The sequence below is a fragment of the Ailuropoda melanoleuca genome, chromosome 10 (genome assembly GCF_002007445.2).
Source record: "Ailuropoda melanoleuca isolate Jingjing chromosome 10, ASM200744v2, whole genome shotgun sequence".
NCBI classification, from domain to species: Eukaryota; Metazoa; Chordata; class Mammalia; order Carnivora; family Ursidae; genus Ailuropoda; species Ailuropoda melanoleuca.
In genome coordinates, this window is record NC_048227.1 from 4,632,045 (window position 1) to 4,754,107 (window position 122,063).

Sequence of the window (122,063 nt, forward strand, 5' to 3'; positions counted from 1 at the left end):
ATTGCATACCAACATTTTTATTGGTTGCAAAGTGTGCCATTGTATGGATGTTTATAATTTACTCAATTATATTGTCTTCTTGTTTTTGGTATTATAACCAGTGTTGCAATTAATACTGTTGCTAAATCTTTTTGCACATTAACCTGTTCCTTAGAATAAATTACTGAAAGTGGAATCGATGAGTCCAAAGTATTTACATGTTTAAAGTTGTGGATACATATAGATAAATCACCCTCCATAAAGGCTGTGTTCTTCCCATGAACATAGTGGGGAAAGAGACATCCCTAATCTTTGGATAAACCATGTCCAAATTGCTTCTATCAGGCTGAATGCATCCCGTATGATTTTATAAGAAAACTGTGCTCAAATAAAATTCTTAAGCAATTCTGCTTTTGCAACATCTTAAGCAACATCGCACTGGGGTTGAGACTCAAAATCTGAAAGGCTTTTCATCCCAGCTGCATTATCTGATCTGGGATCTAAGAATTATTTCCAACAGCATTGTGTTGGCAACCAAGTCATTAGAGACATTTCCGGAGGGCAGAGGATTTTTGAAGCTGAGGGCTTCAAATCACAGTTGAGACAGTGTGGCCATGGAGTCACTTGGGAAAGGTGGTCTCAGGTTTGAAATCAGTTCAATGGAAAGTTCAGTCTTAAAAGCAGCGAATATTTGTTAGGTTGGATTCGCTTTGGAATCGAAGTATTTCACGTTTTGTTGTTTTAACGGTTGACCAAAATAGGTTCAGTTGTTGTTGAGACAGGTCTTGTAGATCCTTTTTTCTTCTTTTGAAAAACAAATGACTAATAGTCACTGTTGTATCAGCAGCAAGGATGTATTTGGATTTAGAAGCTCTGCAGACACGGGACTCTTCCATTAGCATCCGAGTCTTGACGTGAGATGTGAGCGCTCTGACTCTTGTGCGGGTACTAAGATCTCAAGGGTGCCGGGGAGCGCAGGTTGAGGTCCCCGCCGGCGTGGCGGGCGTCCTGAACCCATAACCCAGCGGCCGCCAGCCACCGCCCGGGGAGCTGTCCACCAGCGCGCCTGCGCCAGGGTGCGCCCTCACGGGACCCGCCCACTCTCCCCCCTGGAGGAGTGGAAGGGCGGAGCTTGAGGCAAGGCATGTCCCTGCTCGCGGCGCGCGGGGGCAGAGGCACGTCTTCCGCCTCGTGAGAAGAAAACTTCCGCCTCCGGTGGCAGGTGCCACTAGTGCAGAGTGAGGCAGTGCTGGGTTGGCTGGCTGGCGGGCTGCTGGGCTGCGACCCGCGCGCGGCGGGTCATGCTGGGAGGCAGCTCCGGGGCCCGGGGGCGCGAGGCGGAGTGCAGCGGGGCAGAGGCTGTGCCTGCGCCGCCCGCCATCGAGTTCCCGGCGGACGGCTCGGACCCCACGTATGATGGTGAGGGACCCGGAGTGCCTTGGCGGCCCTCCCCTTGCACCCGTCTACCTTCATTCCCGGGCGGCCAGGGAGGCAGCGAGCATCGCCGCGGCCCGAGGGCGAATTCGGCTGGATCCGGGCTCGAACCGGCGGCCCAGCGGTGCAGTACGGGGGGCGGCGGGAGGGCGGTCTGGGTAAGGTAAACATTGGTTGACATGAGTGTCTGCGACCCCCTCGTTTGTTTTTGTTTCTGTCTGCTGGTTTCCTCTTCGCGGATTCGGCTCCGGACAAGCTAAGATTTCCCTCGGGCTACTTTCCAGCTCCGAGCCCTGTGGTTTTGTCAGACGATGAGAATGAGCTTTGTAAACCTCTAGAACGGGACTTTGCAGACCTTATACGCTTAACAGTTCGGGTTAAGTGTTTTAATTTGTAGCTTCACTTGCCATTTGCTTCCCTGATAGGGGAGCTAAAGACTCCTCATGGTGGGTCGGTTTAAAGAAAAGAAATGCCCAGGTTTTTTTTGAGGCTTTGGGTTACTAGGAGGTACGGCGTTAAGTCAGGCAAGTTATTCTGCGTAAAGTGAGGGGTACTTAAAATATTGACTCCAACCAGTTCAAAGTATCCAGTATTTTATTGAAATTTCATAGGGTCTTTAATTACTACCAGTTGTTTTGGCAGTTTTTAAAGCTAAATTGTGCCATCAAGGATGAATAATATTGATTCAGGGAGGTTTTTACTTTATAGTGCTTCGAATAGGATGATTACAAGGAATACGCGTTCAGATGAAGCATGAAACAAATATTAAAATGTTGCAATGGATTTGAAGTTGCAAGCGGAGTTGAAAATGTTAATTTATTCCTTAAGTCCTTCGATCTTCACCCTTAATACTGTCTATAATTCTTGACCCTAAAGGGAGACAGAAACAGACTGTGGCGGTCATTTATTTATTTATTTTTAAAGATTTTATTCATTTATTCGACAGAGATAGAGACAGCCCGCGAGAGAGGGAACACAAGCAGGGGGAGTGGGAGAGGAAGAAGCAGGCTCATAGCAGAGGAGCCTGATGTGGGGCTTGATCCCACAACGCCGGGATCACGCCCTGAGCCGAAGGCAGACGCTTAACCGCTGTGCCACTCAGGCGCCCCTGTGGTGGTCATTTAAATAGGTCGTTGACAGAGGACAGTTTTAAGAGAACTGCTTTTTAATGAACTGATTTTTTCACATGTAACCCGGTGTACTACAGGAAGTGTTATGTCAAAGGAAAAGCCTCAGCTGTAAACACGCAAGTCTGTCTTTGCTGTCACATTGTGATAAGGTTTTCTGCAAAGGAAAGATTATTCTTGAAGGGAGTGATCTTAGATAAGCTTTGAAAAATTCCCTTCTGCTAGGTTACTAATAATACTGTTGTGTTTACATATTGGCTTTTCTTCCAAAAAGGCCCAGAATACCCAACATAATTTATCTTTTTTATGGGAAAAATAAGGTCTACGAAAAAATGTAGTTTGATTTTTAGTAGATGTAGAAACAGCAGTTACATGATTTCTCGGCAGTAGTCTGTATGATGGAAGGAGGTCACTTTGCCAGTTTATGGTAGAGTCAGAAAATTCAAAACCTAGATGTAACTCTCAAACCTGTGTTCTGCAGTCTGTTATGTAGGGACCAACTTTGATCAAAGTTACTGTATTTCCCCCCCACCCCCCCCGCCCCGTGGAACAGCATGCAGCAGGAGGGCAACAGTAAGCCCATTGCCAGACTCATTGGGTTTTTTTTTTCTTTTATCTGACACAAGTTTTTCAGAATTTTTACCTCAGATTAATCCTTCAGGTTCCTCCCTTATTTAATAATGGACCATTTATTCAGATTCCCTGAATACTTTCCTGAGGAGCCTGAAGTAGGTGATCCCTTTCCTGTTTGTCTCCTCCCCTCGGAGTTGGCAGAAGTCTAGAACTCTAATTCACCTAGGGTGTCATCTCATTTCTTCTTCTTTTATAAGAGGGCCTGACCTCGGCTTTCCTATTAGCCACTTTCCTCTTTTACTTGATCAGGACCGAGATGGGAAGCGCTCAGCTTTAGCTTTCATTTCCTTACGGTTTTACTCCTTGCGTTTGAGTATTTGTCCACTGCTCTTTTTTAAAGTGGCCATTTGACTCTGATCATTGTTTTTTTGTTTTTTTTTCTATTAAAAAGTAGAATGTCCTCATTATAGAACACAGAAAAGTATGAGCATAGAGAAGCAGAAAACCCTCCAAACCCTAATCTCATCACTGTTGACAATTCAGTGTATTGAAAAGATTTTTTTTTCATGTTACAAAGTATGTTGAAATTATAGAAAAGCCTGAAGAAGTGAATTTAAAAACCACAATCTCATCACCCAGAGATTACTGTTTACATTTTGGCGTAGCCAGTGAAAATTTATTTGCTGAGTTTTGCATTTAAAACTCTTTGTCAAAGATACCATAAACGATTAAAGATTTCTGATTTTGTCCAAATAAGATAAAAATTTAGAGAAATCATTGGAAAAATTTAAGGAACTAAAAAATGGGAAAGTCACCTGTATTTACATCCCAGAGAACTCACTGCTAACAATTTGGTCTATTCATTTGCAAATATTAATGAGAGCTGCTGTAAGCCAGGTAGATGCCTAGATACTAAGGATCAAACAGGCAGATTGAAAAACAGCTTGTTCACTAGTGGCATTTCTTGTTACAAATTGTTGATATATAATGGGAAACGGAGCAGAGATTTTGTCTGTTTTGTTCTTTGTATTGTCTGTACATTTAGATAGCTATGAAATAAATATGTTTTTAAATTGTGAGCATAGTAGTATGATAAATCTTTTATGTTCTGCTTTTTAAATGTGATGTTATATTAGCATTTTCTTATGATAAATTAGCCTTCATAAGAGCATTACATTTTGTATTGTCATTTTAGTCTTCGCCCTGTTGTTGGAAAATAGGTTTCTTTTTTATCATTAGAAATAATAATGGGTTTGATACCTATATACAAAAGTCTTTGTTGATATCTGATTTTTCCTCAGACTACATCTATAGGAGTAGGATTTGTCAGGTTAAAGAAATACATTAAAAAAAAGTTTTGATCCATTTTGGTAGAATGATGACTAGAGAGGTGGTGTTGGTTTGTATGAAACTATCTAGCCTCACCTTCATTAGTATTACTGTTTTATAGCTCATTTCTTTGACTTGATAATGGACTATCCATGATTATCTTTTTAATTAATTTTTAAAAATATTTTATTTTATTTGACAGAGAGAGAGAGAGCACAAGAAGGGGGATTGGCAGGCAGAGGGAGAGGGAGAAGCAGGCTCCCCATTGAGCAGGGAGCCAGACATGGGGCTCAATCCCAGGACCCCAGGATCATGACCTGAGCTGAAGGCAGACGCTTAACTGACTGACCCACCCAGGCATCCCCATGATTATCTTCTTATACACCATAATTTCCAATAGCTGCATAATCTGTTATATGTATATAACTTAGCAACTTTTTAGTATTCTAAACAGTGTTATGCTGAACATCTTACAGATATATATTTGTTGTGCTTTGTAAATATTTTCAAAAACTAGAAGTGCTGAGTCAAAGGTTTGCACATTTTGAGTTCTATGATATATTTGTTGCTAAATGTTGCAAACACTTTTACCTCCCTGTGATTGAAAATGTCTCCTTTTCTGTGCCTATAACAATACCATGTATTCCAGGCTTGAAGTGGTAGTTATCAGTCTAATGGCAAATTCTGGTACCATAGTTATTTTACTATGTATATCATCAGTTACTTGTTGTGTTAAAGCTATTTGAGTTTTAATTGTGCTTCATTTTATTGCAAGAACTCTATATAAATTTTACTGCCTTTTCTTTTTCTTGTCATGTGTAGTGCAGATCTGTGTACTGTATCTGAATTTGTGATTCATGTTTTAACTTTAAGATGTCTTTACATAGAGAAGTTATTACATGGGCACATTTTTCATTCTTTCCCTGCCCCCATACGTGCAGGTGTTTTTTTGGTCACCTTATAAGTCAGAAAGGAAATTGGTGATGAGGTCTGAATTTGGAAACTTTGACTTTTCCAGGACCTCTGTAGATTATAGAGGAGGGTGGAATAATTTGAAATGGGGAGGATTTTTAGCAGGTGTAGGATGTATGGTCCCTCTTTTTGCAGGGCATTTCCAATACATCAGGTCCACAGCCCTTGAGAGTTTGTAGTGTCTCATCTTTTCCCTAACAGCCCTCTTAGAGTTTTCACTCTCACTCACACCTCCATCCTCCCATTCCTGGTGTTGTATGATTGGCTAGTCCATTTCTTTTCTTTCCTCCATGTTTCTGTCCTTTACCTCCTTTACTACGCTCTTGTTGCCTGCCTCTTCCTGTCTTCCTGTTACATGCTCCCAGAACAGTTTTCTCAGACATATTTCCTTCTTACTATTTGTGGTCCGTTCAAACAGTAAGCGAGAACTTACAGCTTGAAGTGCCAGCTCACCCACCTGCTTGGTCTTGTGTGGTGGGAAGAGGATGGACCTGGGTGTCGTTCCGATCTGTTTACAAGCTCCTTAACCGCTTTGTGAGGTCAGTGTCCTCATTTGTAACGCGAGAGTGGAGACACTTCCTTCCACTGTTTTGTGAGGATTTGAGGCTGTGCACGTGGAGCAGTTGGAACACAGGCAGCACGTGCCCCAGGTGGTTCCTCTGATTCCTCCCTTGTCCTCTTCCCGCTGCCAGACTCCCCTCTTTACGCCGGCGCCTGGGCTGTCCTCTTGAAGGACGCCGTCCTGTTCCCTCTTGTTCACTCGGATGTTTATTTACGCATTCATTTTTTTCTGCCTTTGCACACACTATTACTTCCACAACTCTCACCCTCCCCCCATGGCATCCTACCAGTAGTCTTCCAACTTCCAGAATTCAACTCAACACTCAATTCCAGAAAGTCTGTCTTGATTAACCCCACTCAACCTAACTACCGTTTTATATTTCATTTCCTTAAAGGTCAATAGTTTGTGTTTCATTAATTAGAAGATGCTGTTTTCTCATTACGAGATATGTTTCCTGTTTATTGACATTTTTTTCATCTTTTAATTTTTAGAATCCGATGTCCCAGCAGAACTCCAGGTATTAAAAGGACCCCTACAGCAGCCGACTTTCCCTTTTGCAGTTGCAAACCAACTCTTGCTTGTCTCTTTGCTGGAGCACTTGAGCCATGTGCACGAACCAAACCCTCTCCGTTCAAGACAGGTGTTTAAATGTTAGTAAGAATAAATCTTGCTAAGTAAACCTTGTAAAAATACTATGTTGTTTGATGTTGTGGGTCTGAGAAGCAGCTGGTAGATAAACATTTGAAACAGGTATTAATAATTTTTATTTTTTGAATGTATTTTATATTTTCCTTTGGGTAATTCCTTATGAATATAATCACCAGGGACCCCGAAAGATTAATAACCATAAAATTGGGTGTATTTACGTAAGTAAAAGATAGTTCTTTTGTCTCTATAACATGATGATTCATGTCATTTTTGAAGATCTGTCATGGTTTGGTCCGTGAGCAGGTGAACGAACATCATAGGTACTCATTCTGAGCTAGCTCTTGACCAGAGCCCCAGACCAGCTGCATTCCTTGTTGAATAGCAAACTCTTTTTCTGTACACACTGAATACTAATGACACCAAATGTGTGGTTTTTTTCCCCCTCTGGTGACCGGTTCTCTGACACCAGCTGGGTGTCCTACAATTCAGTTCAATCCTGACACTGTCTACCTGGAGTTAGTGTCTGATCCCACAGGCTAAGGGCTCAGAGTACCACAGACTGCCTTCATTTCAGATGTCAGTTGCAAGTAATGGGTCCCCAGTGTCCTCAGGTTACCCATACTTGTGTCCGACCTGGCTGTAAATTGTTCACTATCAAGTGTCCAGCCTTGCCCACTCAGGTTTGATAATTTGCTATAATGGCTCACTGTACCCAGGGAGAGACTTAGGCCTCCCAGTTTATTATATGGGAGAAGGTATGATAACCAATACAGGTGAACAGCCAGATGAAGAGACAGAGATGAGGACCAGAGTACAGGAGCTTCTGTTCCCATGCGGTTGGGATGCACCACTCTCCTGGTGTGTGGATGTGCTCACCCAGAAGCTCTCTGAACTCTGTACTTGAGGGATGTTTATGGAGGCTTCGTCATGGTGGCACGATCAGTGATTAACTCCATCTCCAGTCCTTCTCTCCCTGGGGAATAGAGGGGTGGAGCCGAAAGTTCCAAGCTTCTAATCATGGCTTGGTCTTTTGGTGACCGATCTCCATTTGAAGCTACTTAGGGGACCCCCCCCCCAGTCATCTCATTAGCTTACCAAAGACTCTCTTATCGCTGGAGATTCCAAGGGTCTTAGAAGCTCTTGTGTCAGGAATTCAGGTCAAAGACCAAATATTAGAACAGAAGATACTCCTGGCACCCCCAGCCCTTGGGAAATCACAAGAATTTTAGGAGCTGTGTGAGCTTTAGGAGACAAGACCAAATAACGTTTCTTATTATACCACAGTGGTTGAAGTGTTTATTTTTATTCCTGCCATAGTTTATGTGTGTGAGACACTTAAGCATAGACGTGAGCAGAGTTACAGATGGTGATGTTTCTGGTCCAGTTCATTGAGAGCATTGTGGCCTCTTCAATAGCTCCAACCACAGATTCTAAGGATCTTTTCTACCAAAAAAGTCTTTCCAGGTCTTGTTTAATGTCAGGAATCCTCAAACTTAGAGATGCCTACATGTGAGCTTAAAATGTCATATTTTTAGTTAAAGGTGGATTGTCATTTTGATGAACTTGATGGGACATGGAAAATATACGAGTGTGTATTGAGTAAGTGGTGGGAAGGTGTGTTGGACAGAAGCGGGTGTTCTGTAGGTGCCAGAGCACTGGCAGCTGGGCATTAGTGTCTTCAGCTCGTTGTCTAGACAAGCAGATTGTAATGATTTTGAAGTAGTAGTCTTGCTCCTAATTAAAGCAAATCTGAATCTTGTTGATTTTAAGCTATTTTTGAATTCCTTTTTAGGCGACTAAACTTTTAAACAAAGTATATTTAAAATGTTTTTGATGTTATTCAATTAGTTGATAGTCTAATGAAGTTACCCATATAGAAAGAATATTCTCGGATTCCCTCTGACTCTTGTGCACGGCCTGAGCTTCCAACACAGTAAGGCTTCCAAGACTTTGTGCGTTTATAATGGATTGCTGTAGTATCAGGTGCCGTGTAACGTCTCTGTTCCTCCTCAGGAGCCTACAGAGCTGTGTGGAGGGGGAGGGCCAAAGTCTAAACCCACAAATAGCTAGTTGTGTGGTGCTAACAAGTCAGAGCTGACCAGCTACTGCGGACACTCCCCTGACACATCTTGGCTCCCGACAAGACCACAATGCACCAGACTTTGAATGGCAGGTCCCCTCAGCCCTCTGGCTTTTAATGGTTTAAAAAAAAATATATATATATATATATATATATATTCTCTATGGTATCTCTATTCCTTGAATAAGTAAAAGCCAAACACTTCTGTAGAAACTGCTTCTTCTTTACTGAGGGGCCTGGTGTTGTGATTTCAGACTTACCTTTCCCCTGGTATTTTGTCTATGCACGTCTCGTATGTGCTGTTTGTTGGTTAGAGATAATCAGTCCCCCATCAAAAACAGTACTTCACTTTTGTTGTCAGTTCTAATCATGTTTTCACTGTTGCCTTTGTTCTTACTTCGTTGTCTGTCAGCAAAGGTGATGTATCTGAATGTCAGGAGACCAGTAAGTTTACCTTTTTCCCTGCCTTTTTAAAAACAGAGCGTTGTGCCTTACCAGCTGACCAGGCATGGTAAACAATGACTGCTCAATGTCATATAGGTAATTTTAGACGTGCTCCTGATCAAGGAGAGTACCGATTGTTCCTTCTCTACTAGAGGGTTACTCTCCAAATTGTAATGTGTATAAATGTAACTTTTTTCTTATAGAGGTTTTTTTTTTTAAGATTTTATTTTTGGGAGGGGCGCCTGGGTGGCACAGCGGTTAAGCGTCTGCCTTCAGCTCAGGGCGTGATCCCGGCGTTATGGGATCGAGCCCCACANAGCATGAGTGGGGGGGAGGGGCAGAGGGAAATGGAGAACCAGACTCCCCATTGAGCAGGGAGCCCAACATGGGGCCCGATCCCAGGACCTGGGGATCATGACCTGAGCTGAAGGCAAATGCTTAACTGAGCCACCCAGGTGCCCCGAGTTTTGTTTTTTAAAACAGAGGCTATTATTACTCTGTAGTCTCTTTAAAATTGCCATTTTATTGATGGCCTTTCTGATAATAGTTTTCCATATTCCTTTTCTAGTGCTCTGCCAGACCTTTATCAAAATGGGGCTGCTGTCTTCTTTCACCTGTAGTGATGAGTTTAGCTCGTTGAGACTACACCACAACAGAGCTATTACTCATTTAATGAGCTCTGCTAAAGAGAGAGTTCGTCAGGTAAGCACTAAAATACAAACTGTGTGTATGACAAAAACATTTTAATTTCAGGAGAGCTGTATTTTAAAGCATTATGAAATCCTGGTTCTTTTTTTTTTTTTTTTTTAAAGATTTTATTTATTTATTTGACAGAGCTAGAGACAGCCAGCGAGAGAGGGAACACAAGCAGGGGGAGTGGGAGAGGAAGAAGCAGGCTCATAGCAGAGGAGCCTGATATGGGGCTCGATCCCATAACGTCAGCATCACGCCCTGAGCCAAAGGCAGACACTTAACTGCTGTGCCACCCAGGCGCCCCATGAAATCCTGGTTCTAATACAGGTTTATAAAAACGTTAACCTTAATTTGTTTATTCCGTAAATATTTATCCAATGAGTACTGTGTGTTAGGCTTGTAGGACCTGGGATTCAAGCAGCAAACAAAACAGACAAAAGACAAAAACACCTGCCCTCATTGGGGCTTATGTTTGTTTTGTTTTGTTTTGATTTTTTCTGAGCTTATGTTCTGATGAGGGGGCAGGCAGCAATAGAAATATAATAAAAATTATATAAAAATAAAGGCAGAGTTACATGGTGGTGAGTGTTAAGGAGAAATACAAAGCAGTGAAGGGGTTTAGAAAATGTGTGGGTTCTATCCAGGGTGGCCAGTTACTGAGTCAGGAGCTGCAGTGGAGAGTACGAGCCACACACCAACCTGGAGGAAGAACGTTCCAGGCGGAGGATTAGTCATTCCCGAGGTGGCAGTGTGCTTGGTGGTTTTGGGAAGCTGACTGGCAGCCATATGGCTGGAGTAGAGGAAGCAAGGGAAGAGTGTGGGAAGGACAGGGCAAAGAGGGCAGCAGAGGGCAGTCAGACGGACAGATGGAAGAGGATCTTGAGACCATTTTAACATCTTTGGTTTTTTACTCCTAGTAAAGTAGGAAGCTTTCTAGGATTTTGAGGCAAGGAGTGACATGATCTGACTTATATTTTAATGGACCACCGCAGCTGCAGTGTTGAGAATAGATGGAGGGAGGCAAAGGCAGAAGCAGGGGGACAGGTGGTCAAACAGGCAAGAGGTGACAGCAGCTTGGAGAGGTGGTAGCAGTGGAGATGTGAGAAGTGGTCCGTTTCTGCATTTGTTTTGAAGGTGAAGTCAGAATTATTTGCTGATAGAGCTCCTTCGTAAGTTCTCAGCCTTATCAGTAGATGGCAAGAATACAGCTTTTTTAGTAGTGATCCTTTGGTTAAGACAGAAATGTTTTCAATTGTAAACCCCTAGGTGATACTGAAAAAGCCAGAATGTGTTTCTTTTTTTAAATATGGTTTGAACATTTGGGACTATTAATGTGATATTGAATCTTGTTAGAGTCCTCATTCCATGAAATTTGCCTAAAATGCTTTTAAAGTAATTTTCTGATTTTAGGATCCTTGTGAGGATAATTCTCATATCCAGAAGATCAGGTATGTGTCAGATACTTCTGTGATTGTGCAAAGGGTAAAATGTCCAAAAGAAATTAAGGTTAAGAACTGATCCTGAATTAATCAGATATTAGTTTTGGAGTTAAAAATAATGTAGTTAGGGTAGTTTATAAAAATTAAAACTTTATTCTCAGAAATTAATGACTGATCCAAGAATTGTTTTACTTCTCATCCCCCCACCCCATTCTGTGTAGATTCCATAAGCCCAGCCCTTAATTCAGAGCACTGATTCTCAGTTAGTCATCCTTAGGATTCCTGCTTTAAACCATTGATAATTTCTAACTGGAATACTAATTACTGTAACGTACTTGATTAATGATCCCTTTGCCATCTCTGTTTTTTCCCCTTGCTATCTTTATTACATGTTGATTTGCTGAGCAAATAATTTCCTTCCTAGAGAATGAAAAATTTTGTTTCGGCTCATCTTTTCAAATCCTCATAATTTAGTGATCAGTAAAGTTTGGCAGGTTAGTGACGCAGTGAATGTGAAATATCCCGGGAACTTGGTTCTCTGGTGTTTTAATATTGATTGGTTGTTTGTATTTCACGTTTAGATCAAGGGAAGTAGCCTTTGAAGCACAGACTTCACGGTACCTAAATGAATTTGAAGAGCTTGCCATCTTAGGAAAAGGCGGATACGGAAGAGTGTACAAGGTTGTTTTCTACAAATCCGTTTTAACCTCCTGCTCTGAGTAAATGTATTTTGAGAAGTTGTTCCCATGATTATTGTTTAAAGTACTCCAAGGGAAGTTCCTAGAAATCATGTGTGTTTACTTTTCACTAAGATTTGTCATTTACAGGGAAGTGGGCAGGTTTTAACTTTTTCCTAACCACATTGGTGGCTTAGGCGGACTCTGGAAACCGCATTAATTTACTTAAAAATGTATCACGGAAGAAAGCTGTACTTTTGTATTTTGGGCCTCATGTGGGTTTTTTCTGCTGACATTTCCATTTTTCAGACATAGAGTCTCCAGGAGCTGGAGTCTCAGTGCAGTTTGGAAGCTTCTAGTCTAGCTGACTATGGCTGACTTTCCTGAACACAGTAAAGACACTTGTCTTTCGCTTAATTTTATCTCTTTAGCTAAATCCTAAGCTCAAGTTAGAATAACTTGGTCTATTCAATTGAATTTAATGGCACAATATACTTTTTCTTTTCCTCTACTTTTCAGGTCAGGAATAAATTAGATGGTCAGTATTATGCAATTAAAAAAATCCTGATTAATGGTGCAACTAAAACAGATTGTATGAAGGTATGCTTTTTTTAAGTGTATTTATTTTGAATAATTGGGTATTTTGATCCTTTCGAAAGAGTTGTGTGTGTGTGTGTGTGTATTTGACAAATATTAGGTGTTGTGGATTGCTAAGTTTACTAAAAGTGGGTTACAGTAAAATAAACAACAAAGCCAAATTTTTATTTGACTTAATTTTTTATTTTTTATTTATTTTAAAAGTTTTTTGAGAGAGCGAGAGCGTGAATGGCAGGGAGGGGCAGAGGGAGAGGAAGAGAGAGAGTCCCGGGGTGCCTGGGTAGCGCAGTCGTTAAGCGTCTGCCTTCAGCTAAGGGCGTGATCCCAGAGTTCCAGGATCGAGTCCCACATCGGGCTCCTCCACTGGGAGCCTGCTTCTTCCTCTCCCACTCCCGTGCTGTGTACCCTCTCTCGCTGGCTGTCTCTCTGTCACATAAATAAAATAAAATCTTTAAAAAAAAAAAAGGAGAGAGTCCCAAGCAGGCTCCACACTCAGCACGGAGCCCAATGTGGGGCTCGATCTCACGACCCTGAGATCATGATCCTTGCTGAAATCAAGAGTCAGATGCTTAACCCACTGAGCCACCCAAGCGACTGTTGACTTAATTTTTAATAGACACTTCTGATTGACCACATGTCAAGATCATTGCTGGGGAAATTAATTTTTAAAGTAAAATTTTCATATACAGTATAGCTTGTTATGAAAACATGTGAGCTCATTTCAGGTTCTGGTTTTCCCCCGACATGGTGTGTGGTCCTGGGCAAATGCCATAGTCCTCTAAGCCACTTTTTTTTTTTTTTTTTTTAAGATTTTATTTATTTGAGAGAGAGAGAGACCAGAGATAGCAAGCACGTGTGTGCACAAGTCAGGGGAGGGGCCGAGGGAGAGGGAAAAGCAGACTCCCCACAGAGCCTGGAGCCCAATGTGGGGCACGATCCCAGGACCCCGAGATCATGACCTGAGCCAAAGGCAGATGCTTAACCAACTGAGCCACCCAGGTGCCCCTCTCTAAGCCACTGTGTCTCCTGTCCTTGACATAGTGGTGACAGCAGGATCGGAATTACTAGTAGTATGTGTGCTGCTGAAGCAAGCCCTGGACTCACTAGGAGGGATGAAATGAGAGAATGAATATAAATGGCCTAAGGAAAGTATAAAGCACTAGATATGTGTAAGTTATTTTGTTGCTATAACAATTCCATCTGTCTCCCAGAAATATTCCGATTATTTTAACATAGTTTAGACTCCTTGTTCGGATGGATTTTTATTGCTTTGCTCTGGGGGAAGTTGGTGCCATGCCCAGTGACCAAGCTGTCAGTAAACCGTGTGTGTTTCCTCTTTAGGTCCTGCGGGAGGTGAAGGTGCTGGCAGGCCTTCAGCACCCTAATATCGTAGGCTATCACACTGCTTGGATCGAACACGTTCACGTGGCGCAAACACAAGGTGAGCCGTTAGAGATGGGATAGCGGCGGGGTTGGCAAACTGCGGCCCGTGAGCCGAACCCGGCCTGCCCCTGCTTCGGTGCCTCCTGCGAGCTGAGAGTGTTTTCTTACATGTTTAAATAGTTTAAAAGGAATCAAAAGAAGAGTACTTCGTGAAAGTCATATCAAATTCGGATTTCACGTCAATGAACAAAGTGTGTTAGGATGCAGGCTCATTCATTCGTGTGTTGTCTGTGGCTGCTTTTGCTCTAGAACAGCTGAAGCGAGTTGCACAGAGTTGCACCGAGTCCTGGAAGGCCTGTAAATCCTACAACAGTTACTCCCGGCCCCCTACAGAAAGTTTGCCCCGCCTCCGGCGTAGCTGAACAGCTCTGTTTTTATAGCTTCCAGAATGTGCCAGGCCTTTGAATAAGCGTGTCGTATCATATTTTGCCGGAAAGTATTGACGTTTCTAGACTTGTGGTCTCATTTGGTGTTACTTTGGCTCTGTCTTCGACCATAAATTAGAAAGCTACACTGTTTGAAGATGTGTTTTTGTGTGTGTGTGTTTTGTTTTGCAGATAGTTTTTCTGTTCAGCTGCCATCTCTGGAAGTGCTCTCCGACGAGGAGGAGGAGGAGGAGAACGACCGGTATGTGGACTGGTTGGTGTGTAGTTTGACACGTTAGATGTAACCTGTCACTTGCACTGGGTTGTCTTCGTCTTTTTACTCATTTTTATTACAAAGTGTTAAGTGGCTTCTTCCTTTCAGCTAGTTCCTGCCAGTGTTTTCAGTAAACGTTGCTGCTCAGAGATCTGATGCCATGTGCTTCCAGAGTTTACCAGTGATATTTATGTGGCCGTGAAGGGACAGCTGAGTTACTCTTGGCCTTTTTTAACCTGATTTTTATCTTTACTGGTTTTTTTTTTTTATTCTCTCCAGAAATCAGTATGCTCAAAATGATGAAAGTAACAGCTCATCCATTATCTTCGCCGAGTTCTCCTCAGAAAAAGAAAAGTCCTCAGGAGAAGCTGGCACTGACAGTCAGAATAACAGATTGGTGAACTATGGCACCAGTTTAATCACAGGAGATTCCAGGGAATTTGAATCATCCAGTTTGCTCCAAGGAAATGATTTGGCTGATTTGCCTTCCGGATCGATTGTTGAACATCAGCTGCCGCTTAGGCATCATTCTGACTCGGAAGAGAATTTCACATCCACTGGGGAGTCTTCTGAAAACTTAAGTTTGTTGGGGCAGACAGAGGTAGATCACTTTCCCATAACCTACTGATGATTTGATGCTCGCACATAGTCATGGTGTGGAGGACCCGTGACTAGATGTGGCCTCCCTCCCGCCCCAGCTGATTGCATGCCTTGCCCTCTCCCCAGGTCCCCTCCCATACACTCTTCATCTGTCTTTGTCAGCCTCTCCCCTCCACGTCCCCCTGGCCTGTGGCCCTTGTGTTGGGTCTTCCCTCCTTCGCTTAGTTAACGCCTGCTAATCCTTTTCTGGCCACTTCTGTTTCTTCTCATTTGTGCCTCCTGGAGTTGGAAGCATCGTTCACACTGTTTCTGTTGTGTGTTCGTACCATGCTGTGCAAATATGTTTATGCATAAAGACCTTCTCTGTTTGGGAACGTGACTTCAGGAGAGGAGAGGAGCGATCAGGTCTGTTTTCAGGACACTGTCATTGAGGGTCACACCCCTATGCTGGTGAGACTGCTACATACTCTCACGAGTTTGGGGTCTTAGTGTTAAAAAGGACCCGAATGCTCACAGGGTCTCTGTCTAATCCAGCATGCTGGGATGCAGAATTCATTCTCGTTGCCCAGGAATATGTGGCTCTGAGCATGTGCCTTTTATGAGATACAAAACTTTGAACAGGGTCACACAGGAGTGGAGTTTGAGGGACTTTTCATCAGAACCATTCCATTTCTCTGCACTACATTGGGAAGCTTCCTTGGTGCCTAAACGCATGCACTATGGTGAGCTTAAGTCTTGCTTGCCTTTTCCTTGAGCAAGTTATTTATGGACACAGTGAGGCCTCCAAAATGCGCATCTGCTTTGAGGTGCTTGGAGAGCAGTAGAGTGGCACCCGGCCATTCTCTGACGCTGTGTCTGAGCTTCAGCAACCACATGTGGGGAGCAGACCCAAGCTCTTCCATGCCTGGGCCTCAGCGTCACAATTCGGGAGCTCGTCTCTCTCTGCAGCAGCCTCCCCCTGCCTGCTCGCGTTCTGGCGCACTGTTCAAGGCAAGGCGTTCCTTTCTTCCTCTGTCTCCTTCATGAGACTTTGGGCTTCTTGGGCGGTCGTGTGTCTGTCGTCTCTTCCCTGAGCACGGCCTAGCGGAGGCGAGTGAGTATCTGTTGACTGAATGAATAATGCAAGCAGGTCGTGCCCAGGTGGGAGCCAGCCGTGTCGTCCCCCAGGTGCAGTTCCGCCTGATGTTGCACATCCAGATGCAGCTGTGCGAGCTCTCGCTGTGGGACTGGATAGTCGAGAGAAACCGGCGGGGCCGGGAGTACGTGGACGAAGCGGCATGTGAGTACCGGGCGGAGCTCAGAACCCTGGGCCGGGAAACGGAGACACTGGCCGATCTTCCGATGCAGGGACTACCTGCGGGTGCTTTAGACTCGGAAAAGAAATCACCTTTCAAAACAAACCCGTGTGCTTAGTTCAACATTTCCAAGAACATATAGGTATTCGGAAGTTAATTTTCTCTGAGATAAAGACACGGTTTGTGGATATCTAAGGAGTATGTGCTAGAATTTAGGTTCATGATTTTGGGCAGAAAAGGTCTTTTAGAATTTTTTTTAAGGAAGAAATTTAATTATTTCATTATTTTTTAAACCTGACGACGTGATACTCTTGCGAAGACGTCTTTGAAGAAACCCTTATAGGAGGGTAGGTGGTGAAAAGTTTGTCTCTCTTAAGATCCAGAGCCCCTTCCTTCCCCAGCAATTAGACATGCCCTAGAAAGACTGTTAGGTTAGTAATTTTTAAAATTATTGTAACACTGTTCTCAACTGTGCCACACATTAGAATCACCTGGGGAGATTTAAAAAAGATGTTGATGAGACAGAGTAAGAGAAAGTAGGTGGAGAAAGCCGACCACCTTGACTTTGGGTGAGGTGACTGTGGCTGGTGTTCAAGGTCAGCATCAGCAGTGAAAACTGTTTGTAGTGTGTGACCTTGAGAAGGTATGATGAGAAGGGCATTGTATGTCTGGGGTCTCTCTCCCCAGAACCCATAATGCCAGTCTAACTATAAGAAAATGTCAGGCAAATCCCAGCCTAGGTACATTTTGTAAAATATCTGACGAGTACTTCTCAAAGCTGTCAAAGTCCTCATAAGCTGGAAAAGTGAGGCACTGCCACAGACTGGAGGACCCTCACGGGAGCTGACCACTGAATGTGATGCAGTGTTCTGGCTGGAGCCTGAGAACAGAGAAAGGGCGTTCGGTAAAAACTGGGAAGTCTGAGTAAATTGTGGACTTGTATCAGTCTTGGTGCGTTAACTGTGATGGATGTCCCGTGCCAGTGCTGGTGTTAATAATGGGAAACTGGGTCGGGGTAAATGGGAACCATACTGTGGTCTCCATTTCTCTTTAGATCTGAGGTTGTTCCAACAAGTAAAGTCTGTTTTTTTTTTCTTTTTTTTTTTTGAAGGGTGTTGTCAGGGACCGTACCAGCAATTTTTATGTAATTGATATGGGATAGGGCTTGGCCTCTGGTATTTTTCTTGGAAATTCTCTTGATACTAATGTGTAGCCAAAGTTGAAAATCACTGTATTCAGTGATCAAGACTGGGGATGCAAGTGACCCAATTTTAAGTAAAGACTCAGCTAAATATTGATTGTTAGTTATTTGCTGTTCACGCCACGTGACACTATAATCCTTTATTTGGTCTAAGCTGTAGATCATTTAACACACCCAGAAGCTTAGATTAGCTTCCAGGGAGGCAGAAACAGAATGCTTCCGTCAAGCGTCTCCTCGTCGCTCCCCACTTCTCTGTTTTACTGTGTAATCGGGGCACGCCAGGCTTCGCTCAGCTCAGTCGTGGCAAGTAAGGAGTGGGGGTATTTTCAGTTTCCTGTGCAGTTGTATTCTCTGCTGCGTGAGCTTTGTAGTACTAGGTGCAGATGTCTCTATAAAAAGAAGAATGGTTTATTAAAGTCGTCTATGCAGTTGTTGATCTTTAAACTTCCATTTAGAAAGTAAGTAATGAGTCCCACACGATGTATGGGATACCAGTGATTTTCACCATCCAGGACAATAAGCCTATGAAAACAGGGAGGGCAAGATATGGAGGTTACTGCTAGCATGATGCGTATTTTTCTTTTAAAAGTATTTTAAAATAGAAAGGTTTAACTTGGCAGTATTCCCCATGGGGTACATACCTTCCTGTTGAGTATAACTTTACATTAGTCATCCCCAACAATCCACACGTGATAGACCCAGGTTTGAATCCCGGCTCCAGCACTCACTGGTGGTGAGGTTTGGGGCAAGTTGGGTAACTGCTGTCAGCCTATTTCCTCCGCTGTGAAACGTGGATCATCCCATTTGACAGGGTGTGAGGATGGAAGTGCTCTGTCCAAAGGATGTATTGCTGAGGGAACGTAAGCTGTTCTCACCCGATCAGGCCTGTGTACAGGGGCTCACTGTTTGCATGTGTTGGTGGGTTAAAATGAGAACCTGTTACAGACAGACCAAAGGAAGGTCGTTGTTCTGAGTGGCTGTGAGAGTCCCAAAGCTCTCCTTCATCACAGACAGGAGGTTGTCTCTCCAATGAGAGGAGCATGTTAGTGGCGGTACCTGTAAGTGGGACCATTGTGTTTATGCGCACAGACACCCAGAGTTTCCTGTCTTCTCCAGTCCGTGGGGACTTGAGATTCCCTGAGTTATCTGCTCGCTGTGCAAAAGGAGAGTGGCATAGGTGAGCTGCACGGCATGGTCGGCTCCTCCAAGAGGAAAGGGAGCACGTCGTATTTCCATGTTACGTGGTTATGGTGTAAAATGGCTGAGGAGACAAGAGCTGTTAAGTGCTTATTATGATATCACCAAATTTACTTAGCTGGAAAACGAGGAATTTTTGCTTTAGCAGTTTGTTTTCCTTCTACAAACTTTCCCACCCCTAAAGTCAGTCATTATATCGTCATGTTAATAGATGAATTAAACCATTTACTTTTCTTCCCATATACTTCGCTTTTCATTTTTCAGTCGTTTTTGGAAAATACAGCATTCCAAATCTTCCATATAATGGGAGCTCATTCCTTGAGTTAGCATAGCTTATCTTTTTTCTGATTGCATTATTTGTAGCAATGTCTTTAATCCGCAGTAGGCTTGGGACACCAGATTTATTAGTGTTAAACCCCAGAGTGTCAGGGCTTGAAGGACATTTGGACCTAGTTTAATCCAGCCATCTTATGCCTGAGACTGGTTTATGAAGTAATTAATACAAGGGCTCTGGCTAAAATCAGTGACACCAAGTCCATTCACTAGAACACTAGTTTGTGATGGTTTCTTTGCAAGCTGAGGAGCCCTTCTTGCTTATTTTTAACCATTTTGGAGTGTTGACTTTGTTGAATATCTGAATTATGTTAATGTTTTTAGAACTATGTAACATTTAGATGTTAATGTAATGAGTAAAAAGACAGAAATAAAACTTCCTTTTTTCCTTCAAGGTCCTTATGTCATGGCCAGTGTCGCAACAAAAATTTTTCAAGAATTGGTGGAAGGTGTATTTTACATCCATAACATGGGAATTGTACATAGAGACCTGAAGGTAAGTGCTTTGGGGGCGCCTGGGTGGCGCAGTCGTTAAGCGTCTGCCTTCGGCTCAGGGTGTGATCCCAGCGTTCTGGGATCGAGCCCCACATCAGGCTCCTCTGCTGGGAGCCTGCTTCTTCCTATCCCACTCCCCCTGCTTGTGTTCCTTCTCTCGCTCGCTGTCTCTGTCAAATAAATAAATAAAAAATCTTAAAAAAAAAAAAACTGAAGGTAAGTGCTTTGTATCAGGGAGGACGTGGTATTGGTTCACTGAGTTAAATGAAATTATGTATCCTCTTTCATTTACTTAGGGGGTTATCATTATTTTTATATAAATCATCCCAGGAGTCTGGAACTTTAGATTGAATTTATTTTATTTTATTTTTTTAAAGATTTTATTTACTTGTCAGAGAGAGAGGGAGCACAAGCAGGGGGAGCAGCAGGCAGAGGGAGAGGAAGAAGCAGGCTTCCCGCTGAGCAGGGAGCCCAATGCGGGACTCGATCCCAGGACCCTGGGATCATGACCTGAGCCGAAGGCAGATGCTTAATGGACTGAGCCACCCAGGCGTCCCTAGATTGAATTTAAAGGCAGTGATCTTTGGGCATTTGAAAATTCTCTATGGACTAATAGTGTGTTTTTCAGGTAGTGAGTGTGATCTGAGTGCCCATATAATAGATGATGTTAAATGTATTTAATGCTGACAAAAATCCTTATGTGTAGCCTTAGAGGTGAAATCTGTTTCTGAAGTTATGTAACTTAGAGGAAATTTAACATGGGAAATTTTTTTCTACTGTTTAAAAAATCTATGATTATTCCAGTTTTTATTCACAAAAGACTATCAGAGAGAAAACAGATTTACGTCTTTGGCAGAAGAGTTTTAATTTGCTTGTTTTTTGAACAAAGAAATAAAGTTGTGAAAAATGTCCTTAAAGGAATAGTTGGGAACAAAAAGTTAATGTGCAAATCATTTTATTTTTTGAAAAAAGTTTAAGAACCAGTTTGTACATCTGCAATGTACAAGGTGAGAAGTTAAGTGTTTTCTGGGTACAAGTCTAGCCAGAAAATGTGGTGTGAGTTACTGAAATTGTGTGGCTGGTAAAACTTTGAGGTCCTGTTTCAAGAGGTAAGCTAAGTCAAAATAATCGTATAGAGAGTTCCAGATCTTCACTGGGAGAAGCTGCTTTAAGTATTGTTTGTATTTCTCACCATAAATGTTTCTGATGTTTCTCTTACAGATGTCCTCTAGGGATAAGGGTTCTTGAGATAACTTTATTAGGGTTTCCCGTAAGAGGTGGAATTCTGGTAGCATGATTTCTGCAGGTAGAATTCCTTGGTTATTGGTCAGTCTCAAAGGGTAAGAGTGATACACGAGCCTGGCGAGAAGCCCCGTGTCCCTTATGTTGGAACTGCGCTGGAGGTACTTGTGTATTGGAGACTCCCCGTTTCTTGTTAGTATGTTCACGTTTGCTTCAAATTCGAGCAGTAGGTTGATGATTGCCTCCCTGCCTCCAAAACATGCCTCGTGGATAGCTGTTTGACCTTCATGGTCCTGGGCGTTTACTTTGGCTCCGTGAATTAGCAGCAAACGGACAGCTCACCCCTGCTGCCAATAGTCGGCCTGCTTTGCTTGATGCGGTGTAGACCGCCAGCTTAAGGGCCGTGTTCCCCGTGGAGGAGACGGCGCAGTTCACGTTTGCGCCGCAGGCGATCAGTGTTTCCATCATCTCCTTATTCAGCATGTTGGCAGCCATGTGAAGGGGTGTCATGCTGGATTTGTCAATGGCATTGACGTGGGCACCATTCTGGGCTAAAATAGAGAGAACTGGATAGGTCCCGTAGGTTATGGCCAGGTGGAGGGGTGAAAGTTGGTTGCTGTTGTCCATTCGAGCATTGACCTGAGCTCCGTGTTTGCACAGAATGCGGAGACACATCACAGCGTTAGTGTGACTGTCTGTCAGGATCCTTTGGATTCTGTCCCCCGATCGTGTCAACATGGTAGAAGTGATTGGCCAGTGCAGTATCATCAGGTGAAGTGTGGTGAGGCCTCTTGTGTCCCTAGAATAGTTATAGATAGCACATTACACTATATTCACAATGAAAACGGTTCTACACAAAGAATTAGTACTTAAGAGTCAATGTTTATTTAAAGTGATTCCCCTTGCCTACTTGAAAGAAGTGCTTGAAAATCCACATTAGTTTCTTGGGATAGCACAGCATTTTGGGGGGGATGGGGTGGTATGCATCACAGCATCTCGGGGGGCACTCAGGTGCTCCTCTACTGAAATCTCTCAGGGTTGCCTCCAAAATTCCTTTAGTTTGGCAGAGAAAAGGGCAGGTTTATTACAAACATGTAACTGCTCCACTGAATTTGAAAATGATTTTTAGTTCCCGTATATTTATTTAGCATAAGGCCCCATGCTAGGGAGTCCTTGCCTTTGCAGGGCTTGACAGTCTAGCATGAAAGACATTAAACATATTTAAATAACTAGGTCAGTAGTGCAAATGGGCAAAGTTTGAAGAGGTATGAGGGTCCCATAGGGTGTACTGAAGAGCCCCTGTGGGGGATGGGGTGCATCGGTGACGTCCAGTCGTGGAGGACTGGGAGAGGGTGTGCAGGGCTGGGCAGGGCTGGGCAGGGGTGAGGGTTCGAGCCAGACAGGCCGGGGGGGCTCTTCTGGAGCATGCTCAGGATTTGGGGCTTTACTTTCTGTCAATGTTATGGGGCAAGAAGTCATTTTGTTTTTACACCTTGTGGTTCTTCCATTCCTTAGATCCTATTTATTGGCACTTAGTGTCAGGCATTGGTTTAGGTGGTAAAGACGTATTGGTGAACGAGATAAACTCCTCTTTCATGAAGTGTAGTTTCTAGTGATGGGCACTAAAAAGAAAATCCATTGTCTGTTTCTGTTTACTTATTTTCCATACCTAACTGAGGGTTTTAAGCTCCCTGAGGGCTGTGACCAGCACTTCATGCATTTTCCGCAGCATCATGGCTGAGCACTTAATTCTCAGGATGCTTGAAGTGGGCTGACTGGTTTGTGTTCCTGCATTACTACCAGTTTTTCTGAGTATCTCATCTAGTCGGTAAAGAAATTGGTTCATTTAAGACACAGTCATGGTATTTTGTAGTCCATAACCCCTGAAGAATGGGTGAGTCCAGACATGACCGGGGAGAGTACCATCTAAATCACGCATGTCCTCGTTTAGAACTGATCGCTGTTGAGTCAACTTACCTGACTTCTGGGTCGGCGCCATGTTCTAATAAACAAAGCAAACTTTGTGCCTTGCGGTTTTTGGCAGCCAGATGAATGGGGATGATGGACTGCGTCTGCTTTGGGGAGAAAGCAGACACATTGCAAGTAGGCCTGTGCAGTGAGAAGCAATCATTGTGTCAGCCTGCTGTTTCAGGGGAAATCAGTGTACTTAGTATCTCAGTTCAGTATTTTTCTGGTATGTGCCTTGAAATTTTCTTTTTGACTATTTTAAAAGACTCCAAACCAGTGAGATTCATATAAAATCTTGTAAAACCAGTGAGATTCATATAAAATCTGTTTTCATAAATGCAAATTTACCAATGCAGCAGAAATAACTTCGGTAAAGCTTTGGAAGTTGATGCTAGCGTAAAATTAATGGTAATTGCTACTAAGGCACTTAGTCCTTAAAATAACCCACAGGTGATTGACAAGTAGGTTTTGTTTTTTAAGACTTTGCCAAAGTCATAGTGTCAGTAGTAAAACCTGCATTTTCAGGGTTTCAAAGATAATGCGGTGTGCTTCCGTGGTTAGCAGAGCTGTGTATTCCGGTTCTTAAGATACATCTATAATAAGTAGTGACTTTTATGGCATGACTGCAAGATAAGGGAAGAAGGCGGGGTAAAGGAGACAGTGACTTTTGGAAAAAAAAATGAAATCTAAAGGTAGTAATCATTGTATAAAAATTTAGAAAATGAATTTTTCTAAATTTTCTAATTTTAGAAAAGCATATGTAAAAAAGGGGAAGAATTCCTTCACACAGATGTAATCACCATTGGTATATTTGAGAGGACAGCATTAATGTTCCACCAGCCAGATGGGTTCTAGGCTTTTCGCACGTCAGCATATGTGCGGCAGTTGGAAGGGAGGCGCACAGGGTGCTGGAGGTGAAGCGTCCCGCCGCGGGTGTGGTGGGCGCGGTGGGGAGGTTTGATGAGCTCAGAGCAGCTAGGGGGTGGGCCTTCCGAAGCATGGCATCTTTTCCCTACAAGTGACAGAGCGGAGAGGAGGGTACCTGGTTCAGAAATAGTCGGTATCTGGTGGAGCTGGCCCGAATGGTCATGGGCTGGTTGACCGGGTGTCTTCTCAGGAGCACGTAGATCTCCATGCAGTCCTCCCTCAGGATGGCCTCGTAGAGTCTGGTGTGGAGGGTGGCAGCTGGGCCTTCTTCCAGGGGCTCGGCGCCGTCGGCGACCAGCTCCCTGCTGCTTCTCTTGGTTATGTTTCCCATGAGCAAAACTTAAGAGTGGGGACTTGGAGGTTCAGGGGACACTTGTGACAGAATTGGTCCAATTCAGTCTCATTATGATCCCATTAGTTCTGTTCTGTTCTAGAACTGTTGAGAATCATGTCTGTGAACACGATTCATTTTTATCTCAGAGCCGGTTTCTTCAAGCTTTGTTCCCAGGCCATACAGTACCAAACAGAAGCACTTTTTTTTTTTTTTTAAGATTTTATTTATTAGAGAGTGCGCAAGAGCGTGAGCGGGGTGAGGGGCGGGCAGAGAGAGAGGCAGACTCTCGGCTCAGCAGGAAGCCCGATGGCTCAGCAGGAAGCCCGATGGCTCAGCAGGAAGCCCGATGCGGCGCTCGCTTGATCCTAGGACCCTGGGATCATGACCTGAGCCGAAGGCAGATGCTGCAGATGCTTCACACGCTTCACGCACTGAGCCACCCAGGCGTCCCTCGAAGCACAGTTTTTGGGTCTTAATCACAAAAACGTACCCAATTTATCATCTTACACATAAGATTATTTCTGTGTTCTCTTCCATTCAGCTATTTAAAAAAAAAAAAAAAACCAAAGCTGAAACGGTGGAATTTCTACATGAAAATAAAAAATTGAAATTACTACATTTAAAGTAAGAAAACCCAACTTTTAACCTAAATATATTTTAGTTTTGAGTGGAACCCCCCCCCCATATGGCTTAAATGGTGCTAAATGCATACCTTTCATAGTGTGACCTCGTTGCCTCCAACCCTGGCGAACATCAAAGAACCATCTAGGAGCTTTTTAAAAAATATCAAAGTTTTCTCATGAAAAAATCAAAGAAAATCAGTGTTTGACTTGTTGGGGAGGACGGTAGTTTTTGAAAGCTTCTTGGGGGATTCTGACGCCCATTGGGGGCTGAGGAGCACTTGTGTACAAGGTGTGCTCCGCGTCAGTGGTTCTCAAACTTGGAGTAACGTGGGGACTTGCACGTAACACTGCTGCCTGTGTCCACCCCCAAGCATCCTGATTGTATTGGTCTGTGGAATGGCTTGGCTGAAGCCCCCTGGTGATTCTAATGTACAGCCAAGGTTTAGAACCACTGCTTTGCTTTTTAAGTTTTGAGGGGTTACTTGCTCCTGAGTTGAAAACTCTTAACATCTACACATTTTTACTGTGTTAAGAACACCAAGGAGTTGTTCTGTTTGATTACAGCCCAGAAATATTTTTCTTCATGGCTCTGATCAGCAAGTAAAAATAGGAGACTTTGGTCTGGCCTGCACAGACATCATACAGAAGAGCACAGACTGGATCGATAACGATGGGAAGAGTAAGTTTATCCTGGTTTGTTTTGTTTCGTTCTTTTTTTTTTTTTTTTTTTGGCGTTAGGACAAAAGAAACACGATTGAATGTGTCAGTATTTAAAGAGACTCATAAGGACTTAATGTAATAGCAAAAGTAAGCTAAAGACAGAAAGCAACCCTCGTTCCCTACAGTGCCCCGCTCAGAGTCTGTGTTCTTTAGTGTAGACAGTGGGACCTCTGCAGTGTTTAATATTTGGCTTTTCAAATTATAGGGATGCCCACACACACTTCCAGAGTGGGTACTTGCCTGTACGCATCACCGGAGCAGTTGGAAGGATCCGAGTACGATGCCAAGGTAGTATTTGCTGCTTTTCCCTCTTTTGCCGCACTTGCTGTGCTGTCCTTGGTGCCAAGAGCACAGTAAATGCAGTGGAAGTTCTTGTGTTGATGTGTTTTTGGAGGTGACAGAGTAGGGTAGGTTGTCTGTTACATCAAACTGCCGTTAACGGGAAACCTCACTTTTTACCCAAATCTGACTGCACTGATTTTCAGGCTACTTGACCACTTCTCAACCCGTGGGTGTTCTAAATTATTTTTGAAATGAGCTTTCCTTTTAAAATGTCACAGTTCACGCCAGGAAGCTAGAATTCACAGAAGCCTGTTTCAGCCTGCCTTTCTTCTGTTTTCATAAACACACGCTAACTAATGCTCAGGGAAGCGTGGCACTTGACTCCCTTTGAAGTAGAATGAAGATACTGAAAAGTTTTAATTCATTTGTTCCTTGAAGGAATGTTAAAGTAAATCCTTTCCCCCAAATAACAGCCTAGTAAATTTTCTTCCTTTTGATGAATCATTCAGCTTTTTAGTGAGTGGGTGTGAACTGCCAGAAAGAAATCCATGGCTCTTCCTCAGATCCTACCTGGTTAAAGACCTGCCTTGAAAAACGATTTCAGGAAAAGTGACACAGATTTTTTTGCAGTTTCTTAAACTTTACCAGAGTGCTTCACTGTGTGTGGAGGCAGAGGGGAGAGGGGAGCAGGCCGCAGGGACGCCGACCCCTCAGCTAGCCCAGCACATGTGAGCTCCCGTCTCTCATTCAGGCTGCTGCACGCTTGGATTTTCGGGGAGTGCTGGGGTCACTGCTATGGTAGTGACCGTGAACGGTGGGCATTCTCCCTGCCCCTCACCCCCTGGCCTTTGTGCCCGTGGATGCCCCTTTTTGGAATTGAAGAGATGGGGATTGTGATGGTACCAGTCAGCTCTCCCTCAGGGCCATAATTCTGGGTGGCAGACACTTGCCTCTGCGAGGGGTAAGCTCGCCCACTGTGTTCCTTGCATTGTAGGGTCTGAAAATCGTCCTGTCTTAGAAAGCTTGTGTTTGAGAGGATGGTACACTGAAGTGGAAGTGTTAGTCTCCCTTTGTGTTTCACTACTAAATGACCTCTCCTCCACTTTTTCCAGTCAGACATGTACAGCTTGGGTGTGATCCTGCTAGAGCTCTTTCAGCCATTTGGAACAGAAATGGAGCGAGTACACATTTTAACAAGTTTAAGAAGCGGTCAGATACCTGAATCCCTCAGTAAGAGGTGTCCCGTGCAAGCCAAGTATATCCAGCACTTAACTGCAAGGAACGCATCTCAGAGACCGTCTGCTGTTCAGCTGCTGCAAAGCGAACTTTTCCAAAATTCTGGAAATGTATGTACCTATATTTTTTTCTTTTTTTAAAAGTAATCTCTATACCCAAACTCACAATCCCGAGATCAAGAGTCACATACTCCACGGACTGAGCCAGTCGAGAGCCCCTGTATATATATATACATATATATGTATTTTTAATACTGAGGAAAATATGAAGCTCAAAATAGAATTTAAACTGTGAAACCAATTTCATGAAGAACAGTTGAGCTTAGAATAAGGTTTATGGACCCGATTAAACTCATTCTCAGACTTCCCAATAGCACACTCTCCATAGTCCAAGTAATAAGCAGGGTGACCACGGCCACCCGTCTAAAAGTTGTAATTATAGGCTCTACTTTCTAGCCTTCCTCTTGCTAAGTCAAAAGGCTTTAGTTTTCCTTTCCAACTGGGATATATATAACCTTCTATAAATTACTACAACATATCTTTTTTTTTTTTTTTAAGATTTTATTTATTTATTCGACAGAGATAGAGACAGCCAGCGAGAGAGGGAACACAAGTAGGGGGAGTGGGAGAGGAAGAAGCAGGCTCACAAAGGAGGAGCCTGATGTGGGTTGATCCCACAACGCCGGGATCACGCCCTGAGCCGAAGGCAGACGCTCAACCGCTGTGCCACCCAGGCGCCCCTACTACAACATATCTACTGGTAAAAAGAGGCACATGCCAGAGGGTAAAAGCAGGAAATCTTGTGGGGAGCTGGAGCGACAGTGGCAGAGACCGCCTCAGCCCGTCCGCGATCCTTCATTCAAGTGTGTGATACTGGTTTTCAGTCCGTGAAGTGGGGTCGCCCCAGGGCAGCCCCTTCCTTTCCTCCTTCCAGACCCATTGTTACTGTGCCAAGTACTACGTCCAGTGTACAAGGACTGGAAACACAATTCATCCATTCTGTTCCTCCAGAAACTTTCTAAGATTTAACAAAAGCTTGATTCAGAGATCCATTCACAGATCCTCTAGGGGTCTTACCCCAAGTGTGGTCCTCAGACCAGCAGCGTCAGCATTACCTGGGGGCTTGTGAGAAGTGCAGGGTCTTGGGCTCCACCGCAGACATACCAGGTCAGAATCTGGGTTTAACAAGACCCCTGAGTGATTTGCCTCCACAGTGCGTGAACAGCATTGCATTAGATGCACTGGTCCGCAGAGTGTAGTCTCCAGGCCAGCAGCATCAAGTCCTCGGGAGCCTGATGGAATTCCCAGGCCCTCTCGGCTGCCCTGACCTTAGGGAGAAGTCTGGGGGGAATGGGGGCCCCAGCCTGTGTGTAGCAGACACCTGACGTCATTCTGACGCACACTGGTTGGGAGCTCTCTGTGGTAACTGTTCTGTTGATTTATTTCTGTTTGAGGCTTACTAAGGTTCAGGTAAAACAGTGAAATTTACGAGCTTGAATGGTAACCAGGTAGGTGTAGTACTTTCTGAGTCTTTGAAAACAGCAGATATGGGGATTAAATTTATCTCCTCCTATGGAATGGATTTTCTAACTCCCAAGTTAGCTTTTAGAGACCATAGTTATTTGGCATTTGTGGTATTTCTCTTATCTTGTAGAATTTTTTATAAAATAGCCTCCACATGTGTAGAGAGAGAAAACTTACAGGTACAGGCAGTCTTCGGTTTGCATGGTCGTTCATACGGGACTGTGAAAATGACCGTGCTGAGCTCGAACCACGCAAGGGGAGCTTAGTAATCCACGGGAAGTTACGATGGCCCGTGATCTTTAAAAATGTTTCTCAAAACATTAAAAACTCTGTCAGTTGCAGAGGTATGTGGAAATGAAGCATGTTTTAAAACCATATTTATTTAGTGCACAGTAATTAAGAACTGACGTGTTCAGGGGCACCTGGGTGGCTCAGCCTTTAAGCGTCTGCCTTCGGCTCAGGTCATGATCCCAGGGTCCTGGGATCGAGCCCTGCATCGGGCTCCCTGCTTGGCGGGAAGCCTGCTTCTCCCTCACACTCCCCTTGCTTGTGTTTCCTCTCTCACTGTCTCTCTCTCTCTGTCAAATAAATAAATAAATAAATCTTAAAAAAAAAAAAAAAAGACACGTTCAAGAGTGGTTTGAACAGTGCCTGCCTGCGTCTCACCGCAGAATTTAGGATGGCCCCTGGTGGTGACGTGCATTGTAGGCTGAGGTGCCAACAGGTAGTTCCGGAGCCCTGGTGACCCGACACTGGCATGGCTTTGCTAGCTGCGGGGACTGGAATTCAGGTGCACCTGAGGGAGGCCTGTACATTTTAAAATGGAAGAGGCCATCTTAATGGAATTTAAAATTTTCTCTTGACAGGTTAATCTCATCCTACAGATGAAAATACTGGAGCAAGAAAAAGAAATCGAAGAACTAAGGAAGCAGCTGAGTCTCCTTTCTAAGGACAAAGGGGCCAAGGGTGACATGAGAGATGGGGGTGTGCCTGTCCTGCCTTAATTAGGCTCCATAAATGTGGATGTGGACTTCTAATTCTTTAGTCAACCGGAATGTAAATTTTGTCTTTGTTAGGGTATAGATGGTGTAGTTCTACTTAGTGAGCCTGGACAAGACTTATTAAAGTTGTACAAGTTCCCCCAAACTGTTTCCTTAAGGAATTCTTTTATGATCCAGTACTTTGAACTGAAACCTGCTCTAAACTAAACTGATTCTGCTCTTTTCCTTCTGTCCCACAAGCTCCCAATTTTTGGTATCACTGTCCACAGTCTCTGCGAGGTTTAGAAACCTTTGAACTCTGCCTGTTGACCACCAAGTCCTCCTCTAGAACGTTCTACCGCAGATCTTGGTGTGTGCCCCTACCCTGTCACTGCCCAAGCCCAGGCCTGCACGCTCGCCACGCTGTTCCAGTTGTGACAGCCGCCAGTTCGTTATCAGAAAGACACCTGATGCGCTCGGTCCCTGCCTCAGAGGCTCCTGCGGCTCTCTGCTGCCCGAGACACAACTTCAGCTTCTCAGCAGCGCACTGCACATCATCCAGCCTCTGTGTTCTCTTTGCCTTCCGCTTGGCATCATTCCAGAACCATGTCCTTTCTAAGCGTTGTGTCTCTTGCCCCCAAATCATCGCAATGTAGCTCCGGTAGGAGTGTTCCTGTTTTCGCCCCTGTACTGTGCCCACGGTGTCCCCTTTATTCAGCACCCGACTCCCTACTGACCTACATTCCTCAAAAGCCCCGATGGGATATGTTCATTTTTTATCTCGAAAAATGTCTGCCATGTTGCCGGCAGTTGTCCTGGTGTAACTGACCACGACATGGCTGAACTTTAAATAAAGCGAAACCCACAAATTATAGGATGCCTTTATTGATTCTAAGCAACTGGCCGAAACAGACGGATTTTAGTACAAGTTCCTTTACCACAACAGGCGTGAAACAGCACCATTCTTGAAGTCAGCCTTTTGCAGTCACTGAAATTCACTTCAGGAGCTTGAGGGCGGTGTTGAAGTGGGCCAGGTTTTCACACGCCTGCATCCACTTCTGCACGTTGGCTGGCACAGGCCCGCCGCCGCCTCCCGTCTGCTGCAGCACCGACCACAGCACCACGTCGGCCACGGTGAGTTCATTCCCGACAAGCCAGGGGCTCTTCCCAAGAGCGGAGTTCATGGAGCGGAACACAGCGGCTTTCTCTTTACTGCTTCCCTCTTTCAGCTGAAAGATGGCTATATCCACCCAGCTATCTATGAGGGTTAGATTTACAGCACTCTGCTTCTGGCCAAACAGAGAGAACAGAAACCGTGCGATGTTCCCTTCTCCTTCAATGGGACACATTGTTTGTATGCTGAACTTCATCTGAGTCTTCGGCACTGAAAGGCAAGAAGCACACGGTTTATGGTGACGCGTGCACCCCCCCACCGTGTGTTGGGGGGAAGGGCTTCAACAACCAATAGGGAGAAGGGGAATCGCTGATAATCGGGAACTGGTGGCAAGGGAAAGAATTTTCACGAACATCATTTTGTCTATCCAAAACGTGTAAGACAGTTTAAACTGGATATTTACAGAATGCAAACTATATTAAAGAAGGTAACCATTTCTGGTATTTGATTATGATCATTTTCAAGCAAGAAGGGACCTCAGACCATCTTTTCCAACCCCTGTGCCTCAGAATTTGCAGGATGAGGACTGGAAACTGCGAGTCCCTGTTTACCCTCACAAGGTTCACCTGTGCTCCTTTTCCAGAACTACCCCACATGCTTACTAGACTTTTAGGGAATTTGACCCGACAGTAAGTAGCCGAAGAACGTCACAGTCCTGGCCCCTTGCTGCCTCTTACTAAAGTCGGGGGGGGGGCATGTCTCGTTCCAGAGCATATGAGCGCAGCCCAGCGCCCTCTGCTTACCATTCTTCCAAATCAGAGTAAAACCCAGCTGATACTCGTGACGGGGCTGTTTTTTAGTCTGCTCGCCAAAGCACTTGAGGAGGTTTTCTGGCACGCTCTTGACTGCGGAATGCGTGTGAACAGTGGACAGGACCCTGTAGTGGTCACACAGTAGCCTGTGCAGCACGAGCAGGGACAGGGGAGGGGAGGCGGGGTTCGCGTTGATCACGATGTCTTTCAGTGCCCCGTAATCCTGCAGGGAAAGCCCCAACAGAGCGAGTAACGTTAGCGGCCACTTGAGTGCACGGAATTGTACCCGGTGCTGTTCTTAGGGCCTAACCAGCGTTACTGAATGGAATCCTCAGTGCCCACTATCACCCCACCTCCCAGCCGAGGAAGCTCATCCTGGGAGGCAAATAACCTGCCCACGCTCACTGAGCTCGGTAAGAAGTGGAGCAGGGATGTGAGTCACCTCCAACCCCCCAGCTTTTTAAAAGATTTATTTATTTATTTGACGGAGAGAGACAGCCAGCTAGAGAGGGAACACAAGCAGGGGGAGTGGGAGAGGAAGAAGCAGGCTCATAGTGGAGGAGCCCGATGTGGGGCTCGATCCCAGAACGCCCGGGATCACGCCCTGAGCCGAAGGCAGACTGCACCACCCAGGCATCCCACGACTCCAACCCCTTAACCTCTGCATTGCTGGCCCCCAACAAGTGAAAGGTTGACTTCGCTGTGAAGTTAGCAAAACACATCTGAATGACACTATTTGTTCCTAAGTTATTAAAAAAGAAAGCCACACATGCAGTCACTCCATTTACCAAATCTTTCCAACACCTGACCACCTGACAGGATCGCTTCTACATCCATTTGTGTGAGTCAATGAAGAGTCCCCTGAATAAGGACCTTGGCTCAAAATGTCATTGGTGATGGCAAGCGAGCAAAGTCTAAAAAACAAGTGTTAACTAAAGGACTAAAACACTGTCCTTTTAGATGCAGACTTTATCTTACACATTCACTCTTTTTTTTTTTTTTAAAGATTTTATTTATTTATTTGACAGAGATAGAGACAGTCAGCGAGAGAGGGAACACAAGCAGGGGGAGTGGGAGAGGAAGAAGCAGGCTCCCAGCAGAGGAGCCTGATGTGGGGCTCGATCCCACAACGCCGGGATCACGCCCTGAGCCGAAGGCAGAAGCTCAACCGCTGTGCCACCCAGGCGCCCCTTACACATTCACTCTTAATGACGAACTCCTATAATACAATGGAGGCCAAATTCAAATTCCTTGGCTTTCTGTACACAGCCCGCCACAATCTGGCTGAGACCTGCTGACCGAGCCCTGTCACATCAACCTATGATGAATGTTTTGCAATTCTCTGAACATAGCATCACTCAATGCTGTGCCTTCTGAGGTATCAAAATTCATCCTCTGTTAGCACCATGCGCCCTGGGAAGCCCTCCCAGCACCCTGAGACACTGGCACAGCTGGGCGTGATCAACTTAACAATGAGACTGGCTCCCTGGGGCCCTGGCAGGGTCTCTGGGACCTCGGTGTGGGCAAACGTACTGGATGATTAAAGAACCTGAGTGCAAGGGCGCTGAGGTCACCTGGGAAGACCCTGCAACCCGGCCTCCACCTGTTAGGTCTTCAGGCAGCAGTACCTCTACCACCAACTCCAGATGATCCTTGAGACCAGCACTTTCACTCTCAATAATACCACTTAGAAACAAGACATTCTTTTTTGCATATCAGACTGTCACCTAAATTGGCCAAAGCCTGTAGACTGATCTTTAAAGGCGTCAGATGCAACTTAATTCTAAGACCACAAACTGAATGTAGCAAAGGACGCTTGATCCGTGAGACTCAGAGCAATGCTCTGAGATTCAGGCCACTCTCAGAGTCACGACAGACTCGCGGAACCTGAGAAGCACTGAGCCGAAACAGGTCTGTTAGTCCAGGCTCGGAGGCTGTTGGAGTGACGCCCACCTCTGGCCTACGACATGTGCTGCGTGGAATGGTGGGGAGCTGTAACTCGACTCCTACCCCTGCCTAGGGATCCTCCCAACTCTTCTCCACCGGTCTGAGAAGTCAAGCGGCTTTAGAACTTGCTTTGGCTTCACTCATAGCTCATGAATCTGTTCTGTGCAAAGCACAATCATTAAGGGGAGGAGAAAAGAACATGCTCTTTGTATCACCTCCGAGAACTAGAAAACCAAAGCCTGAATCACACAAGCACAATTTTCCGGCACTAACAACAGCCTAGCATGCTGATGTTCTTTTGAGCTCTCCAGATAAACTCACCTTTCCAAGCACTGAATTTAAGTCCAATGCGCTCGTCGAGAAAGCACTGGGCTCCTCAGCCTGGATTATGTTGGTTACATCCATGTCTGCATCTGGTGTCTGAATCATCTTGGAGAGGCCATCAACTGCAGCTTTCAATTCGTACAGACGTTTTAAAATATCATCTTGGTGGGACTCAAGAGCTTGAAGAGATGGGTCAGACTCTTCCTAAACAAACCAATATCAAAACATTCATTTCCTCTAATTATCACGGCAGCGTTTAAATTTGATCACTTGTCTTCTACTGAATTCCATGATTTCATCGAACCCCCCACCTCCGAAAAAATACTAAAATGAAGCAGCAGAATCACCATGTTTTCCCCACAGTCCAAAAGATACTGCAAAGTGATCTACAGATGCTTTAAAACAAAAAAAAATACGGGGCGCCTGGGTGGCGCAGTCATTAAGCGTCTGCCTTCGGCTCAGGGCGTGATCCCGGCGTTCTGGGATCGAGCCCCACATCAGGTTCCTCCGCTAGGAGCCTGCTTCTTCCTCTCCCACTTCCCCTGCTTGTGTTCCCTCTCTTGCTGGCTGTCTCTCTCTGTCAAATAAATAAAATCTTAAAAAAAAAAAATAAAACAAAAAAAATGTGACTAAAGGCCATTTTGAAATTGTAGGACTCCTATTTCAGGTAATTTAAGAACAGAGCATGGAAAATGAACACAAATCATTGTTCGTTATTCTTAATATCAAATTAGTTCAAAATACTTTGCTTAGTTAACAAATAGAAAAAGATGGGGGGGCAATGAGACTATAACTCAGCAATTTATACTAATAAAAGGGAAAATGGACCACAAGGAGGCTGAACAAAAATGTGTCATTTGACTTGGAAAAGTACGTCCGTGCAGTCAGATCAATGCCCTACACATCATTCTCAATGCAGTACTGGCACTCTCCTATCTTAGAATCATCCAGAACTTTCTCACTGCTGAAATGCAGAACTTCCTAAGTAAGGAGTGCTTATGTCCTTCGTTCACTGAATCTTTGCATCTTTCTTGCCTGGTATAGTGACTGCTACACAGTAACCAGTAACATCTGCTGAGGAAAAATCTCAACTCTCTACAGCCTTACTTATAAAGCACTAACAAGAACCCTCTTGATAAAGTCACAACGTACAACCTATTTTCAGATTCGTGAGCTCTCAAAACAGATAATCCATTTTGAGCCCAGGGGAGACTATGTTAAGTCATAACTAGACAGGACAATCAATATGGCAGGGACCTTGAGCTGTCTGTAAAACACACTCACGATACAGTGTCTTTGTGCGCTGGCAAGCCAAAAGTTCGTGCGAACTTGTTTCCTCCCACAGTGACTCACAACACTGCTCTCTCACAGACCCAATTCATTGCTGGGTGCTGTCCATTTTCTGGAATCCACTGGCTTCTAAGCTTGCCTCAGCTGTCACTGCCCAAGTTCAAGACACCACTTTCCACCTGGCCTGCTTCCACTGGTCACCCCTCCAATCCATCCCTAAGATGGCAGAGAGGTTAAAACCAATGTCAATCCCATCACCCCACCTGCGTGTTAACCCTGTGGGCTCTTTGCCTAAAAAGCAAAGCCCTTAACCTGGCTTGAGAAATAGCCTGTGTGACCTGTCCTCTGGCCATCTCCTCTCCCACAGTGCTCCCCCGTGCTCTCCAGTAGCTGTGCTGTCCTTTGGGTCCCTAAAACACACCATGCCCCCACCTGCCACGGGGCTTTTATTCTGTTCCCTCTGTGATACTCCTCCCTCTTCTCCTGGAGCTTAATCCCGCACTTTCTCACCTCCCTTAGCCTGCACTCTTAAGATCAAACAACAAAGAAATGTAAAATGACTGACCTGTGGGTGGAGCAAAGAAGCATAAGGACTTCAGTGGGCCAAGGAAATAGGTGCTGATGGGAAGTAAGTCTGAATGCAAGGTGTGAAAGGCAGGGCTGCTAGTGCTGAGTACCCTTCTGTTCCTTCGTGATAGTCCTGGAGAAGCATTCCAGTCACTTCTAGCCAGCCTGATTTCTGCACTGTCTTTGCACAAGCTTGCTCAATTCTACAAATGGCAGTAGGGTCCCTGATGAACCCGGGCAAGGAAGTGCCTACTGGATTCCATGCCCCAGTCAACACAGTACAATGCCTGAAACAAATCCTGCATTCCTCTTTTTTTTTTTTTAAGATTTTATTTATTTATTTGACAGAGAGAGAGACAGTCAGCGAGAGAGGGAACACAAGCAGAGGGAGTGGGAGAGGAAGAAGCAGGCTCCCAGCGGAGGAGCCTGATGCGGGGCTCGATCCCAGAACGCTGGGATCACGCCCTGAGCCGAAGGCAGACGCTTAACGACTGAGCCACCCAGGTGCCCCAAATCCTGCATTCCTAATGTGGCCCGTGACTGGGAGCCCAGCACAGCTTGATTTCACCTGTCTCGATGTGAGGAATGAGGAAATGCTCAAGTTCTGCTTTACCTGTCCCCTTTCCCTTGTCTTCCTGCTCATATTAGATCGTGACTGGCATAGTGTGTTTATCTACTTGTTTATTTTTATATGTATTTTAGAAGCAGTTTATTCTTTGTGTTGCTCCTCTTTGCCTTTGATATGCTTGACTTCTAATTATCTGTCTATATTGTAATCATCTGCTAACCAAGTGGGCCTGGGTGTTTTCTAAGTGAGAAGTTCACAGTTGAAAGGCCAAGGAAGCCAAGCAGCGCACAAAAAAAAAAAAAAAAAAGAGAGAGAGAGAGAGAGACTCGGTCTCAGTTGAGATGTGACACTTCCAACGCTGGGCCTGGGTTTTGCTTTCAGTTCTGTGAGACTGTCCAGTTGAATGGCACTGGATCATGGTGCTATTTCTGTCTTAGCTCCCTAGTGAGACAACTGTGTCATTGTTTTCCAACTAGCCCAACCACTTGCCATCCAATCTAGGCAGAAGACTTAAGACAAAGCGAAGGAGGGGCGCCTGGATGGTTCAGTCAGTTAAGCCTTGGACTCTCGATCTCAGCTCAGGTGCTGCTCTAGAGTTGAGTTGAAGCCCTTCATCGGGCTCCACACTGGGCCTGGAGCCTCCTTAAAACAAAGTGAAGGAAAACGGACTACAAAAGTTACCCGTTCACTGCTCTTCAGCCAGAACAGACCTAAGGTGGGTATTGGGAACCAATAAAAAACAGAAAGGCCGAGCAGGCACTTTACAAAACAGACCACCAGAAGGGTCAGCCAACGCGACAAGGCGCTCCACTGATTCAGAAGTCTGGGAAACCTGAACTAGAACTACATCGGGCTCCCACGGTCCACCCACCGGCTTTGGGGAGGGTGCAAGCACCAGGAATTCCATGCCCACGGCGCAGGAGCACACAAACCGGCACACACGCCGCTCTGGGAAGCGGTTTACCTAGACCAGGTGAAGACAACCCACCCCCCGGGAGCCGGCAACCCCACCCCACCCCGGGGCACGCCCCAGGCCTGCTAGTGCCCGGGAGCGCCCACGGCAGCACCGCGCGCCACAGCACCGAGGCAGACCCGCCCGCAGAGGCCCTGGGAGCCAGGTCAGCGGAAGGCAGCCCGACATACCGGGCGCAGGACGCAGACTCAGGACACACGGACCGCGGAAGCCGGGCACTCGGGGCGCTGACAACGTCCTGTTAACTTGGGTGGCAGCGGTGACACTGGGGTTCGCTTTAGAATTCCTCAAAATTAGCATTTACGTGCTTCTCACTTTTCTGTGGCTACAATTTGGTAGCAAGAAAGCTTTGGTAGCCATAAGGGAGAAAATAAACAGATACAAGGGAAATAGCTCTTTTTAACAGACACAACGCGCACACGGAACTGGCGGCAGCGTAGGGCCGGGGTGCGGCAGCCAAGTCGGATCCCAGGGCTCGAGCCCGGGGCGACCCCAGGCCCGCAACCCCGCAGGCCCAGCCACGGCGCCTGCGCACTGAGCGGAAGCCCGGCCGGTGACACTAAGCGCCTGCGCACTGGACCGGGTGGGAAAACACGTTCAGGGCGGGTGGGGGCGGGGCGGGGCGGGGCAGCGCGCTCCTACCTGCACGTGGCCTGCGTCCGGCGCGGGGCTGCCGGTCCTGCCGTGCACGTTGGGGAGCCGGTACATGCAGGTGGGAAGCTCTACACGGAGAGACGCGCTGCCCCCGTGATAGGGCTTTACCTGGTACATCGGCATCGTTGGAGCCGAAGGCCGGAAGGTGGCAGATGAGGGACACGAACGCTCAGAAACCGTCCGAGACCACGAGAGACAGCTGCCACCTCCTTTCCGATCCGGCTGCGGCCTTTCGGGAAAGCGCAGTCTGTGTGGCCTAATTGGCCCGCGCCCTCTGGACGTCACGGCCTCGACTTTTTAAACAACCAATCGGCAAGAAGGAGGTGTGGGAAGCGTCTGCTGCCCCATCCGGAAGGGGCGGGGCACAGTGTCGGAAGCAGCCAATGGGCGGCAGGGAGGCGGAGCCTCCGTGGGAGCGGAGGCGGGAACTGTCCCGAGTCCCGGACGCAGGTCAGGTTCTGGATCCATGGAGCGATCTGAAGGGCCGAGGTGAGCGGTGCTTGCAGTGTCTCCTCGCGGTCGCCCTCCTTGAGGCCCACGGCGTTCCAGACTCCTGGAAGGGAGGGGAAAGAGATCGCGGCGCTGGGCGAAGCCTCGCCGAGGCCCCGGAGCGGGCTCCTTGGCGCTCCCCGGACCCGCTGCCCTTTGGGGGCGCTTTGCGGTCGGGCTAGGCGGGGGGATCGGGCCCTTTCCCAGGCAGGCTCTGCCCAGACGCCTGGACGCGTCCGTGGACTGGCAGCCGGAGCACGGCATCCCAGGAAACTGAATTCATTTCCTTTCTACCTGGTTTCTCTCTCTCTTTCCTTTTTTTGAAAATTGAGGTTATTTTGGGGAGGCTTCAAGGCACATGCTAATTTGCATAGCCGCACAGTTTTCAAACATGCAGAACGTTTGCATCTCCTTGAGTATGTCATTGCTGGCCAGTAACCCAGTTCGGAGGGGCGAATTTCCAGCTAGCCCTGCTGCGTTCAGTGTCAGATTCCTGAACCCAAATTCGCTGTCCGTGTTTACATGTTTCATCCCCCGTCCTCAAAATAAATATCGGAAGTGGTCTTGTGGCCTATGGTGTGTTGTCAGACAAGTAAGTGTCAGAGAAACTTCTTTCCATTTTGTGTTGTCATCTACAGTTTTGGCATTTAAGAGAAACCCGAGTGAAGTTTTTTGCAAGGCAGAACGAAGAGTAAAGATGTTTGTTGTTTATTTTACATGGGTTTATTGAGGGTCTGCTCTGTGTTAGCAGTTGTGGGAAACTACCCAAAGATTTCTCTCCCAGGGAGGCTCCTGGGTTCTATTAAACCCACATTATCAATTAAGCCGCTTACAAGAAATTGCTAAATTAGTGAACATAAGGAATACATTCTTGGGATGAGCAGGAGTTTGCCATGCAGAGGAGGAAGAGGGGAACAGTGTAGATAGACCTGTATAGACAAGGTGTAGTGTCTAAAAGAGCTTGTGATATGCAGGAAACAGTTTGCTGTGACTAGAATATAGGGGAATTGGAGAGAATGAGAGGAAAGTAGATTTGAGATCCACTTTTTCATATGACTCGATTTTCATACAGCAGACAGTGAGACACTAGTAGATTTATTTTCCTAAAGTTTATTTTATTTTATTTTATTTTATTTTATTTTATTTTATTTTATTTTATTTTATTTTATTTTTTGGTAATCTCTGTACCCAATATGGGGTTCAAACCCAGGACCCCGTAGATCAAGAGTCCCATGTTCCTCCAAATGATCCAGCCGGGCACCCCTACACTAGTCGATTTTTTATTATTTTTTTATTATATTTTTTAAAGATTTTATTTATTTATTTATTTGACAGAGATAGAGACAGCCAGCGAGAGAGGGAACACAAGCAGGGGGAGTGGGAGAGGAAGAAGCAGGCTCATAGCAAAGGAGCCTGATGTGGGGCTCTCCCATAACGCCGGGATCACGCCCTGAGCTGAAGGCAGACGCTTAACCTCTGTGCCACCCAGGCGCCCCGCTAGTCGACTTTTTAAGCAGAGAAGTTATTTGTCCAGTTTTGTGATTTTTAAAGTAACTGGTGGTAGCATGGGGGTGGATTGGAACAGGGAGAAAGTAGAAACAAATTGGTTGTGAAACTCTGAAAGTAGGTACAGCAAGACATTTGGGGGTTTTTGCTAAAGCAGCAGTTGTTTCTCTAAAGCAGCCTGGTTTTGGAGGGGAGATTGAAAGGCTCCCGTGGAAATAGTTATGTAACAGGTACCCAGTTTCTAAGATGGTTTAGATTTTCACATAAACACTGTGTATTTCCCACCATACTCTTGGGTTTTCAAATCGTGTGAGAAGTGTTGCTTTCACTTTTCAGAAGAAGATCCCATTGTTGCCAAAGATTATTGACCCATAGGTCGAGCGGTACGTGTGTCTCCTCACTGTAGATCGCAGCATAATTAAATTTCTAAATATCCATTGCATTGGAAGTATCTATTCAGATTTTTCTGACAGATGTGTAAGAATTGAAAGACAACATTTATATTTGTGAATATAATTGATGGATATGTTAATATAATAAATGAATGCGTTAGACACATTAACTATTAACAGAGATGAATCATTTCTTGCACTTAAAACCAGGATGCAAATGCATAAATGCATACTCACTTTGTTTCTTGTAACTGGTGTCTTTAGCACGGAACTTGCTAAGGCCATCAAACCTATCGATCGGAAGTCAGTCCATCAGATTTGTTCTGGACAAGTGGTACTGAGTCTGAGTACTGCTGTGAAGGAGTTGGTTGAAAATAGTGTGGATGCCGGAGCCACTGCGATTGGTAAGTTTGGGAGAGTTTTAAGCCACAGGGAGCCATCAGTTTATACTCTTTTATTCAGGAAACATTTGTGATTGTAATGAGACAATCAAATGTTGGTACAGTGAGAAATTTTATTTTTTAAACTTAAATTTAGCGTCTCTTAGGTGCCTAATACTTAGGTAGATAGTAATAATAAAAGCCGTTAACTTTTATTGTGCTCTTATATGTGTCACACGGCTATTTTTAAGTCGCAGAACAGCCTCACGAGATAGAAATTGTTGTTATTTTGTCTGTTTCACAAATAAGAAAACGAAGGCCCGGGAATTTACTTTTTTTGAGGTTCTACAGCTAGGATAGTATGATTCTGGGGAGTCTGATTCCAGAGCCTATTCTCTTTAATGACTATGTAAACATCATCCTTTTGAAAGAAAGGTAGGAAGGAAGGAAAGAAAAGAAAACTATTTTATCTGGGTTAATAAATTGCCAAGAAGGCCTTTAAAAAAAAAGGAATACACCAAATGACAATAGTACATTTAAGTGAGTATAGTAATGACTCACCTTTGCATTAGGTAAGTTATAAATACAGTCAGTATAAAGGCATTTCATGGATCAGTTCTTTGAGAAATTAATATGTTAAACTTTTCAGATCTAAGGCTTAAAGACTATGGGGTGGATCTCATTGAAGTTTCAGACAATGGATGCGGGGTAGAAGAAGAAAACTTTGAAGGCTTAAGTAAGTTGAATTTTCTAATACTGTTTTAAAATAATTGGGCAAAATGTTTCAAAAACTTTGAGTAACACTGTCTTAGGAAACAAAAGTGACTTTTTAGAAAACCGGTTACTTTGGTAAGTATTGTGACTGTTCGGTGGTGTTTCACTTGCGACATCTTGGGTCTTACTGTGCACCTCTCTTTTCAGCTCTGAAACATCACACTTCTAAGATTCAAGACTTTGCTGACCTAACCCAGGTTGAAACTTTTGGCTTTCGGGGGGAAGCTCTGAGCTCACTTTGTGCACTGAGGTGATACGATATTTTTGTCTACTAACTTGATCCCTTATAAAAATCCTTCTGAAAATGAAAACGTATGGATTAGAATCATTGCTTATAGTTTTCCATCCCGAATGCCTCAACTTCTAACTCCCACATTCCGTTTTATCTTACTGCCAATCTAAGTGGTAATACTTCTGAAATGTAAGCCATGAAATGAAGTAAATAGTCTTGTAAAAAAAAATTGTTGCCCTTGTTAAAGCAGTAACTTCTCAATGTCAAAATAGCACGTAGACTGTACGTTATAGACATGTTGGTTTTAATTTATTTCAGCGTTTAGGAAAAAATTTAACCAAAATTCTAGTTACATATAACAGATTCTAAATTTATATGAATAATCATTTATCCATTGGAACTATAATATTTTTTGGATCCTTGTTAAAAATTGTGTCATAACAGTAGGATTAAAACTGAGAAGTACGTCTTTATTCGTTAACATATAAGCTCTGAGATCTTTTATTTTGCAGTTTAACTCTAAAAACAAATAGCGAAGCTTTTATCACAACAGAGCATTTACAGAACTCTCTCACTGTCTGTTAGGTGCAAAGCCTTAGATTCTGTGATGACTCCTCACTCGTAGAGCCTTTCTCGGATGATCTCAGAGGGATCAGCGTTTTTCCAAGAGGGGTTTTAGAGAATGGAAGTAAGAAAATGAGAATGTGATGAGCACCTGTGAGTTTCTGACCCCATGGCGCCTGCTTTCTCTCCCAGTGACGTGACTATTTCCACCTGCCACACGTCCGCGAAGGTCGGGACTCGGCTGGTGTTTGATCACAATGGGAGAATTGTCCAGAGAAGCCCCCACCCACGACCCAGAGGGACGACAGTCAGTGTGCAGCAGCTGTTTTACACACTCCCCGTGCGCCATAAGGAGTTTCAAAGGAATATTAAGAAGGTACAGTGAATCCAGAGGCCCAGCTCCCCAGAGCCTTCATCGCGGAATGTTCACGTATAGTAGAAGATCTCCCACACGAAAGTAAGCTGAAGTTAACTCTTCAGTGAATTCTCTTCCCTGGATTTTTTTTGGAAAGTGCTTAGTTTGCCTTTTCCCACCAAAGACTGAACTTGAGGTTGATTTAACCCCCCTTTTTTTCCTTGAAAAAAAAAATCATCAAAGCATATTTATTACATGTTCTAACATGGGAATGGGCTCTTTAAGAAGTAACTTCTTTATTCTATCGGTAGTTTTTTTGTTTGTTTTTAGTAAAAATTTTATTTATTTATTTAGAGAGAAAGAGAGTGAGCATGTGCACAAGCAGGGGGAGGGACAGAGGAGAGGGAGAGAGAGACTCTCAAGCAGATTGCTGAGCATGGAGCTCAATGTGGGGCTCAGTCTCACGACCCTGAGGTCATGACCTGAGCCGAAATCAAGAGTTGGACACTCGGGGTGCCTGGGTGGCTCAGTCGTTAAGCATCTGCCTTTGGCTCAGGGCGTGATCCTGGGGTCCTGGGATCGAGCCCCGCATTGGGCTCCCTGCTCTGCTGGGAGCCTGCTTCTCCCTCTCCCACTCCCCCTGCTTGTGTTCCCTCTCTGGCTGGTTGTCTCTCTCTCTGTCAAATAAATAAATAAAATCTTTAAAAAAAAAGTTGGCTGCTCAACCGACTGAGCCACCCAGGTGCCCTCTATATGTAGTTTTTTGTAAGATTATTTTTCTTGGTTTCCTGAAAAATGAATTATTACAACTTTTATGAATTTGAATGAAAATCCAGTAGCTAAATGTTATCTAATTCTGCTTAAAAAGTAGTTATAAACTGTGCATAAATGTATATATATGTAATTATACTACGTATGATTACAGTTTTATAAAAACAAAGCAACTGGCCTAAATATGCATAGAAAGAAGTCTAGAAGAGAAGACGCGTGATCGTTACCAGTGGTTATCCTGGGACGTGCGATCATATGTGCTGTTTGCTATCTTCCTTGTGCTTTTCTGTTTCGTATGTATATATTTTCATAATCAAAAAGTTATTTAAACATATGCAGCTAAAAACTTTCTTGTAAAGCAGTTTGTACTGCTTGTAACTGTGAAATTTCACAAAAATATATTTACTATAGACAAAAGTTAAACATTTTTTCTTATTTATTTATTTATTTATTTATTTATCTTTTAAAGATTTTATTTATTTATTTGTCAGAGAGACACAGAGAGAGCAGGCAGAGGGAGAAGCAGGCTCCCGCTGAGCAAGGAGCCCGATGTGGAGCTCGATCCCAGGACCCTGGGATCATGACCTGAGCCAAAGGCAGATGCTTAATCGACAGCCACCCAGGCATTCTTTTCTTTTTTATTTAAAAATAAAAAAATTTGTATAGAAAAAAGCTTTTTTTGTCTCCCATGGTAAAAAATCAGTGCTTCAGAAATGGTAGGAATAAAGAACTCGTACTTGACAGAGATGTCCACTGTTGACGGATTGGTGTATGTCTCTTCAGAGTCCTTTTAGTTTCATGTCGTTATAAATCTTTTTTTTTTTTTAAAGATTTTATTTATTTATGTGACAGAGAGACAGCCAGCGAGAGAGGGAACACAGCAGGGGAGTGGGAGAGGAAGAAGCAGGCTCCCAGCGGAGGAGCCCGATGTGGGACTCGATCCCGAACACCGGGATCACGCCCTGAGCCAAAGGCAGACGCTTAACGAGTGTGCTACCCAGGCGCCCCCATGTCGTTATAAATCTTGAAAAAAAATTTCGAGATAAATTAATTAGTTAGTATAATGAAATCAGGCAATACAGAACATGAAACATTTACGTAATGTAGAGTTGTATGTGGTAGAAAATTGATATTGTCTCTGCCGACCTCCCTGAGTTTGGTATGTATCCAAACACATATACAAATGTATAGAACCTTTATGCGTATGTTTCGATTTTTTTCTTAACAATTAGGATCCTATTATATATCATAGGTGTCTTTTTTGGCTCACCCATTACTTTATTCTTTATCATTCTGCCATGATAAGGATATCCCATAATTAGCTCCTTGTTGATGGTTGCTTATGTTCTTTTTAATTTTTCATAATTACCAATTGTTCCAGCGAACATTTCTGTAATCTATCTTCGATTGTGCCAGTCTTTCTATAAGAATAAATTTCTAGAGGAGAGATCACAAGGCCTAAGGGAATGCACTTTTTGATTTTTATAGCAGCAGGCACAGGGGTGCAGAGTGGTTCAGGCGGCTGAGTGTCTGACTCTTGATTTCATTTTTTTTTTAATTTTTTTAATTTTTTAATTTTTTTTAAAGATTTTATTTATTTGACAGAGATAGAGACAGCGAGAGAGGGAACACAAGCAGGGGCAGTGGGAGAGGAAGAAGCAGGTTCCCAGCAGAGGAGCCTGATGTGGGGCTCGATCCCATAACGCCAGGATCACGCCCTGAGCCGAAGGCAGACGCTTAACCGCTGTGCCACCCAGGCGCCCCTGACTCTTGATTTCAGCTCAGGTCATGGTCTCAGGGTTGTGGGATCGAGCCCCGTGTCGGGCTCTGTGCTCTGTGGGGAGTCTTTTTGAGATTCTCTCTCTCCCTCTGCTCCTCCCTCCCCCCACTTCCCCACTCATGCTTTCTTTCTCTCTAAAAATTAAAAACAAACAATCAAATACAAATAAAATCATAGCAGTGGACATGGACACAGTGGTCCTGAGAGAAGTGTGGCTAGGAACCGAAGCCTGCGAGTTCCCTTTTACACCACGGACAGAGTTATACATGGGAGACGATTTATGGCTCATTCTGGCAGGAATAATCTGCCTTATTTGTGCACCGATAGGAGAACCTTGAGTTGGATGTTTAACTTGAATCGTGTAATTCTTGCAGGATGAAAGTAACACGGAGTCTCGCATTTGTGTTTTTTACACAGGAGTATGCCAAAATGGTCCAGGTCTTACATGCATACTGTATCATTTCGGCGGGCATCCGGGTCAGTTGCAGCAATCAGGTCGGGCAAGGCAAACGGCAGCCAGTGGTATGCACCAGTGGGAGCTCCAGCATAAAGGAAAATATTGCATCGGTGTTTGGGCAGAAACAGGTAGTGGCGACCAGTTATTTAAGAAACACTTTATTGCTGTCGTAGTTAGGGCGGGTTTCCATTGTCCTTTCCAAAGCATAGAGAATAAAAGCCGGTAATTGATTTTCTTTCTTTCGTTTTTTTTTAACGATTTTTATTTTTTATTTTTTTTAAGATTTTATTTATTTATTCGACAGAGATAGAGACAGCCAGTGAGAGAGGGAACACAAGCAGGGGGAGTGGGAGAGGAAGAAGCAGGCTCATAGCCGAGGAGCCTGACGTGGGGCTCGATTCCATAATGCCGGGATCACGCCCTGAGCCGAAGGCAGATGCTTAATAACCGCTGTGCCACCCAGGCGCCCCAACGATTTTTATTTTTAAGTAAGCTTTACACCCAACGTGGTGCTCACATTTACAACCCCGAGATCAAGAGTCGCGTGTTCCATGGACTGAACCTGCCAGGCACCCCCAATAATTGATTTTTGAATTAGGCACTTCCACAAAAATTAACGTCGAGAGCTGAAAGATTGTTTTATTTTATTCTTCCAGAGAAGAAAACACTCCTTTTACTGTCTATCTGAAAAAATATGTTGTGGGCAGTGTATTGGTTGTGGATAAGTACAAGCCCAAGTGGTCCATCTTTCTAATAAAAACATCACAGTTATTCTTACTGCCAAAAGCAGCTGTAGCCTGACCAGGGAAAGAAAACACAAAACTCTCATTCTGTATCTTCCTTTCCGAAGTTAGGATCATCCTATTTTTGTTAGGAATTAACTGCAAATCTTGTTTTCTTTTAGCTGCAGAGCCTCATTCCCTTTGCTCAGCTGCCCCCTAGTGACTCCGTTTGTGAAGAATACGGGCTGAGCCCCGCCGACGCCGTGCAAACCCTGTTTCAGTGAGTAGATTGCTGCGGGGGAAATGGCAGCCAAATGTTTTCCCTGGAGTTTTTTGTTCTTAAAGGTAGTGATTTTAAGGCTTCTGGTTTCTTTTTTTTTAATTTTTAAACTTATTTTATCTATTTATCTTTTTAAAGATTTTTATTTATTTGAGAGAGAGAGGTAGCAAGAGAGAGCACAAGCAGCAGGGAGAGGGAGAAGCAGGCTCCCCAGGAACAGGGAACCCAATGCAGGGCTCTGTCCCAGGGTCCTGGGATTATGACCTGAGCCGAAGGCAGATGCTTCACCGACTGAGCCACCCAGGCACCATTTTAAATTTTTTAAAATTTTAATTTAGTTTTTTTTAATTTTTATTTTTTTATTTTTTTCAAAGATTTTATTTATTTATTCGACAGAGATAGAGACAGCCAGCGAGAGAGGGAACACAAGCAGGGGGAGTGGGAGAGGAAGAAGCAGGCTCATAGCGGAGGAGCCTGATGTGGCGCTCGATCCCAGAACGCCGGGATCACGCCCTGAGCCGAAGGCAGACGCTTAACCGCTGTGCCACCCAGGCGCCCCAATTTTTATTTTTTTAAGTAAACTCTGTGCTACACGTGGGACCCAAACTCGCGACCCCGAGATCGAGAGTCACACGCTCTACTGACTGAGCCAGCCAGGTGCCCCAAGGCTTATATGTTTTTATGTTCATTATAAAATTGCAGGCATTATTACTGCTGAGAAAGAGGATTGCCTTTCTTTCTTTCTTTCTTTCTTTCTTTCTTTCTTTCTTTCTTTCTTTCTTTCTAAGATTTTATTTATTTATTTAAGAGAAGAGAGGGAGAGTGAGAGAGAACACGAGCAGGGAGGAGAGGGAGAAGCAGGCTCCCCATGAGCAAGGAGACCGATTCGGGGCTTGATCCCAGGACCCTGAGATCATGACCTGAGCCAAAGGCAGACACTTAATTGACTGAGCCATCCAGGCGCCCCAGAAAGAAGGTTTCTGTGAAGGGCTCTGTTACTTAATTCATTCAATATTCTGGGTTTCTGGTCCATCTTAGGGAGTTTCCTATTGAATTTGCCTCTGTTTAATGACCAATTAGAATAATTTTTTTTTAAAGATTTTATTTATTTATTAGAGAGAGAGAGAGCACAAGCAGGGGGAGCAGCAGCAGGAGAGGGAGAAGCAGGCCCCCTGCTGGGCAGAGAGCCTGACATGGGGCTCGATCCCAGGACCCTGAAATCATGACTGAAGGCAGACACTTAACTGCCTGAGCCCCCCAGGGGCCCCTAGAATAACTTTTAATTTACATATATGTTTTGCTTTACTGGTATTTGGCAGAGCGTAATAAGAAGCTGTTCCCGTTAGTCCATACCTTACCCAGCGTCTTGTCCAGGATCATTATTTTTACTGTAAGAAAAATTGGCCTTTTCCCTACTTGGGTTTGGCCCTGGGACAGCCCATGTCGCTTACTTTTCCTGCACTTGCCTGTGGCTTATAAGCTTGAAATGAAAGGTGGGGACTTAGTTCTTCATGTGGACATATTGTTATTATGGAAGTACGCGTAACCCTGAGATAGTTCACAGGTAAAGTGAGCACTTTCACAACATTTTAGTAAACAGGAGTTTGCTGATGGAGAGCAGATTTTAAAAGGGCAGGGAATGTGGGCAGAAATCGTGAATACAAGTAGTTCGATTACCTGGACAGTCACTGGGATCAGCTGGAAGGTTCCAGAATGTGAGTCTGAGGTGAAACTCACTCCTTGAGTTTAGGCCAAGAATTTAATAGGTCAAGTGTGAGAGGAGAGCTGAAGCAAATCCGTTTTGAACCCACTGCATTGCCCGTGGTGGATTTGTTGACCGCAGGAGCTATAGAACATTCCAGAAGTACTGTGTTCTTTTTATGATTTATCAGAATGAAACACAGATACACATTAACTGAAATGTTAATACTTAGCATGTCACCAGATATTCTATTTTTATTTTGTTTTTACTCTAAGAACATACCCTCTGATGTGTTACTAACCCTTTTCATTCTGGAATCCTGCCCTTACCGTATGAACATTGAACAGCATCTCAGGCTTCATCTCTCACTGCGCTCACGGTGTTGGAAGAAGTTCAGCAGACAGACAGTTTTTCTTCATCAATGGGCGGCCTTGTGACCCAGCAAAGGTATTTAAAGATCTTTTTTGTATTAGTTTTTTCTTTTTGTCTTTAACTTTTAATTTCATTCATTATCTAGTAAGGTCTCCTGACACAGGAAATTTGCATGGAACGTAGAACTTTGTCTCAGAAACACGGCTTTAAATTATCTTATTTCAGCCATTTAAAGAAGTCTGCCATACGGCTGTTTCAATTATGCATGTGTATACGTGTATACACATGTTGATAACCCACATATTTATTACCAAAGAAATTACCACTATTTGTAGAAAGTAAATCATCTCAGAACATTGACTGCCGTGTGGACTTTTCGTGTAGACTAACACACTTGCCATAGACTTCGTATTTTCTCCTCTGCTGTCCATTTTCCAGGAAAATGAGGGCCTAGATACCTTCTGCTTCAGACTGAAGCTGGTCATCCTCATAGGGTTACCTGGGTTTTAGTGGTTCTGTTTTTTTCGTGTTTTTTTTTTTTTTTAAAGATTTTACTTATTTATTTGTCAGAGAGGGGGAGAGAGAGAGAGAGAGAGCACAAGCAGGGAGAGCGGCAGAGGCAGAGGGTAAAGCAGGGAGCCTGATTCGGGGCTCGATCCGAGGACCCTGAGATCATGACTTGAGCCAAAGGCAGATGCTTTGCTAACTGAGCCTCCCAGGTGTCCCTGGGGTTCAGTTTTGATTTTGGATCTTTAGCAACATTGTACCCTAGTCACAGGTTCTGATTTCCAGTGATGCTTTAAAATGACTTCTCTCAGATATGGTTCAGCCTCTGCATTTTCCATCAGATTGTATGTAGATGGTGTGATTTTCTAGTTTGTCTCTGATCGTGTTTAATAATCACATTATAAAGTCATGTAAATACATTTCTGTGTACATAAGCATGTGTTTAATGAGCATTTAAATTGCACCTGCAGCATGTTAATGACACCGGAGCTAAAATAACACAACTGATAAATAGGCCGCACCTGTGTCTTTTGATATTTCTTCAAAAGCATCTTTGGATTGGAAAAAGATTCAGGGTTAGGGGTTGATGATTAAAAATATCCCTTGGAAGGGCACAAGAAAATTTTTTTGGCAATGGATATATTAATGATCTTGATGGTAATCTTACTGACCTTGACTGGAAACTTATCAAGCTGTATACTTTGAATATGAATAGTTTATTGCAGGCCCACTCTGCCTCGATAAAGCTGTTAAAATGAATCCCTCTAGTTAGAACAGCATGTTTGGGAACAGACATTCTTTTTTAATCTTTGTTTTGTATGTAGGTTTCCAGACTCGTGAACGAGGTCTATCACATGTATAATCGACATCAGTATCCATTTGTTGTTCTTAACATTTCTGTTGACTCAGGTAAGTTCCCCTGAGCTCTCTGTCACATTGGTGACTTACCCCGAAATGAACAAAATGAAATTATAAAGCCGTGATATGACCGGAAAGAGACTTTTTTTTTTTTTAAAGATTTTATTTATTTATTCGACAGAGATAGAGACAGCCAGCGAGAGAGGGAACACAAAGCAGGGGGAGTGGGAGAGGAAGAAGCAGGCTCATAGCGGAGGAGCCTGATGTGGCTCGATCCCATAATGCCAGGATCACGCCCTGAGCCGAAGGCAGACGCTTAACCGCTGTGCCACCCAGGCGCCCCCGGAAAGAGACTTTTATAGCAATACTTACTGGCAATGTATTTTTCTTTTTTTTTCCATTACAGACTTTTAATTTTATAGACTTATTTTTTATAGAGGCTTTCCTGCTTTCTGCCTGAGACCAGGTTAATTGTATTATCAGAAAAATGTGACTTTTTCCTAGCACCCAAGAGAGAAGGCAAACTAAATGTTCTCCCTGATTTTAAAAATAATGCATATTTTTCTTCCAATTGGGAAAATTCTGGTTTATTGTTACCTAGTATTTTTTCTAGGCACTTAGAATATGTGCATGCCTTAAAAAAATAGGTAATTAATATATATATACCTCATATCCTTTGCAGGGAGAAAATTATTTTGAGTAAGTTTCTATCAAGTTCTTTATCCTTAGACATGAATGTTTTCTTTCTTCCATGTCATTAAAAATTATTCAGAAACATGATTTTAGTAGCTGCATTCATTATATTCAAATGTATTGATGTATCTTAAAACTTTTTTTTTTAAAGATTTATTTATTTGAGAGAGAGAGAGCACACGTGCGCAAGCAAGGGACATAAGGGGCAGAAGGAGCGACTATCCAAGCAGACTCCCGGCTAAACGCAGAGCTTGACATGGGACTTGATCCCATGACCCTGAGATCGTGACCTGAGCAGAATCCAGGAGTGGGATGCTTAACCGACTGAGCCACCAAGGCGCGCCCAGTATCTTAAACTTATTAATTTTTAGCCTTATTTAAGCTGTCTTCAGTTTTTAGAAATTTAAATACTACCCTTATAATTAAATTGTTGTTTGTGACTTTGGTCATTTCCTTAAGATACGTTTCTAGAGCTAGAATTACCGTCGTGACTGTGATCGTGCTGTACTAATTCACACATCTACCAGCAGTGCACTGGGTGGTATCATTTTAACCAAACTCAGTGGGTGATAGAAGGACCTCATTCTAGCTTGTAGTTTTCTACCGTATGTTTTCATGTGTTTATTTGCTTTTTTTTTTTTTTTTTTGCAAATCACCCATTCAAATACTTGCATGTTCCATCCGTTTAATAAATGATTCATCTTTTTCTTGTTTATTTGAAAGTTAATTTTATAGTTTATGAATATTAATCTGGACATTGCAATGTTTTTAATAGTACTTTCAGGGGGCGCCTGGGTAGCTCAGGTCATGATCCTGGGGTCCTGGGATTGAGCCCCGCGTTGGGGCGGGGTGGTCCTTGCTCAGCAGGGAGCCTGCTTCTCCCTCTCCCTCTGCTCATTCTCTCTCTCTCAAATAAATAAATAAATAAAATCTCTTAAAAAATAGTACTTTCAGTAACTGCAAGTGAAAAAAATAGTAGATGGGGAAATTTCTCTTGTTAAAGGTGATTTTAAACACAAGAAGTATCTTCTTTTTTTTTCCCCTTAGAATGTGTTGATATCAATGTCACTCCAGATAAAAGGCAAATTTTACTACAAGAGGAGAAGCTTCTGTTGGCAGTTTTAAAGACGTCTTTGGTGGGAATGTTTGACAGCGACGTCAACAAACTCAACGTCTCTCAGCAGCCGTTGTTGGGTATGGAAGGTGAGAGAAACACGGGTGTGCGGACAGCTTCTGAAGCTCACAGCTTTACGATACTTTTCCTTACTCTTTTCTGGGGGATAGTTTTTTCTGACATGGAGCAAAATCTCTTCCAGAGTCCGAAAAAGCCAATTGTGACCACTTTTGCCCATTTTCTCATTTTTTTGCTGGAGTGGGGCATTTCTGGAGCCCTCGCTCTGCCTTTTTCCCACACATCACCCCCGTGCCTTCTTCACTGAGTGCCGTGTGAGAATGAGCGTTGCCACCCAGCCGATCCAGCTTCTGTGATAATAATGACAGTTGTTATTTTACTGCCTGGTCATACATGAGTAGCCGTCTGTTTAAGCGGTTCGATTCTTTTTTACCCAAGCCACGTGCAGCCAGCACATCCGGGAGGGGGATGGAGCCCCAGCCGCCCTCCTTGGCAGAGGGAAGAGTTGGCCATCACCTCCCCTGATGGCCAGCTCTGCTCCTGGGGGTGCATCCTGTCTTCTGTAGGCCAGCCTGGCCTGGTCTTCAGGTCTGTGTATGTGGGGATGGAGGTGGTGGGTGCCCCTTGTTGTGTCCTCTGAACGGGGGAAGAGCAGAGCTCTGAGGGAGCTGAAACTAGGGTTTGGTGGACAGCTAAGGTGACAGACGGGTATTGTTCCCAGTGAGAGGAAATGGTTTCGGATGAGGCTTTGTAAATGGAAGGTAGGGGAGTTGCTGTAAGTCAGGGCCTTGGGGGGGGGGGCAGGGATACAGAGCAGCTCTGTCCTCACATTCCCTAGCACCCCAGGGGTGGGGAAAGGCTGATTTGGAAGATAGCAGGCCAGCTCTTCTGTTGATAATCCAGGAATAAGGTGGAAGTGAAGCTCCCGAGGGCGGGGGTGGGGCCAGAGCACAGAAACGTGGACAGTAGAATGGCGGAGCTTTGATTTGGTTGCTGGGAGCCCCCCAGTGGCCCTGCTTGCTCTCAGTGTGGGGTGCCACAGATGTGGGTGTACGTGGGGAAGGGGCGGAGGATGGTCAGTTGCAGAACGGGCCAGGGTGGCATCTCTGAGCCCGCCCACAGACACTTGGCCACGGGCTAGCCTGTAAGGAGACCCGGCTCAGAATATCAGGGCATTCCGAAGCACAGTTGAACCAGTGTCCTCTTTCAGCCATTTGACTGAATACAGAAACACAGCCCCGAGGTCAAGAAATAACCCCCCCCCCAAACCACCCTGGGACTCCTTTTCTTACACCGCCCCCCGGTGGTAACCATTTTCCCGACTTCTGACGCCACAGGTTCGTTTTACCTGCTTTTAATTTGAAGGCACCTAGTGCAGGGGCTTTTCTGGGATTTGTTTCTTTCTCTTGATATCTCGTGGGACTCATGCATGTCACATGGGGCAGCTGATGCGTTCCCTGTCTTCGCTGTGTAGCAGTCCCTTGTATTTAAATGCCACGGTTCGCTTGTGGACAGTTGTGTCGTTTCTGAGATTGGGGTGTCGATTGCACCTCCCCCAACAGTATGTAAACATTCCTTTTGATCCTCGCCCTCGTGAACTTTTGTCGGGTCTTAAATCTGTACCCGCGCCCGTGAGGATACGCTGGCATCCCGCCGTGGCTGTAATCCGTGCGCCCTTTACGATGAACGTGGGGCCGTTTTCGGATGTTTGAGCAGCCGTTGGAGCCCTGCTTTTGCGAAGGGCCTGTGCAAGTGGAGATAGCCTCTGGTTCCATTTCCATGCAGCCCCTGATGCTCTTGTCTGTTCCTGTCTGCTCAGGTCACTTAATAAAAACGCATTCGGCGGAATCGGACAAGCCTCAGCCGGAAAGGCGGGATAGTCCTGCTTCGTTAAGGACCGGAGGAGAAGAGAAAAGGGCAGTGACCATTTCCAGACTGAGAGAGACCTTTTCTCTTCGACACACCATGGAGAACAGGCCTCAGGGCCCGAAGACCCCTGCCCCGAGGCGGGTTTCCCCAAGACAGACGAGACACCAGCAGCTTCCCAGCATTTCAGACTCCCTCTGCGCCCGGAGGCCCATCCCTGGCACAGACTTGCGCGGCCCCCAGGAGGAGGTGATGCGTTCAGAGAAGGGCCCCTGTGACCTCAGGGACAGAGGGGACACGGAGCAGGACTTGGGGCACAGCCGCCTGTCAGCCGGCCCGGAGGAAGGGTTCAGCACCCCTGGAGCAGACGGTCACGCCAGCACGGACTGTGCCACACACTGCCCTGAAGACGGGTTTTCACAAGGAAGTGTGGCGTCTCGGGAGAAGTCACCTGAGACTGACCGTCGCTCTGCGGACCCTGAAGGCCATTTCGACCAAGAGGTTGGCAGTCAGACAGGTAGAGTCTTGCCGCAGCCCACTGACGTGTCCTCCTCAAACACAAAGCGTTTTAAAAAAGATGGAATCCCTTTCAGTTCTGACGCCCGCCAAGGGTTGGTGAAGACTCGGACCTCGTCAGCCTCTCAGGTTGACGTGGCTGTTAAAATCAGTAAGAAAATAGTGCCCCTCGCCTTTTCTATGCGCTCTTTAGCTAAACGAATAAAGCAGTTGCAGCAGCAAGAACAGCAAAGAGAAGGCAAACAGCACTGCAGGAAGTTCAGGGCCAAGATTTGCCCCGGAGAAAACCAGGCCGCAGAGGATGAACTAAGAAAGGAGATAAGGTAAAGTTCTTCCTTAGGAGTATTTGTGCTTGTGTCCATGAGGCTTCCGGGCTCTGCTTTTGCTCCCCTGGGTGTCTTCTGCTCTGCCTGCCTCTCCTCTCCTGGCTTAGGGTGCAGGTGTGGCCCTGCCTCGGCTCCAGGGTCTGGTCCTCCAGCTGCCGGACAGACAGACCTACCTGGGGGCCTTCCCCACACCACAGACCTGGCGCATCCCGACGTCAGACCTGCCCGAGCTCCTCTCTCTTCCCTTCCTGGCCCCCTTCCTCTCTGCTTTCTCAGTGCTCTTTCTCGAAGTTTCCAATTCTGGGGTCTCCACTCCACAGATTGGTCATTAATTAGCCTCACTAGTGTGTCCTTGGTGATGCTTTTTCCATTCACCACTTTCTTTTCGTTGCCTCTCATGTGCAGCAAATTAATTTTCTTCAAAGAGCTCTTTCTTTGTGAAACCTTTCAAGAATTGTTTCCTTAGATTTTCTTAGCATATCCTTTCCATCAGTCCAAATTAATCAGTGCCTCCTTGACCCTGACCCCCTTCCTCTTTGTGAAGGTTTCCAGCTCACAGTGACTCCTCCCTGCACCAAATTCTTTTTTTTTTTTTTAATATTTGACAGGAGCCTTTTTTTTTTTTTTTTTTTTAAAGATTTTATTTATTTACTTGACAGAGAGAGACAGCCAGCGAGAGAGGGAACACAAGCAGGGGGAGTGGGAGAGGAAGAAGCAGGCTCCTAGTGGAGAAGCCTGATGTGGGGCTCGATCCCAGAACACTGGGATCACGCCCTGAGCCGAAGGCAGACGCTTAACGACTGTACCACCCAGGCGCCCCCCTGCACTGAATTCTTGGTGGTTTTTGGAGACATTGCTATTTCCCATTCGTTTATTTATTTTGATTTTGATTTGATTTTTTAAATTTATCTTTTATTATTTTTTAAAGATTTTATTTATTTGTCAGAGGGAGAGCGAGTGAGAAAGCACAAGCAGGGGAAGTGGCAGACAAAGGGAGAGGGAGAAGCAGGCTCCCCACTGAGCAGAGAGCCTGACGTGGGGCTCGATCCCAGGACTCCAGGATCACGAACTGAGCTGAAGGCAGACGCTTAACCGACTGAGCCACCCAGGCGTCCCCCATTATTGATTTGTTAGTGGAAAGTATAATGCATTATCAAACTTGTGATTTCCAGAAGATTGCAGAGGGTAAGGCTAAGTAATAAAGGGAGTTAATTTGAAGGAAACTATTAATAGGAAACACTGGTCACCACCACTTTGTTGAGAATAATCAGGTACAGCGTTGTGACTCCTAAAAATGATGAATCCTTGTGAAATATTTAACTTTTATCTTTGTAAATGCCGTGTATGTTTTGTCTGAGCAGGTCCTGACATGTGCTGTGTCTTGTACACAGTGCATTGAGATTTTGTGGCACTTTTATCTGGATCACTAAGCTTGGCCTAATTCTGACGATCAATTCTTCAACAGCAAGCATTCTATTATATAATCCCCTTGATATCCACAGTGCCTAGCTTACATTGAAAATGTTTTCAGAAAATAGTCCTTTCAGGGGCGCCTGGGTGGCACAGCGGTTAAGCCTCTGCCTTTGGCTCAGGGCGTGATCCCGGCGTTATGGGATCGAGCCCCCACATCGGGCTCCTCTGCTGTGAGCCTGCTTCTTCCTCTCCCACTCCCCTGTTTGTGTTCCCTCTCTGGCTGGCTGTCTCTATCTCTGTCAAATAAATAAATAAAATCTTTAAAAAAAAAAAAAGTCCTTTCAAGTGTGTGTGATTAATGGAGGTGAACCTCTTTGGGTGGCATCTGAGGCCTGTGAACCCTGAGGGATGTAGTGATGAGCCAGGATCTTCACTCACGCATGATCGTGGAACACACACTTGATGGGGAAAGACCTGTAAGGTGCCCAAAATGAAAACTAATTATATTTTCCCTTTGAATTCTTTTAGTCCACTCAGTGAGTGACATCAACTGTAATTTTTAAAAATAGTAATTTTTTAGAAGATTTTATTAGAGCATGAGCAGGGGGAGAGGGGAAGGGACAAGCAGACTGCCTGCCGACTGGGGTCCCCAATGCAGAGCTTGATCCCAGGACCCTGAGATCATGACCTGAGCCAAAGACGGATGCTTAACCAACTGAGCCACCCAGGTGTCCCTAAAAGTAGTGATTTTAAATCAACAAATACTCATCGATCACCTGTCATCATGGTTCTGGAATTTGGGTACATGTGACGATCGCTGAGGAAGCCAGCTTCAGGAGATCCTGCTTAGTAGAGCCGGTAGATTGTTGATGTGGGGCCCAGGCATCTGCATTTTTGACAAGTACCCCAGTTGGTCACTTTGAGAACCTGATCCACAGTGGGCCCAGCATTGGCTTCTGGCCTTCAGTGCACGGCTGCTGGATCGGCTCTTGGTTCCGAGCTGTGGTTCTGCTGATGACTTTTTCCTGAGACACATTCGGAGTGAAAGATTAGGCTGTAATTGAAGGTACTTTGGTTGTGTTTATATTTTGAGTTAAAACTAATTATATCAAGTTATAAGGTTTTGCTATGTTTTAGTTCATGGTGGGAGAGACACCCGCAAAGACAGAATGCCTGAGTCTTCGGGCTGGTACAGCTTCTTCCTGTGGGGAATCTACCTGGGGAGCCAGAGCACAGAATCAGAGCCAGGGAGTTGGCCTTCGTGCCTCATACGTGTGTCTTGCCTCTCGGCTCGAATCCACTGTACTTTGCCCCACTTTGCAACACTGGAGGCTGGACCGTGGAAGCGTTTCTCCTGGGGCCCTGCCAGACTTTGTCAGTAGGGGGCGCTGGAGGGACACCGCAAGACAGCGCTCGAGCCTGGCTTCTCTCCTTGCTGCTTTTTTTTTTTTTTTTTTAAATTTTATTTATTTATTCGACAGAGATAGAGACAGCAGCGAGAGAGGGAACACAGGCAGGGGGAGTGGGAGAGGAAGAAGCAGGCCCATAGGAGGAGCCTGATGTGGGGCTCGATCCCATAATGCCGGGATCACGCCCTGAGCCGAAGGCAGACGCCCAACCGCTGTGCCACCCAGGCACCCCTTCTCTCCTTGCTTCTTGGCGGCCCTTGTCTTTTCCTCCTGCAAGGCAGCTGCCAGCAGCAGGCCCAGCAGTGCTCACTCTGTTGTTTCAGACGACTTCACAGACTTGTTTTTATCCAGTGGGCTGCAGGTCTGAAGCTCAGCCGGGGAGGGGCGGTGCTCTTCCAGGAGTTCCTTCTTCGGACGCACTCCCGAATCCGTGGAGGTTGCAGCTGCATCCTACATTTGCTTCTCCTGTGGTTCTTAGCTAGGTATTAATCACCTTATACTAGTTTCCAGTACTATTATGTTATGAATTTTTCCTGTTCAAATCACGGGTGTGGTTTTTTGTCTTGATTGGACTCTGACATGGAATTACTACCAGGAATGGTCCCAGGAGACACACCCTCAAAGACAGGATTTGGGGATTGGTTTGGTCCTGACCTTGGACCTGAGCTCCATGCTCAGCTCCTTGCCAACAGGAAATGGGAGGTTAGTAATCCATGGTGCACAGAGGCATCACTGTTAGACTCTCACCTGTGGTTGACCTGTGAAGCACCCACCTGATCAGGAGCCCAGGTGGCTGCTGTGCTGTGGGAGGGACCTTCCTCGCTGCGCCGGAGCGCTTACAGAAAGAAGGGACCATCTCCGGTCTCCGCTCCAGGCGCTGTCTGAGAACCACAGTACTTCCGTGGCAGGTCTGACAGTGTCTCATGTCCTGCGGCCACAGGGCCGATCCTCCTGAGTTGTGTGGGGTGGAGAATGGCAATGTCAGGGTCTCGCGGGAAGATCAGTCTGTCTACGTCTCCCGTCTGCACTGACGCACGTAGTCACTCACAGAGTTAAACTTCGAAGCCACCCACCAAAGGACCCATTGGTGAGCTTGGCAGGTATCAAAAGGATGGATACCCAGGATGGGTAAAAAGTAGCCTTACACACTGTTGTGGGAGTGCAAACTTCTGTAGCTTTATCGAAGTAAAAAAAAAAAAAAAGTACGTCCACAGCTAGGGATTTATTGCACAGAAATACCCCCAGAACGGTGCGGATTTATGTCCATGAAGGTTTGCTGCAGTGCGTTTTGTATTACTCGAAATGGAAACAGCCGAAATGTCCTTTAGTAGAGAATTTGTCAGACAAGTTATGGTACATCTGCACAGTGAGTTCCCATACTCGACTGAAAAGAGTGAAGGAGAGCTGTACATTTGGTTCTGAGACGGCGCCTGAGATGCATTGTGAAGTGATGGGCATAGAACAGCGTGAAGAATTAGGATTCCGTTCTCGTGTGTTTAAAGCAATGTGTAGACAAAGGTCTGGGAGGATATACAGTAGTAACGGTAACAGAGCTCCAATCTCTGGGGAGCTGGATGAATGAACAACTAATGTTATCTTTAGAGAGTGGAATTATTAGGGGCGCATGGGTGGCTCAGTCTGTTAAGGGTCTCCCTTTCCCTGAGGTCATGATCCTGGGATCAAGGCCCGCATCAGGGTCCCTGGTCAACAGGGGAGTCTGCTTCTCCCTCTCCGTCCGCCCCTCCCCCTGCTCATGCACACGCTCGCTCGCTCTCAAGTAAATAAATCTTAAAGACAGTGGAATTATTAGGGATGTCCTCTATTTTATGTTTTTGTATTGTTTTGTATTACAGTCTATGAAAAGTAATCTTTTAAAATTATAATGTCTCATAATGAACACTTTCTCCACGCAGTAAAACGATGTTCGCGGAAATGGAGATCATTGGTCAGTTTAACTTGGGATTTATAATCACCAAACTGAACGCAGACATCTTCATAGTGGACCAGCACGCTACGGACGAGAAGTACAACTTCGAGATGCTGCAGCAGCACACTGCCCTCCAGGGCCAGAGGCTCATAGCGTAAGCTCGTTGTGCTGTTCAGAACTCCCAGTGTTGTCTTCACCCCAAAGTGGAAGACCTGAGAGCCTATATGTGTGTGTTGCCCTGTTTTTCAGCCACAAGCATCACTATGGCAGATTTGTAATAATAGTCATAGCTGCCGTGTGCTGAGTGCTTGTTAGGTGCCAGGCACAGCTGAAACACATTTACACGCACTAACTCATTGACTCCTCCCAGACCTACGAGGTGGCTACTGTTCCCGTCAACACTTCACAGGGGTTCACATGGAGGCTCACAGACACAGCGGTTAGGGAGCTTTCCCAAGTTCATACAGCTAATGTGTTCTCTTTTTTTTTTTTTTTTTTAAGATTTTATTTATTTGAGAAAGAGAGTGCATGTGAGTGGGGGAGGGGCAGAGGGAGAAGCAGGCTCCCCGCTGAGCAGGCAGCCCCACGCAGGACTCAGAATCCCAGGACCCTGGGCTCATGACCTGAGCCGAAGGCAGACGCTTAACCAACTGAGCCACCCACGCACCCCGTTATGTGTTAAGTATCAAGCCTTTTACCTTTCCTGGTTGGCCAGAAAATCATCTTGATGAAAGGCAGTTTATGGTATATCGTGTGTCCGTTTCTAGCACACAGGGTGCCTGTGCTCAGAGAGGCGGCATCGCCTGTGTGTCCGTCCTCAGCAGACGAGCTTACGTCCAGTGATTCGTCACTGCAGACTGTGGTGTTTCTCTTCCCTTTCCAAACTGCCCGCTTTAAGGTGGTGGGAGGGTGTATCAAGTAAACCAGAAGTCCTTTCTTAAGCCAAATTAGAAGAAGAGGTCCTGGATTTTCATTTGGGAAATTCAACGACGTAGAGAAATACACTCAGATCCCAATGGGGGTAGATCCCAGCAAGAAGAAATGTTCAACTACAACAGTCAGGCAGTGGGGAAAATACACTGAGTTTACCGAGTTCTCTGTTTCCTGTGCAATGGATGAATTCTGTTTATTTTCAGCAGGTGTAAATGGTAACACTAAAGACATTCAGTAAGCTACTTTATCAGGGCGCTGTGTGGCACAGTCCGATGAGCGTCTCTCTCTTTTTTTAAAGATTTTATTTATTTGACAGAGATAGAGACAGCCAGTGAGAGGGGGAACACAAGCAGGGGGAGCGGGAGAGGAAGAAGCAGGCTCATAGTGGAGGAGCCTGATATGGGGCTCCATCCCATAACGCCGGGATCACGCCCTGAGCCAAAGGCAGACGCTTAACCGCTGTGCCACCCAGGCACCCCGAGCGTCTGACTCTTGGTTTGGGGTTGGGTCGTGATCTTAGGGTTGTAAGATCCAGCCCAGTGTCGGGCGGCATGCTCAGCAGGGAATCTGCTTGAAGATTCTCTCCCTCTGTCCCTCCCCCTACTCATGCTCTCTAAATAAATAAATGAATGAATGAATAAATAAACAAAATCTTAAAAAAAAACTTACTTTATCATACTGGATTATTCCTTTTTCACAGAGGTCTTATTTTTCAGCCATTTTACATAAATCTTGTTCGTGACATTTCAGGTTGGCTCAGGTAGTCACAGGCTGGGCCATATTTCAAGGATAAAGACCATAGGTCCGTCCTTTCCTACGGGGCCCTGTGTGGTCTGGCCCTCCCGATGCTCTCACCTCCTCGTTCTCCATGCTCGAGCCACACTGGCCATCTTTCTTTTTTAAAACCTTGGCAGGCCTGATGAATTCCCACATGGCCATTGAGAAGAACAAAGTAGGTCTTTGTGTGTGGCTCTGGGAACATCAGTGGTCCATCCTCGGGCCTTTGCACAGACTTGTCCCTGCCTAGAATGATTGTCCCTGCACTCACCCCTCCATCCATTACTTGATAATTGCCGTTCAGCCCTGCCCCTCCCCCCATCTCAGCTCAGAGGCCCCTTCCTCAGAGACACCTTCCCTTGACCCCTGTCTCTGAGTTGGTGTTACTTACTCTGTGCTCTTGTGGACTGGGTGTCTCTTCCTCTTGACTGGCAGCGTGTTTTGTAATTATAGTTTGTTTGACCTCTTGATCAATGCGTTCTTCCCCACTGGTCTCTTACTCCTTGGGGGCGGAGACCGGGCCATCCTATCTCCTGCCCTTACCAGTCTGTCTCATTAAGCACGCAGTGAATCCAGGAGGACAGGTGGATGGATTGTCCTGAGGACAGATGGAGACAGGAGTATTGCAGGCTCGGAAGGGGCAGGATACCAAACAAATGCTTTTTATTCTGCTTTCAGAGGCCTGTAATGTAGCTCGGGGAGGAAAAATGGCATCTTCGTGTTCTCCCATTATCTTTAAGAGTGGATTCAGAGAAGCCCGGGGTCGTGGGCGTGCGCTGGCAGACTGAGGAAAGCCAGCTGCTTTTGTGGTCATTTTAACTTTAATAAAGAAGATTAAAGGGGAATTCTTAGGCAGTTACGTGATAGGAAAGGCACATAGCTCAGAAAGTGTCACGTTGCTTTTTTTTTTTTTTTAAGATTTTATTTATTTATTCGACAGAGATAGAGACAGCCAGCGAGAGAGGGAACACAAGCAGGGGGAGTGGGAGAGGAAGAAGCAGGCTCATAGCGGAGGAGCCTGATGTGGGGCTCGATCCCATAACGCCGGGATCACGCCCTGAGCCGAAGGCAGACGCTTAACTGCTATGCCACCCAGGCACCCCCATGTTGCTTTTTGAAAGGAATTCAGAGAAGCACGGACTGGTTTAGTTTCCCTTCTGCTTTATAGCTAAAGGTTTGACTTCGAGATTGGGTTTGAATCTCCTCTCTCTCTCTCTGTTCTTTCAGACCCCAGACTCTCAACTTAACGGCTGTCAACGAAGCTGTTCTAATAGAAAACCTGGAAATATTCAGAAAGAACGGCTTTGATTTTATTATCGACGAAGGGGGTGAGTTATTAGGACTACGAGGTGCGTCCTGTCAGCGCCGAGAACAGTCTTTGAGGTTCTGTGGATCCGTGTATTTCATCAGAGATGGACACGGTTCCCCCAAAAGCATTTTGCTGCTTTCCTCTCTTCCGCCGTTCGTCATCACAGGTAGCCCTGGAGTGAAATGTGCTCTCCAAATAACAGTCTTCTCTGAATTTTCTTCCTTTAGCTCCAGTCACCGAAAGAGCTAAATTGATTTCCTTGCCAACTAGTAAAAACTGGACCTTCGGACCCCAGGACATCGACGAACTGATCTTTATGCTGAGCGACAGTCCTGGGGTTATGTGCCGGCCTTCCCGAGTCAGGCAGATGTTTGCCTCCAGAGCCTGTCGGAAGTCTGTGAGTCAGGAGCGCTCGTCCGCCGGCACCTGCAGGCCCTGCTCGGGCTTGTGGGGGCGGCCACGTTGTTGACGGTAGCTGGGACTGCCCTGGGTCTTCACATATAACAGCCACGTGCGTCTGTAAGCACGTGTACCCCGTGAGCCGAACGCGGCTGCGCTGTCTCTGACCTCTGACCCATCATTACAAGCAGCACGCTCTGTTAGCGCTTTCGCCGATCCCGGCTCGGGGAACTGCCTGGGCCATGGTTTGTCTGTGGGCGGGGAGTAGCTCGGGCAGGTGAGCCTTCCTGCTGCTGGCCCTAAAGGCGAGGCCTCTCTCGAGCGGGCACCTCACTGGGCACCCGGTTCCACGGCCGCCGCTCACGCTGCCCCGGGGGGTGGGGTTATGGGTGGGGTTATCAGGCCTGATGTCAAAGTAAAGCAGGTGCCTCTGGATCACCTGGCCCCTGGGAGCGGCCGGGATGCCCTCCCTTCATCCGATCCTCCCTGAGCCCCGGCTGTGTGCCCCGTCCAATAGGTTCAGGAAAGAAGTTAGAACAGCGTGGGGCTGGGGAGTGGCCACGGCAACCTGGGTGAGCAGTCGAGGTGATGGCAGGAAAGGGCTGTCTTAGGAGGGGTTATCTGAGCTGACACCTGGAAGGGACACAGTCCCGTGGGGAAGAGCTCTCCGAACAGAAGAAACAGCAAGTGCGGGGGGTGGGGGGGCAAGGGTGTGTGAACCAAGCCTGAGGCTGCCCGTGTGACCAGAGCGGGGCCGGGGTGCGAGTGCAGCAGCTTCGTCACGTTTGGGGGGCGGGTGGCCTAAGAGCTGTTGCAGACTTGGGCTCTGAGGCCCCGTCAGGCTGTAAGTGGAGGTGTCTGAACCAGTCAGATGAGTGACGCAGAGCTCGGGGAAATGTCGGTGCCGGAGAGAAAACAGCCTTGCGACTGGATGACGTTACTCCAGGGAGGGGTGCTTAGAGCAGAGAGCGGCCTGGGGCTGACTTCCAGCCACGCGGCTTTGCTTGATGAAGACCTAATACCGTGCCCCGATCCCGGGGTGAGTGGGAGGCAGCGCGGACCGGCCTGTGCTCATACCAGGCGTTCATTTTGGAATCTTGTCTCAACGTAACTCAGAGCTCTCTGGGGCCACAGGCTGCACCCCGACCTTCTGCCCCCCGGCAGGCCCCTGGTGCCTCGGCTCTTCGTGTGCTCAGCATTGTGGGCTCCCCTCTCCCGCACCCTGAGGGGCCGTGCTCCTCCCTGCTGGCCCTGCAGCCCTGTCTGCTCGCTCAGCTCCGGCCACACGGGCCACCTTCCAGGTCCGCGGCTGCTCCAGCCCTCCTCCCGCCTCACATCCCTCCTTCACGGACCTGGCTCCCTCCTGTCCTCGGGCTCCCCCTGGCACCCCTCTGAAGTAGCCTCTCCCAGGCTCTGGGGCACGGCCCCCTGGGTGATACTTGCTTTGTTTCTCTGCGAACTTGTCTGCCGCATATCCTGCCTCTGGCGCTGTGCGTGGCCCATGGAAGAAGGAAGGGGATGCATAGACTCAGGCTTGTCGCCTCCCACCATCTCTCCTTGTTTCTCAGGGGCTCAGTTTCTCCGTGTTTGCTGTGGACTCCGTGTTTGCTCATTGCCATGTATGTGTCACATAGAGATACGTGCTCTGGAGAAAAGCAGGGTGAGGGCCACAGAGGGACAGACAGGTAGTGCTCCTGAGAGGAGGCAGGGACAGAAGCCTGAAGGAAGGGGCAGTGAGACATGCAAGTATCTGGGGACGGAGTCTCCTGGGCAGAGGGCACAGCCAGTGCCAAGGTCCTGGGGCAGGTGCTTGCATAGTCCATCTGTAAGAGCTGGACTGCTGGAGTGGGGGCAGGGAGGAATGAGCACTTGCAGGTGCTGCCACTAAGGCCAGTGAGGGCCAAATCAGGTGATGCGTATGAGCTTTTATCCAGGTAAGAGGCAAGAGCTGAGAAGGTGAGCCGTGTAGGTGATCTGACATGCCTTTTTTTTTTTTTTTTTTTTTTAAAGATAGGGGCACCTGAGTGGCTCAGTCAGTTAAGTGTCTGCCTTTAGCTCCGGTCATGATCCCGGGGTCCTAGAGTCGAGCCCCATGTGTGGCTCCCTGCTGCTCTCCCTGCTTGTGTGCACGTGCGCTTTCTCTCTCTCTCTCTGTCTCGCTGTCTCTCAAATAAATAAAATCTTAAAAAAATAAAAAATAAAAGGAATTGCTGGCTGCTGAGTGCAGAGCAGCCGGAAGGGGGCCGCAAGGAGGCCTGCCCAGGTGACGACAGGTCAGGGCAGTGGGATGGAGGCGGTGGTGGAGTCGCTGAGACTGGTCTGATCCTGGACAGGTTTGGTCAGCGTCCCTGGCAGCGATGTGCTTCTGTGCGGGAGCCACGAGGGGCTGGATTTCCCGTAAAGGTGGGGGCCTCAGACAGGAGAGAGTAGGTAGGGCTCCTCAGAAAAGGTTTTTCGGGGAACATTGTTTTTGACTTGTAATCTTGTCCGTCTCTGTTTCAGAGAAAAATGCTACTAAAGAGTTGCTGTTCTAACCAAAACCAGTAAAACTTTCAACCGCTGTGTCTCCTCTTCAGGTGATGATTGGAACTGCTCTTAACACGAGCGAGATGAAGAAGCTCGTCACCCACATGGGCGAGATGGACCATCCCTGGAACTGTCCCCACGGAAGGCCAACCATGAGACACATGGCCAACCTGGATGTCATTTCTCAAAGCTGACAGTGCTTCTCATTTTATAGAACTATACATTTTATTGCAGATTTTTCTGTTTCCAAAAGCAGGGTTTTAACTAGCCACTTCTTGTTTGTAAACGAACCTGCAGTTTTAAAAAAAAATGACCAGATCCTTTGACGTGATCTCGAGAACCTTTTCAAACCACATGGAGCATTGCTTGCAACGTTTTTTTGTTGTGCACTTGAACGTGTGCACGTGTATAAGGAAGAGCCCGTCACAGAAGTAGGAAGAACGCCTGGAAGGTCACTCAGGCCTCTGCTGCTGTGGCCTGAGCTGTTTTAGCCGCAGCCTTCAGCCCATAATATGATTAAATTCATAATGGTTTGATTTCATAAAATTATGGTCCTTTTGGGTTAGTGGTTCTCAATCCTAACACATATTAAATTAAAAAAAGAAAAAAGGAATAAAAACAAAACCCAAGGGGGATTCCCTGCCCAGCTGAAAGAAAATGGCCCAGGTGGGGCCTGGGGTCACTATTTTTAAATGTTCCCCGGTGCAGCCCGGGTGGCAAAGCACTGTCGCAGGCAAGGGGAAATAAAAGGTTGATTTTTCTGTAAACTTACTGCTGCGGTTTTGTTTCCTTGGGGTGTGAATTGCAGGATGTTCTCATTACTTGCCCTGAGCGGTACTGGAGAGAGCAGAAACTCTGTTGTCAAATAGTTTTTCATGGACTCTCGTCCCGTTTGAACCTGGCCAGAGACGGAGGTCAGAGTGCCCTCTGGACCCAGATGGCTGTTGGTGTAGAGTGACCAGTGTGAAGCACCCGCCCCATGCTCACCCACCCTCCCAGCTTCTGTTTGCAAACTTAGAATTCTTCAGAAGTCATGAGACAATCACGTAATCGTTGTCATGTGTCAAACAGTATGCAGCTGTGCCCTGCTGCGGCCCATTTGATCATTGCAGGAACTGCATGTTGGGGTTTGGTAGGCACCCCCCACATCCCCACTGTGAAGACGGCTGTGTCCTAATCTGAGAACCCTCAAATATGTGACCTAAATGGCCAGAGGGGGCTCTGAAGATGCGGTTGCGGGAGGGGTCATGAAATGGGGCAAGGCTCCTGGACTGGCTGGGTAGATTACCCCGCCCAATCTAGCTGATGACTTAAAAGTTGGAGAACCTTTCTCAGCTGATACTGAAGATGTAGGAAGGCCGCCTGTAGAAGCTGGAAAAGGCAAGGCAAGAGGTTCTCTGGAGCTGCCAGAAAGAACCAGCCCTGTTGGATTCCTAACTTAGAATCCTAAAATGATAAATTTGCATTGCTTTCAGCCACTTAAGTTTGGGGTAATTCGTTTAGGTCATTGGAATTCCCGTGTTATGGTGAAGGTAAAGGCTGCAAGGCCACCCGGCAATTAGCAGAGCTGGGAGAACCCAGGTCCAGGTGCATCCAACTCCAGGCCGCCACCTGGCTTTCTGGACCAGAAGCATGGAGTGAGCGCTGATGCTCAGCGGCCTCTCAGCCGGCGGTCCCTTTAAGGGCGGGGCGGGGCCCGCGGTTCCCTGGAGACCGGCCCGCGTCAGGACGCTCCGCGTTCCGCGCAGCACCTCCGCCAAGGCCTGGCTGAGCCCCCGGGAGTCCGGAGCCCGGTGAGCGCCCTGCCGGTGGTCCTGCGTGCGCCACCGCAGACGTGACGGCCAAGTCCCGCTCTTCCTCCGCCGGGCAGACGCGGGCCCCAGGACCTGAGCGGGTGCGGGGGGGCCCCAGGACCTGAGCGGGTGCGGGGGAACCCCAGGCTCAGAGAAGGCGCGCTCCTTTTCTGCTGCCTAATGAACAAATAACGATAATACGACCTCACAGACCGTCAAAGTTAGGGGGGAAAACGGCATGAGAAACGAGATTTGCCTTATTCGCAGGTCAGATTTTACTCACAGAGGACCAGAAATCCTATCTATAGCAAAGACTCACCTGGGCTGCACAGGACAGTCAATGATGGGGTGGGGGCTGAAAGAGTAGTGGGGGTTTGAAGGAAGAGAAAAGCAGGATCATGTTGGTGAGAGCAAAGCTTAGGGGTGGGTTGAGCTGGCAGGCGGGGTGTCCAAAGGATGCTATCCAAGCCTTGGGGGTATGGGGTGCCCACTGCACCCCTCAGGGTGTGAGGAGGGACTAGACCTTGCCCTGCACCCCAGGACTCATCTGTGTGTCCTGCTTGTTGGACTGAGATGCTTTCAATGGGGCCAGTTTGGGAGGCCATGGAAACTATGGCTTCGGGGACCTGCCCCCCAGTTCTGTGACCTCGGGCACACATCACGCCGTTCCTTTTCTGGCGTGGGAGCACTCAGTCTGGCATAGGGAGTAGGCAGCCAGTGATTTCAAGTTCAAAAACAGGAAAGTGACCTAATCACTCCATCATGGATAGTGTGCTGTATCCCATACTTTAGGGGGTGTCAGGGCATCGTTTCATGTAATTCTTCAAATGAGACGCGGCACTGTTATTTCCATTTGTCAGTGAAGCAGAAGGAGATCACCTGCTCCAGAGCTCACAGCTGGTGAGGCGCCATGAGGAGCCCGAATCCAGCTCTTGGGAACTCTGCCGGGCAGATGTGTTGAGAGATGGGCTTTTAAAACCTTAGGGATTAAGTAGACATTTTTCTTGTATCAGGTTACCTTCTTGCTGGGACACTATTTGAAAAAAAAAAATGGTAGGGGGTAGTTCCAGTTTAAAAAATTTTTTTAGGTACAACCAAGAAGATATTTCTATAAACTGGTGATACTTGATGGTTGTAGTTTTTCAAGCTTCAGGAGGAGAACGACCACGACGCTGGGTTGCAAAGCTAAAATTTTAACTCCAAGTGAAACCTGCAAGTATTTAAAGAATTTTTATTTTTCAGGTGAAACTGATCAGCGCTTTGAAACAAACAGTGAAGGAAACTTGAGGACTTCTAAAGACAATGGTGAAAGAAAAGAAAAGAGCCGACAAAAAGGGGGATAAGTCTGGCCACTCTCCCTCCTCTCTCTCGGATTATCCAGAGTTTGCCAAACAAGACGGCAATGCCGCTAGACAAGAGATGTCCCCAGTTGCTGTCCCACCGTTGGAAATGCAGCCCATCGATTTGGAGCCCCGAAGAGAGTCCAAACATGATCACCAGCAGAATGAAGGTGCCACTCAGTATGAAGAACCCATTCTCACCAAACTCATAGTCGAAAGGTGATTTTATTGGCTTGCATCTTCCATGTTCCCCTTTCTATGCTCTCTGTTCTCTCTCTCTCTCTCTGTGTCTCTCTCACAGTTTCTTCTTGTGGCTTTCCCTGCCCCTCCCCTAGATGACTATAAAAATCTAGGTCTCTCTCCTGGAGCTTGAGGTTCAAATTTTTAACTCCCTACTGGACATTGTCCACTGGATTTCAAGCCCCCTGTGTCCCAAAGCAAAGACTGCAGGACTTGAAATGAGATCTGACGTCAGCACCATCATTGAACTTTTCTGAGCCTCAGGTTCTTTTTTTTTCCTTTCTTTCTTTAAGGTTTTATTTATTAGAGGAGGAGATCAGGAGAGAGAGCATGACCAGGAGGAGGGGCAAAAAGAGGGAGAAGCAGACTCCCTGCTGAGCAGGGAGCCCAATGTGGGACTCAATCCCAGGACCCTGAGATCATGACCTGAACCGAAGGCAAACGCTTTACCAACTGAGCCACCCAGGTGCCCTGAGCCTCAGGTTCTTAACTCGGGAAAACACACCCCATTGAAGGTTCCTCCACATGTTGCTACTTCTCCTCAAGCCATTGGCTTTTCTGTCTATCTCTACTGATTTCTGTAAGGGTGCTACCATTTCCTCCCTCTCCAGGCTGTCCTCCTCCTTCCCTGTGCTTTCGGTATTTCTTTTCCCTCTCGGCTTCTCTCAGTAGTCCTTTTCTCTATGCTTACGTCCCCTCTTCATTCTCTCCTGACTGGACTGCTGGCCTCATTTCCTAAAGATTTGAGATTTGCCTTCCTAATTGTTTCCATCACTCCCTGGATTAGTTGTCTGTTCTTGTAACAAGTCACCCAGAACGTGATAATTCAGACAAATATTATCTCACACAGTTTATGGGGGTCAAGAACTGGGGAGCAGCTTAGCTGGCTGGTATTGGGTTCGGATTTCTGGAGGTTCAGCCAAGATGCCAGTCTAGACTGCCATCATCTGAAGGCCTGGCCGGCTGCTCGGTCCGCTTTCCAAGCGGCTCCCTGACATGGCTGTTGGCGGGAGGCCTCAGTTCCTCATCCCACAGACTCCCTCCACAGAGCTCCCACACTCTTAGAAACGTTGGATTTCTTTCCATTGCCTATAGGATAGAGGCCTGACACTCTGACCCCAGCCTGCCTCTCTCCTCTTAAACTCAAGAGCCCAGCTAGACTTCTCGCCACTATCCCTTGGCTTTACCTTTGCTCGCAAAGATAGCTTTGCTGGAGTGTTTGTCCCGTGTTTCTTTTCTTTTTCTTTTCTTTTTTTTAAAGATTTTATTTATTTATTCGACAGAGATAGAGACAGCCAGCGAGAGAGGAAACACAAACAGGGGGAGTGGGAGAAGAAGAAGCAGGCTCACAGCAGAGGAGCCTGATGTGGGGCTCGATCCCATAACGCCAGGATCACGCCCTGAGCCGAAGGCAGACGCTTAACTGCTGTGCCACCTAGGCGCCCCTTGTCCCGTGTTTCTGAATGACCAAATCCCACCTACTCTTAGGGTCCAAACTTTTCCATTGCTTCTTCCCAATAGGAAGTCATTCTGCTCAAAACATCTTCTCACTTTTTTATGTGTTACTGTGCACGTGGCTTGTATTCCTTCCTATTACATACGTATCTAATGTGTATGAATCACTGTAATTTGTTTCCAGGTCTCAACCTCTCTCTCGGGGGGAATATTCCATCCCAGCAGAGACACACCCCAAAATATCAAACACTAGACCTTCTGCCTTGTGGGTGCTCAGTCAAGATTTATTGTTTGAATGCTAACAGTGGCCACTTTTATTTTTATTCTTAGTTGACATATAGTGACACACTGTTACATGAGTTTCAAGCGTACAACATAGCGATTTAACCACGCTAGACGTTATGCTCTGCTCCCCGCAAGCATAGCTACGATCGGTCACCAGATAGCACTATCGCAACCCCATTGACTATGTTCCCTGTGCTGTCCCTTTTATCCCCAGGACTCACTGCGTAACTGGAAACCTGTATCTCCCTCTCCCCTTCACCCGTTTTGCGCATCCCCCTAACCATCAGTTCTCTGCATTTGTGGGTCTGTTTTTACTTTCTGTATTTTAGATTCCACCTAGAAGTGAAATCGGGTATTTGTCTTTCTCTGACTTATTTCACTTATAATACTTTCTAGGTCCATCTGTATTGTTGCAAAAGGCGAGATCTCATTCTCTTTTATGGCTGAGTAATATTCCATCGTATGTACATACCACATCTTCTTTTTCCATTCATCTATGGATGGACGCTTGGGTTGCTTCCAAATCTTGGTTCTTGTAAGTAATGCTGCAATAAACATGGTGTGCATTTATGTTTTCGAATTTGTATTTTCATTTTCTTTGGGCAAATATCCAGTGCTGGAATGGTTTTCTGTTTTTAATTTTTTTGAGGAACCTCCATACTATTTTCCACAGTGGCTGCACCAGTTTACTTTCCCACCATTGGTGCACAAGGGTTCCCTTTTTTCCACATCCTTGTCAACACTTGTTGTTTCTTGTCTTTTTGAGTCTAGCCATTCTGACGGGTGCAAGGTGATATCTCATTGTGGTTTTATTTGCATTTCCCTGTTGGCAAGTGATTTTGAGTATCTTTCCATGTGTCTGTTGGCCATCTGTATGTCTTCTTTGGAAAAATGTATATTCGGGTCCTCTGCCCATTCTTTAATGGGATCATTTGTATCTTTGCTGTTGAGTTGTGTAAGTTCTTTATATGACTTATACCTTAACCCCTTATTGGATATGTTATTTGCAAATATCTTTTCCTATTCAACAGGTTGCCTTGTTTTGTCAATGGTTTCCTTTCCTATGCAAAAGCTTTTTATTTTGATGTAGTCCTATAAGGACTACACTTTGGTTTCCCTTGCCTGAGGAGTCATATCTAGAAAAATGTGGCTGTGGCTGATGTCAGAGAAATTACTGCCTGTGCTCTCTTCTAGGAGTTTTATGGGTTCAGGTCTCACACTTAGATCTTTAATTCATTTTCAGTCTATTTTTATGCATGGTGTGAGAAAGTGGTCCAGTTTCATGCTTTTGCATGTAGCTGTCCAGTTTTCCCAGCACCATTTATGACAGACTGTCTCATCCCCATTGTACATTCTTGCCACCTTTGTTGTAGGTTAATGGACCATATAAGTGTGGGTTTACTGGGCTGTCTATTCTATTCCAGTGATCTATGTGTCTGTTTTTGTCCCAGTACCATAGTGTGTTGATTACTACAACTTTGTAGTGTATCTTGAAATCTGGGATTGTGATACCTCCGGTTTTGTTCATCTTTCTCAAGATCACTTTGGCTATTCAGCATCTTTTGTGGTTCCATACAGATCTCAGTATTATTTGTTCTAGTTCTATGAAAAATGCTGTTGGCGTTTTGATAGGGATTACATTGAATCCGTAGATTGCTTTGGGTAGTACGGACATTTTAACAATATTAATCCTTACAATCCATGAACATGGAATATCTTTCCATTTGTTTGTATCGCCTTCAATTTCTTTCATCCACGTTTCATAGTTTTCAGAGGACAGGTCTTTCGCCACCTGGGCTGAGTTCATTCCTAGGTATTTTATTGGGTTTGGTGCAGTTATAAATGGAATTGTTTTCTTAATTGCTCTTTCTGCTATTACTAGTATATGGAAGTGCCACCAATTTCTGTTAATGAGCTACCACGTGCCAGCTCTGGGTTGAGCACTGTAGGAGGATATTAAAAAGTAGGAAATACGGTCTCCGTAGGCACTACATAATTATGTTCTGCACTGGGCTCTTTGTAGAGAAACTCAGCAGAGTTTCTCAGCAATGTGCACTGACTTGGTTCAGGGATGGTGGAGCTTGGGGTACCCTGATGTGGGAGCCAGAGGACTTGAATATCCTGACATAGAGCTTGTCCGGATCCAGGCCAAGAGCACTGGGAAACATGTATGTGTCTTGGGAGTGAGGGGAGGTATCGATACCATTGAATGGAGGTATTATGACCTTAAAAGATCCTTGACAGTTTCTTTATTCATTGTTTTTTATTACCAAAGTGCTATATACTCATGACAGATGACGTGATGGCAAGTTATCTTAAAGAAGAGTTCATACTTGGGGGCACCAGGGTGGCTCAGTCGGTTAAGTGTCTGCCTTCAGCTCAGGTCATGATCCCAGGGTCCCAAGATCAAGCCCCGCGTGGGGCTCCCTGCTCAGCAGGGAGTCTGCTTGTCTCTTTTCCCCTGCTCATGCTTGCTCTCTCTCTCTCTCTCTCTCTCTCTCAAGCAAATAAAATCTTAAAAAAAAAAAAAAAGAAGAGTACATTCTTTTCCTCCACCATATTCCAATTTCACCCCCCCGCCCCTCCCCTCCCATGGGTTGCCACAATCTCTCATGAATTAGAAGAAAGTCTTTGGGTTTTACAAGAAAATAACCACATAATCTTCGAGTTAAAATAATTTCCTAACTCTTGCCAATATTTATGCAGATTACTTAAGTTTCCCGACTCTCTGCATGACCTAGAAACTCTAAAACAATATTGAATAATTGGTGGGAAGAGCAGGCAGATTTTAAGGGAGTTGCTTTTGGTATTTCACTTGCAAAAATCATATATACTACCTCTTTTTAATAGTCTCTTATGTTTAGGTAGTTTCCTTGCGTTATTATAGAAATGATTGCTGAATTTCATCAGATACCTTTCTAGCATCTTGATAATGACCGATGGTCTTTCTCCTGTGATTTGCTGGTGTCATGAATTGTGTTTATAGACTTTCTAATGTTGAATCTTCCTTGGATTCTTGGACTAAGCCCGGTTTGGTCATGGCTGTCACCTGTTCGTTTGCTTTTCATCTCCCTTACCCCAGAGCTTAGAGCTGAGTGAGGTCCCAAATCACATGTTACCCGTCTGGTTCTGAACTCGAAATCTGCACACTGTTCTTGATCCGCTATTCCCCAAAGCCAGCATATCAGCAAGCCCTTTTGGCCTCATATCTATAATATATTAAAAAAAAACTTTTTAAATTATCAGAGTAAAGTACACATAACATAGCACCCAGGTGACTCAGTGGGTTAAGTGTCCAACTCTTGATCTCAGCTTGGGTCTTGATCTCAGGGTCGTGAGTTCAAGCCCTGCACTGGGCTCCGTGCTGGGCTCCATCCTGGGTGCGGAATCTGCTTAAAAAATGTACACAGAAAATTTCCTCTTTTAACCACTGTAAGTGCACAATCCAGTGGCATTAAGTACACGCACCCTGTTGTGCCACCATCACTGCTATCAATTTCTAGAACTTTTTCATTGTTCCAGACAGAAACTGTGCAGAATAAACTGTCACCTTCCATGTCCACCGCCTTTCGCTGTTTCCTCCTGGTTGTTAGCTCCCCGCACAACCTCTTCACGCAGCATCCAGCCAGAGTGCTCTCTGCACAATGTAAATCTGACCTTGGCCAACTCCCCTCTTGGAGGTCTGGATTTTACTGTAGCCCCTGAGCCTCTGTCTCCTTTTCTCTTCCTCCCTCCGTCCTGTGCCCCAGCTGGGCCACCCTCCTTTCTGTTGGCTGAACTTGAGCTGTCGAGCTCTTTCCTGCCTCAGGGCCTTTGTACTTGCTGTTCTCTCTTCCCAGGATTCTTCACAGGGCTGTTTGTTTCACGACCTGCGGGTCTCAGTACAGCTCCCATGTCCTCCAAGAGGGCTCTGCTCTGACCGCCTGTACGTAGCAGCCTACTTATTGTCAGCCGCGTTCCCTGATCACGTCTTTCCCAAAAATTGAACATGATTGGGATTTACCTTGTTTGTGTGTTTCCTGTGTGCTGTCTGTGTCTCCTCCGTGACCTATGAGCTCCCCCGAGGGCAGGAACTTTCCAGTCTTGTTCACGGCGCCAGGCCAGTGCTTAGAAAGGGGCACAGTGGCGCTTCAGGGAACGTTTGTTGAGTGAATAAACATGAGATATCTTCACTGTACTTCTTCCCTGATGTTATTATGATTTCGCCCACTGTCACTTCAGTTTGCTCACGCCACTCATTGCCTTGAGCTTTATTTCTTTGTAGCTACGAAGGGGAAAAAGTCCGTGGACTCTATGAGGGAGAAGGCTTTGCGGTCTTTCAAGGAGGCTGCACCTACCACGTGAGTGACACATTTCGGGAGCGGGCAGGGAGGAAGGTTAGAATGTTCTGTGAGAATTTCAGATTTGTGTCTTCAGAAAAGTCCATGGATTCTCCAAAAGAAATTGGAAGTACTTAATGCTGATTTATTTCGATTACCTGTTCTAAGGTAAAGCATGGCTCCTTACAACTGAAGTTGTCGTTTTTTAAAAGATTTTATTTATTTGTTTTTAAAGATTTTATTTATTTGTTTTTAGAGATTTTATTTATTTGTCAGAGAGAGAAAGGGAGAGAGCACAAGTAGGGGGGCGGCAGGCAATGGGAGAAGCAGACTCCCCGCTGAGCAGGGAGCCTGATGCGGGGCTCGATCCCAGGACCCTGGGGTCATGAACTGAGCCGAAGGCAGACGCTTCACCAACTGAGCCACACAGGCGCCCCTAAAGTTGTCATTTTAGGTTGTTTTCTTTTCCTGATTTTTATTTATTGTACAAACAACATCAAGGTGAGTCAAGTAAATGAGAGTAAAATCCCAGTATGGATCCTTTCCTGGTAAGTATTTTGGGTGTGCTGTGTGTCCCTCTTATTCCGTGAATGGAAAGAAGGAAGTATCCGCGTTCACGTGGGCCTATTGACTTTGCAGATCACGTCGTGAATCTTTTTTCACTTATGAATACGTTGCTGTATTGCTGCATATTAAATATTTCATGGTGAAACACACATTAAATTTACCATTGTAACCATTTTAAGTGTGTAATTCAGTAGCATTACCTGCATTCCCATCATGGTAGAGCCTTCCCCACCCTCCATCTCTGGAACTTTTCATGTTCCCAGGCTGAAATTCTGTCCCCATTTAAACACTGACCCCCATTTCTTCCTCTATAAATATAAAATAGACTTTATTTATATTATGATATTTTATTTATATATTTAATTATATAATATATAATATATATTATATAACATAAATATAATATGTTATATATATATTGCATAGCGTTCTGATTTACTACTCAGTACTGTACCATAATTATTAGATAGTTTGAGGCGGTTTCATGTTTTTGCCGTCGTTAATAATGACGTGATCATTCAGATTACCAAAGAAACATGTACTTGTCCTAAGAACAAGTTGTTGCGGTCAGGGTCCTAGAGCATGGGTTTCCATACCCTGATTCCCCCCCCCGCCAAACATACGACACCTTCTTATTCCTGTGTCATAAAACCTCCTAGAAAGGCCATTATGGCTGAATGATACTCACTAAGGCGACTGTCCTGTCGGCCTTCGCCAGTTTTGGATTAAGCAGCTGCGTTCATCTTGATCAGAATCTTCTTTCAGAATCAGAATCTTCTGGCAGCCCTGGTGTGTGAACACTTCGACACGATCCCCGGTTCTTGATCACCCGGGCTCAGCCCCTCCCAGGCTGCTGAGGACGCGGCGTCAGCTCCGACTACCCGAGAGGTGCTTGGCTTAGTCCCCCCCAGCTCAAGCCTGGCCCACTGGCCTCCCGTGGGGGCAAACACCCTCCATTTCTAGAGGCTCTCCTCCCCACCCACTGCCTGCTACTTGCTGTGTAAGCTTTCCGTAGTTTCCTCAGACTCTTTTGATTAAAAATAATCATCACTCAGATCTTCTTTAAGCTGTGAGAGAGGCGGACCCAGCAGAATGACTCGGTAGCCCCGGGCCCCAAGTCATGAGGCCCCGGGTTTGCCACGTATTTACATCACAATCCCCTCAAGATAGACATGAAACCAAACACTTCATGAAACCTTTGCCTTTACCACGTAGAGGCAGTGAGATCCTTTCTAGTCCAGTTTGTTAAAACACTGGTTGTTGTGACCCTGATGGATCCCATAGTCACTCACAAGAGCCAGCCCACAGTTGGAGAACCATAGGCTGCCCCATGTTTTCCTCCGTCCCAGCCTGACTGTCGCGAACCCGGGCTCATAACCTAACGTGTCTTCTTGCTGGTGAGCTGGGGCTGAGGTTCCCCAGAGAAGCGTGGTCCAGGGGACCAGCAGCATTACCTGGGAATTTTTTCAAAATGCACACTCTCGGGCCCCAGCCCAGACCTGCTGATGAATCAGTCTCGGGGGTGGGCCCAGCAGCCTGTGTTTTCACAATCCCCAGGCGACTCCCAGGCATGGTAGAGTCTGAGAACTGCCAGGGTGGGGTGCTGTTGACGCAGGGTGTGTCCTCCCCTGCACACAGCCCGCCTCTAACCAGGTGATTGATTCCGAGGAAGAACTGGACGTCTTCTTACCCTTCTTTTCTCTGGCAGCATTTAGACATCCAGGTGTGCTAAGCTGTTGGTGACTACTTCCTATATGTTAACAGACACTAAATAGAAGCGGACGATACTGACGACCATAGATCGAGTACATGTAAGAATATGTCCGTACACGCGGACACACCCACCTGGACAAATCCCAGCAGGGAAAACAGACAAGCATGAAACTTACAAATGGAGTAGTTGCTAATATCCACATCATGGTTTTCACCAGGTCTACCTAGTTTAAATAATTTTTAAAAATCCTTGCACTGTGACATGCAAAACCAAAAGCATGTGAATATTTTTGAACTGTGGCCTTTTTTGCCACTTAATCAGGACAGGAAGGCACAGACCGAATTTATAACTCACGTTTAACCGTTGCATAGGGCCGCTTGCTGTACGTTTTGGGGAATTTGGACGAGCATATTCGTACAGGTGAAAGGGGGGAGAAGGCTCCATCCTAAGACCTAAAATCATGGTGGCAGGTGGCATGTAGAATGAAGGACTGGTCCTAAGGGTTTGTTGTTCTGTTTTGAAGGGTATGTTTTCAGAAGGACTCATGCATGGACAAGGGACTTACGTTTGGGCCGATGGACTGAAATACGAGGTAAAGCACGTAATGTGTTACGGTTTTAAGGTGTAATTAATGAAACTTAATGGTCCGCTTCCCGCAATGAAACATACTCCTTCATAAAAGTGATCCAGTACATGGGTTAAAAAAAGTCCGGAGAACCAGAGACTGTAGGTGAAAAGTGACTCATTACCGCACAGGCTCCTCTGGTGATCGTTACCTGTTTCATCTGTACGTTCTGGAGGTCTCTGTGTTCTCTGTGTGTTTTTGTATTTGGCCTCTCTTACTCTTCACAAACACAAATAGTTCATTATACGTTCTCTTCTGTACCTTTATTTTTGTGGAGATCAAACCATAGCCATCCCTCCAGCTCCAGCTATCTTTACTGGCTGCTTCTATTCCTCTGTTGTGGGTCCCCCTTAACCCGTCTTGCTGGTTTAAAGGGAATGTGCGTTTTTAGATGGATTTTGCTAGGTTATTCTAGACGTTGCGATTGCAGAGCTGCTCCTGACATCATTTGTAAGGGGTAATGCAGATATTTAAAACACGTGCCTGTAATCCACATATTCAAGTAGCAGCCAAGTGAGGGAAACTGAGGCAGATTTGGGCCAGTTGGGCTGCTCACTGGGGCTGCACAGTGGGAGACCAGCTTAGAGGAACAGGGGAGCCTGAGGTTCTGGTGGTTTGGGGCCACCCTTTCCAGGGAAACTCTTTTCCCCCAACACACTGCCTCTAGCCTGTGGGCCTAGGTTTATTTCTGGCAGCTCTCAGGCGGGAGTCCTTCTTGTAGGCACAGACCCTACCACACCAGCCTAGACGGGAGGCTTTATGGGAAGGATTGGAACCGTCACAAAAGTACCTTCAGAGAAGTCAGCCGGCCTTGTGGGATCCAGCCGGCGCTCAGGCCAGGTCGCCCTGTCCCCTTCTTCCCGCTGGCTGCCTGCCTGCCTCTGGTGAGCTCACATTCCCGAGAGAGAATCCAATGGCTCAGGGCTGCCATCCTGGCCCCAAGCAGCGCGGATTTTCCGGGAGGCACCCACGGGGCTGGCAAGGCGGCAAGAAGCGTTTCCATCAGTTGATCACCAAGCTGGGCTAATCACCGGAGTCCCCTGGAGAGAACACTAGACGCTCACGCGCCCGAGGCCGCCTGTTTGGCTCTTGGACCCTTGTCTACACACAGCTTCTGGCTGTTTTATTCTGCTGGGGCTTCTGCCCAGGGGAGGGGAGGTGAGAGAGGATGGGGTGTGTAGAGAAGGAAGGAGGAGAGTGGAAACTGGGGGTGTGGGGGAATACTCCACTGCTTCCACGGAGGAGAGACAGGAATAGTATCCAGTAGTCAAGGAGATGTCAGAAACCGCCCACAGAATTTGGGGTCTCTCCCCTGCTTTCTCTCTCTCACTCTCTGGGCCGTTTTGCCCTAGGGGGAGTTTGTGAAGAACACCCCCATGAACCACGGCGTGTACACGTGGCCGGATGGCAGCACCTACGAAGGAGAAGTGATCCACGGCGTGAGGCAAGGATTTGGTATGTTCAAATGCAGCACGCACCCCGTGTCCTACATCGGCCACTGGTGTCACGGCAAGAGACACGGGAAGGTGGGTGAGGCAGCCCCGTGACTCCCGTCCATTGATAGGATGAACAAACACAGAGGGTGGGAGGTGGGGGCTGGTGTGAAAGTATTTTCACTTTCTGTTGATTGATAGGAAATTCACATCACACGAAATGGACCATTTTGGAGTTAGCGGCGGGTGGCATTTAGGGCACTCCCAGCGTTGTGAGAGCTCCACCTCTCTGGTCCCAGAACATTTTCATCAACACTCCAAAATAAAACCTGTACCGGCTCTGCAGATATTCCCCGCCCCGACCCCCTGGCGGCCCCCAGTCCGCTTTCTGTCTCTACGGGTTTACCTATCCTGGACGTCTCATAGGAAGGGAACCCTACTGTGTGTGACCTTCCGTGTCTGGCTTCTTCCACTCAGCCGCATGTCTTTGGGATTCTTCAACGTTGTAGGTACTTAATTCCTTTTCGTGGCCGAATAATAATAGTCCAGTGTATGGATGGACCACATTTTGTGTATCCACTCATCCATCAACAGACAGTGGGGCTCTCTTCATCTTTGGGCTTCTGTGAAAAGCGCTGCTATGAACGTGCGTGTAAGGGCTTATCTGAGTACTTGCTCTCAGTTCTCTGGCAAATAAACCTAGGAGTGGAACGTGGGAACGGGCTGTTTAACATTTTGAGGACCCTCCAGACTGTTTCCCACTGCAGCTGCACCAGTGTGCCCTCTCGCCGGTGATGCACGTTACTTTCACTTCTTTTTTTTTTTTTAATTTTTTAAAAAATGTATTTGATAAGAGTGAGAAAGGGAGCATAAGCAGGGGAAGGGGGAGAAGCAGACTCCCCAGCTGAGCAGGGAGCCCGATGCGGGGCTCGATCCCAGGACCCTGGGATTGTGACCTGAGCCAAAGGCAGACGCTTAACTGACTGAGCCACCCAGTGCCCCACATTACATTCACTTCTAAGCAAGGTTGCTGCTCCTGGCACTGTTGTCTTGCTTTTTGTATAGGATGATCAAATACTGTAGCCCTGTTTTTGGAAACTGTTGTAAGAAAAGAAACCCTCTACCACTATAATCGTCACTCTGCTCAGATCTAGACTGCTCTGTCTGTTGTATTCTCTTTTCTTTTCTTCCCCTCCCATCCCCTCCGGGTCGTGGGATTGAGCCTGGCATTGGGCTCCGCTGGGTGTGGAACCTGCTTGGGATTCTCTCCCTCTCCCGCTCCTGCACTCTCCCTGTTCCTGCAAGTGCGCGTGCACTCGCTCGCTCTCAAGAAAAAAAGGGGGGGCGGATCTTTGATTGTAGAGAAGGCGCTACTGCTCACTTTAGGTAACAACAGAACAGAATTGTTTAGGTACTTACTTGACTTGAAGTTACCGAATATAACCGAATATAACGTATAGACCGAATGTAATGGCTGTAGGCATTCGTGCCTTAATGCGAACCCTTCGTTGTTAAGGAGGAATTGATGAGTGAACAGCGCATTCTCATGTGGGGGCTATCTTACCATCTGCTTGATTCCAAGACAGAAACCTACGACGGATGAGGGGCCTTGCCCAAGTATGACATTGACTTCTGTGTGGTTTAGACTCCCTAAATTCATATATTTTTAAAATCTTTACCTGTAATAAACATTTGTTTTATGAGGCTCGATTTTTTTTAAACGATATTATTTGTTTTAGGGCTCTATTTATTACAACCAAGAGGGTACCTCCTGGTACGAGGGGGACTGGGTGTACAACATCAGAAACGGCTGGGGGGTCCGATGGTAGGTATCGCTGCTGCCACAAGTGGGGTGTGGGTGAAAAGTGTGTGGGGGGGCCCAAATAATTTTCACTTAGGCGACTTAAAGATAAGGTACAGAGGGGCGCCTGGGTGACATAGTCAGCTGAGTGTCCAGCTTTTGATTTCAGCTCAGGTCATGGTCTTGGGGTCGTGGGATCAGACTCCACGTCGGGCTCCACACTGGGCGTGGAATCTGCTTAAGACTCTCTCTCTCTCCCTCTGCCTCTCCTCTTCCCCTGTTCACGCATGCTCTTTCTCTCCCGATCTCTCTCTCAAATAAATAAAATCTTAAAAAAAAAAAAAGGTGTAGAAATTCCAGGGAATACATTTTCTATATAAGCAGGGTGGAATATTTAAATTCACCCCAGTATAATCTCCATAATGATGAAAAAATTCTATGGAAAATTTAGAGAAACATTATTATTTTTTTTTAAAAACTTTTAATTTTTTTTTTTAAAGATTTTTTTAATTTCTTTATTCGACAGAGATAGAGACAGCCAGCGAGAGAGGGAACACAAAGCAGGGGGAGTGGGAGAGGAAGAAGCAGGCTCATAGAGGAAGAGCCTGATGTGGGGCTATCCCATAACGCCGGGATCACGCCCTGAGCCGAAGGCAGACGCTTAACCGCTGTGCCACCCAGGCGCCCCTAGAGAAACATTATTTTAAATGAGGTTTAATAATACAGTTTCATTTTATCACAGGTAGAAACTGTCTTTGTTCTCTATTCATCATGGATACCTATTACTGTATGTTTTTGGAAGACTCTTGACACGTTTGCTTGATTTTATTTTATTTTTTTAATAAAGATATTATTTATTTATTTGACAGAGAGAGAGGGCACAAGCAGGGGAGCAGCAGAGGGAGAGAGAGAAGCAGGCTCCTCACTGAGCAGGGAGCCCAGTGCAGGGCTCGATCCCAGGACCCTGGGATCATGACCTGAGCTGAAAGCAGACACTTAACCAATGGAGCCACCCAGGCGCCCCCATTTGCTTGCTTTTAGATCGAGTTGATAGAGTCAAACATTTTAAGGGTTGGAATAATTGGGGGCGAAATGTCAACTAATCATAATCCCATAGGGAGTTAGTTTTAAAAGATTTACAATCTCTGCACTTATCCACTTTCTCACCTTATTAAATGATCCAAGGATTTAATAAAGTGGTTTATCCTACCCCTAAGGAGATGATTTCCACTGACCCCATGCCTATCCATTGAATTTAAGAAGACTGTATGGACATAAGGGTTGGATTTCTTCCAACGTGTTAAGAGAAGAAGTTCAAAAGAAAGTCTTCCTAAAGATAAGTATGGTATATAAAATAACTGATTGCTTTCCATTTTTTTTTTTTGGTCCCAGTTACAAATCTGGAAACATCTATGAAGGTCAGTGGGAAAACAACATGCGCCACGGGGAGGGCAAGATGAGGTGGCTGACGGCGAACGAGGAGTACACGGGCCAGTGGGAGATGGGCATGCAGGTACGGCGCCAGCTCGTGTGACCCGAACACGTCCACGTGGGGACCCTGCTGTTCCTCACTCAGCACCTGGGTCGCTCTGTATACCATCCGGTAACTAAACCTAAGCTCTGCTAACTTCAGAATCCCAAAGGATGATTTCTTGGTCCAAACCATCTTTTTTTAAGTACCGTTTCATCATTTAGCTTTCTCTAAAGATCTTATGCACAAGTGAGGTCCTGGCATGGGCAAATCGTAATTCCCACTGCTCATGTGCGGACCAAGTCTGTTGTCTACACCTGAGAAGCTGTGTATTTCCCACACAGAAAAGAAAGGCTTTATATGGTCAAGTTTATATAGTTTATACAGCCAAGATTTTCTAATAACATCTGCATAACCTAATAATATCTTCTTAATCCCCATCACCTGCTTCCCCCATCCCCCCACCCACTTCCCTCTGGTGACCAGCAATTTGTTCTCTGTAGTTAAGATTCTGTTTCTTGCTTGGAGTCTCTCTTTCTCTCTCATTTTTTCCCTCTTTGCTTGTTTGTTTCTCAAATTCCACATAGGAGTGAAATCATGATATTTGCCTTTCTCTGACTGACTTATTTCACTCAGCATTATGCTCTCTAGTTCCATCCATGTCATTGCCAAGGGCAAGATTTCATTCTTTATGGCTGAATAATATTCCGTTGTATATAATTGCCACATCTTCTTTATTCATCAGTTTATAGACATTTGGACTCTTTCCATAATCTGGTTATTGTAAGTAATGCTGCTATTGGGTGCGTGTATCCCTATGGATTAGTGTTTCTGTATTCTTTAGGTAAATATCTAGTAGTGTGATTGCTGGATTGTAGGGTAGCTCTAATTTTAACTTTCTGAGGAAACTCCATTCTGTTTTCCAGAACGGCTGCACCGATTTGCATTCCCACCAACAGTGCACGAGGGTTCCTTTTTCCCCACATCCTCGCCAACACCTGCTGTTTCTTGTGTTGTTGATTTTAGCCATTGCGACTGGTGTGAGGTAGTATCTCATTGTGGTTTGGATTTGCGTTTCCCTGATGACGGGTGATGTTGAACACTTTTCATGTGTCTGTTGGCCATCTGTAGGTCTTCTCTGGAAAAATGTCTGTTCATGTCTCCTGCACATTTTTTATCTGGATTGTTTGTTTTTTAGGTGTGGAGTTTGGTAAGTTCTTCGTGTATTTTGGATACTAACCCCTTACCAGATACGTGATTTGCAAATTTCTCCTTGCATTCCATAGGTTGCTTTTTAGTTTTTGATTATTTTCTTCACTGCGCAGAAGCTTTTTATTTTGATGAAGTCCCACTAGTTTATTTTTGCTTTTGTTTCCTTTGCCTCAAGGGACAAATCTAGTAAGAAGTTGCTATGGCTGCTGTCAAAGAGGTTAGTGCCTGTGTTCTCTTGTAGGATTTTTATGGTTTCAGATCTCACATTTAGGTCTTTAATCATTTTGGATTTATTTTTGTGTTGGTGTTAAGAGATCCAATTTCGTTCTTTTGCATGTTGCTGTCCCCTTTTCCCAGCACCATTTGTTGAAGAGACTTTTTCCCATTGGATCTTCTTCCCTGCTTTGTCGAAGATCAGTTGATTGTATAATTATGGGTTTATTTCTGGATTTTCTGTTCCATTCATCGTGTTTATTTTTGTGTTGGTACCGTACTGTTTTGATCACTGCAACTTTGTATTATAACTTGAAGTCTAGAAGTGTGATGCCTCCAGCTTCGCTTTGCCTTTTCAAGATTGCTTTGGCTATTTGCGGTCTTTTGTGGTTCCATACAAATTTTAGGATTGTTTCTTCTAGCTCTGTGAAAAATGCTGTTGGTACTTTGATAGAGATTGCTTTAAATGTGTAGACTGCTTTGGATACTATAGACATTTTAATAATGTTCTTCCAATCCATGAGCATGGAATGTCTTTCCATTTCTTTGTGTCCTCTTCAGTTTTTTTCAGAAATGTTCTATAGTTTTCAGAGCACAGGTCTTCCACCTCTTTGGTTAGGTTTATTCCTAGGTATCTTATTGTTTTTGGTGCAGTTGTAAATGGGTTTGTTTTCTGAATTTCTCTTTCTGCTGCTTCATTATTGGTGTATAGAAATGTAGCAGATTCCTGTAGATTGGTGTTGTGTCTTGCGACTTTACTGAATTCATGTATCAGTTCTCACAGTTTTTTGGTGGCGTCTTTCAGGTTTTCTATGTAAAGTATCATGTCATATACAAATAGTGAAAGTTTTACTTCTTCCTTACTGATTTGGATGCCTTTTATTTCTTTTGCTGTCTGATTGCTATGGCTAGCACTTCTAGTACTATGTTGAATAACAGTGGTGAGAGTGGGCATCCCTGGCTTATTCCTGACCATGAGGAAAAGCTCTCAGGTTTTTTTTTTTTATCATTAAGAATGATTTTAGCTGTGGGTTTTTCATATATGGGCTTTATTATGTTGAGTTACATTCCCTCTAAACCTATTTTGTCGAGGTGTTTATCATGAATGGATATTGTACTTCGTTAAATGCTTTTCCTGCATCTGTTGAAATGATCATGTGGTTCTTATCCTTTGTCCTGTTGATGTGATGTCTCACATTGATTGATTTGCAAATATTGATCCACGCTTACAACCTAGAAATAAATTCCACTTGATTGTGTGAATGAGGTTTTGTGTGTGTGTGTGTGTGTGTGTGTGTGTGTGTGTCTGTGTTTTAAGAGAGAGGGAGTGGTGTGTGAGTGGGGCACAGGGAGAGAGAGAATCCAAAGCGGGCTCCACACTCAGTGCAGAGCCCAACATGGGGCTCAATGTCTCGACCCTGAGATCATGATCTGAGCCCAAATCAAGAGTCGGACGCTTAACCGACTAAGCCACCCATCTGTTTGCTCTTGAATAAGTTTTGGAAGTTTGTATTATTGAAAGAATTTGTCCATTTCATAGAAATTTATTGGTACAAGGTTGTTCATAATAGTCTCTTATGTGGATGTCTATGTGGCTCGGTAGGTTGGGCATCTGCCTTCAGCTCGGGTCATGATCCCAGGGTCCTGGATCTAGTCCCGAGTAGGGCTCCCCGCTCAGCGGGGAGCATGCTTCTCCCTCTGTCTGCTGCTCCCCCTGCTTGTGCACGCGCTCTCTCTCTCTGACAAATAAATAAATAAAATCTTTTAAAAAAATAACTTCTTTACAAAAATTCTCTCATGATTCTTTTAATATATATTATATGGGGTCTATAGTGATGCTCCCTCTTTCTCCCAGTACCAGTGATTCGTGTTTTCTCTTTTGTCTTCAGTCTTGCTACAGGTGTATCCACGTCACGAAAGTTCTTTAAGAGCCAGCCTTAGTGTTATTTATTTTCTCTTGAGGTTTTTCAGTTTTTAATTTAATACTTGGTCTTTGTTATTACCTTCCTTCTCTATGCTTTGGGTTTATTTTTTTTTTAAAGATTTTATTTATTTAATTGACAGAGAGACAGCCAGCGAGAGAGGGAACACAAGCAGGGGGAGTGGGAGAGGAAGAAGCAGGCTCCCAGTGGAGGAGCCCGATGTGGGCCTCGATCCCAGAACGCCGGGATCACGCCCTGAGCCGAAGGCAGACGCTTAACCGCTGTGCCACCCAGGCGCCCCATGCTTTGGGTTTAATGTGCTCTTCTTTTCCTTGAGTTGTAGGATGGAAGCTTTATTGATTTGAGACATTTCTTGTTGTCTAATCTAAGCATTTAATACTAAAATTTTTCCTCTCAGGGCTGTTTTCTCTGCATCCCACTAATTCTGATATATTGTAATTTTTGTTCAGTTCAAAATATTCTCTAATATCCCTATGACTTCTTCTTTAACCTGTAAATTATTTTGACATATGTTGTTTACTTTCCAAGTAGTTGGACACTTTTCCAGATACCTTTCTGTTGTTGATTTTTGGTTTAATTCTACTGCGGTTAGAGAACATACTTTGTGTGACTATATTTCTTTTAAATACCTTATGGTTTAGTTTGTGGCCCAGAATCTGGTCTGTCCTGGTGAATGTTACATGTATTTCTGCTTTTTCTGAGTGGAGTATTCTGTGGATGCTAATTAGATGAAGTTGGTTGATAGTGTTGTTCTGGTCTCCTGTATCACATTACTCATTTTCTGTTTTTCTACTCGTTTCTGAGAGAAGAGTGGTGACATGTCCAAGTATAATTGTAGAATCATCTACCTCTTCTTTCAAATCTATCAAATTTTGCTTCCTGTATTTTTAACTTCTGTTGTTATGTGCATACATGTTTAGGATTGTTATGTCTTCTTGGTGAATTGACCCTTTTTTATCATCTTGTCATGTCCTTCTTTAGCTCTGATAATTTCTGTTCCTCTGAAGTCTTTTTCTGATGTGAATATAACCACTCCAGCTGTCTTTTTTCTTTTTAATGTTAATTATGGTAAAATACACATAACAAAAAAATTTCCCATCTTAATCATATTTAAGTGTCCAATTCAGAGGCATTAAGTACATTCACACTGTTGTGCAGCCGTCCCCACCATCCATCTCTGGAACTCTTTTCATCTTCCCAAACGGAGACTCTGTCCCCATCAAACACTCACTCCCCATCTCTCTTCCCCCACCCCTGGAACCCACCATCTATTTTCTGTCCCTATGAATCTGACTCCTCTTGGTATCTCCTATAAAAGTGGAATTACATAGTATTTGTCCTTTTGCAACTGGTTTATTTTACTTAGCGTAATGTCTTCAAGGTTCATCCATCTTACAGTGTGTGTTAGAATTTCCTTCCTTTTTAAGGCTGAATAATATTCCATTGTGTGCTTATATCATCCCTTTGTTTATCCATTCGTCCATTGATGGACACCTGGGTTGCTTCCACCTTTTGGTTATTGCAAATAACGCTGCTGTGAACATGATTGCACGAATATTTGTTGGATTCCCCATTTTCAGTTCTTTTCAGCGTATACCCAGAAGTTCTCTGAAGATATATACAGAGTCATCCCACTGTTGAAAAAATTGTGTATTTGTATGTGTTATATGTACACATAGTATGTTGATTTAGTACATATACTTGAATGTGCCTGGGGAAAATACAGAGGAATTCTCATACTTTCAAGTAGTGGTTACCGCTGCAAAGTGGGATTGAAGAGGGCATTTTTTTTTTTATCAATTTGTATGTTAAAAATAAAATTTAAGGTAATAATTTATCAGTATCAAGCCAGGCACTTTTTATACACTATCTTCGGTCTTTACATCCAACCTACAGGATAGGTGTTATTTTCATTTTGTAGATGAAACCCAGAGGGCTTAAGTACTTTACCTTAGGTCAAAAGGCTGGTTAGTAAACAGATGGCATGGAGGCTGAACTCAAGGCTGTGTGACTCTAAAATCCACGTTCTTTGTCCTTTCTAATGTGTCATTGTATTTGATCTATTGACTGAGTTTTATTTTAATTTTAAAAGATTTTTATTTATTTGGGGGGAGTGCAAGTGGGAGGAGGGAGAGAGGGACATGCAGACTCCATGCTGCTCGGGGAGCCTGATGCAGGGCTCCATCTCAGGACCCTGAGGTCATGACCTGAGCCGAAATCAAGAGACAGGGTCTTAACTGACTGAGCCACGCAGGCTCCCTTATTGACCAAATTTTAAATGGATTCAGGTAAAAAGAGGAACTATTTTGAGCATTTCTCATGGAAATTTGCTTTCTTTTCAGAATGGCTTTGGGACACACTCCTGGTTTCTCAGGAGAATCCCCAACTCCCAATACCCTTTGAGAAATGAATACGTGGGAGAGTTTGTAAATGGATATCGTCACGGCCATGGAAAGTTTTATTATGCCAGTGGAGCCATTTATGAGGGAGAATGGGTCTCCAATAAAAAACATGGCATGGTGAGTGCAGACGTGTGAAGAGCACATCTTATATATTTTGTAAAGCAACTGAAATACCATAAAAGGCAAGCATTCTCTGTCTGGTAAAATGCATAATCCATTTTTGCATAGGATAACTTACTGTTTTGTTAAGATGATTACATGAATTTAAAAACAATTTCCAACATATCAGAATCCTGTATGTTTAGAAGTTATATAGTTTATGTTATGTACACACGTGTGTGTGTTAGGGTGGTTTTGGTCACAAGTAACGGAAAATCTAGCTTAATCATCCACAACTGATAAAGAATAAGTGGGTTTCAGGGTTGGTTTGATTCAGCAACTCAGTGACGTCAGGAGTTTCCTTCCATCTACCCGCGATGTCTCCTACCGTGATGTCAGATTCACCCTTATGCTGCCCCTCCCTCATGACCACAAGATGGATGCTGTGGTTCCAGGCTTCACATCCACATGCCACACTAAGTAGAAGGAGAGAAGAAGCTCTTTTCTGAGAAGCTCTCCACAAATATCTTTAATTTAGTTGAGCTGACCTGGGTCATTTACTTACCTCTCCATCAGACAGACTACGGGCTTGGGTTAGACAAATACCAGAAGAGCCCCTATTCGGTGATGGGCCCTCGGCTGGTCACTAGCATAGTTTAATAAGACACCTTCTGTGACCTAGGAGTAGCTGGGGAGAGGTTGTGGAGCAGATCGAGGAGAAGGAAGAAGAAAGAGGATTTACACAGTGACTCGAGACTCTAGGAGCCTGATTCTGTGGGAGCTAAGTGCATGTCTTAAATCAAACAAAAACCTCCAAACCCTTGAAAATGGTATAGACGTAGATTCTCAGTGGTTTTCCTGAATTGTAAATCTGTCTGTCTGCAGGGCCGATTAACTTTCAAGAATGGCCGTGTGTATGATGGCTCGTTTTCCAATGACCACATAGTGGCGTTTCCAAATCTTGAAGTTGAGTTCTTAAGTCACCTGGACCTGTCTTCAGCATGTTCCTTTAAGAGCCGCTACCCCAGATCCTCCCCCAGTGCTGGTAAGGGGGTGCGCACTGGTCATTGCATGCAAATCAACTTCTATTATCAATGGACTCTACTCATCAAAATACAAAGAATACTTCAGAAACCGAAGTTTCCAGGGGAACCCGTAGTGGGTTTTCTGAATACTCTTTTTTTTTTTTTTAAGATTTTATTTATCTATTTGACAGAGAGAGACAGCCAGTGAGAGAGGGAATACAAGCAGGGGGAGTGGGAAAGGAAGAAGCAGGCTCCCAGCAGAGGAGCCTGATGTGGGGCTCGATCCCAGAAGGCTGGGATCACGCCCTGAGCTGAAGGCAGACGCTTAACGACTGAGCCATCCAGGCACCCCAGTTTTCTGAATACTCTTGTATCCCACTTGGGTGGAAAATCATTTCCACGTAACACTGAAAAAAAAATGTTGACTTCCAAAAGCATTTTCTTTTCTTTTCCCCAAAGCGTTTTAATTTACTGGTTGAAATGGTAACGTTGAAGACTTTTAACCTGGCTTTTCACAACGATCCCTTCTATTTGCCTTTATTTGCCAGAAATCATCAGAAAGCTGGATGGCAGTGAAAGTAATTCTGTGTTAGGGTCGAGCATTGAGCTGAATCTCAGTTTGTTGCTGAGTATGTATCCTGAGAAAGATCAAGCAGAGGAAAAGAAGCAGGTAAAAGCCTTTCGTATTGTTATACATTTATATTTTAGGCTTAAGTATTAACAGTTTCCCACGTTCTTGGGAAAATACAGCCGAGGGCGGGTGTCCTGTGTTGAGTGTCTTTTATAAGCCCCCAGATGCTTTGCACACCATCCCATTTAACTTGCAAGCCAACCCTAGTGAACATCCTTTGCGAGACAACAGAAGCCCAGACAGAGGGACTCAGGGAATTAACCAAGTTCAAGTTACCCTCACCCCCAGCTCCGCCTGAAGGCCAAGGCTGTGGCCACCCCAACCGTGAGGACATTAATTCTGTTGCGCGGTATCCCGGGCTGCTAGGATTGCAAAGAACTTTGAACTCCTAGAAATCAGTACAAATCTAGAAATCCTTAGAGACAGAGAAAATTACATGTACCCAGACTTCATTTGATTAACATCTGGAAAACCCCATCCGCCAAATTACACGTTAGTTTCACGATCCTTGCGTTGACTGGGGCTCGGTGGGATTCTTCCGTGAAAGCGTTGTTGAAGTTGAGGCGTGCAACGAGAGAACAACTGGTACCTCAAAATTGCGAGGCACGCGCCCCTTTGCTCTTCCTCTGTCCCGTCACCTCCGGCCCCAGTTCCGTGGGGCTCCAAAGTGGTGACTCTCCACCCCCATGCTCCTCTCTTCTTCTCCCGGCCAACGGTGTAACTCGGGCTCCTGGGATCGCTCACTTCATCTGCTGCCAGATTCTTGTTAAAAAAAAGGAACTTCGATGACTTTCTCTAGTTACAAAAATAGTACACAATACTTGTAGAAAATTTAGAAAATGCAGATGAGAAAAAGTAGAAGAGAATCTCCACCGAGACAAAGTCTGGTGACCATCTTTTCAGCTTTGTTCTGAGCAAACAGAACGGGAACATTCTTCTCATTTAATCTCTGTTTTTGTGTCTTTAATCATAGCTCTTCAGTGCCATTAAATACTCTCGTACAATATAATTTTTCTTATAGTATTTATTTATTTATTTATTTGGTTTACATATGTATCATTCGCTTTCCCCTTTGGGGTTCTTTCCATGTCAAAACAGGTAGGTCTTTAAAAAACTATGAATTTGGGGCACCGGGGTGGCTCAGTTCTTGGGCGTCTGCCTTCGGCTCAGGGTGTGATCCTGGAGTCCTGGGATCGAGAGCCCCACATCAGGCTCCTCCGCTGGGAGCCTGCTTCTTCCTCTCCCACTCCCCCTGCTTGTGTTCCCTCTCTCACTGGCTGTCTCTCTCTCTGTCAAATAAATAAATAAAATCTTAAAACAAAATAATAATAAGTTAAATAAAAATTTAAAAAAACTATGAATTAAAAAATGTATCTTAATTGTTTCATAATTGCAGAAGTGGCACAGGCTTTTTACAGAAAATCCAAACGTTACAGAAATAGGACCTAGAAAGTAAGAAAAAAAAAATTCTGTAACTCGACATTTCAGAAATGCCTCTAAACATGTTTAATGGCTATGTGGTATTTCATAATATGGACACTATTACAATCTAGTTGGAGAAACTTCTATTGTTTGCCTAACCTTTTGAGAGGACCTCAGACTGCCAGGAGAGCTGCTCGGGCCCGGGGTCTGCATCCCTGTCATGGGCTCCTCCGCGCACTAGCATCTCCCATCGCCACGGGACAGAGACCAAAGCCGAGACCCACGCCTCGCTGCCACTCTGAAACAAAGCCGTGGACTTTATTTGAATTTCACTTTTCCTCGCAATACCCCTTTTTCTGTCTCAGGACCCCACGTGGCACCTGGCGGTCCCATCTCTCTAATGTCCTCCATCTGCGATGGAACCTCCACCTTCATGGCCCTTCACGACCTCCAGAGTCCCGAGGGGCTGTGCACAAGCTCTGTTGGCCATCTGGCTCCGTCCTGTTCCATGCAGATGGTAGCTGTGCGTAGTCGGGACCTCCTGGGCTCTGACACCAGCCTGCCTCGCTGCCCGGCCCCGAGCAGTCCGCCTCCTCACCGTGTGCTCCCGTGATAATAACGGTGGGCACATGTGCAGAAAGCACTTTGCTCTGGGTGTGTTTCAAAATGCCTTTATTTTGCTAGATCTCCCCAACAGCCTACAGGGCTGGAACTGTGGTTGTCCCGCTTTGCCAAGGAGGGAGCTGGGGTGGAGTGTGGGGACAGCCTTTATCCAGGCTCCTGGCATTCCTGAAGCATCTCAACCTCTCTGCTCCCCCCACGCCAGCCTCCACTGGGGGGCCTGCTGTCCGTGAGGGGCTCATTTGTTCTGTGCTTCGAGGCTCAGTTCAAGTACAGTGTCCCCCAGGAAACTTCTTCCTTGGAACCCACCTCTCCCTCCTCCACAGCTCTGCTCTACCAGTGGTCCTTCCTTAGGGTGTCTACCAGGTTTTAAGCTTCATGAAGAAAATTCTGCATTCTTCTCTAGAACAAGGCTTTAGATAGGGCAGATTATACATGTTTATCCAATCGAATTGAATTTTAGAAAGTAGGCGTTAATGCTGAGAGGGACAGATGCCTGATGCAATGGCCCGGGGGGACTTTTCCATCTCCTTGGGGTCCCCAAACACCGTTGCTCACATTTCCTGAATATTTCATTTGGGAGGGCGAGGCACGGGGTAAGTGGTTTTGGAGAACAGGACACTGCATATGCTGCAGGGCTGCAAGTATGGGGAAGTCGAGGTGGCATCAGGGCAGTGAGGGTTGGGGAGAATTATAGAAGGTGACTGGGGACAGAGAGGGAGATTAGTCATGAGCCCGAGTATCGTCTACTTCAGACTTTCAGCAGGAAGCCTGACGTGAGCTGTCTGTCTTAAATCAACCAAGCCTGGGGTGCCGCGGTCAGCTAAGCGTCTGACTCTCCTTCTCAGCTCTGGTCTTGATCTCACGGTTGTGAGTTCAAGCCCCACATTGGGCTCCACACTGGGCACAGAGCCTACTAAACAACCAAGCATCCGAGGCTGGTTGAACCAACCTTGAATTCCCAGGATAAGCCCCGCTTGGTGTTGACGTATTGTCTTATGTATTGCTGGATTTCATATACTCCTATTTTGTTGGGGATTTGCGTGTCTGTCTTCATGAAAGATACAAGAGAATTTTATTGCTGCCCATTCAAATAGGATGCTACCACATAGCAGTACGAAAGCACTTTCATTGTACTAATAGCAGCATTTTTTTTTTTTTAGTAACAATAAATTTGTAAATGTTATTCAGAAATTGCATTTCAGGTGCACCTGTGTGGTGCAGTCATTAAGCATCTGCCTTCGGCTCAGGGCGTGATCCCGGCATTATGGGATCGAGCCCCACATCAGGCTCCTCCACTATGAGCCTGCTTCTTCCTCTCCCACTCCCCCTGCTTGTGTTTCCTCTCTCGCTGGCTGTCTCTATCTCTGTTGAATAAATTAATAAAATCTTAAAAAAAAAAGAAATTGCATTTCATTGACCGGGGGTTGAGTGGGAAGAATATGACATTTGTTGAGCTCATCCAGGGGTAAGAGGTAAATGCTATTACATCACATGTGTTGTCTCACTTAATTTACAAAACAGGTGTTGTTTCTTTTACTTTTGTTCTTATTAGGCAAGATAAAGATATGTGTGGTTTTCTCTTCGTAGCTAGAATATGCTGTCTTAAGAAATATTACAGAATTGAGAAGAATCTATAGCTTTTATAGCAGCCTAGGATGTGATCGCTCTCTGGATAACACCTTTCTGATGACGAAGCTTCACTTCTGGAGGTTTCTTAAAGACTGCAAATTTCATCACCATAACATAACTCTTGCTGATATGGACAGGATTTTAAGTAGTGAGTATTCCCGGTCCTTTGTGTCTTTTGGTTTATTTATTATTTTTTAAAGCTTGCATTTATTTATTTATTTATTTATTTATTTGAGAGAGAGCACAAGTGGGGGGGGGTTGCACAGGAGAAGGAGAAGCAGACTCCCTCAAGCCCAATGCAGGCCTTGATCCCAGGACCCCGAGATCATGACCTGAGCTGAAATCAGATGCCTAACCAATTGAGCCACCCAGGCGCCCCAACATCCTTTGGTTTAAAGAGTAGTATAACATCACATCACCATGAAAGCAGTCAAGAAATGGGGAGGGAGTGAGGAAGGCAAATGCTGGGAGCGGCATTCCAGAAATCAACACATGGTCAACTTCTCAAGGTGCTTAAAATGTACTTGAGACAATCCTGTGAAATAACAGCGGCAGTAAAAGACCGTCTACAGCAGGGCCGAATCCAGCCCCCTGTCTGTCCTTATAAATAAAGTTTTATTGGAACACAGCCATGCCCGTTTTCTCATGCACCGTCTGTGGCTGTTTGTGCCCGATGACACTAGAACTGAGGGGGTGTGGCAGAGACTGTGTAGCCTACGGAGTCTAAAATATGTGCTGCTAGCTCTTGACAGAGAAGTTCACCTGTCCCTGATCTACCGAACCCACTGAGACTGTGAGATCGGAAGCAGAAAGGATCAGGGAGGGCTTGGCGTGGTGGATAAATCACTTGAGGTTGTCTTGGGCATGGGCATGATTTCAAATGAGAAAGTTTATGCAATAAACAACAGCTTTGAAGGTTTTACTCCTTCCAGCTGAATTCCGGGAAGCAGGCCTTGAAAACCTCAAATTATCTACTCGAAACACAAAATATTAGAACTAGTACCTATTTACCTGAAATTCAAGTGTTTGACACTTAGACTTAGAAACCATTTAGAATTAGAATCATCAGTCAAATGTGGCTCAGACCACCTTGAAAAACACTGGCACAAGGTATCTTGTAAGTTTCTTGAAAAGTGACCAGATCGAGATCTTTCGAGCAGTACTTAAGTTTTAAGTGGATGTGTATACGCTGTTCACAATATTCACTAGAAAAAAAAAAGATATTCCGTGATACTTAGTTCTTTGAATTATATACCAGGAGCAAATAAAATAGAAGGCTTTGGAAAATATTAGGCAAGAATGACATCTTGATCTGAAACTAATGATACATTACACATTAATTAATTAAATTTAAATTTTAAAATTGTAAAAAAGATTGAAATCTTGGTATGTTGAAAGTAGGGTATTTTATGTGAATGTTACAAAGGGTAAATCTTAAAAGTCCTCATCACAGGAATAAAAGAAATTTTTGTAACTGTGTAGGTGAACAATGTCAATGAGACCTGTTGTGGCGGTCATTTTGAACATACAGTGAATCGTGTCACACACTTGAAACAAATACAATGTTATATGTCAATTATACCTCAATTAAAAAAATACTAGGCATCCTTTCCAATTTTCTTTATTTTAGCCAATAGTGACATTCCAGTTGAACAAATTCATTCTCCGTTTACAACAATACTTTTGAGAACATTTCTGAATTATCTCCTGCAGTTGGCTTACCACATCCATCACAGAAAATACCAGTAAGTACTACCCCGGAGCGCTGAGAGGGTGAGGCCGAGTCCATCACTGCAGTAGTCACAAGGCTAACTTTGCTACTTTCCTTCAACGTGCGTTATCACTTTGCATACTTCTGAAAGGAAGGACCAGAAACAAAAGCGTTTCACAAATATTAACCACAAAACCATGAGATACCAGATTAAAATGCAGAAGACCCTTCAAATGTGAGTCATGTTTCCATACTGAATGGTGTTCTCAGTGTTTTAGTCAGAGATGGTCAACACCAAGCCTTCCTTAGGGCAGAATTTCCCGTCTTTCTCAGAGAAAAATTGATACTATACCTTTTTTAAAGAAAAAACTTTTGATACAAAGTTAGTTTTACAGAAGTGTTGCCATGTTAGTACAGTGAGCTCCTATACGCTCGTCACTCAGCTTCCCTTAGCAGTAACATCTTACACAACCGGGTGCACTTAATAAAGTGAAGAAACGAACGTTGGTATAATACTGTGAATGAAATCACAGTCTTTATTAGGGTTTCTCAAGTTTTCCCATTGATGTTCCTTTTCTGTTCCGCGTTCTTTGCATTTCTTCGTCCTACCTCCTTAGTCCCTACAACCTGTGATGGTTTCTCGGACTTTTTCTTTTATGACCTTGACACTTTGGAAGACCATCGGTCACTTATTTTGCAAAGGATCCCTTGATTTTGGCCTGCTGATGTGTTTTCATCATTGCCCCGAGGCTTGGGTTTTGGGGAATACCACAGAGGCGGACTGCCCTTGGCATCACATCCCATCAGGGGAACGTGACACCGGACTGTCTTCTTGCTGCTGATGCTAACCCTGATCGCTCAGTTAAAGTGGCGGCGGTGCCCGGGATTCTCCACTGTAAACACACTGTTTCTCCCTTTCTGTGCTCTCGTTGTCTGAAGCAGACTACTAAGTCCACTCCACACTCAGGGAGAGGGAATTAGGTTCTAACTCCCAGACAGAGGGGTGACTAGACGTGTCTTGGCAGAGACAGAAGCCCATCGCTCTTTCTGTGTTTTACCAAACTGATGACCGAGAACATTCACCCAAATGCCTGCCGTGTAAAAGGTAAATATAAACCCAATAGCATTATATTTATGATCTTTTTTTCAAAATGTAGCTTTGTGATCATTTTTTGACAATTTATCTTTCCCTTATGTCTTTAGGCAGTTTATTCAGTGGGCAGCAGCGGACACTCTATTCCATGAATTACATCGACAAGTGCTGGGAGATTTATACAGTTTACTGCAGACCACACACAGCTCCTCCCCACGAGCCTTCCATGAAGATGCGACACTTCCTCTGGATGTTGAAAGTAACCACTCATGATTGAGACTGGTTTTGTATTAATTAGAATTTTGGTGTTTTTTTTTTTTTTTTTTGAGAGAGAGCAACTGCGCATGAGTGGGGGGAGGGGCAGAGGGAGAGGGAGAGGAAGAATCTCAACCAGACTCCACATTCAGCATGGAGCCCGACTCAGGGCTCAATCTCGTGACCCCAAGATCACGACCTGAGCCAAAATCAAGAGTCAGATGCTTAACTGACTGAGCCACCCAGATGCCCCAGCATTTGGTTTTCATTAAAGAAAGGCAAGGTATTGTAGCAATGATATACAAATAATGAGGTGAAGATCTGGGATGGATTTTCATAGCTGTTGAATGTTTGCTGAGCCTCTTTGGACAGAAGCGAGTAATTCCAGGATCTGTGACAGACCCAAGGCAGAGGGAGCAACTGGCTCCTTGTCCTTCCGAGTGAGGGGAGGGGCATGGGTAGCCGCAGTGCCTTTGTTAATGTGGAACTTGCCATATAAGAGAAGATGGGATGGTGAGGGAAGTGAATATCATTTAAAAAAATGACTGTTCATCAAAAAAGTAATTTAAAGAAGTTACTAGTTTATAAAATAGTGAGGACATCTAATTCATACAATATTCTTTACTCACTATTGGCAGTTTTTGTTTATCTATGGGAAGATAAAGTGAGAAGAGTCGAATACTAATAGGGAATAGAGTGCTTTTAAAAAGCCTAACAGGATCGTGTGTGTACAGAAAACACGGTCACCTAGTGTCTGCTACAGGAGAAGAGCTTGTTAGAAGTGTGAGTTTTGGGGGAGGAGTATTGTACAGCTGTTTATTTGTTCGCTTTCCTCCTTCTTCATGTCTCCGTATTGAAGAGACAAGGTCATCCGTCTGTCTAGATGGGCCAGACTTCCGGTTCGGGCTGGCGGCATCCTCCCAGAGCTCATTACCATGTTCTTCTTTTCCCTGTATCCCCACTAACGCGGTGCAGTTAGAGGCTTGTTTGGATTCCAGGTTTCTTCCCCTGACAAAGCCACAGGTGGTTCTGTGTACTTCCGTTGCATTGCCTTAGGAATGTTTCCGTTTAGTGATGTTGAGATGGACCAGCAGGTTCATACGGAGTGAGCACGATCTTTCCATTAGAACAGATGAACCTGGTTTGCACGGTGCTTAGGAGAGAGCAGAGGGTGGGCCAGTGAGAAGCCAGCCCCCGTGAGGTGCATGGTCACCTGATCCTTGTTTTCAGCAGCACTAACTTAGGGAGACTGTGTGTCCTGGACCAAATGCTCTCTGGTTCAGTATCTCTGAGAGCAAAGCTTCTGTTTGCAGCTTTGATGCAGACAGGGCCTTCTCGACAAGTCTTCCTGCGTTCAGCTCTCCCTGGAGCATAACTTTCCGAGGGGCCTCCTTCCTGAGTGCCTACAGCACCCTGACTCTGGAGTCCTCTAGCCAGCGTTTCCCCACCTGTGCAGCTGGGTTGATATCTCACATCTGGACCATCCATTCTCCCAACCCCTCTGTCCTGTGTTTATGCCTCTAAAGACACTTCTTTTTAGAGGGATTAGGGAAGGTCTAGAGAGGTAAATAGCAGTGTTAATCTAGAATGGTTTTCAAAAGGGTCAGTTTCAAAGATATTCATTTCTAGAACATCTCCTTTAAGTGTTACATGGATATAAATTAACATTAAAAATATGTAGCTATTTAGGGATGCCTGCGTGGCTATCAGTTTTGCATCTGCCTTCGGCTCAGGTCGTGATCTCAGGGTCCTGGGATTGAGCCCTGCGTCAGGCTCCCTGCTCAGCGGGGAGCTTGTTTCTCCCTCTCCTGCTCCCCCTGCTTGTGTTCTCTCTCTCTTTCAAATAAATAAATACAATCTTTTAAAAAATGTAGCTATTTGTAACACTAGGCCATTATGGTTTAATTGGTTGTTTCTCTTGCAGGACTTCAAAATGATAAATAAAGAATTAACAGCAACCAAATTTGTGGAGGTCATCGCAGAGGATAATCCTTTCATACAAGACGGCGTAGACAGCAATTTAGAATTTGAGGTTTGTAAAGAGGTGTGACAAATAGCACAGATACAATTTAGGCTGTTTGCCTGGGATACCGAGAACCAAGATTTGACCGAAAAGCATTCTAGCCCCAGTGCATAACTATGTGTACGTCTGTATGCATGTGTGTATTTACGCACGTGTGTATATCTGTGTGTGTCTGTATAGCTGTATCTCCTTGATTGTATTAGAAAACTGGAGTTCATAGAAAAAGGAATATTCCAGATGTCAGGAAATAACAAATGAAGTCAAAAGAATATTAAACTACAGTTGACCCTGAACAACGCCAGCGTTAGGAACATCGACACCCCCACTCAGCCAGAAATTCAGGTATAACTTCGACCCCCCAATACTTCACTACTCATAGCCTGCTGTTGACTGAAAGCCTTACTGATAACATAAACAGGCGATTAACACTCATTTTGTATTACATACTGTGTTCTTACAACAATAAAGTAAGCTAGAGACAAGAAAACATTAAGAAAATCATAAGGAAGAGAAAATATATTTACAGCACTGTCCTGTATGTATGGGAAAAAAATCTGCACATCAGTGGCCCCACGCAGTTCACACCCGTGTTGTTCAAGGGTCAACTGTACGACACTGTTTCTTGGATAACTGAGCAATTTAATACATGTTTATGTTTCTCTGGCTGACATGTCCTATACCTGTCAGACACTAATTGATCTCCTCCAGTGAATAGGTCTAAGTGTCTTCAGTTTTCAGCACTCCTTGCCGAGGGCCTCTGGGCAAGTTGGCCACCCCAGGCTCAGTCTTTTCTTCTGTAAACGGAAGTGGGGCAACTGGTTGGCCCCACTGTTTTTAGTATCTGCCAGACCTCCTGATTTCCTCCCCGCAGGCCCTGCTGCCAGGAGTCTACTCTTTGTCCCCGTGCTTTTGCCTCTTCTGGACAGGTCCTAAAGATGGGATCTGTGTGGCTCCTCCCACTTGGCTAAAACCATTTGCGTTCAGGTCACCAGTGACCCCATGATGACCCGCCCAGGGGGGCCTGCCATGGCACCTGAAAGGCCGTGTCTGCCACCTCAAACACGTTCTTCCCTCCATGTCCTTGGTCTTCCACTTCCCTCACTGCTGGTCCCTTTCCAACTTGTTTGCTGGTTTCTCCTTTTCTGCCACACTCGTCCTGTCCAAGTGCTCTAGGCTCCAGCCGGGGCCCCCTTCTCTAGCTGTGCTCACCCCTTGTCTCATAATCTTAAATGCCACCTTTCTGAGGACAAGGCCAGTGTTTGTATCTCCAACCCAAATCATGCTTTCCAGCTTGATGGCCTAGCCAGAGTGGCCCCTCAGGTTTCTCACAGCCCAGAATGTCCCACAGCCCAGACTGTCCCCCACCTGCGTACCTCAGCCTCCCGTGTGTGGAGGGAGGATGGCACCCTGCCCTTCAGTTGTCAGGCCCCGTCTCTGTCTCAACGACTCCTCTATCTCATACCCATATTCAGATCTTCAGGAGATCCTGTTGGGTCCACCTTCAAAGTATTTCTAGAATGTGGTGCCTCCTATCACACTGCTTCGTCTGGAAAGTGGCTCACCCATCCTCCTGATATGTCCCTTGTCTTCCTACCTCCCAGGGCGGCAGCCAGGTCATGTCACTCCCCTGCTCACACCCCCAGGCTTCCCATCTCACTCAGAGTGGAGGCCCTCAAGACATAGATGGCTCCACCTTTCTGAGTCCTTGTCTGACCACTGAGTCACACCTTCCTCCCTGCTGTCCGCGGAACGCAACTGTCACACTCCTATCTCAGAACATTTGAACTTGCTATGCCCCACTCTGCCATTTATTGTGGGGACTTAAATAACAGAAATGTAGTGGCTGCAGTTCTGAAAGCCAGAGTCAGAAATAAGGTAGAGCTGGTTCCTTCTGGGGCTGTGGAAAAGCTGTGCTCTGGGCCTCTCCTCTTGACTTGTAGGCATAGGCGGCCATCTTCTCCTCATGTCTCTTCACATTGTCTTCCTGCTATGGGTCTGTCTCTGTGAACCAATTTCCCTCTTATGAGGACAGTGGCCATGTTGGATTAGGGCCCACCCTAATGATCTCATTTTCACTTGATCTGTAAAGACATTATCACCAAGGTCACATTCTGAGGTGCTGGGGGTTAGGACTCCACCCCTTTTTTCGGAGACACAATTTGGCCCATAACAGCCTTTCCTTTTGTCCCCCCAAATTCATGTCTTTCGTATGTGTAAAATATATTCACCCCATCTCATCATCTCCCAAGGGCTGTCATTCCAGCGTCCACACTGAGTGAGCTTCCCACCTGCCTCTGTGCAGCCCCCACCTCACGACGCTTGTGAGTTCCTTCTGCTCTTATCCAAACTGTAAGAATAACTTCATCTTGAACAAAAACTTTAGGCTGTTTTTCTCAAGCTGACAGGCAAACTCATAAGCCGGGACACACACAGTAGGCTGGAACTGCAAATCTAAGGCACAATTTTTGTCCGCCTGACGTTGACAGGACCTCCACAGTGCCAGGTGGGGTCGTGTGCTTCAAAGTTTGCTCTCTGCTGGGAGAGGAAGAGTAGGAATGGCGTGAGCAGAAGAGCTAATAAGAGAACAAAACTCTTCTTGTAGGTCATGCTTCCAAAGTGGATGTTTGGCGTCACCTCAAGGCTGGTGACAATAGCTGCCTGGCTAGGGGCAGGGACCCACTGGCCTGTGCTTTTACTTAAGACAACAGCTACGAGTCCCAGCCACTAATGATCCAACATGTGGGATGACAGGCACTTTACACCGGTATTTCACCTGACCCTCATGACAGAGTATACGGTGCTGACCGCATCCTACTGGTGGAGAAACTGGCACTCCGCGTGATTCAACGAGCCAAGGGCAAAGCCTTTGGAGGAGGGGCTGGCATATGGGTAGGACACTTTGGGAGCTTGGCAGGTAGTGAGTGAGTGTTAGGTGGGGGGTCACAGGGAGAGTCAAATTTGGGCACAAGAAACAAAGTGCCCTATCTTTGAACTAAGCAAATGTCTCATTTACCAGCCTGACCCATCTTTGGGCAGGTGTCAGCAAACTGTTAGCTTAGGGGACACTGGGACTGCAGGGATGCTAAGCAGATCCTTGGGCAGCAGGCAGAGCCTGGCCTGGTGCCTCAGGTCAAATCAGTGAGCCTCTTCCAGCTCAGACTCAAAGGGCTCTGGGGTCAGGACCAACAGACATGACAGGTGGATGATCGAAGTCCAGGCAAGCTGTCCCCCCGCGCAGGTGCTGCCCCGGTAGAGGCAGGTCCGTGTGTTGGGTACACACAGCAGGGAGGGGCGTGGCTGCCAAGTGGGTAATTCCTGCACTTGTCACTTGGGTTCACAGGTGGGTTCACTTCTCTAAGTTGTTCGAGAAAAAAGGAAAGCCTTTTGAAAATGCTAATTAGCTAATATATTTCCAACAAAATAGCAAAATGGCTTATAAATCTAATAACAGAACACACGTAATCTTTTAAACGTTGTCATTTTTGTTTCAAATTGGTGTGTACCTATGATGCTTGAGCATTGAATGAGGTGGCATTCTCTGGAGACAGAAACGAACACCCAGTCGAGTTGCTGGTCCACCTCAGGCTGTGTCAGAATGAATAAGACCCTTTATATTTTCTTATGTTTCAGCTGGTTTTCCTGGAATTCTTTGAAGCTCTCTTAAGCTTTGCACTCATCTCTGTCACTGAACAAATGACTAAAGCCTATTTAAATTTGCCAAATGATGACCTGTCTGGAAACAAACATGGAAGCCCTTATACGACAAATCAGGTAAAGGTATCTTAGAATTTACAGAGCAAGAAATGGTTTCATTCTGGCATGGTTAAACCATATCAAAACTACCTTGGGCTTCTGTAACCCTTCAGGAAATAATTTAAGACTTAAGAAAAAAACTTAAGACTTCTTTTCACATTTTGAAAGGGTGTATTGTCTTTTTGGTCATGACCCAGGACGTACCCTCCTCGCCATAGTAGCGGAGATGTCCTAATGACGGTCAGAGTGCGTACCAACACACTGGGTGGACCAGGAGCCTTAGAACATCTGCGATATTTTGTTATGAAATGTTTCATTATGCTATCTAGTGTTTACAAGGGTAGAGAGCCTGTCCCAGAGTGAAGATGCTAAGAAACAGCTCCTGAGTGTACATGAGATGCTAGATGGTTCTCTTAGGATGGGGCCAGCTCACAGGACAGGCCTGCTGAGCACAAGTCTCCACTGCAAGACCTCAGTGGAGCAGGGGCAGTGTCAGCCACCCTCCTAAAGGATCTAGCTGCTGGGGCAAACTGACACAAACTAGTTTTGGGTGAGGTTTCAGGCTAAGTAGGTTTAGAGGATTTCTGATTTTCGGGCCATTCATTTGGACCCACAGGGAGAGTCTTGGGGGGCCAGTGGAACCTCACAGCTGGGAAACTCTTCAGACCTGCACATACAATGTCATTGTTTATTGTGTCAAGAGTGGCTCTTCCCACAAATCCCCTGATGTGGCGCCAAACTCCTCATGAGCTGAGAGCTTCATGTTCAAATTCACCTCACGGTTCACCCCACCAACCAGATATGCCTTGTCCGGGTTGAGGATATGACTGATGGCCTCTCCAGGTCATCTGGGAGCCTGATCATGGGCCATGTTCTGGAGCTTTGCTCTGAGGGAAATGAATGTCCACCCCGAATTCGTCCATGTTTTCATGGATGGCATCACATGGACTCTAATAGCCGAGTGTGAGCACCGTCTAGGGGTCATCCTCAGAAACTGATCATGTTCACTTCTGGTTTTTAATATGTCATTCTAAACGTCCAACAAGGCAAATCATATTCTATCCATACAATGGAGTATGACTCAGCAATGAAATAACTCATGATACAGGATACAAGGATGAATCAAAATAATTATGTTGGGTGAAAGAGGTCAGACAAAAAAAAGGTACAATTATATGAAATTCTAGAAAGTGCAAAGTAATCTGTAGTGACAGCAGATCAGTGATTGCCTAAGGATGAGGGTGGATTCCCAAGGGGCACAGGAAGCGAGCTTGGGGGTGATGGATATTCTCGCTACTTTGACTGAGGTGATTTTTTCACAGGTATAGACATGTCAAAAATCATCAAATAGTAAGTAAACTTTATGTGTAGCTTAACTGTAAATTATACTTGATTAAAATTGTGTGGGGGGGCACCTGGGTGGCTCATCGGTTTAGTGTCTGACTTTGGCTCAGGTCATGATCTTGGGATTCTGGGTCGAGCCCCGTGTCCTGCTCCCTGCTCAGTGGGGAGTCTGCTTCTCTCCCTCTCCTTCTGCCCCTCCCCCAGCTCGTGCTCTTGCTCTCGCAAATATTTTTAAATTTTTATTTATTGTTAAAGGTTTATTTATTTATTTATTTGAGAGAGAGAGAGAGAAGTGTTGGGCAACCTAACCCACTAAGCCACCCAGGTGCCCCAGTAAATAAAATCTTTTATTAAAAAAAAATCATGGGCGTGTCTCCATGAAAATCCCAAATCCTCTTATGTATTTGTCCTTGCTTAGAACCTCCAGAACAGGAGTTCGAGTATAGGAACAAGCCAGGAATCAGATCTGCAGGACGCCAGCACCAAGTCATCTTCAAGCAAGCTAGGACCCATGCTTGATCTTAGCAAAATAAGGAGATCAGAGGTTCGTATTTCAACCAACTACGTAACAATAGTTACCTGGTTGCAGTATCAACGAGCTTTGCGTACCTCCTGTGTGATCAGCACACTTCTGTGTGCTGGCGATCTGCAGAGAAGCAAAAACCTGTCCCCTCTCGGACTTCACATTCCAGGGAGGATGGGGAGACGAGTGGATGGCAGTGACAGCTCACACTCCGGGGTGTTTACCAGGTGTCACGCACTCGGCAGTAGGACCTCATTTAACACTCCAAACCACCTTCGGGTGCTGTTACTATCTCTAGGAGGGAGCTGAGGCACGAGAAGTTAGGTAGGCTGCCCACAGTCACGCCTCTAGTAAGCACTGGAGCTGGGGGTGCGTATGCAGCAGTCTGACTCCAGAATTTGCACCCGTTACCACAATGCTCCACTTCCTCACACTTACGAGGTGTAAGGGATGCAGTGAAAAGCAAGGCAGGCTGTGGAGTGACAGGATGAGGTAGTGACAGGTCTTCTGATGAAGTGACATTCAAGCACTCATGAAGTGGGGAAGCAACCATGGGATTATCTGGAGGAAGACTCTTCTGTGCCGAGACCCTGAGGTGGGGGCATGTTTGGGTTGTTGACAGACACGTGGCTCAGCAGGTGCAGCCACGTCGGAGTGGCCTGGGCACAGGAACTCCGTGGGGCAGTGGGGCCAGACCAGGAGAGCGCTGGCCACGGTGAGGACCCGGCTTCCTTCTGAGTGAGGAGGGAGGGCCCTGGCGCAGACGGTTAGTAGGCTCCCGGTGGCTTCACTGTTGACAAACCGGTAAGGCAGGTTTTGGAATCACAGGTCGGTTTGTTGAAGACTGCGGAGTTTGAGAAGGAAAGACGTGGCCAAGATGACTCTAAGCCTTTTGGCCTGAATGACTGGGAGATACGGTTGTCATTTACTGTGAAGGGAAGCCTGGGGTGGGGGACAGGAGTTAGGGGGCTGCTTTTGGACACGTTAAGCTTATGGTGTCTGATCAGACATCCAGGTGGTATAGACGGAGACACAAGCCTGGGGTTCAAGGGCGAGATCTCATTGGAGGCAGACACGTGGGTGTGAACAGCATATATCCACTAATTAATGCCGTTAATATCAGACCGTAGGTACATTTAACTGTATGTAGAAAACACTTTCCAACAGACCCAGGGAAGACTTTCAAATCTTTGGTTTCTTGGGAGGAGAGTTTTAGTGGATACAATAACTGTTATCCATTTCCTTAATTGTACAAATAGCAATATTTTATGCAAGTTAAACATAGTCAAAGATAGTCTCTTGCTTAAAGAGAATGGCCTCATTAATAACTTTCTAATTATTTATAATGTAGCAAGTTGGTTTTAGTCCACAATGATGCAGAAGTCATATTTTGCTTTATTTATTTATTTTTTAAATGTAAAAGCCCAAGATCAAGAAGTCTCTAAGTGATGAAAGGATTTCCAAAATGAACTTTAGATCTCCGGGAAAAGGGCTAACGTTTTTTTTATCTCAAAATGGTGAGTATTTTCATGACTGAATTCTAATGTTTGCACACTGTTGCTTTATAAATGATACGAGGTTTAGAAAAATGTACGACTATCTTTTAAAAATATAATTAGGCCTCTAGTACTATTTCCAATCCTGCCACCCACTTGATGGAGTTCACTTTCAAGGCATGATCTTGCTGCGATGGTTTTTTTTGGGTTTTTTTTGGGTCTTTGTTTTCGTATTTTTTTTTCCAGTTTCACTGAGGTGTAAGCGACTTTTAACCCGAGTCTCAGGTATATGGCATAGTACTTTGACATATATGTATTGTGAAATGATCACCACAGTATGATTTGCTAACATACATCATCTTCTATAGATAACCAAAAAACCATTTTTTTTCCTTTTGATGAGAACTCTTAGGATCTATGCTTAACAATTTTTGTCTATATCACACAGCAGCATCAACTATCGGCGTCACGCTGTAGATTACATCGCTAGTACTTCCTTATTTTACAACTGGAATTTCATAGTTTTTGACCACCTTCATCCAATCCCCCCAACCCCAACCCCAGCCTCCGGTAACCACAAATCTGGTCTCTTTTTTCATGAGTTTTTTTTTTTTGTTTAAAATTCTGCATATATTGGGGTGCCTGGGTGGCACAGCGGTTAAGCGTCTGCCTTCGGCTCAGGGCGTGATCCCGGCGTTCTGGGNTTGTTTAAAATTCTGCATATATTGGGGTGCCTGGGTGGCACAGTGGTTAAGCGTCTGCCTTCGGCTCAGGGCGTGATCCCGGCGTTCTGGGATCAAACCCCACATCAGGCTCCTCTGCTATGGGCCTGCTTCTTCCTCTCCCACTCCCCCTGACTGTGTTCCCTCTCTCGCTGGCTATCTCTCTCTCTGTCAAATAAATAAATAAAATCTTTAAAAAAAATAAAATAAAATTCTACATATAGTAAGATCATAGAGTGCTTGTCTTTCTCTGGCTGGCTTATTTCACTTAGCGTAATGCCCTCAAGGCCCGTCNTCTACATATAAGTAAGATCATAGAGTGCTTGTCTTTCTCTGGCTGGCTTATTTCACTTAGCGTAATGCCCTCAAGGCCCGTCCATGTTGTCACAAATGGCAGGGTTCCCCCCCCCCTTTTTTTAAAGATTTTATTTATTTATGTGACAGAGACAGCCAGCAAGAGAGGGAACACAAGCAGGGGGAGTGGGAGAGGAAGAAGCAGGCTCCCAGCAGAGGAACCCGATGTGGGACTCGATCCCAGAACACTGGGATCACACCCTGAGCCGAAGGCAGACGCTTAACGACTGCGCTACCCAGGCGCCCCAGGGTTTCCCCCTTTTTAACGGATGAATAAAGTTCCATTGTATATATGCCACAACTTCTTTATCCATCTATCCGTTGGACACTTAGGTTGTTTCCATGTCTTGACTGTTGTGGATGATACTACAATGATCGTGGGGGAGCAGACATCTCTTCCACAGTGTTTTTGTTTCCTTTGGATATATTTCCAGGAGTAGAATTGTTGGGTTATATGATACTTCTATTTTGAATTTGCTGAGGAACCTCCATACTGTTTCCCAGAGGGGCTGCACCAATTTACATTCCCCCCAACAGGGCAGGAGGGCTCCCCTTTCTCCACATCCTCACCAGCATTTATCATCTCTTGTCTTTTCGATGCTCACCATTCTGACAGGTGTGCAGTGATCTTTTTTCCCAACACCACTTATTGAAGAGACTATCTTCTCTCCATTGAACATTCTTGTCTTCCTTGTCAAGTACTGACTATACACATGGGTTTATTTCTGGGCTCTTGATTCTGTTCCCTTGGTCTTTGTGTCTGTTTTGATGCCAGTACCATACTGTTAACTTTTTATACTGTGTAGCAGAGCTTCAAGTCAGGAAGTATGATGCCTCCTGCTTAGTTCTTTCTCAGGATTGCTTTGGCTATCTGGGGTCTTTTGTGGTTCCATATACATTTTAGAGCTGTTTTTTCTACCTGTTAAAAATGCCATTGGAATCTTGATAGGGATTGCATCAAATCTATAAATGGCTCTTGGTAGTATTGACATCTTAACAATATTAAATTTTCCAATCCATGAATATGGGTTACCTTTCCATTTATTTTTGTCTTTTTCAATTTCCTTCCATCATGTCTTAAAGTACTCTGAGTAGAGATCTTTTACTTGTTGGCTAAATTTATTCCTAAGCATTTTATTGTGTTGATGATATTGTAAATGGGATCATTTTAATTCTTTTCCTGATAATTCATTGTTAGTGTATAGAAACCCTATTGATTTTTGTATGTTAATTTTATATCCTGCAACTTTCCTGCATTCATTGATTAGACCTATCAGTTTTTTCGTGGAGTATTCAGGATTTCCCACATATCAAATCATGTCATCTACAAATAGAGACAATTTTACCTCTTCCTTTCCAATTATGATATTTTTAATTTCTTTTTCTTGCCTAACTACTCTGGCTAGGTAGGAACTTCCAGTACTATGTTGAATAAAAGTGATGAGAGTGGATCCTTCTCTTGTTTCTGATCTTAGAGGTTAATTTTTTCAATCCTTCACTATTGAGTGTGATGTTAGCTGAGGGCTTGTAATACATAGCCCTTATTTTTTTAAAAAAGATTTATTTGAGAGAGAGCACAAACAGGGGGAGGGGCAGAGTGAGAGGGAGAGGGATAAGCAGACTCCCCACCAAGTGGGGAGCCCAATGTGGGGCTTGATCCCAGGTGCCTGAGATCATGACCTGAGCTGAAGTCGGACACCAACCAACCGAGCCACCCAGGAACCCCATATATAGTCTGTATTGTGTTGAGGTACATTCCTTCTATTCCTAATTTGTTAAGGTTTTTTTAATCATGAATGGATATAAAATTTTGTCAAATGATTTTTCTGTGTTTACAGAGATGATCATAAAATTTTTTCTTTGATTCTATTAATGTGATGTATCACATTGATCGATTGTATATGTTGAACCATCCTTGCCTCCCAGGGATAAATTCCAGTTGACCATGGTGAATGATCCCTTTAATATGCTGAATTTAGTATACTAGTACTTTATTAAATATTTTTGATCCTATATTCAAAAGGGATAGGAGCTCTTTTTGGGAAGAGTTAGAGAAGGATTTGCATTAATTTTTTTTTCCAAATGTTTGGTAAAGTTCAACAGTGAAACTATCTGGTCTTGGGGTTTTCTTTGCTGGGAGATTTTTGGTTACTAATTCAACCTTACTAGTTATTGGTCTGTTCAGATTTTCTATTTCTTCTTGATTCAGTCTTGGTAGGGTGTATGTTCCTAAGAATTTCTCCATTTCTTCTAGGTTGTCCAGTTTGTTGGTGTATAATTGTTCCTAGTAGCCTTTTATGATCTTTATATTTCTGTGGTATTAATCATAATGTTTGTTTTCATTTATAGTGTTGTTGATTTGGGTCCTCACTATTTTTTCCTTGGTTAGTCTAGCTAAAGGTGTCATTTTTTTTTCAAAGAATCAACTCTTAGTTTTGTTAATATTTTCTGTTTTCCTGTTCTCTGTTTTGTATATTTCTAATCTTTATTATTTCCATCCTTATGCAACTTTTGGATCTGGTTTCTGTTTCTAGTTCCCTAAGTCAGAGTTAGGTTAGTTTATTTGAATTCTTTGTTTCTTAATGTAGGTGTTTATTGCTATGAACTTCTTTCTTAGAACCACTTTTGCTGCATCCTGTAAGTTTTGGTATATTCTGTTTCTATTTTCGTCTCAAGATACTTTTATTTTTTTATTATGTTCAATTAGCCAACATAAAGTAAATTGTTTATGTACTGTTCAACGATTCATTAGTTGCACATAACACCCAGTGCTCATCATAACACGCGCCCTCCTTAACACCCATCACCCAGTTACCCTGCCCCCATCCCCCCTTCTGTAACCCTCAGTTTGTTTCCTGACACTTTTATTTTATTTATTTATTTATTTTTAAAGATTTTATTTATTTATTTGACACAGAGAGACAGCCAGCGAGAGAGGGAACACAAGCAGGGGGAGTGGGAGAGGAAGAAGCAGGCTCCCAGCAGAGGAGCCTGACGTGGTGCTCGATCCCAGAACGCCAGGATCACGCCCGGAGCTGAAGGCAGACGCTTAGCAACTGAGCCACACAGGCGCCCCAGTTTCCTGATACTTTTAAACTTCCCCTTTAATTTCTTCTTCGATCCATTGGTTGTTCAGGAGATAATTTCTATGTGTTTCCAGTTTTCCTCCTGTTACTGACTTCTATTTTATACTATACATTGTGGTCAGAGAAGATACTTGATAGGATTTCAATCTTGAATTTGCTAAGACTTGTTTTGTGGTCTAACATGTTGATCTATGCTAGAAAATGTTCCATGTGTGCTTGAAAAGAATGTGTATTCTGTTGTCAGAATGTTCTGTATATGTCTGTTAAGTCCATTTGGTCTATAGCATTGATCAAATCTGTTTCCTTATTATCTGTCTGGATGACCTATCCATTGTTGAAAGTGGGGTAGTAAAGTCTCCAGCTATTACTGTATTGCTTATTTCTCATTTTTGCTCTGTTAGCTTTTGCTTTATTTATTTAGGTACCTGAAGTAGGCTGCATAAATATAAATGTATCTTCTTGATGGATTAACTGCTTTATCATTATGTAATGACCTGGTCTCTTTTTACTGTTTTTAAAGTCTGTGTTGTCTGGGGATGCCGGGGTGGCTCAGCTGGTTAAGTGTCTGCCTTCAGCTCAAGTCATGATCTCAGGGTCCTGGGATTGAGTCCCACATCGGGCTCCTTGCTCAGTGGGGAGTCTGCTTCTCCATCTCACTCTGCCCTTCCCCCACTTGTTCTCTCTCTCAAATAAATATAATCTTTAAGAAAAAGTCCGTGTTGTCTGATATTAGTTACTCCTGCCTTTTTTTTAATTACCATTTGTTTGAAATATCTTTTCCACCCCTCCACTTTCAGTCTGTGTGTGTCTTTAAGGTTAAGTGAATTCTTATAGGCAGCTTATTCTTGGATCTTGTCTATTTATCCAATCAGCTATTCTATGCCTTTGATTGGAGAATTTAATCTTAATTTACACTTAAGGTAATTATTGATAGGTAAGGACTTACTGTTGCTCTTTTGTTAATTGTTTTCTGATTGTTTCGTAGAGCTACCATTCCTTGTTTTTTATACTGCTGCGTTTTTTCGTGTTTTGATGCCTTTGGTATCAGTATGCTCTGACTTTTAAAAATCATATCTTTTTGTGTTATTATTACAGAAATTTTCCCCTTGTGGGTACCATAAAGCTTATATAAAATGTCTTAAAATTGTAACACCCTGTTTTAAGCTAATAACTTCATTAGCGTTCTTAAATTTTACACTTCTCCCCCCCCCCATGTTTTAGGTTACTGATGTTACCATTTACATATTTTTTATATTCTGTAACTAACAACAGATAATTTTTTTAAACTTTTGAACTAGAGTTAAAGTGAATCACGCACCACCATTACCATATTACGGAATCTGACTATGTATTTACTATTACCAGTGGGTTTTACACTTCCGGCTTATGTTTTTATGATGCTAATTAGTATCCTTTAAGTTCTACTTAAAGCACTCTCTTAAGCATTTCCTGTAAGGCAGGTTTAGTGGTGATGAACTCCTTTTGTTTGTTCAGAGAAGCACCTCTTCTCCACTTCTGAAGGACAACTTTGCTGGGTATAATTCTTGGTTGACACGTTTTTTTCTTTCAATATTTGAATAGTTCATTTCACTCCCTCTTGGCCTAAGTTTCTATTGAAAAACCAGTCAGTAGTCGTATAGGGGGTTCCCTTATATGTAACTTCTCTCTTAATTTCAAAATTCTTTGACTTTTGATGATTATAATGTGCTTCAGTGTAGCTCCCTTTGGGCTTAACCTATTTGGGATCTTTATGACTTCATAGAGCTGGATGTCCTTTTCTCTCCTTAGGTTTGGTAAGTTTTTAGCCATTATTTATTGCTTTAAATATACTTTCTATCCCCTTGTCTCCTCCTTCTGGAATTTCTATAATGAGAATACCATTTCTTTTGATTGTGTTCCAGAAGTTCCATAGGCTTTCCTCACCTTTTTCAAATTTTTGTTCCTTCTGCCCTGTCTTCTGGGTCTCTGATTCTTTCTTCTGTATGATCCAGTCTGCTTTTAAAGCTTACTATTGAATTCTTCATTCATTGTTGTTTTTCAGCTCTAGGATTTGTTTTTGGGTTTTTTTGATGGCTCCTTTGTTGAACTTGTTTTGTTCTTGCATGGTTTTCCTAATTTTGTGTAGTTGTATATTCTTGTAGTTCACTAACTTCTTCAAGAGGATTGTTCTGAATTCTCCAACAGTTCATAGAGCTCCACTTCTTTAGGGTCACCTATTACAGCTTTATTAGTTTCCTTTGGTGGTGTTATGTTTACTTGGTTTTCATGATCCTTGATCTCTTGCTTTGGTATCTATGCATTTGAGCCAGTGGTATCCTCCTTCAGATTTTACAGGTTTGCAATAGCAGAGACATTTGCTCACCCATCAGCTCAGTTTGGGTTTCTGGATGTGTCTGGTGGTACTTTCTTGGGCCGGTAGGGCTTATTATCAGGTCTATTTTGTGGCAAGGCTTCTGTTTGAGCTCTGAGATTGGTGGGGGAAGGGTGCTGCTGACTGAAAACAGTTTTAGGTAGGACTAATGGCTTGGTTCCCTGCCCAAGTGAGGCTACAGGAAATGCTTCATGGTTGCCTGGGTATTCTGGTCAGGTTGGGTAGGATACTCAGCTGTAGATAAGGCTATGAATTAGCTTCCCGACTCTGGCGGGGCAGCAGGGCAGGGCTTAGGGCCTGCATGGCTTGTTGTTTGGGTACCTGAATCAGGCAAGTGTGTGAAATAAATTCCCTGGCCAGACAGGTTGCTGATTTTGCTCTGCAGACAGGGAAAGTCCTAGGCTGTGCTCTCTGTTCAAGTGCAGGACTGCTGGGTGGGCTACAGACTGTATGCAGCAATGAGGTGGGGTGGAGGTGGGGCGGGGGGAGTAGTGTTATGAATTAGTTTCCTTGGCTGAGTGGAGAGGGAGAACTGCTCAAAGGCTGATAATGCTCTTTGTAGTCTTGACTCAAGCCAACCCATGCTCCCACATTCCCTGGCTAAACAGGGCCACTGGCTTTGCTCTGCAGTCTCTCAGCTCTGCCTACCAGACTGCTCAAATTTTGCAGGGCTATTGCAGCTTTGCAGATGTTCTGGTCAGGTTTTCTGGCTGAGCAGGGCTGGGAGGTTTACTTAGCACAGGATGGAGCTATGAATCAGATCCTCTGCTTGGACGGAGCAGTGGAACCCTCCATACATGGAACTGGCTGCCACACTGTGTGCTTGCGTGTTCCTGGGCAGGGGCACCAACCAGTCTCCAAGGGTAGCACAGCTCTTCATTTGAGGACATTAATCAGGCTGACCTATACCCTGTGGTGTTTCCTGGTCAGATTTCACCACCAACTTGGTTCTGTAGGTGAGCAAAGACACTGTTTGGGGGCTGACACTTGGGTGCTGCAGGTAGGAACTCAAGTCAAGTCTGCCAAGATCTCAGTGCTGACTGTTGCAAGCCCCTCCCCCTTCTGTCACTAACAAATTCCCAGTGGTTGAGCCCACAGATTCCCTAGCAATTCCCATGGGGTAAGACTGCAGTGGGGGCCCCCAAGAAGTGACCCACAATGCTGGGGGATCTGGATGTCTACCCTGGACTCTCTTTTCCCACTGAAGGAACCACAGACTCAGGGGAGACCTCAGTTTGGTGCTGTGCCAGCCTGGGGGTGGAGGGGAGAATGCAGTCAGCATGTCGCCGTTCCTCTTACCCTTCCAGTGCTGTTTTGTTCTCTGTGGTGAAGGAGTGCTTCAGCTTCACCCCTGCAGTCTAGGATTCTCTCAGTGGTGTCTTGTCCATGAATAGTTGTTGGTTCTTCTTTTGAAGGGGGAGTGAAGTCAGGCAATGACCTATGTCACCATCTTGGTGATGTCACTTCTCCTGGAGTTGACTTTCAAAAGCATGCTCTTACCAAGTTGAATCAGTCTGTTAGGACAGCTGTTCCCCCAGTGTGGGCCCTGCATGTCCATCTCTCAAGCCTGATACTGTTGACGGTATCCTTATACAGTTGACTTGTCTTTCTCAAGAGTTTCATTCACTTTTTTTTTAAAAAATTGAAGTATAATTAACATAGTGTTAGTTTCAGGTGTACAATATGATTAAACAGTTTTATATACTACTCCGTGCTCATCAAGATAAGTGTGTTAAGTGTTGAACCCCTTTTTAAATTTCACTCATCCCCCCCACTCATCTCTCTGGCAACCATCAGTTCTCTGTATTTTTAAGAGTTCATCTCTTTGTTTATTGATTTGTTTTCTTAAATTCCACATGAGTGAAATCATATGGTATTTGTCTCTCTGACCTCACTTTATACACGTTAGGTCCATCAATGTTGTTGCAAATGACAAGATCTCATTTTTTTATGGCTGAGTAATATTCCATTGTATGTGTATATACATACATATACATTCCATTCATTCATCCATTCATCTATGGATAGATACTTGGGTTGCTTCCATGTTTGGCTCTTGTAAATAGTACTGCAATAAACACAGGGGTGCATATATCTTTTCAAACTAGTGTTTTCATTTTCTTTGGATAAATACCCAGTAGTGGAACTACTGAATCATATGGTAATTTTAATTTTTTGAGGAACCCCCATACCATTTTCCACAGTGGCTGCACCAATTTGTATTCCCACCAACAGTGCACGAGGGCCCCTTTTCTTCCACATCCTCATGAACACTTGTTATTTCTTGTGTTTTTGATTTGAGCCATTCTGACAGGTGTAGGTGATATCTCACTGTGGTTTTGATTTGCATTTCTGATGATAAGTGATGTTCATCTTTTCATGTGTCTGTTAGCCATCTGTGTCTTCTTTGGGAAAATGTGTATTCAGGTCCTCTGTCATTTGTTTTTGGTGTTCTTTATATATTTTGCATATTAATCCCTTATCAGATATATCATTCCCAAACATCTTTTCCCATTCTGTAGGTTGTCTTGATGATTCCTTTCATCACTGTGCAAAGGCTTTTTATTTTGATGTAGTCCCAGTAGTTTATTTTTGCTTTTGTTCACCTGAGGAGACACATCTAGGAAAATACCACTAGGGCTGATGTCAGAGAAACTACTACCTATGTTTTCTTCTAGGAGTTTTCTGGTTAGGTCTTTAATCCATTTTACTTTTGCATATGGGGTAAGATGGTTTTTAAAGATGCTCAAGTTAAAAACAACAAAACCCTTATTCGGTGCCTCATATTCCTTCTAATATGATCCCTTTACCTGGTAAAATCCCTCTCGCATTCTATCTGCTGCCTCCACTTCCCCAACTTCCAGGTCATTGCTCAGCCCTATCCACACTGGCTTCCAGCTTCATCCCTCTCCTTTGCCTGGGGTCATCCAATGCCACTGGGCTCTTCCTATTAAAAAAGGGCCAGGTGTGTTAAGAATAAAAATATCATACAACCACTTGGACATTAAAAGCAAAAACAATACAACAAAAAGCCCCACCAAATATGAGTTCCTCTATTCTAAATAGTTCTTAAAGTAAAATTACACTTCTGAGAATAGTTAGAAAAGTGAAATAGAAACATTCCGAGACATGGTCAAAACTATAACCTAGAAAATGTATAGTGTTAAATGTTTTCACTATTAAACAAGAAAACATGGTAACTTCAACATTTGGCCCAAAAGGGTAGAGGGAGGAGTATGAAATACAAGGAGAGAAGGAGGAAGGCATTAATGAGAATATAAACTCACAAATTATACATAAAAATACTAAAGTTACTAAAATTGATCATTCTGAAAGCTGGTTCTTTATGTGAGAAGACAGACACTCTCAATCTAGTGTAGTCAGGATGAAAGTGATAGAACACATATCATCTCACTTGGAAGAAAAAAATACCCATAGACAAGATTTTTTTTTAAGTGTAGTGAAAGGATGCTATATATATCTCTAAGCTAATACATATGAAAAATCTGAAATTATTTTCTAGGAAGATATTAATAACAAAAATAGACTCAGGAAAAGACAGAAAACCTGAATAATCATGGGGAAAAAAACCATCAGAATGTTACTCTCCTAAATTTAATTTTATGAGCAAAAAACTTAAGACAGTACCAGTATTAGAATTGTTCTTACATGCTTATTTTTAAAACTCCAAGCATAAAAAAAAGTTCATTTAACAAAATCAGTATAACCAAGACCTGAAAACGTGATGAAGATTAAAACGAAATTGAAACCCTGTCTCTCCCCTGGGAAAGAAACCACCTGAGCAGGAAGATCACGGCTGAATTCCCAGAGCCTGAACCACGCTAAGTTAATGAAACCTAAGCAGTACTAATTCAAAAGCCCTTGTCTTTTAATCCACAGACTCTTTCTTCTGCTGGATCCATTCTGTGGTTGATGCTCTACTGCATTTTCATCTCACGCACCGTAGTCCTCGGCCCCACAACTTGGTTTTTTTGCAATTTCCATCTCCTTGTTATCAACTCCTTTTGTTCATAGGTTGTTTTCCTGATTTCACAGAACTGTCTTCTGTGTGCTTGTAGCTCCCTGAGTGTCCTTCAAATGGCTATTCTGAATGCTCAGTCAGGTCAGTCGCAGACCTCCATACCTTTGGGGCTGGTTACTGGAAGATTATTTTGCTCTTGCGGTGGTGTCATTTTTCTTTAGACTCCTTGAAGTCTTGTGTTGCTGCCTTTGCATGCGAAATCTCTACTAATAAAACCTTCCTTCAGCGCTGTTAGGGATTCTGAAGCTTTCTCAGACCACCTAAGGACACACCTGCTCAACATTTCTTGGTCCCTTTTGTGGGAGAATTCTTACCTTCTCTCAATCCTGTGATATACCAGGCTGAGTGCTGGCAGGCTCCCTTGTGCTGTCTCAGGGCGGGTGCTAAGTCAAGTTTGTGGTCCCTCCCTGGCCCCCATGCTGTGAGTGCTCACTCCCAGCACTGTTATGTGGGTGAGGTGCATTGAATGCTGCGGGCCTGGCACCAATGACCTACCCTCTGTCTTCGTGCATTTGCACTTCTTGAACATTTCATATAAATGGAATCTTGTCTGTTCTGTCTTCTTTCACTTAAAATTACTTTAGGATTCACTCATGCTGTAACATGTCTTACTATTTTGCTCCTTTGTATAGCTGAGTAGTGTTCCATTGTAGAAATAAACCACATTTTATCTCTTCATCAGTTGTGGAGGACAGCTGGGCTATTTCCACCTTAGGCTATCAATCATGAATAGTGAAAATTGGCGTGTAAGGCATGGTGGGCATTTTCTTGGATTGGTATCTAGCAGTGGAATTGTTCTAGGATATAAACAGCCAGGCTGTTTTCCTAATTGGCCATACCATTCTGTCTGCCATCAGTGATATATGAGGAGGTCTGGTCTTTCCACGTCCTCTCCAACACTTAGTGGTGTGTTTAAAAAAAATTTTTTTTTTAAAGATTTTATTTATTTGATAGAGAGGCAGCCAGCAAGGGAGGGAACAGAAGCAGGGGGAGTGGGAGAGGAAGAAGCAGGCTCCCAGCAGAGGAGCCTGATGTGGGACTCGATCCCATCCTGGGATCACGCCCTGGGCCGAAGGCAGATGCTTAACGACTGAGCCACCCAGGCGCCCCTAAATTTGCTCCCAGCAGAGGAGCCTGATGTGGGACTCGATCCCAGGACTCTGGGATCACGCCCTGGGCCGAAGGCAGATGCTTAATGACTGAGCCACCCAGACGCCCCTAATTTTTTTTTTTTTAATTGGGTTGTCTCATTGAGTTATTTATGTAACCTGGATTCAAGTCATTCTTTATCTGATATGTTTGGCAGGTATTGTTCCTAGTGCATGACCTTCTATTTTATAATTATTTGCTTTGGCAAAATGGCTTGTGGGAAAAGCACCAGCATATCACTGAGCGTTTACTACTAAATCATTGAGCCTTCATACCACCTCTGTGAGGGGGGGTCCTACATGGTTCCCCTTTTGCAGATGAGGAAACCAAGGCACAGATATTCACTTGCAGGTTACATAGCTAACAAGTGGCAGAGCTGAGCCTTGACCCTAACTTGTTTGGTTCATGTCTGTGCTCTTTACGAGTGCACTCTGCTACTTCTGAAGTAGAGACTGTGCCTGCCCCGTGACACGGTGCCCAGAGCAACAATCCCAGTGAGCTGTTTTTCATCAGTTACCTCCATGCACAACATTCTCCCAAGCCGAGGCCCACCACGGATTATACAGATGTTCTAGAACCTAGGAACTCACGTGGGAAGTGCTGATGAAGGTTTCCCTCAGTCTTTGTAAAATCTGGCACTGGCATCAAGGTTCTTCCTATTAGCGTTCCACTCTGTGCTCGCCACAGTGGCTCCTGAGATGGGAAGGTGGACTGTTGACAGCACCGTACCTTTCCATTGTCCCCATCCTCACCCTCCTCACTGATCCCTGCCCTCACATAGCACAGTAGCCCACGCTAGAGACACAGTCTAAAAACACTTGCTGTCTTCAGAGATCCCTGAGCTTATTGATAATACAGAACTATCCAAAGATTATCATCCCAGAATCAGCTCTTTAAACACATTCCAAAGTGGATATCTGTTGGCCCTAGTAGATCGTGAAGCAACTCTCACCAAGTCAGTAGTTTTACCTACCTTCTTACTCAATTAAGAGTTAAAAATCCTCTTTCATTAGGGCGCATGGGCAGCTCAGTCGGTTGAACATCTAACTCCTGGTTTTGGCTCAGGTGATGATCTCAGGGTCGGGAGATGGAGTCCCACGTCGAGCTCTGTGCCCAGTGCAGAGTTGGCTTGAGATCCTCTCCCTCTCCCCCCGCTTGTACCCCCTAAATAATAAAATCTTTAAAAAAAATCCTCTTTCATTATTTTCTTAGTGAAAACTGCCTTTAAAGACAATGCATGCAGGGGCGCCTGGGTGGCTCAGTCAGTTAAGCAGCTGCCTTCGGCTCAGGTCATGATCCCAGGGTCCTGGGATCAAGCCCCGCATTGGCCTCCCTGCTCAGCGGAGAGCCTGCTTCTCCCTCTCCTTGTTGCTCTGCCTACTTGTGCTCTCTCTCTCTGTGAAATAAATAAAATCTTAAAAAAAAGACAATGCATGCAAAAACCAAGAGGCTTTTTTTTTCTCCCCTGTGAAACATGGAAGATGAAAATTTTCCACAGTTTTAATTTTAGAAAACCAAAATATGTTTACCATTAAGGAAAAAAATACCAGGAAGACTCAAAATGTTGACAGTTGTAGCTCTGGTCTACCGACACTTGCCTTGTTCCAGGTAGTCAGCGAAGCACTTGGTGGTTACCTTAACCGTCCCAAGCATGGGGGGAAGCAGAGCATCACCCCACCTTACAGGGGATGAAGACGCTCAGGCATCGTAGGAAGTGGCAGAACTGGAATTGTATTCACGCTCATTTTAAACTTTCTTCCAGAGAGAAAAGAAAAATCCAAGGACGAACAAAAGGAAAAACCTGCCGTGTGGATCACGAGTATGTTTATCTTTTTTGTGAATATACTGTTCCCTGCACATAAACATGAAGAAATCCTCAAGGAGAAAATAAGGGAGGACAGGCTGCGTCAGGCGGCCATGGCCCCCCAGAGGAAACTCGAAAACGATGAGCTGGAAGCAAGGTAACCTTACAGAACCTCTCTGCTCCTCTCCTCTGTCTTTCCTTCCCATCACTGTGTCTGGGACCAAACACTTTCATTAAAAGTGTACAACTTCCTAAGGGAGGCATCTCCTCCGGTGGCACCAAGGGCCTGGAACTGCCAGAAGAATCCTGCCTGTGACCACCAGTTCTCTCAGGTAGTGAGAACACCTGGGCACCAAGGCTCACCAGAGAGGCGAGGCCCCATGGTGGCTGGGAGGCCACAGAGCTAGTCTACCGGGTTCAGATCCCAGCCCTGCCCCTTGACATATGGGTGGCCCTGGGCAAGGTCCACTCATCGTGCCTTGCTTTCCCCATCTGTAAGTGCAGATAATCACCCATCAGGCTGTTGTGAGGATTTAGTGAGGTGATGTTGTGAAGTGTCTGGAACAGTGCGTGGCACGTGGTAAGCACCACAACCTGCCGCTCACCTACCTTTCTAGAACCATGGTCGAGAGCTGTGCAGTCACAGCTGGCCAGAGTGCTAAAGGCTGCTCTTTGCAAAGCACACGTTGAGCCTGTTGGTCTGTTGAAGAAAGCATTAAACTATACTTACGGGCAAAGACCATAAAAGTATTTTAAAAGGTCACTTACTAGCTGCTAAGTTGCTACGGAGGAAAATGGTTCAAAAATCACTTTAGATACATGAAAATTTCATTCTGGACTGTCTAGACGTGGCATCACTTTGTATTTCAGGCAAAGTGAGGACAATTTACAGTTCTGCTTACAAAAACTGTTGAAATCTAGGTATGGCCTACTTGGCATAAACAAAATATGGCATAAAACTGGTTTTGAAACTGCAAAGAAAAATCAAAGGTACCTTCCTGTGTTTGCTTCTTGTGTTAGGCTGAACAGCTTGAGAGAGGAAGAGGCCAGAAGACCAGACTGTGATGTCGACATCACCGTGATCAAGGAACCGGCGGATGCCTCATCCTCAAGTTTCACACCGAGCACCCCTAAAGAGGACACGGCAGTGTCCCAATCCAGCAAGCCCGTCACAAGTAAGAAAAAGAAAAAGTAGAGGTTACTGGGTTTGGAAAGGAGCCCCAAGAACAAGCAGATGTAGAAGGGGCTTCCAACTGAAGCACGGTAACACCTTTCCTGACCAATAAAATCGTGTCTTACTTCTTGTCGTAGTGCTTGTAAAATACCACTGCCCGGGCCACTGCATTTTGTAAACGGAGCTGAATGATTAAAAAAAAAAAATTTTTTTGATATCCATGTGTGCTATTTTCAAAGTACAGTATTGGTGATGTTTAGAATTTGATAAAACTCATCAGAAGACAGTTGGCGGTGGACAGATTTAAACATTTCTTCAGGGCCCCCTGCCAGAGACTGGACCACCTCCTTTGCCCCTGTCACCACCCTGTGTCCAGCCCTGTGTCCAAATCGTACCTGTCTTCCCGTGCTGCCTTGTATCCGGTTCCTTCCCTGCTCCCACCAGTTCCCCAGCACCACAAAAACTGCAGGAACAAAGGCCAAGGCGGAAAGGCTGAGGCACAGGTGTGGAGCCAGCAGTAAGTGAAACTTGAAGGCTGTGTTAGAAAATGTTATGCTAATTTGTGTTAAATTTAAGGGTAACCAGCAAACGCATGAAAATACAATCTACAGCTTCCAAACTAGCAGAAGGAAGGGAATGGTCATCCAACAAGAAGCTGGGAAAGGGAAAACAACAAAGAAAAAGGCTGGAAACCGAAATCACCAAAGGTGGTGGGAAAAGTGCCAGTATACCTTACCATTGTGACCAGGTTCAACTCCCCTCTTCCTTCACCCAATCCCCCAGATGATTAGACTGGGTTCAAAATCAAAATTCCCTTCATTGGTACTCTTTACAAGGGAAACCTCTTAAAACCAGACAGAAAGGATGAAAATAAAGATATGAAAAAAGATGTACCAGGAAAATCTAATCGAGATGACTGGAATCGTAAGCAATATTAGAAAGAACAGAATTTAGGGGCACCAGGGTGGCTCAGTTGGTTGTGTCCAACTCTTGGTTTCACCTCAGATCATGATCTCAGGGTCGTGAGATCGAGCCCGGCGTCAGGCTCCACACTGAGTGTTGCGCCTGCTTAAGATTCTCTCTCTCCCTCTCCCTCTGCCCCTCCACCCCTGCCTGCTCACTCTAATAAAAAAATTTAAGAACAGAAATTTAAAGCAAACTGAATAGGGATAAACCCAGAAATAATGATAAAAGGACCACCCCCCCAAAAGACACATTATTCATAAACATTTTACATCTTGGCCTTGCAAAAGCTGGTAGAATTACAGGGAGGAAACAGATCAAAAAGACACATATTTAGTAAGGATATAGATAATTTAAGCAAGGCAACTGAGAAGTTTGAACACACAGAAACAAGACTGTGACAGAGAATAAACACTAACTGCATTTTAGGTTGAAATGTACAACTTCAAAGGATACATTCGAGACCATGATCTAACTGCTGCGATTAATAAGTCAGTAATGAACGCAGGATACAGAACTGCTAGAAACAAACACAATCTCAGGTAACTCGTGGGTTAAGAGTGATTCATGATTTCATAACGGAAAGAGTAAATCACGTAAGTCATGAGGGCGGCAACAAAACTTCCAGCCAGGCTACATCTCAGCTGTGAGGATGTAAGCAGCTGTGGCCACTCGGGGGTTATACACGACAAATGAAGAATGCTTGATGTTTAGACCACACTGGGGCCTTTCCATTCAGCCCTTTGTAT

At 45.0% G+C, this 122,063-nt stretch overlaps 5 protein-coding genes across 11 annotated transcripts; 3 read left to right on the plus strand and 2 right to left on the minus strand.

The window, feature by feature from the left end:
* Positions 1-1,141: 1,141 nt before the first annotated feature.
* On the plus strand, positions 1,142-29,758 carry EIF2AK1 (eukaryotic translation initiation factor 2 alpha kinase 1). 2 transcript variants are annotated; one of them, XM_002927568.4, is made up of 15 exons: positions 1,142-1,398; positions 6,468-6,626; positions 9,717-9,850; positions 11,252-11,289; positions 11,862-11,961; positions 12,477-12,557; positions 13,896-13,995; positions 14,555-14,624; positions 14,916-15,237; positions 16,404-16,515; positions 19,658-19,758; positions 25,416-25,530; positions 25,777-25,859; positions 26,966-27,199; positions 29,479-29,758. In XM_002927568.4, the coding sequence occupies exons 1-15, from the start codon at positions 1,281-1,283 to the stop codon at positions 29,614-29,616; spliced, it is 1,905 nt and encodes a 634-aa protein (XP_002927614.2). In that variant the 5' UTR covers positions 1,142-1,280; the 3' UTR covers positions 29,617-29,758. The 2 variants fall into 2 exon arrangements, with proteins under 2 accessions (XP_002927614.2, XP_034525685.1); XM_034669794.1 differs by having other exon boundaries at positions 1,283-1,398; positions 6,468-6,493.
* Positions 20,819-24,225, minus strand: ANKRD61 (ankyrin repeat domain 61). Its single transcript, XM_011235171.3, is given in 4 exon segments — positions 20,819-21,332; positions 21,334-21,798; positions 22,977-23,074; positions 24,010-24,225. Coding segments are annotated over 4 exon segments (1,293 nt in total).
* Positions 29,759-30,457: 699 nt separating the features above from the next.
* AIMP2 (aminoacyl tRNA synthetase complex interacting multifunctional protein 2) lies at positions 30,458-38,085 on the minus strand. Of its 4 annotated transcripts, XM_034669797.1 has the most exons (5): positions 37,830-37,963; positions 37,358-37,512; positions 33,787-33,993; positions 31,510-31,741; positions 30,458-30,976 (listed from the first exon to the last, which is right to left on the minus strand). In XM_034669797.1, the coding sequence occupies exons 3-5, from the start codon at positions 33,892-33,894 to the stop codon at positions 30,588-30,590; spliced, it is 729 nt and encodes a 242-aa protein (XP_034525688.1). In that variant the 5' UTR covers positions 33,895-33,993; positions 37,358-37,512; positions 37,830-37,963; the 3' UTR covers positions 30,458-30,587. The 4 variants fall into 4 exon arrangements, with proteins under 4 accessions (XP_034525688.1, XP_034525686.1, XP_034525687.1 ...); XM_034669795.1 differs by lacking the exon at positions 37,358-37,512 and having other exon boundaries at positions 37,830-37,964; XM_011235169.3 differs by lacking the exon at positions 37,358-37,512 and having other exon boundaries at positions 30,588-30,976; positions 37,950-38,081.
* On the plus strand, positions 38,079-65,979 carry PMS2 (PMS1 homolog 2, mismatch repair system component). 3 transcript variants are annotated; one of them, XM_002927573.4, is made up of 15 exons: positions 38,079-38,330; positions 40,493-40,632; positions 41,258-41,344; positions 41,530-41,632; positions 42,371-42,554; positions 45,502-45,669; positions 46,446-46,543; positions 48,593-48,692; positions 49,949-50,033; positions 51,723-51,878; positions 53,627-54,512; positions 59,251-59,418; positions 62,202-62,302; positions 62,511-62,680; positions 65,259-65,979. In XM_002927573.4, exons 1-15 carry the CDS (start codon positions 38,308-38,310, stop codon positions 65,400-65,402), a joined length of 2,613 nt encoding a protein of 870 aa, XP_002927619.2. In that variant the 5' UTR covers positions 38,079-38,307; the 3' UTR covers positions 65,403-65,979. The 3 variants fall into 3 exon arrangements, with proteins under 3 accessions (XP_002927619.2, XP_034525682.1, XP_019663836.1); XM_034669791.1 differs by lacking the exon at positions 59,251-59,418; XM_019808277.2 differs by lacking the exons at positions 38,079-38,330; positions 40,493-40,632; positions 41,258-41,344; positions 41,530-41,632 and having other exon boundaries at positions 42,500-42,635.
* Positions 65,980-67,135: 1,156 nt separating this feature from the next.
* LOC100478867 (radial spoke head 10 homolog B) lies at positions 67,136-120,665 on the plus strand. Its single transcript, XM_019808280.2, has 20 exons — positions 67,136-67,268; positions 68,244-68,560; positions 74,586-74,661; positions 77,445-77,513; positions 78,899-79,072; positions 80,719-80,804; positions 82,173-82,293; positions 87,962-88,138; positions 89,006-89,165; positions 89,694-89,815; positions 93,410-93,599; positions 95,082-95,196; positions 96,188-96,267; positions 96,366-96,514; positions 98,435-98,542; positions 102,164-102,304; positions 104,049-104,174; positions 105,577-105,670; positions 119,136-119,334; positions 120,198-120,665. Exons 2-20 carry the CDS (start codon positions 68,304-68,306, stop codon positions 120,370-120,372), a joined length of 2,619 nt encoding a protein of 872 aa, XP_019663839.1. The 5' UTR covers positions 67,136-67,268; positions 68,244-68,303; the 3' UTR covers positions 120,373-120,665.
* Positions 120,666-122,063: the final 1,398 nt, after the last annotated feature.

What these genes read in the sequence shown, in the direction of transcription:
- EIF2AK1 (XM_002927568.4), top strand. Translation starts at nt 1,281, where the DNA reads ATGCTGGGAGGCAGCTCCGGGGCCCGGGGGCGCGAGGCGGAGTGCAGC. An exon ending in TCTCATATCCAGAAGATCAG is followed by an intron (nt 11,290 to 11,861) that starts GTATGTGTCAGA and finishes TTTCACGTTTAG; the next exon opens with ATCAAGGGAAGTAGCCTTTG. An exon ending in TTTTCCAAAATTCTGGAAAT is followed by an intron (nt 27,200 to 29,478) that starts GTATGTACCTAT and finishes TTCTCTTGACAG; the next exon opens with GTTAATCTCATCCTACAGAT.
- AIMP2 (XM_034669795.1), bottom strand. Translation starts at nt 37,964, where the DNA reads ATGCCGATGTACCAGGTAAAGCCCTATCACGGGGGCAGCGCGTCTCTC. An exon ending in CGGACGCAGGCCACGTGCAG is followed by an intron (nt 33,994 to 37,829) that starts GTAGGAGCGCGC and finishes TGGTTTGTTTAG; the next exon opens with GAAGAGTCTGACCCATCTCT. An exon ending in TACTCTGATTTGGAAGAATG is followed by an intron (nt 30,977 to 31,509) that starts GTAAGCAGAGGG and finishes CTTGCCTTTCAG; the next exon opens with TGCCGAAGACTCAGATGAAG.
- PMS2 (XM_002927573.4), top strand. Translation starts at nt 38,308, where the DNA reads ATGGAGCGATCTGAAGGGCCGAG. An exon ending in TGCCGGAGCCACTGCGATTG is followed by an intron (nt 40,633 to 41,257) that starts GTAAGTTTGGGA and finishes TAAACTTTTCAG; the next exon opens with ATCTAAGGCTTAAAGACTAT. An exon ending in GAACTAAGAAAGGAGATAAG is followed by an intron (nt 54,513 to 59,250) that starts GTAAAGTTCTTC and finishes TTCTCCACGCAG; the next exon opens with TAAAACGATGTTCGCGGAAA.
- LOC100478867 (XM_019808280.2), top strand. Translation starts at nt 68,304, where the DNA reads ATGGTGAAAGAAAAGAAAAGAGCCGACAAAAAGGGGGATAAGTCTGGC. An exon ending in AAGCAGAGGAAAAGAAGCAG is followed by an intron (nt 89,816 to 93,409) that starts GTAAAAGCCTTT and finishes TTCTCTTCGTAG; the next exon opens with CTAGAATATGCTGTCTTAAG. An exon ending in ACAGCAATTTAGAATTTGAG is followed by an intron (nt 98,543 to 102,163) that starts GTTTGTAAAGAG and finishes CTTATGTTTCAG; the next exon opens with CTGGTTTTCCTGGAATTCTT.